Source organism: Siphateles boraxobius, unplaced genomic scaffold (assembly GCF_051911475.1).
Source record: "Siphateles boraxobius isolate OS27281-9 unplaced genomic scaffold, OSU_SipBor_1 1, whole genome shotgun sequence".
NCBI classification, from domain to species: Eukaryota; Metazoa; Chordata; class Actinopteri; order Cypriniformes; family Leuciscidae; genus Siphateles; species Siphateles boraxobius.
The window spans coordinates 8,782,112-8,901,599 of record NW_027508699.1 but is presented as its reverse complement, the minus strand read 5'-3'; the positions used below and the strand labels follow the sequence as shown (position 1 = coordinate 8,901,599).

Here is a 119,488-nt window from a genome sequence, read left to right as displayed (position 1 = left end):
TTAGTATTTTGTCTTTTAGCTGCTGTGAGAAAAAATCATCTGACACAATATGCCACCGATCAGGAGATAGAAGCAACTATTCAAAGATTGCTTCAGCTTGCTCCTGGGATGAGAGATGGAGCAAGGAGAGAGCGCTTGAGGAGAAAAGAGGGGCTGCAGAGCTGTATTTCACTTCCTGAGGAAGTTTTTTTCTTTTTTTGGCTTGTGCATTACTACAATAAGTAAGCTACTGTTTAAGACAGACCAGAACATTTTGAAATTAAATGCACTTTTTTGAGGTGGTAATAAGGTGTTACGCTTTGAATGTACTAAAAAAAATAGCCTTCACACAGTTACACAATTCTAGATGTAATTTTGTTTTTGATTTTTGTTTTAAGGCTTGTGCATTATTGTTAAATAAACTAATTTTGAGAATTGAATTTTCCTGTGACTTATTTGTTCACATGTTTTGGGTAAGATTAGGCTGAGTTATGCCTCAGTTTTGGGGTTTCTGGTTAAAGGGTGGTGTTGATATGGTTAACTTATGGCTGAGAATTGGTACCAATAATAAAACCTGTTTTGGCCCAATTCAGGGCCAGTTAAGGGTGATTAACTGGCTGAGATTCGGGCCGGTTATGGCTCATGTGTGACCCTTGTCTTTAATCCAGTTCTGGGTCACTTCAGAGCCGTCATTCTTTGCGGTACTTGGGCCAAGGGAAAAGTGATTGTGTGGCTCGGAACTGGACCAGAAAACATTTAATATGGGGTATAGCCTATAACGTGCTTTCACGCGTTTATCTTTTAACATTTTGGGAGGAGTAAAATGTACATATGTGGTTTCATCAAAGATGCATTTACACTTGTCCATTTTTGTTTGGAATGCGTCTCAGACATGTCTTCTGCTGAAGTGGTTCGAGCGATCGAATTTAAATCCGCCTCAAAAGCAAATAGATATCTGATCAGAGAAAACGCGTGATGTGACTCGTGTAAATAGGCCCATATTTTCTGTGATGCTCAATCGTCAATCACTATCCCATTGAAAGGAAGCAAAGCAAACAATTTACAACTTTATCCAGGCCTATTAAAGTGGTCTGGGACATACATTCCAGAGTCCTGGAGTTGTAAATGCATCTGGGTGTTGAAACCACATACCGGTATGTAAATTGTAATCCTCTTCTTTTGCGGTCTTTGATCTTGAAATTAGCTGATGATAAATAAATTGCAGTGCATATCTGCTGCTTTCGTTGACATGGATTTTAAATTTGCATATAGCGCGGGAATTGAAGATCGGATTTATATTCGTTTTGCGGAGACACATTTGTATGGCCAAGTGTAAATGGAACTGTTTGAACAAATCAGATAGATATCCGATTAGTAAAAACGAATGAAGTGAAAAAAACTAAGCTGGTGAAATTTTTAAATAACTTTAGACAAAATTAAATAAATAGATGAAAAAGGTCAGTTTACTCAAGAAAGACTGCAGCTTGAGTGGGAAACACAGGATTCTTTGTGGTCAGTTGATCTTTGGTGACCTTTGAGAACACAAACTTCCTGGATGCTTTCCATCTCCAACCACTGTCTGGATACTGTGGCAACCCAAATGAATGCAGCCATGTCTATACACTCATTTCTCAAAGGATTCAATAGACGATTCAGAAAAGAAAAGGGAGGTTTCCGGACAGATAAAGAAGCCTGAGGGATTATGTCAAAAGACAATTTGAAGATTACACCATCTCTCCTACAACCTGTTTATCATTACTTTCAAATCCCTGTTTTCTGTCATCCCTATGTGTGAATAGTCTTGAATGAATGCTCTAACAGTGTGCTTATTTACAAAGAAACATATGATACTTTTTCATCAAAAAAGTGCTGAGAGTGTTTCAAAATGTGGTGAAATCATATCATACATGATCACTATACCATCCTGAGTTGATTAGAAATTGCAAAAGTTATTGTAATACCAGGTGTTAGCTTAAACTACAGCTGGTCCAAAGAAAGAAACAAGAAAGTCGTATACACATAGGACGGCTTAAGGGTGAGTAAATTATGGGATCATTTTCATTTTTGGGTGAACTATCCCTTTAACTAAACCATATTAGTAAACTAAATTATATATGTATATATTTTGAACAAGTAAATCTGATTACCACAGTAATTTTTTTAAATATAATTTTTAGTGATGGGCAACGATTGATCGCGATTAATCACATCCAAAATAAAAGTTTGTGTTTACATATGTGTTACGCGCATGACGAAGTAGATCCAATGGAAGACTTTAATTCAAAAATATAGCTAGGAAACATCACCACGGATCAACTTAAAATGAAATATACCAGACAAGGAGCAGGGAGAAACAGAGCGCTTAAATACACCGAGAACAGATTAGGGAAACAAGACACAGCTGGGGCAAATTAATTCAATGACAGAAACCATAGTAACAAACAGGCTTGGGAGGAACTAATGAAGGAGGAGTGGCTAGAAACTGAACACAAAGAACATAGTGAAACACAGACCTGAATAAAACAGGAAAACAGATTCAAAAACAAACTGACAATGTGTGTGTGTGTGTGTGTGTGTGTGTGTGTGTGTGTGCTGTGTGTGTGTGTGTGCTGTGTATAATTATTTAGTATATATAAACACACACACATGAATGTATATATTTTTTTAAAAAGTATTATTTATAGCCATACAATATTTATATTTATATATAATTTAAATGATGTATAAAATAAATGTATATATATAGCTACTATATACATGCAAATATTTCGCAAATATAGCCTACATGTGTGTATTTATTTAGCCTATACAGAATAATTATACACAATAGGGTTCACACACATATATTATGTAAACACTACATTTTATTTTGGATGCGGAAGTAATTCTGTGCAGTAAGCTCAACAGCACACACACACACACACACACACACACACACACACACACACACACACACACACACACACACACAGGTAGGCTACAAAACAGGGGTGCGTTTCCCAAAGCCAACTATGGTCGCAAGTTCCGTCGTTACCAATAGAGTTCAATGGAAATTGCGATCATAATTGGCCAACGATGCTTTTGGGAAACGCACCCCAGATTGTGATGTGTTGCTAGCCGTGTTCATTTGTGACCTCCTGATTAATTAACAACGGGTTGAAGATTTTTTATTTGGAATATGAATGCTGATTCACAAACTCCCAGATCAATAACAAGTAGCCTACTCTAGCCTCTCTACCTGAAGCACACCTTCTGGACTGCACGGCACGCGCACGATCCTCCCCGCTGCTGACGTCACGAGCGCGGCTCTGTCCAGCAGCGCGCGACTCTATCACTGCCGAGGCTCGCGAGCGCGGAGGAGGAGCTGTCAAAGTTTACAGCCAAGTCGAGCGAGTTTTCTCAAGAAGAGGAGAAAGCAAGATCTCTGTACATTTAGAACCCCCTGAAAGAAGAGCTCTTCAAACTATGGAGTGAAGTCTGAGAGGTTTGAAACATAAGAAATGGCAGGACCAACTGAGCTCGGATTGATTTTTACCTTACTGCTCTCAGGGAGCTTCTGTGCGACGCCGGAAAAGAAAGGTAGGACACACTCGGTATTTATGAAATGGCTTATTGTGTAAGATTAAACTTTCATCGTGGAATGATCTCCGGTAGATCTCGCACATACCTTCGAGATGTGCGTGCGCTTAGAGGAACCTCAGTCAGTCAGCGTGGGAACAGTGGAAGTTTGTGCTGTCCCACAGAGAACTAGCCTACTTGGACTTTATTAGTCTTTTAAATTACGTTTTTATTGAACGTGACATTTACAGATAATAATACTTTTTTTTGGAGCAACCTGATGTTGAGTCTATAGTTCACACAGGGATCAGTAGCCTACTTGTGTTTTGAACCTTCAACTTTTGACTTACCAGCCCAAATTTTAAGGCTCTATAACCCACCCGATACTTTTAATAAGGTTGTGATTTCTTTGCAGTCATTAGTGAACTGGCGTGATTTATATTGCATAGTTGAGGCGAAGAGAAGAGGATATTGCCTTGAACTACTTCTTCACTATAGCCTAAAACAGCTTTAATAATAATCTAAAATGTGCTTCATGGGGCAAATTGACAGGTTTTATTAAAGTCAAAATATTACTTAACAAGTATGAAAAAACGTAACTCCATAAGGTGACGGTTATGACATAATGGTGACGCTTTACAATAACATTTCGTTTGTTAACATTTGTTAACAGTGACGTACTTCTACATCATTTATTAATATTAGTTGATGTTGATCTCAGCATTTACCACATTATTTATTTTCCATCTTTTAAGTTTCAATGTGATTTTTTTTTATTAAATTCAAAGTGGTTTAAAAACACCAATGAACAACAGCAGGTTATGAATTTTGAATCACTTTGATTTGAAATTTAGTTTTTAATTTTAGTGTGTTGATTTATATTTTATTTTATTGAATGCTTGTATTTGTTACCTGAATGATTTCTACCAGATCCAACCATGAAAATGACTTTTGTCAGTTTAACAAATTGTAGTGAGGTAAATTCAGTCATATTAAATATTATATTTGACTTCATATAACATGAAGCTTCATTAGGTTATCTAAAATGTGTGCCAATGTGCAGGTCCACCACATTGCCTTTGATATGAATCCAATTAACTAAAGCCATTTATTTAATCTGTGATGTTAGTTTTAGAGTTTGCCACATTTATTAGATTTGTTTAAAGTGTGTTTATGTCACTGCATATTATTTAGACGGCCTCAGGGTTGTCCTGTGTGTAAACACATGGCTCTGCCAATTCTGACAGATGGGACACACACAAATCACTTTATTACAGTCTGCTTCCTCATTAGGGCTCATTCAGGCTTACAGTCACGGTGCCAAGAGAGGAATCGCCTTCCTTTAATATAAGTTCTGTTTTGACAGTCATCAGTGACGTTACCTTTACATGCAGATTTTTGTTTGTTTGAATTGGGTGCCTTTTGCTTTCAACTACATTTGCAATTCATATGATGGGAGTATATTGAACAAGTGGGTTTACATGTTCACTCATTATCATTGTGAAATGCACTGATTGCCAGTTTTCCAGACCCCTAGTGGTTTAGAGGACGGGTATTATAGTGTCAGTGAGGACAGTCGTGACGTCCGATAATATCTTCGGGCTCCCTGTTGTGCCTCGCTCAAGGTCAGAGAAATGCTGCAGCTATCTGTTATATTTAAGACCGAAACAGCTGTTTAGTCTTCATAGACTATCCATCTGAATACCAGATAAAAATGAGTTTACTGGCCCAGATTCCAAGGTGCACCGTGTTGAGCTATATTTGAATTTTCAGTAAAATGTCCCACATTTGGTCATCAGTCCAATCACACGCAACAGACTTTCAAGTGTCTCTTTCATTTAGTTTGGCATTGACCTCTGCATACCGTCCAGCCTCATTGTGTCCTAGAACAATGTCTCTCAGGTGGTCACTTCAATCACCAATGCGGTAAGAGCCATTTGTGGGTACGGATGCTGGAATTTTAAAATAAAAGTAGCTTCAAAGCATACATCCCCAATAGTACAGACCAAACTCTTCATTTCTTCTGAAAAAGGGATGGGCTATAAAGCAAAGCTTGTCATATCAACGTGGATGAGCTCATAATCTTTAAACTCAAGTTTCTTATTGGACCCAATTTATTAAAAAATGAGAAGGTCCCTAATAACTTGCCTTCATTGTATGTTTAAATTAGTTTTGTCTACAGGCACTGAGATTTAATCTAGTCCATCTGAGAGAGTTGTTCTCACAGATCTTCTTCAGACACTTGTAACTCTCATTCGGGCGGCTCAGAGGTGACTCAGAGTTAAAGCATACAAATACGTGTGAGATGAGCTTTAGTTGTGTTTGCCGGGTCTGGGGCTATGACTGGTTTAGTAGTAAAGGTGTAGGAATGAGGCTTGTCTGCATGTTTATGTACTGTACATTATGCCTGGAAAAGTCAAAGTCTTATTATGCTTTTTAGAAGAATGCTGCTCTTCTCACGAAGCTAAGATGAAATCTCTTGTGAGGTCATCCTTCTCTATTTAACAGTCCAAAGGAACAAGTTACATTAGTATTTCACCCTCTTTTTTCACCATTTAGTTTCTTAAAGCATTTTTAATTCTGCAGAACTGCTGCAGAAAACCATATTCAACCTTATGTTGTTGGTTTTATTTCTTCTATGGAACGCCAATCAAGATATTGTGAAAAAAGTTTTTTTATTCCATACAGTGAAAGTCAATGGGGTCCAAAACAACATTGGACCCCAATGATTTTCATTGTTTGGACGAAAACAGTCTAAACATTCTTCAAAATTGCGTAGGAAAATCAAAAAATTGCCGGCAAAAAACCAGATCCAGATGGGTGTCTGAAGGTCTGGACGGCAAAAAAAAAAACTAAAACAAAAAAACCCATGAAAACAAATTTGAAGGTGGTTTGAAATGCGATTCCAATGTGATTTTTACTCTGGCTGATCAAATCGGATTTTAAATAGTTTTTGCATCACTCTTAACGTGACACACAGCAATAACGTCAAAACTGGTGAGGAAATGCCGCAAGATCATATACGGTATTCAAAAGGTATGTCCAAAGATTTTGGCCGTGACTACAGCAAGGAACATCACAGCATGTTATACCAGTCTTAGTCGTAGTTCTGCACTGCGACTCAACAGTATTAGAGGAGCGAGATGATGCATCATTATACAGTAGCTGAATTGAACTAATTCCATAATTGATGAACTTTGCAACACTGACAGTTATGGGGGCATATACATAAAGAGTGTCTTTGTGCCTCTTAACAGACACAAAATGCAATTAAAATATCTGTCCAACATGAACAGGGCCCTTACATGTGAACAAGATGCGTTTAGCAACTTAGCCATTGTTTAAATTCACCTAAATAGTGTTTTAGACGGCTAGCTGTAGTCTCGCTCTGAAGTCCCATGGGAACTCAATCAAGATCAATCAGCGATCAAGATTAACTTAAAAATTGCCCGGAGTTCTCCTTTAAGCAGAATAATGACACAATTGTCGTCCACTACTTTATAGCTGAAATTGAACAACTTTAACACAATTTTACTGTTTATTAATATGAAGCTGTGAAGCTTTGAAAATGTGAAAAAATATGAAGGTGCTTTAAATAAAGCGCTATATAAAAGTGACTTCATTTTCATTTCTTTTTCGTGTGAACTGTCCTTTTTTCAGTTCCTAGAATTTAAAAAGTCTGCAGGATATATGTTTTATACAATCACAAAAACATGTAATTTATCTTTTGATTAATCTTGGGAATGCTTGGACACCTTTAGGGTATCAGATTATATGTACTAGACGGTCTGACTGTGTGTCTTCGTCGAAGACTCTTCTTGTTGAGTCAGGCCTCATCTAATCATTTGCAACTTTCGTGTGTTTGTGAGCCAAAAGACAGATCTCCTAAATATTTCAAAACAGCTAAACAAAACAGTCCTCATGTGCTGTACCCTTCCAAATCCAGTCGCTGACATGTTGTGTAAGGCGTGCTTAGGAACTTTCCAGAGTGTCAGTGAATAAGATCATGATCTTCAAGAGTGTCCATTAAAGGGATAGTTCACTCAAATATGAAATGTCTATCATCATACACATCCTCATGCCATTCCAAACCTGTATGACTTTCTTTCTTTTGTAGAAGTCAACAGTAGGTCGTTCTTTCCATTCACTCATAATGAATGAGGAGTTTTCCGCATTCCTCATTTGAGTCCATATGACCCATGCGCTATATGCCAAGTCTTCTTAAGCAATTTGATTGTTTTGTAAGGAACAGACTAAAGTTTAAGTTGTTATTCACTAATAAACTTATCCTCCAACCACTGCAGTCAGATCATTGAGTTATATTTGAACTAAAAAATGGTGATACCTAATATTCGTGTTATGTAGATATGTCTTATTATCGTGTTTACAATATTTGCTCATCCATGTTATAACATCTGAAAATGCTTAAAAATCACCTTATTGTGAATGCATAAAACATACTAAAAGTTCACAAGATGATACTGAGAGAGCAGACATAATAAAGTTCTCACACTATTTGGTAACACTTTACAATAAGGTTTCATTAGTTAACTTTAGTGAACTACATTAGTTAACATGAACTAATAATAAACTTCACTACTACAGCATTTATTCATCTTTGTTAATGTTAATTTCAACATTTGCTAATACATTATTAAAATAAAAATGTGTCAACATTAGTTAATGCACTGTGAACTAACATGAACAAACAATGAACAGCTGTATTTGTATTAACTAACATTAACAAAGATTAACAAATACAATATCAATTGTATTGCTCATGGTTAGTTCATGTTAGTTTATACATTAACTAATGTTAACAAATGAAACCTTATTGTAAAGTTTTACCCATTATTCTTCTGCCACAATAATTTTAGCAAAATATCTCTTAGTATCACTCAGTGTTACGTCCATGGTTGCACTTAAAATCACTTGGTCTAAAACACAATTGTCATCATGTTTTGCCAGAAGGACAGAAATTGTGAGTAAATTTTCAGTCATCTTTGCAGGAATGCAATATGAAGACTTCACAAAGGAGCATTTCTCTTTAGCAACACTATGAAAGCATAGCCTTATAGCAGGCACTACAATGCCGGTATAACCAAATATCTGTGTACGATATGCGTCACATGACTAAACGTGTCATCGTTTTCAAATACAATCGTTTTTTAAATGTATTCAAGTGACAAAAACAATGTGGATGGAAGTTCAAAACGGAGAGATAAAGATGCGTTTTTAAACCAAATCGTATTAGTGTGGAGAAGGCCAAAATAAGCCTTTGGCGGGACAAAGGTTCATTTTGTTGGTTGCCAAAACATATCCAATGCAGGAAAAAAACCTGCATTGAAGGAAGTCTGTTTTGAATGACGAGGGAGAGTAAATTCTTTCTTTTTTTCATTTCATCAGTTCCTTTACATTTATCCAGGTTTATCTCTCCATTTGGGATTCCTCTTCATCTCAGGTCTTTAATTTACTGAAAATTCCGATTTTTCTCCTGGAACTGTTAATGATGAAGGTCAAACATGGATTTGTTTTGCGCTCTTTTGGGAGTTTTGCCTCAGTCCCAGGCATCAAACCATTCAGATTTCTCTGGAAAACACTCTGATATCCTTGCCAATGCTGAGACCTTATAAAATTTAACAAATAAAGACCATTTGCATAATTATAGACTCGCCTAACGTTCAAAACACAGATTGTACATCACTCCATGTTCCTTAGGTCTGCCAATTCAGCTTATTATGATAAATGGTCTTTTTGATTAGTCATGTAGCAGATAAATGCGCAATAATCAGATTGTCCTCTATTGTAGTCACATATCCTTCTTGAAAAGCCATCATTTTCAGTTCTTCCACTAATGGCTTTAGACCATCAATGTTCTCCATTGGGATTATGAATTGTTTAGCCAGTTATCTTGAGAAATACATCAACCCTATATTTTCCCCTAATTGTGAGATGAATTTGAGTTGTGATACTGCTCTTCTTTCCCATTATCCTCCTCCCCCGCCTCAGGACGTTCCAAGATGGAGGACCGTTAAACCGCCAGGCATCATTTCAACACGTTGTCATGGCATATACGAATAAATGGGAATAACATGTGCAGTTGGATTCTCTGGAACTTCTTGGTCCGTTAATTGACATGGGAACCGAGTTTGGCACTGGGTTGTTGGCGTTATGTGACTTTAACAGCTCTTTCTCTCTGACTCTGACTCTTAACAGCTTCTCAGATAATAAGAATTGTTGCAAATCAATGCTTTGAGCTTGCAGCCTTTCTGTAGTTCAACAGGTACAGCATTGTGTTCGCAACACCAAAGGTTGAGTTAACTGGAAGTTTTCTGCCACTTGCCTGAGTTTTGGCTAATTCAAAATGCGTTCCATATTTTTTGGAGAAAAGAACAACAGAAAAACGTTTAAACTTCAAAACTCCATTAAAACTTTTCATTTTACAATTATCATCATCATCATGAGCACTTAGCCAGATAGTCCTGTCTTACAACTTCAGACGGCTACACAACAGGACTTTTAAACACATAAGTAGCTAATGTGCTACTTTCCATGCAGCATAATTATTCATTTATTTCATCATTTACTCTCCAACATGCCATTCCAGACTTTATTTCTTCTGTGGAACACACAAAAAATATATATTTAAAAAAAAATCTCAGTTTTTTTTTTATTCAATGGAAGAACCTAGGGTCCTGGTACTTGTGTTGTAAAAATCTCAAAAATATGTCAGTTTAATGTTGTACATCATGTTGTCTTTATTTTTGGTTTTTTTTTTTTAAGATTCTGTTAATATACAAAATTTAAATAATTGTATGACTTTATTGCCCCCCCTCCCCCTTTTTGCAGAAGTACAAATGAGCTGCGTAACACAAGAATGAACCTCATTGGCTCTTGTGGAAGCTCAAACATGCTGCGTGACATGAGAATGAACCTTAATTGGTTCTTGTTAAACCACATATGAATGAAGCTTGAAACGGATTTGTAAAGATTGGATTTCATGCGATTTTTAACCGTTAGCACTATCTAAATCTGATTTATCAGATTCCATCCCAAGTGGAAGTTCTGCATCTTACAGATGCATCTACTTAATAAAAACAAAAGACTGGAAGGATGCTAATTTCTTTTATATCTTTTATAAAGTCAGTTATATCGGACCATATAATAGACTTGAGCAGTCTGAACATCTCAGTGCACTTGTTTTAAGCCTTTGAAATTGTTAATGAAATTAACTTCTGAAATTCTGAAATTAATTCTGGTGACAGAATTTTAATTTTTGGGTGAACTATTCCTTTAAGGTTTTTAATCACCAAAAAAACAGATTCCATGGGATAATTTTTGCTTGTTAAATGGTTATACGTCTCTACATAAATATAGTGTCAAATGGAAATTATTATTTTTTTCTCAGCGACAATCTGATTTCTTGATTCATTTGCAAGAGCTTTGCTTGCTGCCTACAAATGCTTATTTTTGCATATCCATTGACACAAGTCTCCACCTACTCACTCCACGTGCCTGACACCTTGACTTTTTGTCTCAATAATGTTTATTCTATTTCTATATTATTGTTTACACTATAGAGTGAGTTGCAATAAACATCACAATCTCTTCACCATGCTGATTTGCTGTCTCACTGTCCTCATCTGTCATCGAGCTCCCACACTGTTTGCACACGCTTTGCATGACCCAGTGATTGGTTTTGCAGACGGCCGGCTGTGATTTCTCTCAGCAAAACCTAATGCCCAGCATCAATTTCCTGTCTTTAATATCTGCATACTTCCTCCTCCACCTCTGCTAAGTTTTCATCGTCCATCCTGAACGCTCTTTCAAGAGTTACCAGAGCCCACTCATGGCTCCATATTGAGTTCCCGGGAGGGCGATTGTGAAAAACTGTCCGTTACTAAGGGGCCTCCAGTATGTGAAAGCTGGTTGTTTCTGGGTCTTGATGCCTCTCCCCGGTGATTGGCTTTTCCTAGAATCACATCTGCTGAAGCGGTTGGAGTTTCAAGAGCTGCGGAGAAAGTCAAACGAGTTTGTCGGGAAAAAAGCAGACCTCCTGCTTTGATAAACTGTTGAGCAGTTTCCGAAAACTGGTGAAGAAGTCAGTGCCTCATTTTGCTGGAGTGACTCTCTCTCTTTGGCAGAGAACAATGAGGGTTTTCTTCAAGCAGTTTTTGAATGTTTCTCCATACGACTGCTATAGAAGTGTCATGTTTTTGAGTTCCTTTGTCGTTCACAGTCGTGTGGCGGCTCTGACAGTTTGATTGTGCGCTGATTGCGATGACAGTGACTGAGCTTGAAATGGCCAGAATCTATTTAGAGATACACGCTGTGATTACCTGTGACAGTCTGTCTTTCTTTCTTTCTTTCTTTCTTTCTTTCTTTCTTTCTTTCTTTCTTTCTTTCTTTCTTTCTTTCTTTCTTATCGTCTCTGCATGTTATCAAGAATGCTAATTCTGTGACGTTTGCCGGCTCATGGGATGTCTATGTTTGGAAACTCATGAATGTCCCCCCGGAAATGGTGCATTGAACCTGCACGTCATGGAGTTTATAGTATTTCCATTATTGAGCGAGCCACTATGGTGGAAAGAGACCTTGGAATCTAGGCTGGAAAAAAAATAACCGTTCCTTGTCGTTCTTGACATCTCAGTAGGGTGTGGCTTCACATGAGAAGCTGCAGTTTCTGCAAATCCCACATGATTCCTCATCACATTTAATTTTCTAATAGCAAAGATCACTATGTAATTCCTTTTATTTCTTCCAAGGTAGGTAAAGAGAACAAAATCTAGGTTAAAACGAATTGCCAAGTTCTTCGAAATGTTATATAAATAGATTTTTTTGAAATTGAAAACCTTAAGTAGAATTTTTATTTCCTTATTTTGTTAAAATATTATTAATATTTTAAAAAAAGTGTTGCCAAATCCAAGTAGTCTCTTAAAATATCAGACAAGTTTACCTTTTTAGGATAGTCAAATGTCTTGTTTTTTTTTCATTCCTTGACAAAAAAATTATTTGCTTTGGAATAAATAAATCCTTATTTATATATATATATATACACACACACACACACACACACACACACACACACACACACACACACACACACACACACACACACACACACACACACACACACACACACACACACACACACACACACACACACACACACACACACATATATACTGTAGGGGTTTATTTATTCCAAAGCGATGATAAAAAAAAAATGTGTAAATGAATGAAAAAAAAAAACAAACAAGACATTTAACTATCCTCAAAAGGTAAACTTGTCTAATAGTTTAAGCGACAATTAGATTTGGCGACAATTTTTGAAATATTAATAATATTTTAACAAAATTAAGAAATAAAAATAATACTTGAGGTTTTCAATTTCAAAAACATCCTTTTAAAGAGTTTATTTATTTTAATTTTGTATATAAGGACATTTGTATTTATGCCCCCAAAATTATCAAAATGAAATATCGTCAAAATTGATATCAAATTAATCAAAATTAAAAATATGCTTATAATAGAAGAGGTGTATTCATGCCACTGCATTTTAAATGTATGTTTGAATAAAGTAATCAAGTTGGTCAAAATTCAAGCATCAGGAGATTGAATGCCAGTGTGACGCACCACACAGTCATCGGCGGTTATATTTCATTCACTATTGGAAATCACTGAGGTGTAATATTGGAGGGAACACATTGTACAGGATTTTGACAGAAGCAATAACACAGCAAACAGAGCCTGTACTGTGTAAAGCGTCAAACAGTTACTCAAATATTTGACTATTTGATCAAGCAGTGCCAGTTTTCCTATAGCAATATAACACTGCTTATGAACCCTTCGCATCTGATATCTAGTGACTCGTGTATGTGTATTAGACGGACAATCTGGGAGGATGTAGAATAGTTGTTGTTGTTGTTGTTGTTTTTTAGAATTATTCTTAGACGGTCAGGTGCTTGTTCTCAGACCCTTTGAATTGAAAAGTGCTGTTTCCATTTATTATTCCATGAGGTGTATATTTAGAAAACCTTAAAGGGGAAAAAAAAGAAAACGGTAAAGGAAAACATTGAGAAACAGGATGACAGTTTTAGGCCAGCAGCTCCTGACGCACATACGCTAAAATGCACACTAATGCAAGAACGCGCAGAAAAAAAGAAGAAGAAAAAAATGCTGTTTATTGAGCCTGTAACATATTCGTGGTTGACAGTGGCCCATTTTGAAGTCTGGAACAGTCTTTTATCCTAAAATATCAAGATTGTGTTTTTCAAAAAAGCCAATTGAATTCTCAGCATGTCAGCTGTACTGTGTGTATAATCAGTGAATTGCTGACTAAGATGTCAAGAAAGATGTTTTTGCTTTTTTTAAGCAAAGGCAACCATTTTGATTCACCTCTTCCCAAACCTGACCACATCTGACCGGCCTTTTTAAACCATAATTTATAACTTATGTTCATAAAACATTTCATTTGAGGCAGAGCTTGTAAGGAAATCTCCCTCAGCCAAAGTGAAACATTCAGCTCTCAATAACCTCCTGTGTCATCATGGATGATCACGTTTCAAAATAACACTTGATCCGAACAGGCCGCAGATGCCCTGGGATAGGTGATATAGCTATCGGTGACACTCCCTCTAGTCTACACACTTCTATTGTGAGAACACAGTATGGACATGGTGTGAAAATATAGTAGACGTGTACGAAGTGAATAGTAATGGATCTCTTTGTTTACATGGTTTGTTTAGTTTAGTGTATTGTTGCTCTCAGGTGAATAGCCACCGAGGCAGAATACAAACGCCTTCGGGACACAAAAACATTGCTTTATTTTATTTATTGGCATTTTGCCTTTATTATATAGGACAGTGGAAAACTGACAGCAAAGTGGAGGAAGAGAGAGGCAATGGGGTCAGGACATAACCCAGGCCAAAGTTGAACTCAGGCTCCAACTGCGATACAAACTGTGTTTGAGAGTTTAAGTCTATTTTTTTAGGTCTTTTAAGGTGTCTTTACAATTGCAGGTTGGGTTCGACTAAAACAAACTCAAACTGCTCTGTTAGTGCGGTTCATTTAAATAAGTGTGAACGCTGCCATCTGAACCCTAGTGCCACCAAACGAGTGGACCGGGACCGCTGAAAAGATGAGTCTCGGTCCGCTTCCAAACCAACTCTGGTGCGGTTCGATTGAAATATTAATGCAACACAGAACAGAGACATGCAAACTAACCATAAACAGGACACGATGTCACAATATGCGACCCTAAAAAGGACAGAATGGTCAAGAATACCTGGTCCTGACCAAAATAACCAAGAAAAACGAACAACAAGTGGGAACACACCCTTAAAGTACTTTTTTTCTTCTTTAAAATGATATATTTATGTTTTCATTGAAGTGTAGCCTAATATTTGGACTTTACTATATGTTTAGGGTTTGGTTTAGTGTTAAGCTACTTTGCAGAACGTTTTCAAATAAAGAGTTACCAAACATTTTAAGCTTTACTGATAACATTTGCAGATATTTTAATTACTATAGAAAATGATTTAGATTCACTTTGTAAAAACAAATTGCACTAATACTGGGAGTCACAATGTTAAAATTCCGTCAAAATTGGTCAAAATCATTTTCTGCGGTAATCGATAGCATTCCACGAATGTACTTGTATTTATAATGTTGACTTGTATGTAACATGGAAAATTCCTTTATAATCGATGAATTTCCAACTAACAATGGTAAAAATGTCTATGCTAATAAATAAATAGATGGATTTTGCATCCCAATCATAATTAAGTGTCATTTATCTTGGCAAACGTCAAGAATTAGACAATCTTCTTGAATCAAATGCATCCCATCTCAGTAAACTTGCTGAAATTGCACTTCAGTGATATGCATCTAGGATGCAGGCCCTGCTGGATGTGGTTTTCCCAGCCCTAGGCTCTCTGCCGCTGAGACTTGTGAGAACAGCTGATCTTTTTCCTCGCTTTCATTCTTTCCAACTCTCTTTTAATTCACCGAAGTATTCTACAGTTCAGTGCAACGGAACTAATTCATCACTGTGCAGCACATCCTCATGTTGACATATTCATATCTGTGATCGCTGTATTATTTACTCACTTTGCCGAAGGCATTTTTGGCTAAACCTCTTCAAATGTGCATTAGGGATATTAGATGCTCTGACAAAACTAACATGGAAACTTCCACAGGCATGTTTTCACATGAATGCTTTCGAAACTGGAGAAATTCAGGTATGATTGCAATAAAAACAAGTGTATGGCTCATTTAGAGTTTACTGGGATCTGTTGTCTTGCTTCATATCCATCCTGCTCTACTCTTTGACATTTTTGACTCATGTTATGATAGCCTGATGATTAGCCTTGGTTTCTGCAAACCGTATCTCTTGATTTCTTTTATATCACACGGACTAGTGTTTTTTAGTCAGACTGTGCTTGTTTGGTCTAGATGAGCGTTGTGGCAGTCCCAAAGCGAGACTGCATGTCTCGCCTGCAAGGTCTCGCAGCAAGTGTTGATTTGCAAAGTGTATCTAATCCCAGACGTCCCACTCTCCTTTAGATAATTCTTCGGTTAATTTGACCAGTATCCTCCAAACAGAACAGCAACTCTTCGTAATGAATGAGGCAATGCATGCCTCAGTGTTTGGGGAAACATTAGTGCCTGCAAATGTAATTTGTAATGGTCAAATTACATCTCATGTAATGGTAGAACGATTACATGAGATGAGATTCTTGTGAAGTACCACTTCAGGGCTGAAAAATTTGAAAGTCCTTTTAGTGGCAAAACAACACATTTCCTTAGTGTTAATTTCATTAATGAAAACTGTGACGAAAAATGTTCGTTGATTACCTTTTTTTTCCATGACTAAAACAAAACGATGAGACGACAACGACATCACTAGACTTAACTTTATCAACATGCAATATTGTTGCAGAAAAAAAGAAATGCTTTACCTCGCATTGGGGTTGCCATATATCAAGAGTTTAAATCCCCTAATCAAAGCCTTTCCTCTTAAAATGATATTTTTTTTCTGCCATGTGTTTATTGATGAACAAAATGTTAATTGCTGCAGTCAATATTATATATATTTTATCTAAATTAATTATTTTTTTAAAAATGGGTTTGAATGAATGATTCAATGACTCACCCATAAACACTTTATGGTTCAGCATGAACGATTCTCTTTAACAAATTATTCAATGACAAATACATTTTCTAACAGTCACTTGTCGCCACATACTGGTGTAAATGATCTACTCTACTTGCTGTCTAATCGCTGTCATTTACGAATAATATTGCATGGGTGTTTGAATCGAGATCGTGATTTTATTTAAATGTTTATTTGTACAGCTCTACTTCTCAGTGATAAACTGTAATAAATCCAAGCATAGATCTCGATCATATAGTTTGCGATTGTGATTGCGGAATAAATGCGCCTATGGAACCTCTTTTATATATTTTAATATTAATATTATTAGTTTGGAATTACTATTAGGAATTTGGAATGTTTTTAGCTTTGGAAATAAACTTTTGAGTTTTACCAGTTTTCATAATGTAGAAAATATGGTTGAGTTTTGTGCTTATAGGTAAAAGTGCAATAATTCTGATGAAACGTGAAAATAAATTAAGAAATTTGACAACAATCATGCTCAATAATCAAGATAACAAATTTTGAGCTAAATTAATCATTATGCTCAATGCATAAAATATGTTTTTTAATTTTATTTGCAATGACTAAAACTAGACTAACTTGACTAAAAAGAAAAAAAAGAAAGAAACCGGATAAGTTGAGTAAAGCTGATAATAACTAAAAAAGACATTTGACAGTACCAAGACAAACACAAAATGTACTAAATTAAATTAACACTAATACAAAGACTTGCCCTGTAAACTCAACACATAATTATGGTGTCTGAAAATTGAGAATATGAGATAAATAGAAAGTGACAGATAGTGGAAACAGAAAGAGAAACATTTGCTCTCACGACTGAGGCCAGAAACAAGTCTGAGTACATTGACGTTTCCATGGGGACATGTGCATGTAACACAAAAGATCCTTTATTCCATGATTTAGCATCGACTTTGAAACAGGATTTACAGCCATTGTTGGCAGGATAATGCTTTGTAGACACATGACTTTGCTTACAATATTACTCCCTTTTACAGTAAAGACTGCGGTAAAGGAAGATTATTATCCTATCTTACTAACCCCTTTGAAACCAAATAATCCACTAAATGAACAAACCTTAGAGTTAAGCAATAAGAGTCATGCTGAGAGTCAGAATAAGTCACCTAATGCCGTGTTGATGAGATCTCCTCCAGCAGGAAGTTGAATCATTCTGTGGATTTTCTGTCTTTTACAGAGGGAGATGATTATGATAGCAAAGCTCTAGTAATGAAAAGATTTGAGTTTATGCAATTCTTCATCATTAGTTGAATTAACTGAGATAATTTCATTTTACACTGGCAGTGTATTTTGATAACGGACACATCTGTGGTCATAAAATGATCTTCTTCCGATACTTTATTGTGATTTACTTGATATATTTGTATCACCCTGTTTCCCACGACAAAAACCCAATAGTATTTTTCCATTGGCTTCTAGATTGTTGCAGAAAATAAGCTCTGTGAATTTTTAATTGGCATAAGTAAAAAGCCAGACGTAGGCTATGAACCAACTACACACGATCGCTAAGCTTCCTACAACTCTTTCAGTCTTTATTTAATAAACAAACAAACATTTTCCCAGAAAATTTTGTGCAAGTTCTTTTGATGTGGGTGTTGTTGGCTGCTATTCCGTGGTATTTTATGATTTGGCTTTTGAAAAGTAAGGTGGCTCACAGTGAAGCAAAGACTTGCGTGTTCAGAATAATGCAGGTTAACTATTGAATAGTGGCAAGCTGCCAAGAAAAAGATCCGGTTCGCCTTTCAGAAGTAAAATGGGCCCCGTATTTTCAGTTATGTATGAAAGTCCAGGCCTCCTTGTGCATTTCCTTTCTGACAATAAACTAGCCTTTATAGTATTTAGATTAGAGGTGTGTTAGCCAAGCTAGACAAGACAGAACCTGTTAACAGACCTGACAAAGGGATATTAAGCCTTTTTCTTGACAGTTGACGTCCAAACTTAAGCAATAGTAACTGAAGTCAAATTTGTGAAATTTCACAGAAACAGAAAGAAAGAGGTATTTCTTTTGCTGAGAGTTGAGACGAGTGCATACGAACACTATATTGTACTGTATGTTGTATATTGTACAAAAACGTCAGGTGACATGCTGTTGGTGAGGAATTTTACTACATTTCCTCCTAAGTCATGTTTACTCTGTGAAAGAATGCAGGAAGCCCGTGAGCGGCAAATAAGAACAATATCACTCACATTGAATATCACTTTCAAACTGTCTTGCTGTCTGTTCCCTACATAGGCAGCTGCTTTCTAAGGGAGTATCTTAACTGAAATAGAGACCCGTAACTGGCTGATTTGGAGCCATCTTTAAAGGTACAAATGGCTTGATTGCAATCATTTTTATTGTTAGCATGTTGCTAAGCTAACAACGATATACCAAAGATTTTTTTTTTTTTGTCTACAAGGGTTTGATTTATTACTAAGTAATTGTAGTGTAACTGTAATTTAATTACTTTTCCCTGGAAAAAGTAAAGTGATGGATTACTCTTAATTTTTCTGTAATTTATTACAGTTACTTCTGATTTAATTGCATTATATACTGCGTAGACAATAGAACAATTCTAAATAAAACAATAGTGGATTGAACATCAACATTTAACGTCTACTGCATTTGTCATACTGCTTTCAAAAGAGATAGTTGCTGTCATTAAAACAGCTCAGAAGGATGTTTCATGCGTCAGAGCAAAGCAATTCATCTGTATCATTTCTAGTGATAGGTGTAGAGTCTCTTCGGGACACTGATAAAATCTCCCTAGAGATAAGCTTGGAATGGGTCCAAGCGCAGATTAACTCCCTGACTAGTCCAGGGACATTGTTTTATGTATTTCATTTCTCTCATCAGACTGATTCTGAAAAGGAATCCCTGCTTTTTTAATTTAAAGAACTTGTTTTGGTTTTACAACCATATTTATCCGTTGCCTAATCTAATCTAATCATATGCTCATAACTCTTCCGATTAGAGGATTCATAATGGTTAAAGGGTCAGGGGGTCATGAATGCGAGAGGCTGTTTTCGTTGTGGCTAGCCAAAGCTATGAGAGGAATTTGAGGCAGCCGATGAGCGTATTCCACAGTTTTCCACTCTTACAATGCCAGCCGAACACTGAGCTGCATTAGGATTTTAAAGCCAGTTTACCAAAATGCAGTCAGGACACCATAGTGATAATGCTTCTGTTTTGCATTTTTCTAATGGAATATTTGTTATTACCCATTGTTCTGTTCTATTCTATTCGGTTCCACTTTATTTCGATAGTCCACTTTAGACATTCTACTAACTATATGTAACTTTGCAACTACATGTCAACTAACTGTCATTAGAGTATTAGTAGACTATAATAGACTGTCAGTAGACTGTTAGGTTATGGTTAGGTGTTAAGGTTCGGGTTAGTGGAATAAGTTGACTCGTAGTTGCCAAGTTACCTATAGTCAGTAGAATATCTGTTTGAGAACCATCAAAATAAAGTGTTAGCCGATATTAAGCAGACAGTCTATTAATACTCTAATGACAGTTAATTGACATATAGCTACAAAGTTACTTATAGTTAGTAGAATGTCTAAAGTGGACTATCGAAATAAAGTATTCTATTCTATTCTATTCTATTCTATTCTATTCTATTCTATTCTATTCTATTCTATTCTATTCTATTATATTCTATTATTTTCACAAGCTCCATGAATCCAAAAATTTGTTATCCTGCATGGTTTGAGAATGATACATAAGCTCAATATCACAAATTTACATATTTATCTATAGTTCTGCATTTTAAATATTTTATCTTGATTTTTTTGTCATAACTTTTCTTGATTTAAAAATTTCAAAAAGTCTACAACTTCTACATTTTAAATCACCAGATGTTTTCTCAGACTTTTGGACACCACTGCATTGACCCATAATGTGCAATGAATATTTTTTAGTTGTTTATGAAATGTAGGCAAGGTTATAAGACCCTCGTGAACTTTCCCCTTTTCCCTTTAATTTTCTCCTACATTTTTTACACAAACTTCACAGTTACAACTTCCATAACAAGTCAAGTCAAGTCATCCTCATTTATATAGTTTTGATTCTATAGTTATGTGCGTTTGAATATATGTGCGCAGGTTTGTAATTCCTTACAAACCATGCCTAAACAAACTACTTGTCTTGTCTATAAATTTTTATGCAGAATTTTATTTTATTTTATCACTTTGGGTAGGTCAGGAACCGAAAAATTCCACAACGCTTTATCTGTAGAGTGGTATAGGGATCCTCCATAGGGAGAGGCTAGTTGGCACTTCAGCACTGCATTGTCATCAGGTCCAGGCGAAAGTCCTTCGTCAGATCTGGAAACGGCCTGGATCCAGCAGGCTGCGGGAAAACCTCGGGATAAACAAAGACACTAAAATTGGAGTAGATGCCATTCTTCTTATGATGTAACGAGTACATCAGGATTTAAGGGAAGTGTTCCCAGTTCCGGCTGACCTAATCTAAGCAGCCTAATATTGAATTATAGAAGTCTATAGAGTGTAATGTGTTTTTAGTCTAGCTTTGAACTGACAGACTGTGTCTGGTTCCCGGACAATGTTAGGAAGATTGTTCCAAAGTTTTGGTGCGAAATAGGAAAAGGATCTACCGCCAGCAGTCGATTTAAACATTCTAGGTATTATCAACTGGCCAGGACTTTGAGATCGCAATAGACGTGAAGGACTATAATGCGTTAAGAGCTCGCTCAAGTACTGGGGAGCTAAACCATTTAGTGCTTTGTAAGTAATCAGCAATATTTTAAAATGTATACGATGTTTAATAGGGAGCCAATGCAGTGTTGACAGAACCGAGCTAATATGGTCGTACTTCCTGGTTCTGGTAAGAACTCTAGCGGCTGCGTTTTGAACTAGCTGTAGTTTGTTTATTAAGCGTGCAGGGCAACCACCCAGTAGAGCATTACAATAATCTAGCCTTGATGTCATGAACGCATTAACTAGTTGTTCCGCATTTGTCAGTGAGAGCATATGACATAATTTAGATATATTTTTAAGATGGAAAAATGCGGTTTAACAGACACTAGACACGTGACTTTCAAATGAAAGATTGGTATCAATGAGTACACCCAGGTTCCTAACCGACGACAAAGACTTAACAGAGCAGCCATCAAGTGTTAGACGGTATGCTAGATTATTACGTGTGGAAGTTTTTTGTCCAATAATTAGAATCTCTGTTTTTTCAGAATTTAGTAGTAGGAAATTACTAGTCATCCAATTTTTGATATCAACTATGCATTCCGATAATTTTGTGAATTGGTGAGTTTCGTTAGGTTTGGAAGAAATATAGAGCTGAGTATCATCAGCATAACAGTGAAAGTTAATTCCATGTTTCCTAATGATATCTCCTAAAGGTAGCATGTACAGAGTGAACAGCAGCGGTCCTAGTACTGAGCCTTGTGGTACGCCATACTGAACTTGTGATCGATAAGACATCTCTTCATTTACTGCTACAAACTGATAGCGGTCAGATAAATATGGTTTAAACCATGCTAATGCAATTCCACTAATGCCAACATAGTTTTCTAGTCTATTTAAGAGAATGTTGTGGTCAATGGTGTCAAATGCAGCACTAAGATCAAGAAACACCAATAGAGAGATACAACCACGATCGGATGATAAGAGCAAATCATTTGTGACTCTAGAGAGAGCTGTCTCAGTGCTATGGTGCACTCTAAATCCTGACTGGAAATCCTCGCAGATACCATTTCTTTCAAGAAAGGAACACAGTTGTGAGGATACTGCCTTTTCTAGTATCTTTGACAGAAAAGGTAGATTTGAGATCGGCCTGTAATCGACTAATTCTGTAGGATCAAGTTGCGTTTTTTTAACAAGCGGTTTAATCATAGCCAGCTTAAAGGTTTTTGGTACTTATCCTAGAGACAAAGACGAATTAATGATGTTAAGAAGAGGATCTATGACTTCTGGAAGCATCTCTTTCAGTAGTTTAGTCGGTATAGGGTCTAACATACATGTTGTCGATTTAGATGAATTAAAGAGTTTGTAAAATTCTTCCTCTCCTATGGCAACAAATGAATCAAATTTTACTTCAGGGAGACTATAATGCACTCCCTGATGCGATGCTGTAGTAGACGGTTGCATAGTTATAATTTTGTCCCTAATATTATCAATCTTATAAGTGAAGAAGTTCATAAGGTCATTACTTCTTGGAAACTTCTGGACTTGAAGCTTTCTTTTTCGTTAGTGTAGCCACTTTTTCAAATAAATACCTTGGATTATGTTTATTTTCTTTTAATAAGGTTGTAAAATAAGCAGATCTAGCAGCTTTTAAAGCCTCTCTGTAAGCAATCGAGCTCTCCTTCCATGAAATCCGAAATACCTCTAGTTTTGTTTTCTTCCAGTTGCGCTCCATTTTTCTGGCTGCTCTCTTAAGGACCCGGGTGTGCTCGTTGTACCACGGCGTTGGACTATTTTCTTTAATCTTCTTTAAGCGCAACGGAGAAACTGTGTCTAAAGTGCTGGAAAGGAGAGAGTTAAAAGTTTCTGTTGCAATATCAAGTTCTTCTAAGCTATCTGGGATGCTGAGACGATGAAACTGATTAGGAAGATTATTGATAAAGCAATCTTTAGTGGCAGAAGTGATAGGTCTAACATACTTGTAACACGGAGTTGGCTTTGCAGCCTTGGCTAAATGTAATTTACATGAGACTAGATAATGATCTGAGATGTCGTCGCTGTGCTGCAGAATTTCAACAGCATCAACATTGATTCCATGTGATATTAGATCTAGAGTATGATTACGAAAATGAGTAGGTCCTGACACGTGTTGTCTATCTCCAATAGAGTTAAGAATGTCTTTAAATGCCAATCCCATTGCATCTTTTCCATTATCTACATGTATATTAAAATCACCAACAATTAGGACTTTATCTGCAGTCAATACTAATTCTGATAGAAAGTCAGCAAATTCTTTGATACAATCTTTATGGTGCCCTGGTGGCCTGTATACAGTTGCCAGCAGAATTCTCAAACTTGATTTATCGTTTACATTATATATTTTTACATTAAGCACTAACACTTCAAAAGAAGTATATTTAAAACTAGATTTTTTAGTGGTTTTGAAAATATTACTATAAATTACAGCAACACCTCCCCCTTTGTCTTTCAGGCGAGGTTCATGTTTATAACAGTAATCATGGGGGGTGGACTAAATGTAAGTACCAAAATGGACGAAAGTAATGTAATCCTCTGGTTTTAGCAAGGTTTCTGTCATAAACAGCACATCCAGGTTATAATCTGAAATCATATCATTAACTATGAGCGCTTTTGAAGTAAGGGATCGAATATTCAGCAACCCAAGCTTTATCGTTTGCTCATCTGTATTATATCTATTTTTTATTTGTTGAATATCAATTACATTTTTAACCTTAGATCGGTTTGGATGTTTTTTGGATTTCCAAATTCGGGGAACAGACACAGTCTCTATATGATGATATCTAGGTGAAAGAGGCTCTATGTGATGGGATTTATCTAACGTTGGTGACGCGAGTCCGCTAGCAGACGGTCGGTTTAGCCAGTTTGTCTGCTTCCTGACCTGAGCCCCAGATTGTCATGTTTTGTCTCTAAGACTATGAGCCAAATTACTAGAGAGAAGAGCAGCACCATCCCAGGAGGGATGAATACCATCTCTTTTCAACAGGTCAGGTTTGCCCCAAAAACTTTTCCAATTGTCTATGAATTCTATATTATTTTGCGGACACCACTTAGACAGCCAGCCATTGAGTGATGACAATCTGCTAACTATCTCATCACTCCTTCGAACAGGAAAGGGGCCAGAGCAAATTACAGTGCCTGACATCGTACTTGCGAGTTCAAACACCTCTTTAATATTGATTTTGGTGATCTCCGACTGGCGGAGTCGAACATCATTAGTGCCGACGTGAATAACAATCTTAGAGAATTTACGATTAGCATTAGCCAGCACTTTTAAATTTGCTTTGATGTCAGGCGCTCTGGCTCCCGGCAAACATGTGACTATGTTGACTGGTGTCGCTATTTTCACGTTCCGTATAATAGAATCGCCAATTACAAGGGCACAATCAACAGAATTCCCAGTGGGTGTTTCACTGAGTGGGGCAAATCGATTTGTTGTGGTAATCGGAACGGAAGAGTGGTTTTTTGATCCGCGACTTGAGCGATCCCTCACTGTCACCCATCTGCCTTGCTGCACAGGCAATAATTCAGCCGGAACCGAATCATGTAAAGAGTTCACTATGCTAGGCGCATCCAAAATAGTATCTAAAGCTCTAGCACACTTACTATCCTCAATTAAAGTTTGGATGCGTGTTTCTAATTCTGAAATCTTCTCCATCAGCCTGACTGTTTCCTTGCATTTATCACATATAAACCCTATATTGCCGACTGGAAAGGCTATGCTAAACATGTAACATGAAGTGCAGGTGACAATAACAGGACAAGACATTACTCACCGTGTTTGTTGACTGATTCTTACTCACCTGGGCTTTTTATGAACTCAGAGGCGCGGGCGCGCGAGAGAAAAATAAATAAATAACTGATCGCACGGGTGGCGCGTTAACAGGCTAGCGAGTTACTAGCGTGTTGTGCTAACAATTACGGAAGCTAGCGATGTCAGGTTAATCTGAGATGTTGTCTAAGCTGTATTTAGTAGTACAAACAACTAGAAATGGTAGTAAATGATGGTTCAAAACAGAAAGAAATACAAAGCTAATACAAGGCTTAGACGGAGCTTACAGCCTCGAAGCAAACAAAATACAATAGGCAGCTAGGCAGACAGGAGCAATCGATCAGGGTCAGGAACAGCAGGAACATAACAGATCCTTTGTTCAAAAAGAAAGGCTTGAATAATTTTCAAAGTGCAAATTAGGTTTACTCATCATTGCAATTTCTTGCCAGTGACACTTGCCAGTGTCCAACAGCTGAAAAATGCAAAGCATAAAACAAATGGTAATGTTCTTTGATCTAAAACCCGCAAGCTGCTATTTCACACCTGACTATTTGCTAACCTCAAGCACATCTGAAAACAAATCCTCCAGCCAAGTTACATGGTCCATGCTGGTGCAACATGCAGCATTCTTCCCAGGAAGTATCACCACATCTGCAGCCGGGCGAACATCTGTTCTGACTGATGCAATCCCGTTACGGCACGTGAGCATTCTTCGCGTATGCCGCTGAAAACCATCAATATAAATAAACAAGGAAAATTATTCAACTGATTTTTTAGTTGTGACCACAGACTTAGACATTCGCTTAGAGATTAATTATATGTATAGAAATAATAAAAACATTTTGTAACTAATAAAAAACAGTTAGTTTTCTCTTTCAAGTCTAAATTATATTTTGGAGACTTTTTAAAGTAACCAGAAGAGGAATGCTCTGGATTGAATGAAACATCTCTGGTATGCTACTGATTTCAGCATAAAATAAAGTGAACTCGTCCCTCAGTTTGCAAAAACAAACAAGAAATTCAATCCTTCAATTGCTCTAATCCTGTCAATAAAATAAAAAATAAAATAAAATAAATAAATAATTATATATATATATATATATATGAGAGAGAGAGAGAGAGAGAGAGAGAGAGGAGAGAGAGAGAGAGAGAGAGAGAGAGAGAGAGAGAGAGAGAGAGAGAGACTTAACCATTAATGACATGACCCTTATTTATTTATTTATTTATTATTATTATGTTTTTTACATCCTCTGTTATTGGTCAAATTCCATTTGTAGGGTCTCTAAATAATAGCACTTAACACTGGCATTGCACAACTTTGCATACAATGTTTAACAATTAAACCAAATTAAACCAAAAGTGAGATGTGCTACAAAAAGGTTTGACATATTTATTGCATTAAATATTTAAAATCAGCATTTTATTGTAGTTCTAGACTTGTGAGGCATTTACTAATCTCAGTTGCACAAAAACAGATTCAGTTTTCCTCAAAATGAATGAAAAGAATGAAATGCAAACACAGAATATTATGCAAACCTGCAATAATTAAATATGTTAAATTACACAAATATAGTTTATGTATTTAATCTCACTTTATTAACCATTGCCTTTGCTGCTGACTTTCGATGATTCAAATAATCCACATCAATAAGCATAAATCACTTTAAAACATCCTATTTGTGTTTTAAACCCCCCCAACCCGACCCCCCCCCCCCCCCCCCCATGAATTTTCATTTATTTCAATTTTTATTTCTTAGCAAATTTTATTTCTTCATTCATTTCACTTTTGTCCTCTACATTTGGTAAACATATACCTTTTTTGTTATTAAAAAACAAGCAAGCCCAGTTCAGGTGAGAAAAAGTAATGCAAAAGTATCATAATACATTACTTTCCATACAAAGTAACTCAATTAGTTTCTTTTTTAGTGAGTTACGCAATAATGTAATGCATTACTTTTAAAAATAACTTTCCCAACACTGATTGTTAAAAAAAACAAAACAAACAAAACTATACAAATCAGTTCTTATTGGTTATTGGACACTTAGTCATAAATATAATAAATACTGGTCAAATTTGTTCTAGTTTAAAAGCTTATAAGTGCATTAATAAATTGTATTATTATTTATAAATGTAATCTTCATTCTAAAGATGCTGAATATCTTGTATTGAACCGAGAATATTAATTTAACAAACTCACAAATTAATATATTTTAGTCATTCATCATCAGACATTGGTGCATGATCTTAGATTTGATCATATAGTGGAACATTCTTCAAACCACAAAGCTTTCGGCAATGTGACGCAGTCTCAGGCAGTCAGTATTGTCTGCATCTCCCAACACATCATCTCGTGTTTCATTGCACCAGTGGAAGTCCGGCCATTTCAAAGTAGAATTTATCCTGGAAAAAGTTTATTCCTAGCCAACTTCTATGCCCAGTTGAGTGATACAGCGCAGGCCGCTCGACCCTTTCGAGTTTAGAGTGAGGGGGTGGGCTTAAAACAACTGACTTGAGGATGTGATTGTACTTTTAAACAAATGTGCCATTGTTTTGAGAGCTCTGCCTTGGCCAGTGCCTTGTTTTCAATGGAAAAGATGACTGTTGTAAAGACATTGGTGAACTCCAGATGAGATTCAATACTGAAACAGCAATAAGTGAAATATATGGCATTTCAACTTTGAGTCTTACTCATTTCCACTGAATATTTCCTGAGATTAACTCTTGTCGATCACAGTTTTTGGCACATAATCTGCATTTTAAACATGACTCCTTAATGTGTCATCCAAACCCCTTTGGATTTCTGAGCAAAAAAACGGATTGGTCACAGTTCAGAGGCTTGCCAAAAATACACTAAGACCCTTTTTTGCTATTGTGAAACAGTGTGTACCTCGGGAATCTTTATGGTAAGCGAAAGTAGTCCATCTTCTTCGTCAGTCTCTTGAAGAGAGTCATTCTTAATCTGCATGAACAAAACCACGTGTGCCATAATGTGAAAGGCAGAATGCTACAATGAGTAAATGATGAGTAACGGTTGGGAGCAGCACACAGGAAGCTCATCCCTGTGCTCTCCAATGCACTCTCACTCTTTAAATCAGAGCTCCGTCCGCTCGGTCACTCACATACTCCTAATCAAAAACATCACATCTTGTTCTATATGCCTGAACATCTGTTATAATGAGACAAAAATCTAGGTTGTTAGGGCAGCGGAATAAACATATTTTTTGTCCTAACGATACATCTGTAGTTTGTGGTTAGCTGTCACCTCTCAGATTCATTGTGTGCTGCTCTGTAGTTTGTGGAAAAGGTTCAGGGCAACAGGGGATTCCCGAAATGCAGCTGCCTCTTTCCGGCTGGAATGATGTGTGAAATGTGTGGGTTATCCAGCAAATGGTGTAGTAGACTTTTTTATTGCAGAGTAGGGCTAGGGAAAAAGGGAAAGTGACCACAATTTTGCTCATGTTGCCCACTCGTTTTCTTTCAGCTCTCGTAACCTTCTTTCCTGTAAGGATAAAATGTATTGTAGTGTAAAAGGAATGTGTGTGTAAGTTGCTGAGGGCTTAGAGCTGATATAATAGCAGATAATAATAGCAGATTTTCCATCTATGTTGGAAGAGTCGGGAGTCTACCATATATTGATAGCGGCTCCCTGAACCCCTGCAAATTATATACAATATCCCGGAAATCGAGTTTAGGGCTGAAACGATTCCTTGAGTTACTCGAGTTACTCGATTACAAAAATTCCTCGAGGCAAAAACTCTGCCTCGAAGCCTCGTTAAATTCCTATGACGCGCACTATAGGCGCTGCGCAGGGATTTGATTGTTTCACACGGACCGTTTATTCACAGGGACCTGTTCAGGAAGCATATATTTTGAATTTAATTGGCGCGATGGCGGAGAATAAATATGTAAATAAACGGCAGAAATTGTCTAAAGTGTGGGATCATTACACACTTAATTCACTTAATACACTTAACTCGCTGAAACAAGGTAACGTAGTCTAAGCCTATTGATTTTCGCTGATTTTAATCCCATACTGTATTTGTAGCGATGTCGTGATGCGGTTTGACTAGATGCGGTTTGACTAGATATGATTTTTAGCTTTGATGACATTTTTAAGTAGTAAACGTAACTATCACGTTCAATTGCAAGAGTAGGCTTACTTATGTACCTTATGTAGCCCCGCCCCTTTTCAGCGCTGCGCTCGTTGTCTTTTGACTTCCGGTCTCTATTTTCACAGCGATCTTGCATAGGTATGAATGAACTGCTCGTAAAAAAATTCCCGGTCAACATTTGTTAAGACATCTGCTTTACAATGCTTATGATAAACATTACAATGCTCATGATAACTTTTAACTGTACAATAAGTAAATCCACTTCACCAGCTAATTACTCCTGGACAGCGATGCCATAGAAATATACAGAGCGACCGCAAAAACGGAAGTTCAAAGACAATATTCTAAAGATGACGGCGCCCACGTTTCTCTGGTGCATAAGGTCTATAGCCTAAAAAAGAACCCCTTCACACACACACACACAAACGCCAGTCAGACCAATTGCAGCAATGCATCACATATGCTAACTTTTATGTAGCCACGCAACAATAATTTCAGCATGCATATACTGTACACACCGGGACGTGATGGAGGAACAAATATTGTATTGCAGTCTTTGCGAGACCTTGTTTGTATTTCACGTCTGCCAAATACAGACAACAACAAAAAATTTAAGTCCCCAGCCTGTTGGTTTTTAATAAAAATTGGGAGTACTCATTTTTCAGTTAAAACGCACAGAATATAAAGTGCGTCAGCTTTTACTGCGTGTTCAACAAGTCACGTTACAGCTCTTCTTCAGCGGTAAACTACCAGAATACACAAATATGCTTAGATGCTTAGAGTGGTTATATTATAAAATCTTAAAGTAAAATTCACATATGAGATAGCTTTATAACTTGCATACTATATAACTTGCATATAGTATATAACTTATAACAGCGTTAACTGAAATAGACACAAGTTTAATATAACTACTCTGTTATAAAACACACACAAAAAAATATCCGATTACTCGATTAATCGATCGATTAAGTGCTAGATTAATCGATTACAAAAAGAATCGATAGCTGCAGCCCTAATCGAGTTTACACTTTTTTTTTATTATGACGTATTGTGATAAGTAATTTTTATGATTTTATTATTGTATTATGACCCGTTTTTGATTAGCCGATCACAAGTGGCCAGCCAAAACACATTACCATTAGACTATACCTCGTATTATCATTGACGATTAATGATTCAGATTTTGTTGAGACCCTCGCCTCTTTTCAACACTCTTCGACATCACTTTTACTTTTGCCGCATGAATACTACTGAATGAGCGAATCCATGTTACGCAGCTCACACACACACACACACACACACACACACACACACACACACACACACACACACACACACACACACACACACACACACACACACACACATATATAGTGGACCCATGTAGACCCTTATGACTTAGTGTTAAAGGTGCAGTAAGGGGATCGGACCGAACACCAAAACAAACTTGTAGCCAATCAGCAGTAAGGGGCGGAGACACTCATTAGGAGGGAGGTGCCTGTCAAGTCAAGTCATCCTCATTTATATAGCGCTTTTAACAATGTAGATTGTTTCAAAGCAGCTTTACAGAGATAAACATATAATTTAAGGTAACAGAGATTGGTTTGGTTTTATAGTGGTTCTTGAAAAATGTTTTTTCCAGCTAAAGTTAGTTTTGATTGATTCACTTCCGTCTAAATGATCATTTTTTATTAAATTAGGGGCCGCTAAGACGACACCGTTCTCTCTAAACAGACTTTAAACGTGAACCTGTGATAGACGCTGATGGCGTTCACATGCGCATTAAGAATTGATTCTATAGTTATGTGCGTTTGAATATATGTGCGCAGGTTTTTAATTCCTTACAAACCATGCCAAAACAAACTACTTGTCTTGTCTATAATTTTTGATGCAGAATTTTATTTTATCTTATCACTTTGGGTAGGTACGCGAACCGAAAAATTCCACAACGCTTTATCTGTAGAGTGGTATAGGGATCCTCCATAGGGAGAGGCTAGTTGGCACTTCAGCAAGTAGATGCCATTCTTCTTATGATGTAACGAGTACATCATTATTTAAGGGAAGTGTTCCCAGTTCCGGCTGACCTAATCTAAGCAGCCTAATATTGAATTATAGAAGTCTATAGAGTGTTATGTGTATGCTAGGTCAAAGAGATGTGTTTTTAGTCTAGCTTTGAACTGCCAGACTGTGTCTGCTTCCCGGACAATGTTAGGAATATTGTTCCTAAGTTTTGGTGCTAAATAGGAAAAGGATCTACCTCCAGCAGTCGATTTAGATATTCTAGGTATTATCAACTGGCCAGAACTTTGAGATCGCAATAGACGTGAAGGACTATAATGCGTTAAGAGCTCGCTCAAGTACTGGGGAGCTAAACCATTTAGTGCTTTGTAAGTAATCAGCAATATTTTAAAATTTATACGATGTTTAATAGGGAGCCAATGCAGTGTTGACAAAACCGGGCTAATATGGTTGTACTTCCTGGTTCTGGTAAGAACTCTAGTGGCTGCATTTTGAACTAGCTGTAGTTTGTTTATTAAGCGTGCAGGGCAACCACCCAGTAGAGCATTACAATAATCTAGCCTTGATGTCATGAACGCATGAACTAGTTGTTCCGCATTTGTCAATGAGAGCATATGACGTAATTTAGATATATTTTTAAGATGGAAAAATGCGGTTTAACAGACACTAGACACGTGACTTTCAAATGAAAGATTGGTATCAAAGAGCACACCCAGGTTCCTAACTGACGACGAAGACTTAACAGAGCAGCCATCAAGTGTTAGACGGTATTATGTCCATGTTTCCTAATGATATCTCCTAAAGGTAGCATGTACAGAGTGAACAGCAGCGGTCCTAGTACTGAGCCTTGTGGTACGCCATACTGAACTTGTGATCGATAAGACATCTCTTCATTTACTGCTACAAACTGATAGCGGTCAGATAAAAATGATTTAAACCATGCTAATGCAATTCCACTAATGCCAACATAGTTTTCTAGTCTATTTAAGAGAATGTTGTGGTCAATGGTGTCAAATGCAGCACTAAGATCAAGTAACACTAATAGAGAGATACAACCACGATCGGATGATAAGAGCAAATCATTTGTGACTCTAATGAGAGCTGTCTCAGTGCTATGGTGCGGTCTAAATCCTGACTGGAAATCCTCGCAGATACCATTTCTTTCAAGAAAGGAACACAGTTGTGAGGATACTGCCTTTTCTAGTATCTTCGACAAAAAAGGTATATTTGAGATCGGCCTGTAATTGACTAATTCTGTAGGATCAAGTTGCGTTTTTTTAACAAGCGGTTTAATCATAGCCAGCTTAAAGGTTTTTGGTACTTATCCTAGAGACAAAGACGAATTAATGATGTTAAGAAGTAGTTTAATAGTAGTTTAGTCGGTATAGGGTCTAACATACATGTTGTTGATTTAGATGAATTAACGAGTTTGCAAAATTCTTCCTCTCCTATGGCAACAAATGAATCAAATTTTTCCTCAGGGAGACTATAATGCACCCCCTGATGCGATGCTGTAGTAGACGGTTGCATAGTTATAATTTTGTCCCTAATATTATCAATCTTATAAGTGAAGAAGTTCTAGTCATTACTGCTGTGTTTCTTGGAAACTTCTGGACTTGAAGCTTTCTTTTTCGTTAGTGTAGCCACTTTTTCAAATAAATACCTTGGATTATGTTTATTTTCTTTTAATAGGGTTGAAAAATAAGCAGATCTAGCAGCTTTTAAAGCCTCTCTGTAAGCAATCGAGCTCTCCTTCCATGAAATCCGAAATACCTCTAGTTTTGTTTTCTTCCAGTTGCCCTCCATTTTTCTGGCTGCTCTCTTAAGGACCCGGGTGTGCTCGTTGTACCACGGCGTTGGACTATTTTCTTTAATCTTCTTTAAGCGCAATGGAGCAACTGTGTCTAAAGTGCTGGAAAGGAGAGAGTTAAAAGTTTCTGTTGCAATATCAAGTTCTTCTAAGCTATCTGGGATGCTGAGACGATGAAACTGATTAGGAAGATTATTGATAAAGCAATCTTTAGTGGCAGAAGTGATAGGTCTAACATACTTGTAACACGGAGTTGGCTTTGCAGCCTTGGCTAAATGTAATTTACATGAGACTAGATAATGATCTGAGATGTCATCGCTCTGCTGCAGAGCCTGTGTTGCATGGCGTGTTCATGAATTTGGGGGTGGAGCTATCAAGATAGGGGTGTGATCTTTTTTGGGTAGGGGCGTGTTTGCGTTTCTCAGAAATCTCTTACTGCAAATTTAAGGTCATTTGGACACAAAAATATTCTGCGCAACAATGTGAATGCAAATGTATATGCTTCTCCGCTCGATTTTACATATTGTTGCATTCGGAAAATGTTCAATATGTGTTGTTTTTTCAGTGTATCCGCAAGGGGTGCTGCAGCAAACAAACAAAAGTCTTCTTCTGTGGTCAGTTTTTTTTTTTTTTTTAGATTATTTACTGTAGAACCAGAGCAAATGTTTGATACGGTTGCTCTTTTTATAGCTTGCTACTGGGATTAAGCACATTTTGCTTAACCCTCTGAGGTCTGAGGTGTTTTCTGGGTCCTGGAGGTGTTCTGACATGCACTGACATTTGTGCTTATTTCTGTTACTTGTGACATTGTGACATTTTCATGGCTAAAGTCTTATTACATTGTATTCAGCACAAACTCTGCTACAGTAATATGTCAGCAGCATGTATGTAAAAGTTTGGAGTTTTAAGATAATAATGTGTATGCGTGGTTTGTGAAAAAACAAAAAACAAATGACACTGAAATAAGGACATAAAACCCATAGTGATTATTTCTTCACAAGACTTTTGAAAATTTTATCACGTAGCCAAGAATATTTGCTCCAAAACTATGTGAAAATCATCCTGCATACTCATTTAGATAAGACAATATATTGATTTAAAATTTGTACGACGTGTTTTGTGTGAGAAAGCTTTATGCGAGGAGGCGTGATCTCTCATTAATATGAATGCATTTTACACCTGAGAAAGACAAAGACCCTCCCCTAATGGCCCTATCAGGTGATATCAGGCCCGATCATAATGAGGAGCCTTGCACAAAGAATGAGGAGAAATTAAAAAAAGAATGGCTTTTAGATTGTCTGGATTTATTTACAACACAACATCATCCAAAGATACACAACAAAGGACAGAAAGCACATTAGTAAACACACTGATCTAAAGAAAAAGACTTAAACAGTCACACACCTTTGTGCCATTCCTGAAACATAGTAGCCTACATACCTGTCATGTCCAAGATGTTTGACTTTTCATTTTACCATGTTCATGTACAGAGACTCATGTGAATGTTGAAGTCTACAGGACTCATCTAGTGGCATCTGGTCCCTTTCTAAAAAATAAATAAATAAACACCTGTAAACATGTTGATATCAAGACAAACTATAGGGCTGCACGATTCTGGGAATACATTTTAGATTTTTCACACACACACACACACACACACACACACACACACACACACACACACACACACACACACACACACACACACACACACACACACACACACACATATACACCCACTGCCGTTCAAAACTTTGGGGTCGGTATGATTTTTAATGTTTTTAAAAGAAGTCACTTAAGCTCACAAAGGCTGTATTTATTTGATTAATAATACAAAACAAACCCAGTAATATTGTGAAATTATATTTCAATGTAAATCAGCTGTTTTCTATGTAAATATATAGTAAAGTGTAATTTATTCATGTGATCAAAGCTGAATTTTCAGCATCATTACTCCAGTCTTCAGTGTCACATAATCCTTCAGAAATCAGTATAATATAATGATTTGATGCTCCAGAAACATTTTTCATTATCATCAATGTTGAAAACCGTTATTTACATTTTTATTTCAGGATTCTTTGATGAATAGAAAGTTCAAAAGAACAGCATTTATCTGAAAAATAATCTTTTGTAACATTATACACTACCGTTCAAAACTTTGGGGTCAGTAAGAATTTTTATTTTATTTTTGTGGGGAAATAAATAAAATGGATCAATACTTTTATTCATCAAGGAGGAACTAAATTGATCAAAAGTGACAGTAAAGACATTTATAATGTTACAAAAGATTCTGTTTCAAATAAATGCTGTCGTTTTTAACTTTATGTTCATCAAAGAATTCAAAAAAAAAAGGTACACAACTGTTTTCAACATTGATAATAATCATAAATGTTTCTTGAGCATCACATCATCATAATATACTGACTGCAGGAATGATGCAGAAAATTCAGCTTTGATCACAGGAATAAATTACGCTTTTTACTATATATTTACATAGAAAACAGCTGTTTTACATTGAAATAATATTTCACAATATTACTGGGTTTGTTTAATACAGCCTTGGTGAGCATAAGTGACTTCTTTTAAAAACATTAAAAATCCTACCAACCAAACTTTTGAACGGCAGTGTATATATGTATATGTATTTTGTAAATATATATACGAACACCTAGTTTGTTGCGCCTTGTCTATAGGCATGTGTAGGGCTGAATAAAATAATAACAATAGCCTAGATAGCAGGCAGCCTATAAATCGTTAAAAATGATCACTTCAGTAACACTACACTAGACACACATTTATTGTTTATCATATGTTACTTCAAATATATCTATTCGTTATGAAATGAGATGAGTTTGGCGTGAAGCCTAATGTGTGGTGTGTTTTGGTTTTCAAACACACAGCGTGACTCAGACCCAAACTCAGCGCGTGCAGCGATCGAGCCGCTCCAAACTATGAAACATTATTGTTATATTATACATCTACATTTGAGCAGATATCCACAAACACAGTATTCAACAGTAAACACAGGTCTAAACATTAAAATATTCACCATATTAGAATAAATACTCATACTAACATACTTGTATCTCATTTCATAACATTTCAGGCTGGCACCAGTTAAGTAGCTACAATGTAAAGTTTATGCAACAATAAAACACTTACTAATACGTCTCTTACCTTAGAAATTGTTCTCATAATCAAAACGTCTTCTTCTGAGGTAAAACCAAGGTAAATCCACAGCACAAACAGTCTTCCAAACTGATGAAAAGTAGAGAAATACTGGAGTCGCTGATTCTTTGTTTCGAGCTGATGAGGGTGTTAACAGCTCTGCGTTCCTTCACGTGGATCATTTGAATGAGAACAGCTCGCGCCCGTGGGGGTGTGGTCAAATTAAAGTTAATGAGCTCGGGCTGGAGAAACTGTACATGTCGTTGCTTTCATACGGATTTCTTAAACCGAGAATATTTGTTTTTGATATGATTTACTTAATTTAAAAAAGGAGACTTCAAGCTTTGTAAAGACATTACTTTCATGTGTGGGTGGCAAGTATTGGCTGAGTTACAGATAATGTTCTGTCGCGTTTCAGAATGAACTTCACATTGAGAGAGAAGACAGAACATGCATCATGTTTTTTTTCTTTATTTTAAGAAAAACACAACTTTTTGTTTTTATTATTAGTGTACACAAAAAAGAAGACATTTAACAGTTTTTAATGATGTATAACACTTGCCTGTGTAACAAAAATCAACGGAGTTATTTGAGTTTCTTTTGCAATGATAAGAAAAAAAGCGCGCGATAGCCGACCCCAGGGGGTTAATGGCACAGACAATTGAAGGTCCAATAATGCCACATTAACTTAAGAACTCAACAGGACTGTTCTCTTTTCTTTTCACTTGCACAGAGTGTGTTTCTGGTGCAGAGTTGGAATAATAAGTAAACTTGTAAGCTTAAGGTTTAGCGCATTCATTAGCCAGCATTGACTCACACTCAAGAAATAAGGACAAAAGCTTGCCAGGGATTTTGATTCCTAAAACAGTTTTCTTTACTTACATGACATGACACATTTTCTGGAAGTTCACTTTTAAGTTTGCAAAACCCTACTGACCTCATTGGCTCGCTGGTTGCTGTATTAAAATATAATGTCCTTCTCAACTTTGCCTAATCATCTGATGTTCTAGGTTTATGACAGACTTGATGGGATAATTACGGCCCTGCGAACACTAATGGTGGGTTTTATACACCATTTGGAATGAACTGGCTGGATTTGGGATGGAACATTGTTTTTAACTCATATCCAGCCATATGTAAAACCTCTTTTGTAGCTGTGTATATATAATATTGTAAGTCAGTCAGGGATCTTAGCTTGATGCTGATGAGAACAGTGCATCTTTGTTACTATAAAAACACAGATGCAGTGTTTATTTCTTGAGAAGAAAGAGACATAAATCAATTCTGTGGACAGAAAGAAGACAACCATTGCAATGAATCAGCTCTTGGCTCCCTCTGGTTCTTCCAAAATGATGAATAAGGCCCACGACTGTGTAGCCTAAGCACCAGTGATCCCATTAGCTACTCAATGGGTAATGGATCTGAGTATCATGAATGGGCACGTTTTGTTCACACGGTCAACATAAGATGAATGTTCACAAGTTTTGTAGCTTTCCAATAGATTCATTTGCGTCATTCTGACAAATTTGTGCCATTTAGGTTCCTAATAGCTACAAGTTATAATGTTCTACTGATTAAGCCCAAAAGCCACTAAGTTCGTAATGACCTATAGTTATATATAGACCTATATGATTATAGTTGCATGAAATCCTACAGACGTGATCTCACCGCAACTTGATCACAAGTCCACAAGGAAAATGTGAAATGCTAGTGGGCTAATGTTTTGCTAATGTTACAACTAGGTGCTTAAAAGTCCCTTTCTTCAGCATTCCAGCCCTGGGCCTCAGGATAAACAATTTGCAAAATGTAACTGGAGATGTACACCGAGTTGTTAGGGAGCGCTTTCCAAGAGAGATAAACATTTGCCTCAGTTTAGGTCCTTATTTGTCTCTCTCAGGAGTTTTCATAGAAAAAAAGTGTGATGCTTTGCGGGATGAATGACCTTAAATTGATTATCCATACAGTTCTAAAAAAAAAAACTTTAAAAAAAACAATATCTAAGAACACAGTGTCCATCAGATTAAATTTGTATCTCCTGTGTAGATGTAAAAGAGTGGGCAAAATGTTATTTTCCAATGGAGACATTTTGCTAAAATGTTTTTGTTTGAACTCACCATTATGGTGATGAGTCTAACCCTCTATGAACTAGTCTATTTTTTATGTCAAATAATGATCTTGCAATTGACCATGCTTGAGTCACAAACAGACTTTAACATTCAGCATGCCAAACACAACAATGGTAGCTATACTAAATCAAGAGTAAGTCAAGAGTAAATCTAAAGTAAATTATCAAGTACTCTCTACAGTTCTTTTTTAGTTACTAGAACTCTCGTGTAAGTAACTACGCATTTGTCAGTACAAAAAAACTATTCCTATTTCACTTAGTTTTTTTAACACGATCGGTTTGCATGCTTTTTTTAAGTAAGTCTAACTAGATTTTACAGTGTAGCATTGTTACGTTTGTTACTGCCAACACTGAAGCCTACGTACTCGTGTGCAACAGAGGAGGAAGCTTTACAGCAAGTGAAATTATATCAACACAGTATCACTTTCTGGTAGTAAAGCCAATAATGCATTTAAAGTACACTCTGTGAAATAAAATACATGGCTCTTCTGTGGGTGTTTTGCGTTTGGCTCGGTTCAAACACGCGTCTTTCTTCCCAGTTCTATCAATTCCGCCCTTTCCATCCCTATTTCTTGCTCCCTCAACCCTCCCAGAGGCCACTATAGCATCTGGGTTTGGAGTAATGCAATCACAGACCCCATATAAGGAACTTCCTGAAATGTCAGAAGGTCCATTTTTTTGGTTTCTCTGCTTTATTGCCATCCACTTTTTTAAACGCTAGTGGTGTTGGTTTTTTGAGTGTGTGAGTGTCTCTGTTTGTTCCATCTTTTTCCTGTGTGTTCTTCAAGTCCCTGATCTGGAACACCCCCACATCTCCACAGTTTTGAGTCTATATCCCACTCATTGGATCCACTCCCAGATGGAATCCAGAATTTATCTTCAAAGACACAGAATACATTATTGTCATCTACACCCTGAGAATCTTTCATTGTGTTTTGATGCTATCTTTATTTACATTGCGCCATATGTAGTGGAACACACCCCCTCTCCTCAGCCTCAAACAATTCTGTCCTAGCAGGAGAGGGAAGTGTGGGCTTAATGCACAGGAAGACCTGGGGAAACGCTTTATCTTCCTCATTAAAACTGGAAGTGGTCCTGAGAGGTTTAAACTGCTCTTGAAACCTAAAGCCTTGAGCTCTAGATCCAAGAAGGATGATTCAGAGACTTCAAAATTACTTTACAAAAACATCTGCCTTTATTCTTGCAAGAAAAAAATTACGCATATGTTCATTTTTGTGCAATCCATCTTCCAGACGGACAAATGAAACTTTCAACCAAAAGTGGGGATAAACTTGGGGTCACATGTAATGGGGAAATTGAATTAAATTGGGGAAATAAATTAATGTTATCTTAATGTTATTTTATGCAGGGAGTTCCTAATTTAACCTGTTCATTTGGTGTAATTGTTTATTTTAAAAAAAATACAATAAAATATATTTAAAAAATGAATACATTTTATTATAAAACAATTATCATATTATTTTTTGTTTTCTCACCTTTGTGTGATTTAATTGTAATTAGTTTTATTAATAAATTGGTATATCATGTAAATTAATAATAAAAAAAACTACTTATACCGACTGTATGCATGTTCAGTTGAATGCCACACTAAAAAAGGCCAGTGTGTTCTCTGAATAAAAGACACGGTTTTAATTTAATGTTACAGGTGCCTCCAAAGAATAAATAATGACTTATATAATTACATTAGAAATCATCTAGCATTGCTGTTTCCTCATAACAGTGGATTTATTTTCATGTAACTCAATTACATGACTTGAACAGCCAATGCCATTCCAGGTAATGACACTGTATTAATGGAAAATGATCTGTTCCATTTAGTCTATTTTATGTTGTCTTAGAAATGATTTTAATTCAAATTATTATTGTCTGTCTATTTTGTCTTAAAGATGCATTCAGTAGTTTGGTGCAAATTTAAAGCCACCATAAAGTCACAATTGACAATTCTTGTTTTTTTATGGAATATTGCAGTATTGATTATAAATTATTTATGCATACACGTAAAAAAAAAAGAAGAATGATAAGAAAATCATGTTCTCTCGTAATCTTGAATCAAAATAACTTCCCCTCCCTCTTGCAGCTCATCTCTTCTCTTCTTTGATGATGTTTACTGGCATGAGGGCGGGGCAACCTGTCACTCACATAAGATCGACCAATAGCAAACCAGAACTGTCCAATCAATTTCACAAGGACAAAATCAAGTCCCGCCCTAAATGTTTTCTTGTTCAAGAAGCCGTTTTACTCAGATATAACTCGCAACAGGAATGAAAAGACTATTGCAGCTTTTATTTCATGCCACCTAGTTCCGGTGAGATTCTGAAGTGTACATCTGATTGACACTTTACTATTCTAGGTCACTATTAGTAAGTCACATGACAGCAACAACATGGCGGATATAAAGTAGTACGTTCAAATTTTATTCATACTAACCATATGTAGTATCTTTGCGATTTTTCTATGTTTTTAATCAGCCGTTGAGTAAGGGAGATAGAATCTCAGATGACAGATGCCATTTATAAGCTGGAATTGTGTCATACTAACCACCCAAATATTTCCACAAGCCTTTTCTGAAGAATTTTGTAGCAACATGCTAAAGAAACAAAACACGCTCACACCCTCTTCAAGAAAGATTATTTATATTGTGTGAGCAGACAGTAAATTACATTTTCTTCTGTATATTTCAACAAATTTTACATGACTAAGGTTCTACTTAGTATTTACCCTGTAGTGTGGATGCATGGGAACACTTAACACACATTATGAAGGACGTCCAGCACACCTACAGCCAGGGGCAAAAAGTAACACTCAAACAGTTACGTCATATGCAGAGAGGAACAGTATACCTACTCAAGTTGAGCCAGCCTGGGTAAAGCCTCGCCTTATTATGGCACTGGGCCAGAAGGATTGCGAGAAGGAAGTGAGCTAACTCAATCTTTAACAATGAAACAAGTGACGTTACCTTGGTCATAATTTCTTCATCACATGATACAGTATCATCTATGTTAATGGAAAAACATCCTACTGTCTCATAGAGTTGTATGCAACATCCAGTGAAACCAGTCAAAGTCATCTGCTCTAGAAGGCCTTCATTCTGCCTGGGACTGACGCAGGAAATGAGTAACTCCATATCGGCCATCCTAGATAACGCTGTTAAAGACACTGTTTATGAATTTATCTTGTGTAGGCGATGGGTTGATGGCTTTACTCTGCGCTATGAAACGCACTGTTTATAGTATAGCAGAGCACAGGGAACCTGTTGTCTCACCCTCAGTTTTTCCTACTGAGCTGTTTCTTATTACAGAACCCTCTTCTGTTCTTCAGAACTACTTGCCTTTCGCACTTTTGTAACATTATAAAAGTCTTTACTGTCAGCATCCTTGCTGTCTGTATTAATGAATTAATGCCTGCAAAATCTTGATCAGAGCATTCCTATAAATAATGTTACATGATAAAAAGAAGGCCTCAACCCGGTGATCGGTGATACTGCTTCTTGTGATCGGTATCAGCCGATACTGCTTTCTATGAACAGTATCAGCCGATACTGCCTTCTATGAACGTTATCAGCTGATACTGCTTTCTATGCACTTTATCAGCCGATACTGCTTCCTATGAACGGTATACTGCCTTCTATGAATGGTATCATCCGATACTGCTTTCTATGAACGGTATCAGCCGATACTGCTTCCTGTGATTGGTATCAGCCGATAATGCTTCCTGTGATTGGTATCAGCCGATAATGCTTCCTGTGATTGGTATCAGCCGATACTGCTTTCTATGAATGGTATCAGCCGATACTGCTTCCTGTGATTGGTATCAGCCGATACTGCTTTCTATGAACTTTATCAGCCGATACTGCTTCCTATGAACTGTATCAGCAGATACTGCCTTCTATGAATGGTATCAGCCGATACTGCTCTCCATGAACGGTATCAGCCGATACTGCTTTCTATGAACGGTATCAGCCGATACTGCTTCCTGTGATTGGTATCAGCCGATTCTGCTTTCTATGAACGGTATCAGCCGATACTGCTTTCTATGAACGTTATCAGCCGATACTGCTTCCTGTGATTGGTATCAGCCGATTCTGCTTTCTATGAACGGTATCAGTCGATACTGCTTCCTGGGATTGGTATCAGCCGATTCTGCTTTCTATGAACGGTATCAGCCGATACTGCTTCCTGTGATTGGTATCAGCCGATACTGCTTCCTGTGATTGGTATCAGCCGATACTGCTTCCTGTGATTGGTATCAGCCGATACTGCTTTCTATGAACGGTATCAGCCGATACTGCTTTCTATGAACGGTATCAGCCGATACTGCTTCCTGTGATTGGCCCCAAAAATCCTCTTTGGATCACCCTTAGACATTTTTTTTGTCCGTACCATGAAAGTCAAAGGGTTCCAATGTTGTTTTGGAACCCACTTACTTTCATTGTACTGTATGGTCAAACATTCTTTTAAAAAACATTTCTTCAAAATGTCTGTGTTCTGCAGAAGAAAGAATGAAATGAGGTTGAGTAAATTACAACAGAATTTTTGTGCTTGGGTGAACTTTCACTTTAAATCCTTTTTAAGGAAGACGACATTTGAGACTTCTGTCTTTCAGTTGTTTACAAGATTTAGCTTTTCCTTCAAGAACAGACACGTTAAAGAATGCGACCCAACAACCCAACAATAGCGAGTATCCTCCTTGATAAATCTCCCCAGATGTCAACACCTCATCTCACGGTACAATAGTAGTTTTGCTAAGAAGACTCGGAGGAGGGGTTTCTGTAAATGTGTTGTGCAGTTCATCCATTCAGTGTTTATAGAGAGAGGCTTTTTGTACTTGTTTGACTATAAAGCTCCATTCTTCAGCTCCTGGTGTGGCTGGCTCCTATAAACTGTCTCAACATATGTTTATCTTGAAAGTGGAGTCAAGCTTATCCTAAAACTAGAAACAACTTTGACCTGAGACTAGTTGAGTTGTTTGGCCTCTGTTATCTAAGCCAATTAAAGAACTGAATTGCCACCCACACAACAACTCTTTCTGCTCTTTCCACTGACATTGCACCATGCCTAACAAGTGCAGTGGTTTTCAATTGGTTTTGGTTCAGGACCCAGAGTTGACCTTGAACATCATGTGGTGACCCAGCACAGCACCAAAAGGTCTTTAAAATCCACATTGAAGGTATTAAAATCACCATGGATTTCACATAATAATGTGAATAATAATGTTTTTATCACATTTTGAATCACAAATTTAATTCGTTTTTTTTCTTCTCTTCAAATCATGAAGCCATGCTCTAAGCTGCATTTTTTCACCTTTTGTTCACAGTTTTTAAGATATTTTAGAAAAAAATTCTGCAAAATGTCTTTAGCTTCACCAAATAACAGATGAGTTTGCAACAGTTGACAGGCCCCATAGTATTTTATGGAAGTCAATGGGTTACAGTAACTGTCTTGTTACCGACATTCTTCAAAATATCTTCTTTTGTGTTCAGCAGAAGAAAGAAATGCATGCTTGATGGTGAGTATTACAAAATTTTCATTTTTAAACCGAAAAATTCATTTTAATTTTACTTAAAAAGGAAATATAAATTCTTAGTCATTTACTCACCCAAATATATTTTCTTTTATTTCCCAAATGACGACAGAATTTTTTTTTGGTGAACTAGTCTCGCAACCCACTTGAACGCCCCCGCCACAACAGTTGAATACCAATGCAATTTAGTATTGTATAGTGATAGAAATATTGAGGTTAAGTAATCAAAGATTTAAGGAGGAGGAAGAGAAAGGACTGTAGAAGAACAGACCATAAGTCACGAACACATTATTGTTGATTCATTGTTTTGTAGGCTATTTGTATTGAGGTTACTTTTTTCTGTTATATTTGTCTTATCTAACGTTTTGAATGCTAATTTCTTTCAAATGAGTGGGAATTCCCATCACCCTTTCCAGCTAATCAAGTGATGTCTTAGGAAGTCACTTTTGACTGGATCTGTCTTCTGTTGCACAATAACTTAATTATTACTTACGCAGTAATGCAATTATTCACAATTTTACAGTCTGATGCATCTATTAGTGGAAACTGCCAATATGTTGGTCTCATTGGGGATATCTTGTGGTGCAAAATAGAGGTTGTTGACACTCATTTTGTCATTAATCATTAACGCCTCAGTTTTATCTGTTTTGATTGCTGCCTTTTTCAGAATCAGAGCTCATAATGATGTCTCTGCAGCAATATAGACCAGAATGATTCAATGTAGTAGTCATTTTTTCCCAGATGAGTGTGTAAGAAAGAGTAAGTTCTCGTAGCATTCATATGAGCTCTCTCTTTGCCACAAGCACTATTCATCTTGGCCCACCGCAGAGTTTTTCCTTTGCCGCTCAGAGCACTTAAAACGAACACCCACCTTGACTGAATTCTGATTGGTTCATTAGCTGCAAAAGACACCTACATACCTCAGATTGGCTCTGGCTCTAGCATTCGCAGTTGATTTATTAAAATCATTTTAGTCTTTTATTTGTATTTAATAAAGATTTGGGAAATGGCTTGGCTAGAGCCTAGACCTGAAACCTGTGGTTTGACCTGCAAATTGCAGTCTACAGACACACTCCATCTAATTTGTGTAATTGGGACAAATTTGCATTGCAAAATGGGCTAAAATTCCACAAATGTGAAATAAACAAGAAGGCTCATGACTGTAATTGTTGTTGAAGGACTGTGTATAAAGCTTTTTGTGCTCATAAGACTCATAAGTATTTGATCATAAATACAGGAAAAACAGTAATATTGTGAAATATTTTTATAAATAAAGTAACTGTTTTTGACAGTTTCATGTTTTTAAATATATATATATATATATATATATATATATATATATATATATATATATATATTTAAAAACATGACACTGTCAAAAACAGTTACTATATACAGGATATATATATATATATAGATGTATATAGATATATATACAGGTCCTTCTAAAAAAATTAGCATATTGTGATAAAGTTCATTATTTTCCATAATGTAATGATAAAAATTAAACTTTCATATATTTTACATTCATTGCACACCAACTGAAATATTTCAGGTCTTTTATTGTTTTAATACTGATGATTTTGGCATACAGCTCATGAAAACCCAAAATTCCCATCTCAAAAAATTACGTTCACGTCCCCTGTGTGTGTCTCCGTGACAGGCTTCTCATGAGACTCCTCTGCTTCAAAACGGTCATAGTTAATGATATGCTAAAGCTCGCCCTGTACGTTGACGTGATTGGTTACAAGGTTTATTGTGACATAAGAAACCCTTTAGATTTCAGACCTCGTTTTTGAGACTGTCTTTGGTTCACTGCAGTTTTAAGGAGAAAATACTCTGTAATGGTGTTGACTTATGAATTTGTACATGATTTGTCTTAAAACATATTAAAAATGCCACATTATATTATAAACAACATTAAAAACTTTAATATATTTGAGGAAACTGTGATAGATTTTTTTTAAGAATTCTTTAATGAATAACAGCATTTATTTTTAAATAGAAATATTTTGTAACAGTCTAATAAAAGTCACTTTTTATCAATTTAATGCATCTTTGCTGAGTAAAATTATCAATTTATATTAAATAATCTTACTGACCCCATGTCTTAATGTATTATTGAATGAAAAAAAAAGATTCCAATGTGTTTGAAAGTATTTTCAAAAATATTTTGGTTGGGAGGTTTAATTGATAAACAAATTGCAAAAAGAAACCAAAAACATTTTTGCTTCTATTGGAATTTGAGTTTTATTATGCTTTTTTTATTTTTTTTATGAAGGCCTCAGTGGATTTAATTGTTCTTTCTTTGTTTCTGTGTGTTTAAGTGTGTCAGGGAGCGAACAACAAACTGACCCTCCTGGGAGCAGTCGATGACCATTATCAGATCCTGGTAAAAATGTACAGCAACTGCACCGTGGTTCTGGAAAACCTGGAAATCACATATATGACAGAAAAACATGACTTGTCTTTTCTCAGGGTATGATATATATCTGTTTACAAACACTACGTTCAGTGCTATTTTACTGTTACCTACTGTTTGGTTATTCTAAGTCATCTATACACCGATGTTTTATTATATTTTGTATTTCATGACAGATACCTTAACTATATTTAAATTATGCAGTATAACAACTCTTTATATAGCCTAGTTTTAGTGATGTATGTTAGTGAGTTTTATGTTTAATGTTTCTGAATTTTAGAGCATCCAAGAAGTTGGTGGTTATGTTCTTATTGGGATCAACTCGGCTCCTACTATTCCCCTTGAGAATCTACGCATCATTCGTGGCCACTCCCTTTATGCAGACAAATTTGCCTTGGCAGTCCTCCTAAACTCCAACAACAGCATCGGACAAGGCGTGAATCATTTAGCACTGACTAGCTTAACTGGTATGTGGTTATAAAAGTGTTCCTCTTCAGACGCCACGTCGGGGACCAATGAATAGGAATCTCGCTAGAGAGGCCAATGTACTTCGAGTGTAACTAAAACGACCCAATGCATATGGCTATAAATGTATGGCTATAAATGCGATAATAGCATCAGCTGCGCTGCATTGCGGCACCCTCATATAATGAGCAGCAGGTGCATCGCATCTTCAGCTTTTCGCTTCGGAGTCGAGCAGTTTGTTTGTTCTGTCTCTAATCTGCAAGCAGTGCTATCTAAAAGAGCCAGTTTTCAAGGAAGACGCTTTCTCATTGGTGTTGGTGTGATGGTACTATACAGCGTTGATTGAGTCCTCTCGCCTGTGTCTATGTGCTAGGGCTTGCATAGACTAGTCGAGTAGTCAAGAGATTGACTACTTCAACCACTAGTCGGGGCTGTTGGAAACAATCGACTACTTAAGCGCCCATTAACCATAAATGAATTAAAAATGGCGAACGTCACCAACAGACACCAGACATCAGATGTGTGGAAGTATTTCATAAAGGATGAAAAAAAATAGTAATTTGCCAACTCTGTAAGATATTGCGCCTAAAAATGCTCTCCTTCTTTCCACAAGTGCGTCTGTCGTTGCTATGCAACCATGAACTGCGCTCTCTCCATGATGACGAGGAAGAATCAGCAATGGATTAATGATTTCTAGCCCTTGCATTAGCTTTACTACTAGATATATTTATGGAGATGATAAATAACAACCCGCAGTGAACAGCTATGATTAGCTGTTCGGCCGATCTTTTGATGTTGTTACGGAAATGCGTGCTTATCGGTTGGTATTTGTATCATGACCTGCAGTGCGCTTGCGGCATTCTGAAAAGTTGAGATGTTTTCATCTCACCACGGCATAGGCACGCCTGAAAAAATGAGGGTGCCGCACCACATGCTTGTTGCGACCGCGTCGCTTCCATTATGATCGAGCTTGCCGCACGCCCACATTTGAAATAACAAACTTGAGAGCGCAAAAGAAGCGATATGTAAACTGCCCCTGGAGACCGTGAAGATCAGCGAGAGCTTTCGCCGGGCAAAACCCGGACGGGTCTCTCGCTCCTCAGCGTGTCGTGTGCCGTCGAGCTGCTGGGTTGCAGCACAGGTTGTCACGGCAACCCAGCACTTCCTCTGCACTCTGGGTGCGTGGTCTTCTTGTCTATTCTCCATTGTAACACCCTCCCTGGTGGCCACCAGGAGAGGTCTACTTCAATAGAATAGCTTGGTTGATCTGAGAGCTGAGGGTTTCTTCTTCGGGGAACCAACCCCTAGGGCCCCTAGCGCATCACAAGCTGTGCAGCTTCTGTATGGGATTGCTGGTCCTTCAAAAAAACAAAGAATACAGGGGAACCTAGCGTTTCATTCAGGGCTCCAGCTGAGGGTAGATGACGATTGCTGCGTCGGAAAGAGGGGCTGTTTCGCTCTGAAAATGAGGATGATGCTGAGTACCCACTGTAATAGTGTGTGTGCTTATGCTGAATCAGATTCAGAGCTGACAGTCCTGCTTTCCGGGGTCTTTCTTGGATGTGCATTGAAAACTTAGCAGTATGCGAGGCCAATGCACTCTTATTGTACAAGGGTAGTTCTGAGCTGGGGGTGATCAAGTCACAGCGCAGGCCCTCGGTCAGACTATGTCCACCTTGGGGGTCCAGAAGCACCCCTGGCTGTCCTTGCAGAGGTGCGAGAGGTCATCAAAGTACGCTTTCTTGATGCTCCCATCTCACAAGGTTGCCTTTTGGCGACACTGTTGAGGACTGGCCCAGCAGTTCTCCGCAGTCAGCAGCAGACTGAAGTGCTAACCCCGACGTACCGAGTGCCTCGTCTGCCTCAGTCTACTCGTCGCCAAGGGTGTCATCCCCTGCAAAGATAAATAAAACGACCTACTCTACTGTGTCCGCCGCAGAAGGATGACCCTCGGTCGGTGAAACAATCACCCCTGAGACGGGTGACCCGGAGATGGATGGAGCTGCTCTCCCCCGGTGGAGGGCCGGGCAGTGAATCTTTTGAGTCAAAATTCTGTTCCGTCTCTGGAGTCACAGTGGTACCTAAATTCTCCAAAAAAAAATAGCTGTTCCTCTTTCTCTGGGTCTGAAGAGAGCCCAGAGAGCAGTCGGAGGAGAGAAACCTCACCACTCTCATCCGCCTCTTCTTTTCGCCCCCGGGTGCTGCAGCGCGCAGTCTAAGAACACAACAAAGCTTTCTCCTGCACTGTGGAACCAGGTAAGTGTTGCACAGCACACTCAGACTCCGCTACGAGCCACCTCCCAGAGAGAGCCATCCGAGCCACATCCTTGTGTTTCACCTCGCTGCCCCACTGCAGGTATGCCACATCCCTGTTTCACCTCGCTGCCCCACTGCGGGTACGTATTTTGAGTTCTGTACGTGGACAGAACTCAAAATCTCAGGACCTCAGACCAGCTTTTTGTCTATTATGGAGGCCAGCAGAAGGGACAGGCTGTCTCCAAGCAGAGGATGGCCCACTGGATAGTGGATGCCGTTGCCTTTGCTTACCAAGCACAAGGCGTACCCAAACCGCTCAGGTTGCATGCTCACTCCACGAGAGACGTTGCATCCTCCTGGGCTCTGGCACGTGGCACCTCGCTTACAGATATCTGTAGAGCTGCGGGCTTGGCAACACCTAACACATTCGCTAGATATTTTAGCCTCCGCGTAGAGCCGATCTCCTCCCGTGTCCTCACCCTAAACGGGTAGAAGCACTGAGAGGCCCAGCTCTGTCAGCTTGCTGCGCCCTACCGTGCGCTCCTTATTGCTCCAGAGCGAAAAACCCATTGAGTCCTCCAACACCCTCGGCCCGGACGTGGTGGAGCATCCGGTGCCAGGCCTTTATCCGTTGAATCCTTGAGAACCGGTTCTAGGCTGGGTTCCATATGTGTGACCCTGCGGGGATCCCATATGTGTATTCTTCCACGGTTGCTCCTAAACGGAAGCCTGTGTCTTTCCCTTGGGTTAAGCCACCCAGTATTTCATATGCAGTACAACCTTCAGGTTAGTCCATATGTATATCTCCACATAACTCCTTTCAGGAAGAATGTGGGTTCCGCAGCATTCTCCTTTCTAACAGAAAGGGCATGCTTTTCCCAATGTTATCCAAAAATCTCACTGTATGGGTTATCATGGAACAACAGTGACAGATATACTCTGTGTAAGACCTCTCCTATCGTCCTTCCAGGCAAGAAGAGACAAGAGGCTTGCACAGGGCAATGTATGGGGTCAGCAGTTGTTGCCCTTTGTTAGGGATTCCTATTCGTCGGACCCCGACGTGGTGTCGAGAGAGCGACTGATAGGGAACCTCTCGGTTACACCCCACTGCGCCCCACTGGGGCAGCCAGGTCACCGGCTCGGCTCCTCAACCTCTGCTCATTATATGTGCGAGCCACAATGCTGTGCAGCTGATGCAATAATTATCACATGTCAATGTGCATTGGCTCGTTTTATTTACACTCAAAGTATATTGGTCTCTCCAGCAAGATTCCTTTTCGTCGGTCCCCGACGTGGCGTCTCCGGTCCCTTCTTTAGGGAATGAGGGTTACCATATGTAACCGAGACGCTGTTTGTCCTAATTGTTTTTTCTTCCAAATGAGAATAACACATGCTTCTAAATAGGCCTTTGACTCCGAACTTCGTTATTCGAATAGAATTCGAATATTTAAAAAAATAATGATATTCGAACGAATACTAGGCAGCCTTTAATATTCGAACCTGTTATAGGCATTATTTTGTGTAAATCTGTTTGCTTGTAAACGTTGTTTTCAATTCAGATTCCGAGGCTTTTTCACGCCTGGTTAAGTTGTGAATCACAAGCTCATTAGCAAGGCAATTATTGGTCATCTGTGCTCCTGTGTTAGTGTCCTGGTTAGCGCAGCGCATATTTTGTATATCAAAACAATGGCCGCGCCAACGCCTACAACAACAACTCCTGACGAGGAGTTCAAAATCTACACTCCTGACAATTTGAAAAGCAACGTGTGGTGCTACTTACATTTTTACCAGGTATTCGTTCACTGTTAACATCCTTATGTGAACGGTAACTTAAGCCCCGGCTTCTTTAATCATTTTGACATCGATGAGCTAACGTTAGAACGCTGAACTTTTAGTCATCATGAAGACAAACAGAGCGGTGCATAATGGAGTGCATCAGAGCAGCATCAAGAATATAAAATGCATTGCTGAGAATCTCTTATTTGCATCTTAAGTTTATTACCAATAATTATGACAGGTTTGCGAAAAGTGTAGAACTCTGTGATGGTGAGCACAGGACAGGAACTCATTTAAACGCATCTGATTGGCCGATGCGTTCAACAGACATGTCTGTGATTGGCTACAATGCTCAACGCTGCAAAAGCACTTCGCAAGTACCTTTAATGCAGAGGTAAAAATATAAATAAAACTGTAATAACCTTTGCACTTTTCATGATTAGGTAAGTTAATCGCGGCAGCTGTAATCTTATTCACATTTGTTTTTCTGATTAATTGTTTTGCTCTATGAGAAAGACAAGGTAGCAAAATATTTGCGGCTTTACTTAAAACATTCGGGGCTTAAGCCCCCTTAGCCCTAGCGCCGCGGCATTTAATGGTCAAAATATTAATAATTAATATGAATATTAATATTAATCAACAAACAAACTTCGAATATGATTTTTGGGCAAAAGTCAAAGGCCTACTTCTAACTGACCCGTATGTCTTTCACACATTTGTTTTGTAGAGGGAATAACATTCATTAATCTCCATGCCTAGTGCTGAAAGCTATATTTGGAAATCAATAATAGACCTAAATTTCAACTGTCACTCTTTGTGAAGTTTGTCAATGTTACAGTACATTAATGCATTGTTCAAACACTGTCATTTTCCCTCCTAGAAATACTGAAGGGTGGAGTAAAATTTGGCAAGAACAGTCATTTATGTAATGTGGAGACCATCCAGTGGACTGATATTCTGAACATGAAGAGCCATCCTGAAATTATAGAGCCAGAACCAAACTTGTCAACATACTGTAGGTCCCTCAAGATTAATTTTTAAAAATACATATACACAAATATTAAATGGTACTTTTTTATTTTGCACGTTGATTAAGAATGTTCTACTCTACCTCCCGCAGGTAAGAAGTGTGACTCAAGCTGTCACAATGGTTCCTGTTGGGGCCCTGGTCCTCAAAACTGCCAAACAAGTAAGTGGTCCTAAACTACTCGAGTGACTGAATCTGAATGTTTTTCCTACTTTCAGAATTTTTAGTAAATCAGTGAAAACATACTAATGTGGCGAGAAGGATGAGGCTGAGGGCCGTGAGAGAGTGGCACGAGGCCGGTGGCGTGATTACTGATGAGCTCCACATCCACGACGCACCGGTCTCGTATCTCTCACGGAGGAGCGGAAACATAAAAGGAGGAGCGACGACAGTGGAGATCGAGAGAGGCCAGGCCCAGACAGCCCAGTCTGTTGTGATTGGTCTACTCTGTTCACATTGGTCAGATGGCCTAGTCCGTTGTGATTGGTCTGCTCTGCTTTCATTGGTCAGACGGCCCAGTCTGTTGTGATTGGTCACCGCTTACAGCTCATGTCAAAAACAAAACGGCCATTATCATATCTGAATTTCAGCTCCGAAGGCTTCTTAAGCGTTGATAAACAGTCATATGAACAAGAACAATGGAATCCGTTTTTCTGGATCGTCCTTTTTTGCAGGATTTGCTTTTGCAGTGCAGAAAGCAGAAAACTGTGCTATTAAAATTTTTGCAGACCTTTTATTGTTGTCACCCTGGGTTATTGCAAGGAACACATACGATTAGAACTGATTAGAACAGGGAAATACTTTAATGATAAATCCACAAACATGTAGCTTCAACATTTATGTCATTGAGAATGGACAAGTAACTGAAAAATAAAACAGTAGTAAAAACCCTTATCTTAAACCTGGATTATCTTGTTTCATGCTGTACTGGTTAGTAATGCACAATACCACTGCAAAATACAGTGAATTGACAGTTTTTGGATTTCTGTAAGGATTTCTGCTTTTTGAGTAGTATTTTTAAATGCTCCTCTTTAGTTAATTTAGTTGATCCTTGACTGATATTTCACGACTGCCGAAGAACACTTCTTGACCCCCGGAGGACTGTTTTGAAAACTCTTCAGACGAATATTGAATTGTTGTTGCTGTGCTCAGCTGTAGCGAACACTGATAGGTATGTTAGCATCTCTGAAGGTTCTTCCCTCTCTGAATCTAGAGACTAAGGTGATCTGTGCGGAGCAGTGCTCGGGCAGGTGTAAGGGACTCAAACCTATTGACTGCTGCAATGAACATTGTGCTGCTGGCTGTACTGGACCCAGACCAACCGACTGCCTGGTGAGAAACACACGTGTGCAGATGTGTTAGATTAATTTCCCACCCATTCATTGTTTGCTCATTTATCATTTAGTACATACCGTATGCTATATTTAGCGTAAATTTAGTTAGTGAATTAGGTGTAGACATAATGTTTAGATAATTATGGACTGAACTTGTGTGAATAATGATAGCAGCATGACTCAATATTTGAGAAATTCACAGCAGCTTGAATGTTAATAAAAACTAAAATAACATTTTATTTGAATATATATTAGAATGGGATCAAAGCTGAATTTTCAGCATCATTACTCCAGTCTTCAGTGTTACATGATCCTTTAGAAATCATTCTAATATGCTGTTTTGCTGCTCATCAATGTTGAAAACAATTGTGCTGCTTTATATTTTTGTAGAAACCACTTTGATGAATAGAAATTTTAAAGGAACAGCATTTTTTTTAAATAGATATCTTTGGTACAGTCCTGTTTCGCATGTACATACTATGTACTTATTATAGCAATTACTATAACTGGGTTATAAATAGGTACTAACCCTGAACCTACTCCTAAACCTAACCTTAACCCACGTAGTTATCTTATACTTACCAGTACTTTCTTGAGCAATTACACTGCAAGTACACTAATAGTACATGTACTGTAAAATAAAGTGTAACCAAATATTTTGTAGCATTATAAATCTTGTAACTGTCAATTTTGATAAATTTATAACCTCTGCAGTAAATGTAACCTCAAGGGCAATGAAGATGATTTCGGACTAGTGCGCTCATGGGAAACGCTGTTTGTGTTCTGCAGGCCTGTAAGGACTTCCAGGATGAAGGGACATGTAAGGACGCCTGTCCACGGCTCATGCTCTACGACCCCAACACCCACCAGCTCGCTCCCAACCCCGACGGGAAGTACAGCTTTGGGGCAACGTGTATCAAGATATGCCCACGTAAGGCCAGGCTGAAGGTCGAATGAGACACGAATCTTCACTCTGTTTGTTTGTTTTTTTACACTTGAACACACGACCAGATTCTAATTAATTCTTTCATGCGAAATCAAAGCTGTTAGGTCTTGAATTCTTTCATTCTGGAGATTAATGTTTTAGGTGTTCAGGGTTAAAATTTAAACAACACAATCCAGGTAAAGAGAATCACTCTGGTATGGATCGTGAGCCTGCAACTCAAACTCTGGTTTCTGAATAACATCTCAGAAAGCAGGATAACCATGACAGAATGATTTGACGCGTTAGGACTGTGTTGCTGGTTGGTTGTGGTTAATGACTCCGGAGTGACTGATGGTTTGATGTTTTTCTCAGATAACTATGTCGTGACAGACCATGGGGCATGTGTGAGAACATGCAGCCCTGGCACCTATGAGGTGGATGAGGGTGGAGTTCGGAAATGTAAGAAGTGTGATGGCCTGTGTCCAAAAGGTACAGTTAAGACTGCTGGTCAGGTTTTTTTTTTATGAGGAAAGATTGTTTTTCTGTTTGTTTTCTCTATTTTTTTTCTAATTTGACAAACACGTTAGTCTTGTTTTAGTTGCATTTACAACTGTATTCTAATATCATTTAAAAGATATAATTAAAACTATGTAGAAGGCATAAAACGACAATCCATTGCATTGTAGTGTCTGTTAGTGATCTTTCCTTCCATAGTATTGCACGTCAACTATTGTAACTAAGCTTTTCCAACAATACAGTCAACATATAGCCATGATATGTTGTATTTAAAAAACAAAACAAAAAAAACACGCACACGTGTGTGTGTATACACTATCGTTCAAAGTCTCTTATGCTTAGCAAGGCTGCATTTATTTAATCAAAAATATTATTACAAGGTGAAACGTATTTAAATCGTAAATCATTGATTCCTATGATGTCAAAGCTGGATTTCTTCAGTGTCACATGATGTCGCACTCATGTATAAATATAAATAAATTTTGAAATAATATAAATGTCTATTTTAATCAATTTAATATGGCCTTGTTAAATAAAAGTTTATTTAATTAGTTTTGTAAAGACATTCATACATACAGTAAGCATAATTGAAGTCCTTCAGAAAGATAATTCAAAGCATAAATTCAGTCAAGTTTTTACTTGTAGCATAAGTACTAAATTTATTTTTGCCTTCATGGCTAGTTCTTCACATATGAAAGGAGTTGCAATTAATTTTTAATGTGTGTGCTAACAATCCCTTAGTTTGCAATGGACTTGGAATGGGACCTTTGACCAATGTCCTGTCAATCAATGCCAGCAACATCGACTCCTTTGAGAACTGCACAAAAATCAGCGGAGATGTTGCAATCCTCACCACAACACTAAATGGGTGAGAATTACATTTTACATTCTCTGATAACAAAGAATGGACTGCACAATGCTGAGTGCCATTGTATGTTGCTTAAAGACATCCTTCAAATAGTTTTGGTTACACTTTATGTCGATAGTCCACTGTAGACATTCCACTAACTATTAGTAACTTTGCAACTACATGTCAACTAAATCTCATTAGAGTATTTGACTGTTAGTTTGGGGATTGAGCTAGTAGAATAAGTTGACATGTTGTTGCAAAGTTATTTATAGTCAGTAGAATATCTGTAAGGCAGCATCAAAATAAAGTGTCAGCAGATATTAAGCAGACAGTCTACTAATACTAACTAAATACTAATACTCTAATGACAGGTATTTGACAGGTAGTTGCAAAGTTAATTATAGCTAGAGTTGGGTATCGTTTGAATATTAGCGATTCTGATTCTGGTTACTGATTCCGATTCTTATTGATTCTCATTTCGATTAAAATTTCAAAATTATTCAGTCAAGATCAGTTATTGATTTTCTTTTTCTTTTGTACTTTGATTAACATTAATGGCACAGACAGCAGCAGGAATATTAGGCTGCTGTCATTTTAAGAGCTGCACGAATCCATTATGCTGATATTATACAATATTCTGATAGTATACAATATACAAATGAACTTTTTATGTTCACAAAAGACCAAACCGACGAAGATATTTTAACAAAATTTTGTGTGTATTTTTCTATTCAAGCGAAAGATGGGAAATAGAAATCAATTCAGTATTCGCGACTGTATGAGGCAGGTGCCTCTGACCATTGAATGGTTTGAAATCGCATAAAATTTGCACACAGAAATCGATAAGCAGAATCGAAATGCGTGTCTTATTGAATCCTCGGTTTTTGGAAACTTGGTATCGGTTCTCGATACCCAACCCTACTTATAGTCAGTAAATTGTCTGTTGAGGACCATCCGACAGTCTACTAATATTCTAATGAGAGTTAGTTAACATGTAGTTGCAAAGTTTTATTTTGTAGAATGTCTAGAGTGGAAATCGAAATAATGTTTCCATATTTTTTGGCCATTTGCTTAGCATTTGGATTGTGTGATTGAGGCAAATTTTCCACAAACTCTTTGATATCAATCTGCTTATGGTGACGTTAGGATTTGACAATCATTTTGTTTTTGTTTACCAGAAAGAAAGTAATTTTAGGATTTTTATTTTTATTGCAGTGACCCGCATACTAAAACTCCAGGACTGGACCCAGTCAAGCTCAACGTGTTCAGAACTGTAAAAGAAATCACTGGTGAGAATGCAGTGGTTTAATATTGGACATTTATGATGGTTAAAATGGTGTATAATGTACCTTTAGTGTTTATAAACTTCCTCTTCACCCAACTCAAAGGCTACCTACTGATTCAGCAGTGGCCGGAAAACATGTTATCCCTCAGTGCCTTTGAAAACCTTGAGGTCATCCGTGGACGGACAAAAACGCAGTAAGTCAATAAAAAAATACTGTGGTCTCAAAAGAGGCTTTCGCAGTACATGTACTTTTTTTTTTCTTGTTTTTATAAATAGATATAGAATAGAAGATAAAGTGATAGTATTAATGACTCGAGTGTTGCCGAAAAAAGATGCATCTTCAGCTGTTTCTAGAAAATGGCCACGGACTCAGAAGCTCGAGTTGAATTAGGCAGATCATTCCACCAGCAGGGAACAGACCAGGTAAAGGTCCGAGAAAGAGATTTGTGCCTCCTTGAGATGGCACCACGAGGGAGCAGAGCCAGTGGTTCTGGTAGGCGAAGATCAGTGACTTGAACTTGATGCGAGCGGGAACAGGCAACCAGTGCAATTTTTTAGTGTTGTGTTGGCCAGGACCACAAGCAGTTCTGTCTTAGCAAGGTTTAGTTGAAGGTTGTGGTCCTTCATTCAGCCAGAAATGTCTGTCGGACAGGCCGAGATGCGAGCAGCAACCGTTGGATCATCAGGCTGGAATGAGAGGTAGAGTTGATATCATCAGCATAGCAATGATAGGAAAAGCCATGTTTCTGAATCACAGATCCTTGTGATGTCATGTAGATGGAGAAGAGAAGTGGTCCAAGCATTGAGCCCTGAGGCACCTCAGTAGCTAGATGTTGGGTCTTAGACACCTCACCCCTCCACGACAGCCTAAAGGACCTACCTGAGAGGTAAGACTTGAACCATTGGAGTGCGGTTCCCGAGATGCCCTTCATCTTTAGGATTGAGAGGAGGATCAGGTTGTTAACTGTGTCAAAGGCAGCAGACAGATCCAGCAAGATGAGAACTGAAGATTTGAACATTGAGGATTGAGAACTCTTGCCAGTCTCAGAACTTCAATTACCGAGAACAGGGCAGTGTCAGTTAAGTGTCCGCTTTTGAAACCAGACTGGTTGTTGTCCAGGAGGTTGTTCTGTGTAAGAAAGGAAGAGATCTGCTAGTTCCTATAGTGCCGAGTTTGACCCACTAGTAGGTGCTAAATTATTTCCCCCGAAAGGCGTTCCTAGAACTAAAATCGTTCCCAGTTCCTGCGGTACAAGCACGCCAAAAAGCAGTTACTTCCGCCATTAGTTCTAGGAACTATGAAAAGGTTCCTCCGGTGCGAAAGCCGAAAGCTTAAATATGTTGGCAATCTCAGATCATTTTGACGGATTATGACAAATTACAAATTAGCAAGCTGCTCCTAAATTAATCACTTTTTTGAGTCTGTTTTGCATATACAGAACCTCCATCTTTCTCTCCTGCTCCCACAGAGGTACATTCAGCTTGGCTGTCACCCAAACTAAAATCACACATATCGGCCTGCGGTCTCTCAGGGAGATCAGTGATGGTGACGTGATTATCTCTACAAATGCGAATCTCTGCTACACCAGCCCTGACCAGTGGACACGACTCTTCAAATCTAAAGACCAGACTGCCAAAATGATAGCAAATGCTGATGGTGACATCTGCGGTAAATGAATTATCACAATAACACCTGTCAAAGAATTTCAGTTTAGTTCAACCCAAAAAATGACAATTCTTTTGAAAGTTTACTCCCCCTTGTGTCACTCCAAGCCTGCACTGTATGTGTGCTGTCTTTAAAAATTCACTTTTTGTGCTTCACTGATAAAGAATCTTCACAAACTCCTTATCCAAATGCTGTTCATATTGTCAAGTTCAAAAAAGCCCACAAAACATAAAAGCAGTCCAGTCGACTTCTGCACTTTATTCCAAGTCTTCCGTTGTGAACAACAAGTGCACTTAATTGTATTGATCATACAGAATTAACAAAAATGTGCTTAACATCAAATAATTTATTATGCTCTTGATTAATATTGCCATGAATTTCAGAGGCATTCACATTATGAAATAAATGCTTTTCTCCAAAACACGCTGGCCATAATTATTGGCTCTCTGTTATTAAATACCTTTTGCAACCTGCTTTTGCCAAGATAACAGCTCTGAGTTTTCTTCTATAATGCCTGATGAGTTTGGAGAACAACACCGTTCTAACAGAAAACCCTTAACGCGCTCTGGCCCGCTCATCTGCACAATAACAGTGCCTGGCGGCTCGAGAATGCAAACCCGAAATGGGTTACAAAGTACAAGCCCTGAAAAAAAAAAAAAATCTCTGGTCAAGTTTTAAAAACGCAAACCTTTGAAAGCGCTGATGACAAGCACATGTGTATTACGCGTTCAGTCTATAGTTATGCTCGTTTGAATATATATTTGCACAGGCGTGTAGTCTTTTATTTACAACTTGAGCTCAACAAATACTTGTCTGGCCTTACAAATTTTATGAAAAAACACACTGTATAAATTAAAAAGTTCTTGCAAATAATACAATAGTAATTAAATAAAAGGTCACTTAATTGAGTACAATTTCATTACTGGTTCTTAACACACTTAAGTACAATTTTAAAAAGTTCACTTTGCAATAATGTCAAATTAAGGTACATTTTATATCTTATTTGAATATGTGTGTTACAGCGAATCAGAGCAGAACATGTGATGAGATGTGCACGACTGATGGCTGCTGGGGTCCTGGTCCCACTATGTGCTTCGTCTGTAAGCATTACAGCCGTAGAAAACACTGTGTGGCTTCCTGTAACCTACTGTCTGGGTGAGTGAGACTATTATGCCTTTTCAGTTGATCCATGTTCAAACTCGAAATAACAAGTGACCAAATCTCTTAAAGTTCCCCTGTAGTCAATATTTAATCCCTTAAAACTGATTTTTTATCACCAAAATTACATATTTAAACGCTCGTTCCTGTTTTTTTAATTCATGGCTTAAATGGCTTGAATGTAACTCCCTTGCCTCATTTAGTATATGTGGTTCTATGAATATGCAAATTAGCCCCGCCTGCACTCACTCACAGCAGCTCAGAGATCCACTCGTTGACGATCACACGTTGATCTGATTGGTTACTAGGAAGTTTTTACTGCAGTTTTAAGGAGAAAACACTCAGCCATGGTGTTGACTTGTGTATTTGTACATGGTTTGTCTTAAAACATTAAAAACCCCACATAGTCATATAAACAACATCGAAAACTTGATTTTCACCACAGGGGGACGTTAATGCAAACACCTAAAAAAAATTATCTCATCATCTGACATTCCAGATGCGTATTACTTTCCTTCTTCTGCAGAACACAAAGAAAGATTTTAAGAGAAATATTTCCACTTTGTCCATACAATGCAAGTGAATAGTGACCGAAAATTTGAAGGTCCAAAAATAACATTAAGGCAGCATAAAAGCATTATAATTTGTGTGGACGGACAGAGAATATAATAATCTCCATTAAATTATCAACTCAAATCAGGATTGATGGATGGATGGATGCCATAAAATTATCAACTCAAATCAGGATGGATGGATGGATTGTGGCCAGCTTTCTTTTTTTTTTGGTCTATTATTGAGAGGATATTGTATTTATTGAGACGAATGTAGAAATAGGACAGGAAATGTAGGGAGAGTAAGAGGGGGAATATCTGAAAAACTATTTAGTGTATTTGAACTTTTGGTGTTAAGTGTTTATTTGGTTATTTCAATGATTATTTAAACTGAACTCATTTTTGTCCATATAGTGAGCCTCGTGAATATGAGGTCAACAAAACGTGTGTGGATTGTGACCCTGAATGTCGGCTCATGAATGAAACTCTGACATGCACCGGCCCTGTAAGTATCAAACCAAACCTACACAGAGGCGGACAGAGTACACAGCTTCATTACTTGAGTAAAAGTACAGATACCCCTTGCAAAATTTTACTGAAGTACAAGTAAAAGTACTACAGTCAGATGTCTACTTAAGTAAAAGTACTGAAGTACTTGTTTTTAAAATTACTTGAGTATCAAGAGTACATTTTCTAAATATTGCATTACTACTGCCACACGTCAGGATTTTAAGCCCCCTGTCCGGCGCAGCCTCAAGCCGGACTCTTGTTTGTCCTCGTTTTTGGAGTTGCGCTGAATTGTTTAAAAAAATTAACCTATAAAAATCCTGCATAATTGATAGCGGCTCCCTGATGCTAGTAAATTAGTTCAAATCTCCTGTAATCTAGAGCCGCGCATGCGAGACAGAACATAGCCTACTGTATGTGCTCCAAACCGTGTAGCGCGCACGGCAGAGAGGGAGAGAGCGAGAGACCTTGCGTGCCCTAGCCGTGAAATGACTTCTTGCAGGTTGGGATGTCTGTGTCCTCCTTTTTGGTGTTATGGAAATGGCCACCCTAACCACAGTGCTTACATTTATGTACAGAAACGTCCTACATGGAGTTATGAAAAATGTGAATGTTAATACCTTGGAGAATGTAAAAGGAATTGAAAGTAAAATCAAGTCATTTTCATCTTTTTACCAGGTTGCTTTATTTAAGATTTAAGAAAATTTCAGAAAATTCAGAAAATTGAAATAGTCTGGCGAGGTGGGGCCACGGGTTGGCACATTCCCAGGATGGACCTGCTGCGTCTTCATCCATTGATTCGTCCATGGTTTTGTCTCTTATCTAAATCTGACCATGGAGTTGACTTTGGCGGAAAGCTGAAGATGATTGCTGATAGGCTATCCCAATCAGTGGTGCCTGCACAATCCAATCACGTTTGAGAGGGAACAACAAATCGAGGGTTTCCGAGAATTTTTTTTTTTTTTAGAAGTAGTAACGGGTACTCATGGTTATGGATAGAAATGTAGTGGAGTAAAGAGTACAATATTTGCCTCTCAAAAGTACTTGAGTAAAGTCACGAGTACTCCCCAAAAATGATAATCGAGTAAAGTACAGATCCCTCAAAATTGTACTTAAGTACTGTACTCAAGTAAATGTACTCCGTTACTGTCCGGCTCTGAACCTACAGCACCGCATGTTCTGCTAGATGCGAGCAAACAGTGTTTATTCTTATATTTGTAATAGCTGATGGCAGCACACCAGTCTCTCAAACCAATGTTTTCTGTCCCAGTAGTGTGTCCTGGAGACACATCATTAAATTCACATCACTAGAAGACTGTGGAAAAGTTGCTTGTTTCCATCTAATTTCCAACTTTTGTCCAGGGACCCGACAAATGTACATTCTGTGCTAACTTCAAAGATGGGCCGCACTGTGTCCCACACTGCCCGCAAGGCGTACCTGGAGAGAAAGACATACTCATTTGGAAATATGCTGACGAGAAGCGCGTGTGCCAGTCCTGTCATGAGAACTGCACCCAGGGGTGAGAGAGGCTTCATTTACGATGCTTTCATTTGAATGTAATGACATGATCATTTGTGTAATTCAACCAGGTTCATTAGGGACTGCAGCATGTACTAGTTGTGATTTGTTGGATTTTTTGTTTTGCATTGCAGATGTACTGGGCCTGGTCTGAAAGACTGCAAAGATTTCAAAAGGTGAGATGTAAAACCATCCTATAATGCTTTTTGATTGTTGGGATATTCCAAAAATGTTCATGAATACAACAGCGTTCATCCTGTAACACATTATTTCGATGGTCCACTTTAGACATTCTACTAACTATAAGTAACTTTGCAACTAAATGTCAACTAACTAAAGGCTGGCCCCAGTGTTGGGCAGTAACGCGTCACTAGTAACGCATTACTGTAACGCAGTTACTTTTGACAGTAACTCATAATGTAACGCATTACTTTTTAAATAAATTAACTCCGTTACCGTTACCATATGGTGCGTTGTCCGTTACTTTTTTTAATTAATTAATTTTGGCGGAAGTGTAGCCTACAGCCTAACCTGTTCGCAGCAGAGACGCATTGTAGGATTGGTGATAGGGTTGCTTGCAACCCGTCCCTTAAAATACGGAATTGTCCCGTATTTACAAGTAAAATGATGCGTCCCGTATCAAATCAATAAGGGAAGCGATTTGTCCCGTATTTTACATAAGGCCCACACATAGCCTAGTTGGATAAAAACATAAGGATTTACTATACTAATAGCAAATAGCCTATAAAGAAATCAATTTCACAATAATGTTACATTATGATTAGAATAAAATGAATTTTGTCCATTTTCTAAGCTTAGAAAATGCACATTTTTACGGGCTGAATTTTATAGGCCTAAAATATTGTTTAGTAATTCTGTGAATTACACTGCGCAAACCAAAGTAATACTACCCACCGGATGAAGAAGGGTTGGCTCTCAGTCTCCACAGAACAAAATATTTATTTTATTTTATTTTATTTTATTTTATTTTATTTTATTTTTAGTGTTCGCATTTATGAGGAAGAAACAATGTTACGGACGTGACAGTTTTCCGTACGTGAGCATTCTGAAAGCGGCACTAAAATATGCTTTAAAACTTTCACAGAGACATCAAACAGAAAGCACAAAACCTTTCTTTAAAGTGAATTTCGTTTTGTATTAATTGTATCTTAATTTTAATCAATGTTTCATCAACCAATTACCTGGATTTATTTAATAAATAAGAAGTAAATATAGCAGTCGATAGATAATCACGAAACGGAGGCGCCAGTGCGTGAACTGGAGCTCGTCTCATAAATGAACCGAAACTCGCCGTATAAGGTAACCTACTTGCCTCACAGACATGTCTACTTTTAAACAGAACAATTCAAAACGAAAGAAAACAGACTACAGACTGCTCTCTGCTTATTTAATCCGTATGAAATTTGCATTTCTCTCTGCCGCGTCTACTGCGAAGATCGCGAGTCAGCATAGCGAGTCACCTCAGAAATCCTTGTGATGTATTCAGTTTGTGCTGGTCTGACTTAAATAAAATAGTGTTTAAAAATTACTTTAGTTTTGTGTTTGTGTAGACCTTAATGCATAAAAGAACATTAATGGGAACATTAAAGAATGTTTTTTTTTTAAAGTAACTAAAAAGTTACTTTTAACAGTAATGCATTACTTTTTGGTGTAAGTAATCAACAAAGTAATTGAGTTACTTTTTGAATGAAGTAACTAGTTACTATATCTTAGTACAACACTGGCTGGCCCACACTAAAAGATTTTTAAAATCTGACCAGATTTTCAAAATGTGAGAGACAATAAAAAATTCATAGATTTAACAGCGTTGTTCCTGTAGGACCCTATCATACACCCGTCGCAATGCAGTGCCAGGCGTGACTCAAGTGTTTTTGGCTAGTTTCAGCCCGACGCAGTTTTCATTTTCACGTCTTGCGACATGTTGTTTAAATAGCAAATACATTTGCGCCCATCTGTGCACCCATGGGCGTGCTGGTCTTAAAACGAGGTGTGTTCAGGCAGATTGTTGGTGCGTTGCTATTTTGAGGCAACTGAAATAGACTGAATATTTTTTTGTTATTTAAAGAGTGCGTAAGTAATGTGCGCCTATAGGTGGGTGCACAATGCACGTACACTTAGTCCCGTAGATGGTCTGCTCCTTAACCTTGCGCACGAGCTGATCCGCTTCCTCTTTGGAGAATTCCGTCATGTAAATAGCGAATCCGCTAAATAGCGCCAACTGGCTTTTAAAGGGAATGGGAGATGAGACTCTGATTGGTTTATTGCACGTTACGCCCAAAAATACACCTATTACTCCTTAAGAGAATAGGGACAGCCCTTTTAGACCATGCGCCGTGTCGTTAAACAAGCAAAAGTGTATTCGGACAAAACCTAAGTGCGCTTTCGCCCTGCGCTTTAGACCATGCGCTTAGATCATTAAGCTCAATCCTTCCTGTACTACAGCAGAGAAACACGGAAACGCATAGACCTGGCATGAATATAACATCTTCTTAGAGTTTCTCTCCTGACATGTATGAATAAAGATTTTTCTTGGCAAGATAACTGGTGTCCGGTCCCGTGAATCAAATAATAACGGGGAAAAGGCTTAATTCCAAGTCTACAGGCGTTAACATGGACTTTAAATGTTACAGCGCGAGCTGGAGGTGAGCTCGCTTTCTGATTGGGTATCGTTTCGTTTCACGTGACAATCTACAGAGTGCGTGCGCGTTTGTTCTGATCGTTAATGTTCAACACTTTGGATATTTACGATTTGAGATTGGTGTAGCTCCGGCATTCTTCCTAGCAGATTCAGTCACCCTTAACACATCTCACACCACAGGAAAATCTGAGAAGATAATCTGTAGAACCGTCAAGATCATCGGGACTTTACCCAGGATTGTCGGAAAGGGAGAATTGGGCCCAAAATCACTCCAAATATCTTGCTCTGTGTAGCCAGCTTTAGTTGACATGTATAGTTGCAAAGTTACTTAACGTTTGTAGAGTAGACTGCTTAATATCTGCCCCAACAGATATTTTACTTGCTATAAGTATCTTTCCAACTACTTGTCAACTAACTCTCATTAATTTGCAACTATGTCAACTACCATTTCAACTACCGGTTAATAAAGCATTAGTAATATCTGCTAACACTTTATTTTAATAGTCCACTTTAGACATTCTACTGACTATACGTAACTTTGCAACTACATGTCAACTTATTCTACTAACCTGAAACCTAAAACCCATCCTTAACCTAACAATGTACTAACAGTCTATTACAGTCTACTAATACTCTAATGAGAGTTAGTTGACTTGTAGCTGCAAAGTTACTAATAGTCTGTAGAATGTCTTGAGTGCACCATCAAAATAGTTTCTGTTGAAAAATAATGAGGCTGTGAATTAGAACATATTTTTTAAAAAATAATATCGAAAAAGGGTATTCTGCGTTAATTACGTTAAAAATGTTTAACGTGTTAAACTGAAAACAAATTTTAGGTCTAAATTATCAATCATTATTTCAAATAAAAACTGTTTTAACCCTTCACATCTAAATGAATTAATTTACTCTTAAAATAGACATATATGTTTTAATATCTAACATAAAGTAAATCATTTTTATCCAATGACAATTTATTTTAATTTTAAACTCAAAACTGTTCTAATGGAATAAATCTCACAAATGCTGATGTTCTAAAGAAAGTTCATCATTAATAAGAGCACAACCACTCAATAAATCTGTTAAGATTCAGTATCTTTGGTCAAGAGAGAAACTATAGATGAGGGGACGATCTTCATCTACATGCAAAAGGTTTGTTTCTCAATAATGTTCCTTTGGTCTGTAGTTCGGGTTTGCCCATGATTGCTGCCGGTGTGGTTGGAGGTCTGCTGGCGTTTGTAATCCTGGCTTTAGGAGTGGCTGTTCTTTTCCGCAGACGCCACATCAGAAGGAAGAGAACACTGAGACGACTCTTGCAAGAAAGAGAGGTCAGACCACAAGACAACCAGGATATTAATATTCTGAATATCTACTGTTAAACATCCAAACACTCACAGAAAGAAGAGAGTTGGCAGAGTTTGATGTCTGTGGGAAAGAGCTGAATGATTTATAGCTTCAGAATAGAGTCAGATATAGTAACTTCAGACAAGCTGAAAGAATGTGAGATCAATGCAATGAAGCCGGTTTGCAGCTGTAATGTCAACAGTCTAGTACGAAAGCTGAGGGAAATCAGTCATCGAGTCAATAGTGTTCATGCATATAGGCAGATCTGTGTCATCCCGTTCTCGTTGGAGGACAGGATGTGTGTTTGAGTGTTGAGGGGAGGTTTCCTGACTCTGTTTGTCTCTACAGCTAGTGGAGCCTTTGACCCCCAGCGGCGAAGCCCCCAACCAGGCCTTGCTGCGAATCCTCAAAGAGACGGAGTTCAAGAAGATCAAAGTGCTTGGGTCCGGAGCTTTCGGCACTGTGTATAAGGTGATTGACCTTTCTTTAGAGTTGCATGTGTGTATGTAAATACTTTTTTTGTGTTTCCTCTTCTGATGCCTTCTCAATTTTCTGTACAAAATAAGCGCAATAAACCTTTTTTGGAGTAGCGCCTTATTTAATTTTTGACAGGAATGAAAACAAAGCTGTGAGTGATAGAAGTACACTGCGTTCAATGTATAGCACTGTCGTTTAACAACATGATAAAACGTCTTTTGAAAAAACGTGAAAGTTGTGAGTTGTTAATCTAGGACTTTAATACAGTGCTTTACATTGTAAAGACTCTAAAGCCCCTTTCACACAGAGATTCCGGAAAATACACGGATACAGTGACCTGGGATTTGACACAGGTTCGTTTGACTTTGGTTCATTCACACTGCCTGTGATTTTCCGGAATCAGAGAGTGCGTTCCCACACAACCCGTAAAGACACGTGACATCGATGTGACATGTAATGTCTCAGCAGCGTCTATAGTTTGCTTATGAGCTGCGATTTCTCTCTCTCTCTCTATCGAGAAACCACGCTTGTGCATTTTTTTCTCTGATTCGATCATAAACTAGCGAATTACATGGGGGGGGATTATCCCGCCTCTTTGTCCATTTACGTATATCCGGGAGTGTTGCTTGTTCCGCCTTCTCGATGACATCACGCTTGTTGTTAGAGATTGTGACGTGTAGTCTGACTTTCTTGTCCACGACAACAATTGAGGAGTGAAAAATCGCATAACCTGACACAGTGACTATCGTAGAAGACAAAAATATTATGTAATCTGAAACCGGCATAAGGTCTATTGTTGATTTGTAGACATTAACATTATAACTTTATCTCAGGATGATTTCAGCTTTGAAAACTCGGTTACAAAACACTGAGTGTTACTCATGAAATATTAAGACAAATATGCATTGCTGCAGGGTTTGTGGGTCCCAGAGGGAGAGAGTGTGAAGATCCCCGTTGCCATTAAGGTCTTACGAGAAGCCACGTCTCCCAAAGCAAACAAGGAGATTTTGGACGTGAGTATTAGAGTGTGAATTAAGGTGTTTATGTCATGTCTGTTTTTTTCACTGTGACTCATTTTTTTATCGTCAGTTTACTGCTGTCAATACTGCATGCATAGATAATTAAAGCCAAAAATCTTAATGTCAGCATGAAACAGAAGTTGCGATAGTCTTTTCTTTCCTATCCAAGTAAAACGGCTTCTCGAATAAGAAAACATTTAGGGCTGGACTTGATTTTGTCCATTGGGAATTGATTGGATGGTCGTGGTTTGCTATTGGTCAATCTCATGTGATTGACAGGTTGCCCCGCCCTCATGCCAGTAAACATGTCATCAGAGAAGAGAAGAGATGAGCTGCAAGAGTGCGGGGAAGTTATTTTGATTAAAGATTACGAGAGAACATGAATAAAAAAAAATAATGATGTGCACACCCTAGTAAAAAAAAACTTTACCAAAATGTATTTAATTAAAGTATACTACAAAACCATTAAAATATTTACTGACTTTTACACTTGAAACTTACTGAAATAAATAGTATAATTAAACTTTATTTGGACTACTTCTTTATTGCACAATGCACATCTCTTAATATTAAGCCTAACATGTGTTTAATATCACTATTAGTAAGGTATTATGATCTCTGTATAATATTAGTGTTTAAATACAAGATGTTTAAAGTGTACCTAAAGTATACTTGCCATAGTTCCAGTTTAGCACAATCAAATATATTTAAGTATGTCTTTACTTGGACATCAGCACTATTTTCGGTTAACTAAAGTACATAAAGTCTGTTAAATTGGAAAAACTAATTTTGTACCTAAAGTATACTAGTTTAGTATACTAAAAGCACAATTGCAGGGTATTTATATTAAGTACATAAATATGTAAATGTATTTGTAGTATACTTGGCATAAAATAAATGTATTTCAAATAAATTTTGGTATATTTGTTTTTCACTAGGGCAGATAAATAATGTAATACTGCAATATTTCATTAAAATCAATTGTTCGTTTTGATTTTTATGGTGACTTTAAGGCTGGCTGAAATTGTGCAACAAATGAAAAAGTTGATTGTTTGATTTAGTTTTCAGAAACAAATCTGTCACTGTCACACTGACCCAACAAAACAAAACATCTGCAGGAATTTGTTGTTTGTGAACTAGTGAACAGCTTAAAGGGGATAGTTCACTAGAAATGTTATTCTGCCACTTTAAATGTCAAAGTATTAGATCAAATACTAATTAATAACCAAATGTTTTTTTAATAACACTTTTCATGAAAGAAAAAACACATTTCAGAAAAGTTGTTTGTTAAATAAAACAATATAAATATGTACTACAGTATACTGATAATGTTCAAATTGAAAATTAGAATGATTTTGAATCACTTTGTGATTGTCAAATGTTACGGTCTATCCCTGCAATGAACTGACTTCATGCAAAAATGTTTGCAAATGTTTTATTGTACATTGCTGTATGTGCTAATTACTCAAGCCTGCTTTAGCTAGTGAATGAAAACATTCTGTACATTTTTTTTAACAACATTTGAAAGTTGGCTATGCATTTCACTAAAATCAAACCCTTTTCTTTACACCCTCTGCTTATAATGTGATATATTCATGCATCTGCACTGTGTCTGTGTGATCCAGTTACCCAGTTAATTATCTCAGTAAACACAGACAGTGAAATCTGTTTTGTCATCCTAGTTAAGATAATGATTGTGCAGAAAAGGCCTTAGTCTCCAGTGACAAGCGCAGCTGAAAGCTATATAACATAACCTTGAGGGTTGTGTGGAGTTGATACAGAACAGAAAACTTCAGCCAGGAGGAGTGTAGCGATGGAGGAATTCCTGCTTTTTGCATGCACACAAACTCAGAAAGAGTCTTGTTTTTCTGTTGCGAACAGAAAGAATGTAATTTCCTCCAGTATTCTCTTTGGTTTGTGAGGATGTGGCTGAACAGGCCACTTCTCAAGGTCACTTTAAAGATAACTCATCTATGGAAACACACAGTATAACCTTTTGAACCTCTGCAGAAACCGAATCCTAACAGATCTGCAGTAGTTTTAATGTTAGAAATAAAAAATAAAAAAAATTGAAATTGATATCAGTCACTCTCTCATTATTTAAAAGGAAAAGTTTGTTTGTTATTGGCAGCTTTAAACCACCTAGGAAAAGCCCTGTGTATTGCCCAGGTTTTGGTTTGTTATGTTCCTAGGTTTTTATTTTCCTGAAGCATTTTTCTTCTGAACTTCAGGCCTCGGTTCCTGCAAATATTTCCGAATGCGCTCAAGGCACCTCATTTGTTAGTTCTACGGCTTTAGGGAGTGTAAACAGCCGCAGTATTTGTCAGTGTTGCTGTATACCATACACAGTGTGTTGCATGGGTTCTGACCTCATTTGTTTGCATCTATAGGAGGCCTATGTGATGGCCAGCGTCGAGCATCCTCACGTGTGTCGTCTGCTCGGCATCTGCCTGACCTCCACCATACAACTGATCACCCAGTTGATGCCCTACGGCTGTTTGCTGGACTACGTCAGGGAAAACAAGGACAACATCGGCTCACAAGACCTGCTCAACTGGTGTGTGCAGATTGCTAAGGTGAATGGATTGCATCTTTCATTGTTTTTTGAATCACTTCCTTTGTGATAAGCAGTGAGTCATTTCATTTGATGATGAACAGATGATTTCATTGTGGTCAGTACAATTAACTATAAAAAATAATTATTTAAATGTATTATTATTTTAATTGTAATTTTTTATTTAATATTTAAGATGAAAGTATTAGCCTAATTACAACTATTTGCAATTCATTTGATTTGTGATTAATTATTAAGTGATGGGACACCCTAGTTTAATTATTAACATGTCCCAGTCATGTTCCACCAATCTTAATTTCCTGTCATTCCACAACTGTCATATATAATAAAAAACAAATGGGAGGGGAAAAAATGTGATTTGTTTAATATGCCGTGTTTAAAGCGAAACTAGAAGGTATAAGGAGATATTTTTAGATCTGGAATAAATTGATATGCCTATGCAGGCTTCTCTCTGGTGATATATGAAACCAAGAAGGTAATACCACTCACAGATCTGTACCACTCGAAAATATTCAAAATTTGAAGTCATGTCTCTTTTCTGAAGTGCAAGTCAGTTACTGTGAGGATTTTTTAAGCAGACGGGACTTTTTTGGTCCTCGCTGCTGAGGGAACAACATTTCTTTTATGAGAGAAACTTTGATCAGAATATGACTAGAAAATGTAGTGATACGTATGATATATTTGTTCAAGCTTTTCACAGAATGTTCAATCATCATGTTTTCGTCTTCTTGAATCCTGACTTTCTTTTTGTTTGAATATCATCAACTTTCACAGTCATTCTTTCCATACCAGTTGTTTCCTATTATTCCCTAATGATCTATACAGCATTTCCCCCTTATCTGTGCACTTTTTTCTATCTGTGTCTCTCATCCATGTATGCTGACGTAGTTCTGTTTCCGTAGGTGGCTCGTAAACTCTCTTTACACTTAGTCTTTTTATGATCGCATTACTATTCAATCAGTAAAACGTTATTAAGTGTAAATACTCCTCTATCATTACATTTTCAGAAGCTTTTCTGATGATTTAGACATGAAGCCCATATTTATGAGGTTCGATTTTTGCCAAAAATAAGTTGACTTTGGGCTTTGTACTACGCATCTGTCCTTGTCTACAGTTATTGCCTTCTTGTTCAGATAAATTATGTTGATGTATATACAGGGTCTGAAATTAACTTTTTGGCTCACCTGCCACGGGGACTGTTAGATGAAAAAATCCACCAGCCAGGCATATTTTTTACCGGCCAAAATAATAAACAGCCTTTTTGTATCACATTATACATTCATTTCAGTACATTTAATTGAGATAAGGTATTATGTTGAATGAATAAGAGTACATAGAAGTCAAAACAGAGCACCAAATAGTAAGACATGGAAGACGTGAGCATGGAACTAGTGCTCATAACAGTGCATTTGAAGGTTTTGTAAAACTATCAGATACTTTACCGAAAGTAAAAACATTTTCCAATTAATACTAACAGTTAAACGGTTTAAAAGTAAAAAAAAAAAAAAAAAAAAAAAAGAGCATCCCTGTAGTAATGTTAAGATATTTAATGACTCAGGGAAGGAAGAGGACAGGGTCGGCTTGCGGAGACTGCGGGTGTTTATTGGAAATAAAGAAACAAAACAAACAAAACAACTTCACGCGCACATCTTTTAACTTTTAAGTCCACTAGTGTCAGCAATTATCCAATACGTTCCTCGCGCTCTCTGGCTTCTCTCGTCTCAGGTTTCCCACACTCTTTCCGCTATCATGCTGCGCGTTGCACCCACAGTTCTCCGCTGGTCTCTCTCCCTTTGTCTTCTTTCCACATGGCTTTTATTCTCTCTCCAGGCCAATCACTGAAACAAGACACAGGTGTTCGTCATTTGCACTTGACCCACTTACGCCACACCTGTCTCCCAATCTCAGACCCCGCTAGGCCACGCCCCCCTTGCTACAATCCCTAAGAGCCATCATGCCAGACATTTTATAACATTACAAAATGCAATTGTAATAAACATTATTACATTACTATTTTGGTATGAACATTCACCCGCCAGTGTGGCGGATAGCCTTTTGAGATTTACTTACCAAACGGAAAATCTACCCGCATTTGGCGTTTGGCGGGTGTTAATTTCGGACACTGTGTATATATTTATATTGTCTTTCTGTCGTCCTTACTGTATTCTAGTTCTGTCGTCTTTTGTTCTCATATGAAAAGAACAGTGAAAGACCACATGTGTCTCTGAAAAGACTGTATTTTGATGGCATATTACCTCAGTATAATGAGGATAACATATTAATGAAATTGTTTTGTTTCAACAAAGAATTTTCATTCCAGCTTGAATGAGTACATCATTATATTAACTCAAGTCGACTAAAATCTTTTGCATCTCTCTCTCTGGCTTTATTAGGGAATGAATTACCTGGAAGAGCGCCATCTTGTGCACAGAGACTTGGCTGCTCGTAATGTGCTAGTGAAAACCCCTCAACATGTGAAGATCACCGATTTTGGCCTGGCCAAGCTGTTAAACGCAGACGAGAAGGAGTATCACGCAGATGGCGGAAAGGTCTATTATTTCTCTTTTGTTAGAAAGTGGATGTTGATGACAGATTTTTAGCAGTTTTTGATTTTACTAGATGAATAACTGTTCTTAAACTGTCCTAAGAACTAATGAAGTGATGAATGTGGCCTTTTTAGCAGTGTCGGGGGTAACGCATTATAAGTAATGCGAGTTACGTAATCAGATTACTTGAAAGGGATAGTTCACCCAAAAATGACATTTCTGTTAGTATTTACTCACCCTCATGTTGTTCCAACCCCGTAAGACTTTCGTTCACCTTCGGAACACAAATGAAGATATTTTTGATTAAATCTGAGAGCTGGATCACTCCTCCATAGGCTTCTAAAGGGTTTGACACTTGTTCCCCGAAAAGTTATTAAAGACATCGTTAAAATAGTCCAAGTGACTACAGTGGTTCAATATTAAGTTTATCAAACGACGAGAATACTTTTTGTGAAAAAAAAAAAAAAGAAAAACCAATTTTATTTCAACTATTCACTTCCTTCTCTGTGGGCCTCGAGTCAGTTCACTGGTGTAATAGCGTAAGCTTCTGTTGTTGTACGTCACACGCATCACACACATGACCAGCGTCGGCCAATAGTTAGCCTACGTGTGACGTAGCTCTACGCAATCACACTAAGTTAACTGACTAGAGGCCCACAGAGAAGGAAATGAATAGTTGAAATAAAGTCGTTATTTATGTTTGTTTTTGCGCACAAAAAGTATTCTCGTCGCTTGATAAACTTAATATTGAGCCACTGTAGTCACTTGGACTATTTTAACGATGTCTTTAATAACTTTTCGGGGCCGGCAAGTTTCAATCCCTGAAGAAGCCTATGGACTAGTATGGAGGAGTGATCCAGCTCTCAGATTTCATCAAAAATATCTTAATTCGTGTTCCGAAGATCAACGAAGGTCTTACGGGGTTGACCTTCGATGATCCAATTCAACCGTACTAATTAGCACAAATGACTTTAGATGTTTGCTGTATCCCAATTTGCATACTATCTGTCCTAAATAGTGTTCAAAATGAGAAATGTTTTGTCCCAAATCATAGTATTTTTTTATTCCAAAGATACCCGGATGGATGGTCTACTTTTTTTGCTTAGAATTTGAAGTGCAGATACGTGCAAACACTGAGGATTCGATTAGAACTACAAACACAAATAAAATGTGTTAAAAAACTACAAACATGGCAGATGTTTGAGTCTTATGGTTAAGTACAGAGTCAAGTCAAGTCACCTTCATTTATATAGCACTTTAAACAATACAGATTGTTTCAAAGCAGCTTTACAGTGATAATAGGAAATTAATGGAACAGAGATTGTATTGGCTTTACAGCAGCTCTAGAATAAAGTCATTAACAGTAATTTTGATTGATTAATTTCCGTTGTAAAAATCATTAGTTAATAACTTAGGGGCCGCTTACACAACACTGTTTTAATTGAAAACAGAAAACATTTAATGCGTAGGCTTTAGGTAAAGGTTTAGATAAAGAGCTTTGAGTGATTATTAATCAGTTTCTAACCTGACGAAAATATAACTAAAATTGATCCACATTATATTTCATCTGCAACAGCATTGTGAACTTTTGTAATGAAACGTTTGGTCATTAACTTTTAAATGCATCATTATGCAAATTGCAAACAAAAGATATACGACTGGCAGATCAACATGCTACTACATTTTTCTCCGAAACGGTAGGAAATTAAATGAAATTGAATGTTGAGGATTTCTACTGTGAAAAGATGATTGACAGGGCAGTTTAAACAGTGACAGGATGCATAAATAAGCGACAGAGCTGTCCGTTAAAGACGCAATTATGATTTCATGAATTATGAAGTAGTAGGCCCATGTCCCAAAGCCTGCCTACTGTTCTGCTACACACTCAAAAGTATGTACTTTTTCCTCACAAAAACAGTACATATTTTGATGGCATAGTATACTGTAAGTAAACAAATTGGGATGCAGCAGCAATTGTTTTTAATTTTTGCCATCCAGAACTGTACAGGCGTGAATTTGCATTTCCTTCAACCTGAGGCTTATTCATTTATCTTTTGGTGTGAAAGGGCCAAAACATTTGACAAAAAAATATAATTTAAATAAAAAAAATAAATAAAAAAAACAAGCAAGCCCAGCAAGATGAGAAAAGGTAACACAAAAATAATGTTATGATTTACCTTCCATGTAAAGTAACTAAGAAACACAATTGGTTACTTTTTAGGGAGTAACTCACTGTTGCAATGCATTACTTTTCATAGTAACTTTCCTCAACACTGCTTATTAGTGTCCTGACTATACAAGAATAATATTATAGCAATCAGAAGTTCATCTTTAGAATGCGTCAAATGTGTTCACTTCCCATTTTTGGCATTTAAGATAGAGATTTTATGTTGCCTTGTCAATCTTTATCCTTCAACAGGTGCCCATAAAATGGATGGCGCTCGAATCCATCCTCCACAGGACATACACCCACCAGAGTGACGTCTGGAGTTATGGTTAGTGACAGTTCACAAATGTCAGAAGTAAACGGTATTGCTTATTTCAGAAATTAAACTTTTAAAGTCAGTTTTCGAGTGAAAACGAAAATTCAGCAAGAAAAAAAATGTATGGCAGGATTTCTCCATAGGGAATTGCTTGGATCTGGAAAAGTTTTCTTTGGAAAAACATGCCCCAGTGAACATGACCAAGAGTGTAGAAAATGAATTGTGTTGTCAATGTTAAATTTATAAGATCTCTTTCAAAGCTGAGGATTTCTCAGTATTAAATGAAATTGGCTGTTTTTCAATGAATGATACGCTCCTCTAGGTGTGACAGTCTGGGAGCTGATGACATTTGGAACAAAGCCATACGATGGTATTCCTGCTAGTGAAATCGCCGAAGTTCTCGAGAAAGGAGAACGACTTCCTCAGCCTCCTATCTGCACCATTGATGTGTACATGATAATGGTCAAATGTAAGTTTGATTCATTGCTGTATTAAGTGAAGTGATGGACAAGTTCTGAAACTTAAAGTCTTTGTAATCATCGCCTTTATCCTTATGTTTTCATATTAAGGTTGGATGATCGATTCGGAGAGCAGACCTCGCTTCAGGGAGCTCATCGCTGAGTTCACTAAAATGGCACGTGACCCGTCACGCTATCTGGTCATTCAGGTGAGAGAAGCACGACTGTGATTTTTGAAGGCTCACTGGAGCATTGCTCACGTCTCCTCACTGTCACTGTTTTCCTGTTTTCCAGGGTGATGATCGGATACATTTACCCAGTCCTTCCGACTCCAAGTTCTACCGCAGTCTGATGATCGGAGAGCTAGATGAAGCCGTGGATGCCGACGAGTATTTAGTGCCCAATCAGGGCTTCTTCAGCAGCCCCAGCACGTCCCGCACGCAGCTGCTGCACTCTCTGGTAATACACACACAAACTCACTTTACTGCTGCCACTGGCTGCATATACAGCGCATGAAACGCCGTACTAACATCTCCGGGGGGTCATTTTAAACACCAACTCATTTATAATATGCAGGTTCGATCTTATTATAAAAACAAACACCATAAAACAGATCAAACAAAGATTTTTTCCTCAATTAAAAAGAACTACTTAAACATTGTTTCAAATATATATATATATATATATATATATATATATATATTATTTATTTTTTTATTCTATTCAACAGTAAAAATGCATCATGCGTCCACAACAAAAAAAGATAGGTAACATATATATATATATATATATATATATATATATATATATATACGGGTATATTTTTATTTATACAATATAAAAATCATTATGTCTATGGAAAGCCCCCATAAAACATAAAAACACAATGTGTGTGTTTGTGTGTGTGTGTGTGTGTGTGTGTGTGTGTGTGTGTGTGTGTGTGTGTGTGTGTGTGTGTGTGTGTGTGTGTGTGTGTGTGTGTGTGTGTGTGTGTGTGTGTGTGTGTGTGTGTGTGTGTGTGTGTGTGTGTGTGAAATCCAAAGTTAGAAATTTAGTTCATTTAGGCATCACAACTTCATAAAATACAGTTTGAAAATTACATTTTACATTTTTACATAACATTTTACATTTAAGAGCATGCGCAATTAAATATCCAACACTGGCCAATATTACACTATTATACAATATTTTATTTTGTTATTAAATTACTAGTATTATATTATTTATATTATTTGTAATATATTTATATTATATTATAATGTTATAATATTGGATTAGGATATAATGAAGAAAAAAGTCTCTAATATCTGTCCATAACCAGTATGTTGTGCATACCTAATTTTATTAGGTGCTAATAGAGTTAAAATGATGACCCTATAAGTAAGATTAAACCATCAAAATATGTTATATTTTATTAATGATGCCGGAAGAACAAAACACTAAGGTTGGTTAAGGCATTTATCTGGCAAAATTATTTGGCAAAAAAAATGCAAAATACAGCTACATGTTTTATTTTAATGTGCAAACAAAAAAGCTCACAGGAAAAACCATACATAGACCACAGCGTAATCAGTTATTAATATTTAGTTGGTTCTTTCACTTTTTTCTTTTTTTTTTGTATGCGTTGTATGACAGCCTGGCCGTAAATGATGTCTGCGTTTGGACTGTTTCATTGCGTTATCACAAATAAAACAATTGACTCAACTATTGATTGCACAACTAGGCCGGCTGAACGCTCCCTGCGGTACCAGTATCACATCTGATAACAGTGTTGTGTTCTTTCACTCAAAAGGACAGAAAAGTTCACGCTGCAGAGGCGTATGTATCTGGCCTGATTTTGGTCGTCTTCACCCACTTCCCGTTCCTCTGTCCTTCTGCCTCTTCTCTCTCCCCCTCGCTTCCTGCTGATTAATGACCGTTCGTCAGCAAGAGGACTCGCCAGGCCTCAGCGTTCAGAGCGTTTCCTGGCCGCGCGCCTACACCTCTAAGTGTGTGCAAAGCTCCTTCAGCCTTTCAAGTCTGATTGCTTTCGCGGGCAACACTTGTTACAATTTTTTTTGGCAGAACGAAGGCCTTGAGCTCAGACTTACATAACGCAGGCATTGAGGCATAGCCTTTTAAGGCTGTAGTTTCCTGGCAGATGGTAGCTTATTTAGCTTATGTTTCTTTTCGACGTTCCTTGTGTTTTATTAACGTGTTTTGCAAAAGAAAACCTGCGACATGCTTGCGTGAACTGGTGACTGGGTTTCGTTATGGAGCCTTATTAAGGCTGGCTTCTGTTCTCCTCGTAACATGAACAGGCCTGGTTTGTTCACGGTGATGGGGGGTGAATACAAAGATTGATGCAGTCCTCAGTCATTATCTTTACATGTCAGTTGAATGGGTTAGCCATTGTACAACAATTGAAAAGAAATAATAAAAAAGTAAAAAAAGAAAATAATTTTTTCACATGTTAGTACCACATCCCTATTACAGTGGTTTTGTGGTACTATTTTTTGAAAGAACAAAAGTTCACATAAATGTTTCATTGTCCCTCCCACATTCAAATTGTTCAGTAAAATAAATGTAAGTGCCCCTATTATGCTATTTTAAAGGCTTCTTGTTTTGTTTTGGAGGTCTTGTACTATAGTTTTACTTGCATCCAAGGACAAAACGCATTTTTTCGTAATATACAATGCAGCATCACCTCTTTTCTCACAGTGTCTGAACTGTTCTATAAAGGATTCAGTGTCTCTAAACTCTGCTCTGATTGGTCAGATGTCGCAGTCTGTTGTGATTGGTCTACTCTGCTCTGATTGGTCAGATGACCCATTCAAATGAATGAGGCCCAATAACTTTGCACTTTGATCTTTGTAATCCTTTTTACATTCACAATCAGCTCTATTACACACCGCATGAAAGGTAATACCTGAAAAAGCATAATAGGGGCACTTTCAAACATAATGTAAAATGTAAAGTATGATGAGTTTGTATATCTATATGCATGTTATTATAGGTTAAGTTTGTAATGTTGCTACACTCAGAATTGCATTGTTAGAATTGCCAGTACAATTCAATCAGGCTTCCAATACTCATTTTCACTTTTTATTAAAAAACCTTGCAAAGACAGTTGGTTTGATAAAACTATTTGGTTTGTTACAAATATATACTTGCTTTTTAGGGGTTGATACTAAATACATGACTGCTTTTATTTTGTTTCAGAGTCTCAACAGCAGTTTTGGGAACTGTCACAAAAACGGGGTAAGTTACTCATGTCAGACATCAAGACACTGTATCGTATTGCTAGCTTGTGAATTGCACCATCAAAAGAAAAATATAAGATTTTAAGATTGCAGTAGCAGTTCACAGTGATTATAACATGTGCATTTCAATTTTAATTTTAATAAACCGTCCTGTTAACTATGGAAACTTTTGCCCATCTGGACTTTTGGAACATATATTTCAACCAAAGAATGTATCATTTGGAATGTCCTGGAAATTAGATTGGTTTAGAAATGATGCCAACACTGAGGGTAGTAATTTGTGCCAAAATGTCTATTAAATATATTTTTTTTAAATATATTTTTTTAAATTATCATAGTTTTAAAACTTGGTGTGTTTATGATTTATTTTCATATTTGGGATTGAAAAACAATGGCATTTTTAATAAAAATCAACCCATGGAACATAAAAGTTTGCAAGAAACACCTGCAATATAAAAATGAAATGCTGGACAAAAGGTCCACTTATTACGCAACTGTCCCCAGCTGTGCTTTTGCAGTCTTCTATAAGCAGTCACCTATTGTTAAGTACAGGAAATGAAACCGGTTTAACCATAGTGGCACTAATACACGTTTACTTTCTCTCAGAATCATTTGCCGGCAAGGGAGAACAGCATGGTTCTGCGTTACATCCCAGACCCGACAGAACAGTTCCACGAGGGAGACTTCCAGCCCGCTCCAGGTTGGAATGGTCTGTTTTTTTTTAAATGAAATGCTGAATGAGGACCAAAAAGATATAAAAAAAAGACTTTTTTAAGTTTATGGTGAAATGAGCACCTCTGTTGGTCAGTCTTGGTCTTACATTCTTGTGGTATACTCTGATTTTGTACTCTTAAAGGAACAGTTCACACAAAAATGAAAATTCTATAATTTATTCACCCTCATGTAGTTCTAAGGCTGTATGCTTTTCTTTTTCTTTTTTTTTTTTCAATGGAGCACAAAAGGATATATTTTGAAGAATATTCACACTGATTTTTTTCTATAGAATGACATTCACATAGTAGGTCACACTACTTGTGGGCTGTATTCCAAGTCTGTGCTTTAGAAACAGCCTGAAATTTAAGTCTCTTTTCAATAAAATGACCTCCAGTATAGCTTTCAAATCTCAGCGCATTCAAAGTTTTACATAGTAAACAGTTACGTAGCAAACATTTTTCAAAATATCTCCTTTTTTTCATGGAAGAAAGGAAGTCATACAGGTTTATATGGAGCTTCTACAGTGACATGGTGATGGAAAATTTTTAGATGGGATTTTAATGTCTTTGCATCCGCTAGGAAACTTTGCATTTGTTCCTAAAAGTTTTGCATTCCCCCGAGAAACTCCGCATTCATTCGTAAAAGTTTTATGCTTGCCCAAGAAACTTTGTGTTCATTTGCAAATGTTTTGCGTTCCCCCGAGAAAATTTGACTTGGATTCTCAAATGTTTTGCGTCCCCCCCGAGAAAATTTGACTTAGATTCTCAAATTTTTTGCGTTCCCCCGAGAAACGTTGCCTTAAATTCTCAAAAGTTTTGCGTTCCCCGAGAAACTTTGAGTTAAATTCTCAAATGTTTTGCGTTCCCCCGAGAAACTTTGCCTTAAATTCTCAAAAGTTTTGCGTTCCCCGAGAAAATTTGAGTTAAATTCTCAAATGTTTTGCGTTCCCCCGAGAAACTTTGCCTTAAATTCTCAAAAGTTTTGCGTTCCCCCGAGAAACTTTGCATTTATTAACAAAACTTGCGTAAACATTTTGCAAGAGAAAATGCAAAAACCTAGGAAAACGATATTTCCTCCCATCTCATTTCTTTCAAATCACCATGTCCCTAAAGGGGCTCCATAGGTTTGGAACATCATGGGGGCAAGCATTGCTTTAATAGATGCTAATACCCTTAAGGTATGTTTGTATTTAGATGCACATTTACATCTTAATGAACTGCTAATTAAAACAATTGACAGAATAAAATGTTTATTTAACCCATGTTGTCCTCTTTCCCAGAATATATAAACCAGAATGACTCACTGATGTCCAACATGAACAACCCAATTTACAAACACCCAGGACCCCCCCGCACGCTTCCGCACTCTTCATCAGCGCTGGACGAAACTGAGGAAGAGTACCTCAACTGCTTTAAAATCCCTCCTGCCGCCCCACCTGAGTATCTGAACACGTCCCACACGCAGCTCCTCTCAAGCAAGCCCTTCTTCAGCATGCGGGGCTTCAACCCCCAGAGCAGCATAAACAACCCAGACTACCAGCACGACTTCTGCCCGCTGGAGCTCAAAACACACACCAACGGCCACTTGCCGGCTGCGGAAAACGCAGAATACATGGGGCTGGAAGTGCACTAGCTCTTCTGGAGAAGAGCAACTGTTAAAACGAGCCACTTTTCAGTAGGTAAAAGATGGAAGGACATCTATTTATAGTGGATACACAGGCAAACATATCGCTGAGTCAAGGACAGAACAATATGACCTTTCAAATATGCTTGTTTGGTTCTGAGCTGGACTTGATCGACTGTGGCTCTCTCCAAATCTCACAAGAGACTATGAACGACAACAGGACATGAATCTGTGGATGCCGGTAGAAACATGCCGGTGTGCTGAAATGGCATATCACGGAACAAGCTTGTCGACACACACGCTAAAACTGCTTTGAAGTAATCTGGTTCCAGTCTAGTCGATAATGTTTTTAATGAGCAAACAAATTACTGGGCTCAAAAGTGTCTGTAATCATGAAACTTGGCAGTGGCCCCAGAAAGTGTTTGGACACTTAAGTCACAATTACAAATGTCTGGATTTCATTGCGTTATAGATAGAAAATACCAAATTCAAGCAAACAAAAACTGAACGTGAACTAAGTTTGGCCACCAGAAAGTATCCAATACTTTTACTTACTTTTGCCAATCCAAAAAATGGCAATACTTTAACATACACACACTATTTGTTCAAAGGTTTGGGGTCAGTAAGATTTTTTTATTAAACAAATACCTTTTTCTATTCAGCATTAAATGGATAAGAATCTTACATTGTTACTAAACATTTGTTTCAGATAAATGCTGTTCTTTTGAACTTTCTATTCATCAGAAACCTGAAAAGAATGGAGAATATATATATATATATATATATATATATATATATATATATATATAGCCGCACAACTGTTTTTAACATTGATAATAATAAGAAATGTAATGTTTCTTGTGCAGCAAATCAGCACATTAGAATGATTTCTGAAGGATCATGTGACACTGAAGACAAATGCTGCAAATTCAGCTTTTATCACATGAATAAACTAGTCTTAAATATATACATATAGAAAACAGTACATTTTAAATTGTAATACTATTTCACAATATTGATGTTTTTACTGTATTTTGATCAAATAAATGCAGACTTCTTTTAAAAACGTTTAAAAAATTGTACCAGCCCCAAACCTACTCCTTTATAGTAAAAAAAACAACATAATAAACCCAATTGAAATGTGTATTTGATATATATTTATTTAAAAGTCCCTTGTTTTGATATTATGCTGTATAGGCTAATGCATCAATGTTTTTAACAGTGACTCAAGTGTGCGGATACTTTCTGTTGGACACTGTATGTAAGCTGAACTCAGAGGTTGTTTAATGCCTCTCTGCTGTGAAGGAAAGTCAACATAGAGTTAAATTCAAGATTTAACTGTGATGTTTTGCTGGAAATGTTGGCTGTGTTGACAGGGTTATGACGACGATCTGTGTGTGGATAGAATCAGCCTTGTCCCAAGGCCAACATATGACTGGTACATGTACAGAACTGTAATATAAGGCTGACATTTGCATTATTGTATCTAATAGAGCATTTTATCCATTGTCATACAAAAACACTCATATGGGGTCACTCATATATTCCATTTCTGTTGGTTCGTCCATGTGTTTTCACCCTCGCTTGACTTCAGTAATGTTAACTAATTGAATCGCATATCTCACATATCATGATCTTTATGATGTTGCACAAATCAACGAAATGTGGTTGGATATCTTAAAGTCACTGTCCTTTTAGCTTGGATCTTTCTTTTGAAAACATTCGCATTCGCTCTCAAAATATGGTTTTGTTATATAATAAGTAAATTCAATAAAGACTTCATTTTATAATAGGTGATCTGTCCATGTTAAATGCTTGTGATGCAATCAGGTGTGTTTTACTTGCCATCTAATCAGGGCTAATTCAATCAGAGCTGTTTTAATCTTTAATTCTAGTCATTTATAAGGTAATGCTTGAACTAAACAGAGACAGTATTTACAGCACATCACCTGCTTTTATGATCACAAATGTGTGAACAAGTTAAATGGTTTAGTTCACCAAAAATTGAAAATGCTGTCATCATTTACTCACCTTCAAGTTGTTCCAAACATGTATGAATTTTTTCTTCTGCTGAACACAAAAGAAGATATTTTGAAGAATGTCAGTAACCAAACAGTTGACGGTATCCATTGATTTCCATAGTATGGGGGGCGCTAAGTAAGTAGGCTAAGTAAGGCCCATCAACTGTTCAAAATATATTATTTTGTGTTCAGCAGAAAAAAAGAAATACATACAGGTTTGGAGCACAATGACAGAATTTTCATTTTAGGGTGAAGTGTCCCTTTAAGAGAACGAGTTGAAAGAAGCAATTTCATCATACTTCCTTTGACTGGCATTGTGAAAAAGAGAAAGAAATAAGTAAAAAGTAAAAGTAACCTCAGACAGCAAAGCACAATTTATTATGATACATAAAAGAACAAGAAAAATTAATGTAAAGTCAGCTAGCAATTTACTTCAGTTATTAAATTTAAATTTTAAGGGTGGATACACTCTACTTCGATTTGTCGCCGGCTCATGAATATTAATGTGGTCAAGCTCACGCGTTCAGTCGTAGCCACGCCTTTTAGCCAATCAACTTGACGAGCATTACGTAACTAATGAATATTCATGAGCCTCGTCGTCGTCACAACATGAACACGCCCAGCCTTTGTGCTGTGTTACACACTCTCGGCCGGCAGGGGGCAGCAACGCTAAACCCCGCGCGCGCGCACACAAAGGTGTTTGATAACAGGAAGGAAATAAGAAAGCTTGGGTTTCAGCCCAACAGAGTCACTCTAGAGAAGAGCTCTGGAGTCAGAGGAGCAATGGCTCTGCAGGGGGAAAAACAGATTTTCTGTCTTTTATGGGCCATCATTTTATTATCGCAGTGGGTAAGTGTGACGACGCGCTGTTTGTGTGTTATTGTGGCTGTAACTTGTGTACGTATGTGTAGCCTAGCACAAACTTCAAATAGCCAGACACTTTCTAAGAGTTGGCAGATCACGTCTGGTCAAATCCCAGACAGAAATTATGTGTATTCTTTAAGTCAAAAGCCCCGGTTTTACTAGTAGGAAATGTTTTTTTTGTTTGTTTTTTTGTCGTTGGAAGAACGAAACGGGCTCTTTTCATCTAACTTAACTTAGTTAAACTCCAATCGAAGATTATGGATAGAGGAAATATGATTTGTCTACATCATAAGAATCATCTGTCAGTCCTTTCAGATTTAACACAAGAGCACATGATGATCTAACCTGCAAGATCAGCGTTTAGTTGACTAGAAATGCAGTAATGGTGTTTTTAAAGGAAGGGAAGAGAGCTGTTAAGCTGATTGATGAGTCAAATGCGCATTTGCGTTACGACACACTGGATGATAATGGATGTGTCCCAAAACCTAGTGAGCCACCTGTGTAGGAAGCATTGTTTTGGCCTTCTGATTTACTATATATCCTGTGTGAGACACGAAAATGCTGTCTAGGTGGGTAGCTCACTAGGTTTTGAGATACAACCACTCTTTCACGTCGACTAGAAATAGGCGCAGAAAGGGGATTACCTGTTTAAGTCCCAAGTTCAGGTGCTCTTGCTTTCATTTAGCTTTTCCTTCTGAAAAACATGGTCGTTTTTATTTTGAGCTCCCAGGTTATTTTTGCTGTGATAAAACGACTGTCTGGTTCAAAGGTCGCATTATCTATCATGTGCAGACAGTGTTTGTTTGGCACAATTCGTGTTTCACACCAAATCTGAAAAATTTAAATCAACTTTCAAGACGTTTTTTTCTTATATCGGATCTTTTGACTCGTGCTAGTGACAGTGAGTCAGAATATAATTTCTCCCTTAGTAACCGTGAGACAAACATCACGAGTGTTTGGTAACCAAGTGATCGTAGTTGAGCTCATTTGTTTGGCTTTGTCCTATTTCCTAATTCTAATTTTAGGAACACTGCATATCAAGGTATTGACTCTGAGTATTGATTTTATTTCATTTTTTTTTACTAAACTGATCATATTCATGTAGAATACACAAACCTCATATTAGTGTAATTGTCTAGATTGGCAATATGTTCAATCTGCCCTGTATTAAACCATATTGCTATTGTTAATAATAACAACAACTCATTAATCTATCAATATGCCACACTTCTAAAGTTCAATTAATTTCAGTAATTTTCATGATTTATCGTCATACCTTTTTCTGTTGATTAAACTACCGTAATCTTTCTTTGTATGAACTCAAATTTTTTAGTTTAAAAGAATGCAACTTTAAGGCAACCAGGTTAAGGCTACTTGCATTTTTGTGTTAAACCAACAAATCATTTTTACAGTGTCTTTTTAGAATGTCTTTACATGACTGCAGGTTAATCTAATCCTACATCATCCACGATAGTCCGTTTCAAATTAAAATGACATTTTCAAATGAGAATAATAATTTTCTTAAGTATGTCTTCATGTGTGTGAACTGAAGCGCTCTGTTTTCGTTAACAAAGTTTACACCTGTAACAAGAAAACACCTGTAGTGTGATGAGGGATGAACGCAGCGAAAACCTTTTACAGTGAATGAGAAACCGTTGTGCATTTCTCTCGCGTCACATTATGTCAAAGAACTGCACCGATCTCATGATAAATAAATGCACGCACATTATCTTCTGCTTCTGATGCTGCTGCGGCGGATTGAACAACACGCGGAAAAACACTGACGAAAAGAGTTTTCATATGAGTTTTAATGGGGACTGAGGCGATCATGAATTCGTGTACAGATTACGCAGCTAATCACACATTTTTTGGGGGGCTAGGTGAAAATTTAGGGGCTGAAGCCCCCCCTTAAAAGTGTCCTTGTTTCTTTCTGTCTAAATATCCAATAATAACATCTACTTTCTAGTTGTTTCTCAGTTTGTAAAGCTTTAAGGCCTACAGTTTGTGTAACTTCTTCATTCTGACACTTTCACTTATCTAAAAATACCCTTGTTCTGTCAAAATAACACTGAAAGACCTGCGCTAAAATAAGAAAAACCTCCACTCAAACCTTGGACAGAAACACATGTTTACTGTACACAACACTGAGAAGTCAAAGCAATTCAAGTTAGGCCATCAAGGAATCATTTTGTATTAATCTGTGCAACGTGTACTAAAATTGTCTTACAAAATGTCAAATGCAATAATGTCATATTTATGATCTAGTTTGAATTAATGAAAGATTGGATAGTACAGCATGTTTTCAAATTGATTTTCAGCTCATATTTTCAGTGTTGTAGTCGAGACCAGCTTACTCGAGTCTGAGTCCATGACAAGTATTGTCTTGGCATCCCCCTTGTTGGGGAAAAAAAAAAAATAGCATAACGCATGTCTTAAATGTGGCCATTTCTAAAAATCCTAAACGTTTTTTAAAAATTATTTAAAAGAATTCTACTATTTGTGGATGGAATTGATATTTGTTATCATATTTTTAATCAATTTCAGCCTCATTAAAAGTAAAAATAATGATTTCAGACTGAGCACTTCAAATTTTGCCCAACATTTTTCAAAATGGCTAATTATCATGTGACTAATCAGCCTGAGATAGATTGGTCCATTACCACTTGTTAGACCAGTAAGGTTTAATTTATGCGCTCTTCTAAATTAAGTTTATTAGTGACCTGGAGGTATTAGGATTTGTGAACAATAGAATACTTGGTCTTGTCTGTCGTTGTGGCTGTTATGACACTTTTTTTTTATCTTAGTCGTATGACTAAAAAGTACAGCAAGGGAAGATTCAGTTCAGTCTGTTATGTTGCATAAACTTAGCCTATGTTAAGCCTGTGTCTTAAGAACTAGGCCTAGTTCAAACATCTAACAGTTAGACAAGAGGTGATCAGTCTTAGAACGAATATGAAACTGGCTTTAAATAGTTTGGACCAGTTTTGAAGGAAGAACAAACACACAGATGACTAGATTAGGTTTTTTGGGAGATCTTTGTTTTGTAGGGGATTTCACGTGTGCATTATCTGAATTTCTTAGGCCCAGCCTACTCATAGTTTCATGTCAATAAGTGAGTCATAAGGTTATCCTTGTATCGTCCAGCATAACAGACCAAACGAAGAAAAATAAACGACTCGTATGGGATAGTCCAACCCTCAGTCACATGCACAGTCACGCTCTTTTGTTTCCAGATTCAGGCTCAGCACAACAAAAGCTTGACAGTTCCTCAGTCTAAATGCCGACCCTTGACCTTTGTAACACTTTGTACCATTTTCCACAAAATTAAATGTTGTTGTTCTTAAAATCAGTCAGTCATAGTACAGTAGCCTATGTCAGTTCTGACTGGGTGGAGACGCACGCGATTCTACTGAATTCTAGTCACATGACTGCAAAACTGAGGAAATAGCTGAGGAGGAATGCACACACCCCCTCTGGTTTCAGTGAGACTCATTCACGATGAGTGACGTGATTAGTCTTGGAGGGTTTGAGGGATTTTTTTATTTTTGCACCAAAAAAGTGAAATATCTTGAATGTAACCCCACAAATAAAACTGAAAAGGGGAAGAAACCTCATTTTGAGGAACATTTAATTTTAAACATCAGTGGTTCTGTATCATGCCTAACAGATGCTCAGAGCAGATGATGATCTGAAAGATTAATAAATACTGTGTGTTTATAAATTATTTCTAAACTATTGTTCCCAATGTTTCCTCACGTGTGTCCGCCCAGGTGCATGGCCAGCACTGTATCTGGTATGGTGAATGTGGAAACTCCACTTTAATCAAGGAGAAGAAGTTAAACTGCAATTACACAGGTCCTCCTAAACCTTTACCTGATGAAGGACAGGAACTGCTACAGGTAAGAGAACCTTCACCCATACAACCGTTAGTCTGCTCTCCATGATGCTTCGTTGTGTTTAGAAGGAAGGACAAATCTGTCATTTACTCACCCTGATTAGAAACATGCTAGCAACATGCTAAAACATGTTAGCAGTGTGTTAAAATATGTTAGCAGCTTGATAAAACATCCTAGAAATGTTTTAGAAACATGTTAGCATCGCGTTAAAACATGCTAGCAACATTTTATTGACTTCTCTGAGTAAAACCTACAAACTTCAAGCTTTTCAAAGTTATTTCAAACTTTCAAAAAGTAACATCAAGGTTTGTCATCAAATTTGACTCTAACATTCGCTTCATGTCAAACATTCTTGGTTCTTGGACGCACAGTTAATGACATGGACAAGGTGAACAGTCACTTATCTTATTTCTGTGGAGACCGGAAGAAGAATGTATATAAAAAACACCTCTGTCTGACTTCATCATAAATACTTGGTTATATACAAGTTGAACCAAAAGAGATGCATTTTTAACTAAATATTTTCACAGCATTAAAGAAAAACGTGTGAGCCTATTTAATTGTTTACATGTACTTTTTTTTTTTTTTGCTGGTATTCTCATTCACGTCATGCATCAGGAGTTTTTAACTTTTGCTTTGCTTTGTTTGTTTTGCTTTTGTTTTGCATTGCTTTTGTTTTAGTAGACAAATTTCATTATTTGTGTTTACATGTTGTTTTTTTACTGTTAAAGATCTTATAAAAAAAGTATTTATTTATGTTTTAGAAAAGTTTATTAGGTAAAAAAAAGGGGTATTTAGGGTATTTTAAGCATAAAGTAAGTTTAGTTTACAGTCCTACATTTGTTTGAATTAATCTATTTATTTATTTCAGGAGCTCTGTCCTGGGCTGGTCTATGGGGACAACAAGGTTTGCTGTGACACCCAACAGCTCACGACTCTGAAGAGCAATATCCAGATCCCCCTTCAGTACCTGTCCAGGTATGGCTGAAACACCTCTTTGAAGGTGCATATATATGGGATCAATTTCCTGCCAAATGTATTGCGGCCACGGATCAAATATAATAAGCGTGAATCAAAAAATAACAAGCATGGAAAAAAACTTTAAACATTAAAAAATATTTTTTACTTAACTTAAACTTGTGTTCATGCTTTCTTTAAAATTGTTTTCATTGGTTTTATTACTCTGTACTTTGCGCTCTCTTTCATTTTCTGCTCATAATTTATTTTTTTGTACGCTTGTGCTGTTTTTCTCTTCGCTCTTCTTTCCATGTTCTGCGCTTGCTCTTCCAAATGTTGCAGTTCGAGTTTCATGTAAGTTAGGGCGGGCTTAAGCGTCAGCATGGGTCCACAAGTTCTAGATTGACAGCTCCATCTCTAGCCAATCAATCGAAGAGGGTTGTTGACGTCACTCCAATGCGACTCGCGCTACTGATGCTCTCTCGTAGCTACAGGTGAAGATAACCATCAGCTCAGCTGGCAAAAATCCTAATCCTATCCTCCTCCAATCCTAATCAAACACACCGAAACCAGCTGATCATCATCTTTAGGATTATTAATACTGCTAGGTTTTTATCGGAGTTGAGCTAAACTCTGCAGGACAGCGGCACTCCAGAAACGACGTTACCTATCCCTGATCTTTTCAATTATTTTCATGTTGCTGTATTAAAAATTTAAGCTATATTTAAAACATTAATCCTAAAGTAATATGCAATTATGTAGCTATGTAAATGAACACAATAACTATAATAAATCACTGCATATCAAATCCACCTGGTTTCTGTAATCTCCTCTGTACACTATCATTTTCATGAATCTTTTGTCAAATGGTATATCTAGTCTAGAATTAATTTACCAGGCTATATGATCGCTTAACAACAACAATTAAGAAAATATTTGAGGATGGCGTATTTAACTGTAACGGATCACCAGGTAGGCTGTGCGTTTTTTTTTCCTTTTACAAAGGCTACATGTTTATTTTACATTTTAGTTGTTGTTGTTCTTTGTTTTACATACTCTGAACTGTACCACAAATGCCTTTGTATTTGTCTTGTACTTTTTGCACTGTATGCCTTGTCTGTAATGATCTATATATACATATATATGGTAGGCTTTGTGTAGCGTTGAAAGGCCAAAGTCCTAAATTCTTCAGATGGGTAAAATGGCCGTTTTTAACTTAATTTATGCAAAGAAATGTAGTTTTTCAAGACTGCATTATGCTTTAGAGCTGCCTTAGCATATTAACATCAAGAGCCAAGTATTGTTTAACACCAATTACCAGTGTGCGCATTAAAATGTAGGCTACCTCAAAAAAGAGGAATTTAATTATTTGTATGTCCAGAGTTCAGATAGCTTTACTGCTTAAAAGTCCTTGTAAAGTTTAAAATAAACTTGTCTTCCCCTGTACGAGTGAGCATCAGTAACGCGAGTCGCATTGGAGTGACGTCAACTCCCCTCTTCGATTGATTGGCTAGAGATGGAGCTGTCAATCTAGAACTTGTGGACCAATGGTGACGCTTAAGCCCGTCCTAATTTACATGAAACTCAAACTGCAACATTTGGAAGAGCAAGCACAGAACATGGAAAGAAGAGCGTAGAGAAAAACAGCACAAGCGTACAATGTTTTTTTTTATTATGAGCAGAAAATGAAAGCGAGCGCAAAGTACAGAGTAATAAAACCAAGGAAAACATAATTTGAAAGAAAGCATGAAAATGAATTTGAGATTTTGTGAAAAATATTTTTTATGTGTTTAAAGTTTTTATTCATGCTTGTTGTTTTTTGATTCACGCTTATTATATTTTGATCCGTGGCCGCAATACATTTGGCGGGAATTTGATCCCATACCTATACAGTAGGCAGTTTTATGAATCGGAATAAGAACACTGACCCATTATTGATTCACAAGCAGGTTATTGATTGACCCAAGTCACATTTTCAGTTGAAACCAAACATGTACTTGCTTGACAGAGTTTACATTGGGAGAGTTGCCTAGTTTATGGCAGTAATATAATATGCACTTCATAACAGCTTTAACTTGTGCCTGTTTTTGTGTGCCAGGTGTCCAGCATGTTTCTTCAACTTCATGACCCTGTTCTGCGAGCTCACCTGCAGTCCCAGACAAAGCCAGTTCGTCAATGCCACACAGTTCTCTGCAGACCCGGAGCACAACAAAACCAATGTGCTTGAGGTGTCCTATTACATCAGCCAGACCTTCGCCAATGGTGAGGAACAGCGACTGGAGGAGAAGATCCCAGATTTACTGATGCATAACATCAGAACGTGACTTACTTCAGTAAAGCCCTTGATTCAGAAATGGTCAACAATCCTGATCAATCTCTGGCAATGGGTCCTAAACTGCTTTTAAAACACACATTAGAAAACCATCTTAGTTGTTTTCCATTCTTTGAACTTTTAAAGCATGTCTTATTGTTTTAAGTTTACTAAGTATTTCTTGGTGTTAAAGTTGTACAATATATTTGGTTATTAATAATATGAATTCATTTTGGACATTTTTTTATTATTAGTGGTAGTATTTCAATAATACTTATTGTGGAAAAGATTTGCATTATTTAATAAAATTAGTAGTATTATTTACATACTACTAATAATAATAATAATGATAATCTTATCTTTATAATCTTAAGTATTTTTGATGTTATTAATATAAACAGATCATTATTCATTATTATTATAAATAAATATAATAATTGTGGAAACAATTTGTATTTATGTATCAATACAATTGGTATTATATTTATTATTATTATTTGTAGTAGTAATAGTATTCAATAATAATACTTACTGTGGAAATAATTGTGTATAAAATTATCATTAGTAGTAGTATTTACATACTACTACTACTATTAATAATAATAATTTATAATTATGTGTTAATAGTAATGATGTCAAATTCTTATTCATGGTTAATATTATTCATGGTTACTTTATAATTAGTATTGTTCCATACTACTGATACTACTGCTAATAATAAGAATATATACTATTTATTATAATATTAATTTAATACAATATTAACAAAAATAATAATTCCAAAATTCTTAATTGTGTATAAGATTTCTTCTTATTCTTATATAATAAATAGGCATCCAGAATAAATAGGCATACATGTATGCGTGATGTTCTGATCTGTCCAGTATTTGTTAAATATCAGATCATATCAGGACTTTTTTTCAGTTAATTTACATTTCAAAGCATTCTGTTGTCCCTTTGGATGGCTATTTCTGCTCGCTGGCCTGACCTGGAGCAAGTCAAAACGCCAACGCTCTGACTCTCATAAAACATGCTCTTCAAATCAGGCAAAAATGCAGAACTCTGCTTTATTTGCACTCTGCATCACTCAATACTCTGTTCTGGGACTCCGTGAACGCTAGTGAAGTGATACAAATGTCCCAGTACTGTTATATTAAATTACTCGGCCAATCAAATTAGATTACTGAAACTAGCTCTTGTATAAAATCTTGTAGGTTACCAATATGATAGTCATTTATTTTCCGTCTCTCTACAGCCATGTATAACGCCTGCAGTGACGTCCAGGCTCCCTCCACCAACGTCAAAGCCCTCAGTCTGCTGTGCGGGCGAGACGCCAGCGAGTGCACTCCCAAAAACTGGATCCAATACATGTTCGACACCAACAATGGCCAAGTCCCCTTTGCTATTGACCCGGTTTTCTCAGGTACACACACAAGCCCTTTCAGAATCACAAGATTTCCTACTGAGTTTGAACTCCTAAAACCTTTTTATAAGCTCCAGCATTGTTACTTGAAGTAATCCACTCATTTTATTGCTTTCAAAATCATATATTGTTACTCCAAATCTGTTTTGCATCCATGAAGCTTATATACTCGAGATTGATTTTGGACGGTGTTGAAAATGGTTGGTGTCCCCAGATGTACCCGTCATGAGCATGACTCCCATGAGCAACAGGACGTTTAACTGTACGCAGTCTCTGGATGACGGCTCAGGGCCCTGTTCCTGTCAGGACTGCAGTAAAGCATGTGGTCCCGCGCCCGTGCCGCCTCCGGTCCTTCCTCCCTGGACCATCCTCGGCCTGGACGCCATGATCCTCATCATGTGGTGCTCTTATATAGCCTTCCTCTTCATCTTCTTTGGAGTCGTGCTGGGAGCGTGGTGTTACAGGCAAGGCATCTGACATTGCAGAAGGGTTTATTTGCATGGTAAAACACAAAACAACACACCCAGTGATTGGTGCTTTATGCAGTTGAGTTTTGGTTAAAACAAAGTCCAATGCTGACGAAAGAGAAACCAGTGAGTAAAAAGTCACAACATATCACAGTTTTGTATGCTGCAAACTGAACATTAAAAAATCATATAATCATGACCCTGACATATCAATATGATATGGTGTTGCCAGGTCTCAGCTGATTCCCATTCCTAGTAATTATTAATCATTAACAGTGGCAGAGGTAACTCATAAGTAACGCGAGTTAAATAATCGGATTACTTTTTCAAGTAACTAGTAAAGTAATGCATTTCTGAGTTACTTATTCATTTAACTTTTGGTGTGAAATGACCTGAATATTTGCCAAAACAGTTATTATTATTAAAAAACAAGCAAGCCCACATCCAGTTGAGAAAAGGTAACTGGAAAGTCAAGTGAAGTCACCTTTATTTATATAGTGCTTTTTACAATACAGATTGTTTCAAAGCAGCTTTTCAGTGATAACCGTAAAATGATGCAACAAAGTTTGTTTCCAGAAGAAAATGGCATCATAGTCCAGCTTAAGTTCAGTCATGGTTCATTTGTGTTGTAAAAAAAAAGTTATTAATTTAGTTCATATGTATAATATATATATATATATATATATATATATATATATAGCCGCTCTAGAGAAAAGCATCAAAGTAATGAAACGCATGACTTTCCATAAAAAAGTAACTGGACACCCATCGTCCAGGTTTGTTTGTTTGTTTTGTTGTATGTATTTGTTTGTTTATTGGTTTACTAATACATTTTTTGGTTTATTTTGTATTTATTTTTTTATCTAATTACAGACGGAGGATGGTCACATCTGAATATGGCCCTATTCTTGACAGCAACCAGCCGTACTCTGTGAACTCTGATGGCACGGATTTTCTAGGTATGTAAATTATCATTAAAATAAATTATTTAAATAATTATAAAGTATTTTATTTATTCTCTAAACTTTATAATTAAAGTCAACTTGACAACTGCCCCACCATGGCGTTACGCCAAAACACTTATTTATTTTTTTGTATGTGAATGCTGTTTTGCGTGAATACTACGACACTGGTGAGGCAAAAAGCTTCGTTTACAAAATAAATAATAGGTTAGCAACTAAGTAAATAATAGGTTAGCAACTAAATGTTGCATCGCAACCATGGAAACATTTGGATTCGTGTCGAATGAGAAAGGTACATGAGTTCCATGTACATGAGTACATGGAATTTGGAATTGCATAACTCCTGACTGAAACTTGAGTCTTATATCTTTTTAATGATGTATTAGTTTGTCAAGGTAATAACATTACATCTAATAGTAACTTTGACCTGTTTAAACAAAGAACGATTCAGTGTGTCGGCACTGGTGAAGCTTAACGGGTTAAAGGGTTTTTTGTAAACAATTTTTTAGGTAAACATTTTTTTTTACCTTTTGTAATACCTTTGAAAAATAAATAATGCCTTAAATAAAACAATGTTCAATAAATAGACAATGTTAAAAATATTATATTCAAATCGCCAGTAGGTGGTGGTAACTCATTGTCTTTATGTGCGAGTCATTCAATGAATCTCACGATTCGTTCAAAGCCACAGATTTCGTTGCAAAATAGAGAAATAAGCCTGACTATACTGTTTTAAATGTAGTAAATCACTTAATGTTACCCTTTTGTTTTGTTTTTTTAACTGTTGCATAAAATCAATGTCACTTTTGAAATCGTGTGAATATTCGGGAAACATTGCATCAACATTAAAAACACTGCTGGATATCAGCCTGCATTTTGTTTGCACAAACAGCGCAAGCGGCTCGTGACAGAACACAGACCGACTGAATGACACTTCAATTTAATTTGAAAATCTCAAATGAAGATCGCTGAACTCCAGCTTGTCGAGTAACCCCAGAGTGCAGTCTGGACGATCACACCCGATTTTATTGGTTTATAATACAGCAATCTTATTGGCATAGACGCTTGAGGCATGAGCATGCGCATTCCTTTATATACAAGTCTATGATACGAGTTTATGAATGGTCTACTACGCTGTTTGGCTGTAATCAGAGCCGTTAAATCTGATTTAAGTGATAACCATGGCGATTTCAGTAACAATCAATTGGATAATGTTTTGATGAACTTACGAATCAAGTTACGCTAGATGATGTGAATTGAGCGCTATATGAATACATTTTGACAGTAACTTCGTTTCAAAGCAGCTTTACAAAAAGTCATATTATAAGTTTTAATATTGAGCAGTTTATGGCTTGGTGATATCACAAAATATGTTGCTGATAGATGATAGCTACACTGTTTGAGATTTAGCCTAGCTATACCATATTAATTTACCCTGCAGATAAGTGCCACTTTTGGTGGGCAATGAGCATGACTGCATGAAATTACTGGCATATCAAAGGAGAGATAATTTCTATATAGGCTGATTTGGACAATATTTTTCTGCATGTCATGCAGGGCTCTGTAATTTTACATCATTCGTTTATGCTTCTTCGTTTTTCCATTAGGATCAAACACGAAAATAAACCAAACTCGGGATTTTACACAAATTATGATAATTCCCTGTATTTCAGTAAAACATCGGATAAATCCGAAAGTGTGTTTTATTTTATTTTAAAACAAAACCACGGTGACAAATAAGACAACAATAATACAAGCCCTGGCCATTGGGTTTTGTGCGTACAATGGGAATAAAGTCCGTGCAGCGCAGCAATGTAAAATATATATATGTATATATAATTCCATATATATATATGTATATATAATTTTTTTTTTTTTACTAAAACTATTATTTTTTATGTGCTCAAGACCGGTATTTAAGCAATATGCCTAGTACATGTTCATATCTCTTCTCTGCTGGGTATTTTATATTTTATTATATTATAATTGCACAGATTTAAAGCAGTGTTGTTTTTATACAGCTGGCCTATATGTGTGTGTTAATATTTGAAACCATTTTTATCCCGTAGCCTACATACGATGATTAATACATGAAACATTTTATTTGCACTTTGTAACATAATGCAAGCATTGGACAACAAATCTTGTTAAAAAAATGAAAACAAAAAACGGTCGTGCTTTAGAATTTAAATCAGCTGCTTGCATTCTTTGAGTGAATTATCATAATTTGCATAAAATCCAGAGTTTGTGTTGATCCACCGATCCTGAGAGAAATATGAAGAAGCCAAGTGAATGACGCGCTAATGTAAAACATCTCCCTGAAGTACAGGTGCCGTCACCAAGCGTTCGTTTTTTTTAAACAATAACTTCATCTATTCTGTGTCTTGCGTATTATAAAGTATTAGCCAATCGATATTAGCAAAAATTACCATGGTAAACCGATAATAAGTATCGGTTAATAATGAAGTTAGCATTTAATATTTCTTTAATACAGCCAAATCATTCACAAAATCGTACATAAAAGAATGCGCATGCTCAGACCTGAATCGTCTACACCAATAAGATTGCGGTATTATAAACCAATTAGATTGGGTGTGGCCTAAAAGTGTCGCCCCGCCCCATCGTCCACTCTGCACTCTGGGGTACTACAGCTTGTCTGTGTTTTCAGATCGTCTAGTTCTGTAACTCACTTGCCTAGTAAGTTAACCATAGTAACGGTGCGCACGCTTTCTGCTATGACGTGGAGTGCGAGGTGCACTCAACGTTGCATGAATTTTTAATTAGCCTGCTTTAGTAACAGTTAATTTTGTTATGGTATGAACTTAATCCTAGTAAAGGCAAAAAATATGTAATACCTTTAACGAAATCCAAGACTTTGTATACCAAATTCAAGGCTTTTAAGGCCCTAATTTGAGATTATTTTTCAATGCTTTTAAGATCCCGTGGGTACCCTGGTTAATGTGTCTTGTCCCCTCACAATGACAGTAAACTAAATTATTAGGCTACATTACATGAGTTACGTCAAATAGTGGTCTATTTTCAGTTCAAAATGGCGAAAATAGACAAAAGTTTATTAGTTTGCCTGATTGTTTTTGTGATTCGTTTAACATTTATGACCTAAAAAAACTGTCAAATAGGAAATGTTTAGTTTAGCAACTTACATCTTATCTCGCACTTGACCGACCGTAAACTGAAGCGCGTCGAGTCGCAGATGAACACACACACACACACACACACACTGTCGTCTGTTTGTTCTGAAGTGCTCGGCGCCGCTTCGGAAGAACGCGCTGATAACAAGACTGAAGCGAACGCGAAGGCTTATCACATATTTAAAGATTGAAAGGGAGAAAACAGGACAGAGTAACACGGCGGATATCGCTCATATAAACTTTTTTTATATGACAACGTAGTCAAGGCGGCAGGCGCGTGTTGCCTAGGCGGCCGCCTTAGTTTCAGAGTGCTGCGGGAAACCCTGCTATGATTGCAATTGAATTTTGTGTGTACTAGTGGAGCAGAAATTCATACTACACCTTTAACATCCAGCAAAATGATCAGTTCTCCACAAAATGGCACGTTTCCTCCAGTCCTCACTGAATGTGCTCCTTATTTCTTAGGTGAAGCTACTTGCTGCGAGACGTTGGGCGAGCGTTTCGAGAACATGCTGCGTGTCCTCTTCAGCAGCTGGGGCTCACTGTGTGTTCGACAGCCCTTAACTGTGATCCTGGCCAGCGTGGTGCTGGTGTCCATCTGCTCAGCGGGACTGTCCTACATGCGCATCACCACCAACCCGGTGGAGCTCTGGTCGTCTCCCAGCAGCAGGGCCAGGCAGGAGAAGGACTATTTCGACAAGCACTTTGGACCATTTTTCCGCACTGAGCAGCTCATCATCACCACCTCATGGGATACGCCGGGCTCCTTTACACCCTCCTTTGGACCAGACATCTACTTCTCTCCCATTCTGAACATATCACTCCTCCATCAGGCAAGTCAACAAGTTGTACTGTGTAATAGCTGCATGGTTAATCGTGAAAAGATTGCTATCTCGATTCAAACACTCACGCCATCTTATTCCTCAATAACGATTCGTCAACTGTGTCTATTAAACCTTTGAGTACGATCACAGCGAACATTGAGATTTGCGTCGACAACTGCTCTCTCTGGCTCAGCCGCAGTGCAATGTATAGGTATGTAACGGCTTCACAGAAATCATACAGTATCATCTGTCTTACAGTAGTTTAAATTATCACAGAAGTACTGGGGGGAAAATGTATAGTTCAGATATAAATACTGTCTACGAAAGCGATCAAAATAGAGAAAATCATCTTTTGAAAGTACAGGGTACCCGCGGGTCTTAAAAGCATTGAAAAAGTCTTAAATTTGATCATCTCAAATTAAGGCCTTAAAAGCCTTGGGTTTGGTATACAAAGTCTTGGATTTCGTTACAAAGGTCTTAAATATTATTTTGCCTTTCCTAGGATTAAGTTCATACCGTAGCAAAATTAACTGTTACTAATGTAGGCTAATTCAAAATGCATGCAGCGTTGAGTGCACCTCGCGCTCCACTTCTTGCCTTACGTTCACACCGCCGCCAACTTGAGCGGCAAAGAAGCTCTGGACGCCCTTGCCAAGGACGCTTGTCAAAAAGTACGGGGAAGCTTGTTGACGCTTTGGTCGCTCTGACGTAGCAGGGAGAAGAGAAGTGTCACAACATGAAATGTCACATGAGCTTGGTGTTTTTGCATTCCACTTCACTGCTTTTCTATTTAACTATGTAAACACGCGCTAGACTGTGTGCTCGAGCTTTGTGTCTTTTGCCGCGTCTCGCGCGTGTCACAGCGTTTTAAAAAACGCGTCATTCAAGTTAAAATAAGTTCAACTTTAAGAAACAAAAATGTAAACTATCCCAGCTATTTTATCCCATGCCTCGTTCTTTTGTAACTGGTCCCTATAAGCAAACAACGTCATATCATAAATGATAGGAAACCCAGCAACGGCGATTATTAGCTTCTCCTCCATTTTATCTGAACTAATGTTTTGGTAGGAACGAAAGTTTACATCGTGTGTTTCTCCGGAATCAGACAGCACGGAGGACTTCTATATTTCGATTGGTTGCTGGCTTTTGCCGCTGCTTGCCGCTGAACCGCGTCATAGCTCATTACCATACAGTTGAGCTACTTTCAACTTTCTGATTGACGCTCAAGACGCTCAAAACGCCCAAAACGCGACGCCGATGGATTTGACGCTCCTTGCAGCTGAGAGAAGCCAGCTTCCATTGAAAATGAATGACTTCCGGCCGCTTTGGAAGCTCAAGTCGGCGGCGGTATGAACGTACAATTAGCAGAAACGCGATAGCGTGCGCACTTGTTACTATGGTTACTAGGCAAGTGAGGTACAGAACAAGATAGTAACCTAGCCTAGTTTGTCGTCTGAAATGGGAAAGTGTCGGTTTAATCCACTGTGGCCACAAATGACATAATTCAATCATTTAAACCCCAAATCAGAGGTTTTCTGTTAAAAGAACATATTTTCTACCCGGTCTTTTCAATAGGATCTGGCAAACATGCGCGCGCGCTCTCTACACTGCTGAAGAAGCGCTGATGATCTGAAAACTGGAGTTCAGCGATCTTCGTTTGAGATTTTCTACTTGAATTGAAGTGTCATTCAGTCGGTCTGTGTTCTGTCACGAGCCGCTTGCGCTGTTTGTGCGACTAAATTTGCTATCAAAATGCAGGCTGATATCCAGCAGTGTTTTTAATATTGATCATATTATACGAGCAAGAATGCAATGTTTCCCGAATATCCACACGATTTTAAATGTGACATTGATTTTATTCAACAGTTAAACAAAACAAAAAAAGGTAACATTAAGTGATGTACTGGATTTAAAACAGCATTGTCAGGCTTTTTGCTCTATTTTGCAACGAAATATGTGACTTTGAACGAATCGTGAGATTCAATGAATCAATGACTCAAAGACTCATTCATAAAGATAGCGAGTTACCGCCACCTACTGGCGATTTTAATGTTTTTTAACATTGCATATTTAATGAACATTGCTTTGTTTAAAGCATTATTTCTTTTTTTAAAGGTAAACAATGACATGGAAAATTTGATTTGAGGGGGCAAATATTGTCACTTAATGGAAAAGGTGTGACTGCAGTCTAAGTGGAAGAGAGGGGTTCAGGGGTACGGCACTCAAAAAAATGGGAAAACCACGGAACTTAGGAAAAGGGATACATATGTAGAACTGCACAAGGGCTAAAGAGTGCAATGTCAATCTTTTCTCATAAGCTTAATTGAATTGGCCTAGAGAGAATAGTTATGGCATTTTCTGTCTAAAGACTACATATAAAATAACTACCAAAAGTAAAGTAACTGTCAACTAAAACTATAAATAACAGAATGACTCAAATGTGATTAAGACCAATAAGCCTTTTCATCTGAAGATGAAGTCTAAGACTAAATCAAAAATGGCTGCCAAAATTAACACTGGCCTACACACACACACACACACACACACACACACACACAAGTGCGCTACAACGCTGTTGTGTATGTATTAAATATGACTGATAATTTAAGTAAAATGTTTTATTGAATTCAAGTAGCCTACTTGTACATAATTAATTTCCCCTCATACTTCTGTCGGAATGGGTACAAAGTTGCCATTGAATTTAACTTGAAATGGTATTAAAAAGGTCTTAAAAAGCCTTGAATTTAAGTTGGAGGATCCTGGGGTAACTTGACTCTTCAAATAAAGATTTGATCAAATACATTGTTGCACCAGTAGGTGGAGACAAGCGACTGTTAAAAATGTATTTGTCATTGAATTGTTCATTCAAGAGATTCTTTAAAAAAATGCTGATTCATCCAGTAATGAAACAATTGAAAACTTTGAGTGAGTCATTGAATAGTTCAATCAAACAGATATTTTTTTATAATAAATACTTGTAAATTATTTCAATATTTTTAAATGGATTGCAGCAATTAATATTTTGTCAGAACCTCTACTAAATGGCTTATTTTGTTTAGTTGTCTTTTCAGAACTGTGATCTCAATTTTAAACAAAGATTTGTGATTTCTCAATTTACCCAGAATCGTGCGTCTCTAGTGTGTAAGGTATAACATACAGATGATGGTGAATTTTAGGAAAAATTATAAACATCTGACCAATCAAGTATAACTTGAAAGCCACTTGATTTGATATTAAAATCTATTTTAGGAGCCTGTCTCAGTGAAATTAAAGTGTTTTTAAGTGTGGCTGAGGCCTAAGTGTCCAAATGCTTTTAAAAACAGTAGGTTTTACTGGCTTTTTTTTTTTTTAGAATTAGAAATTTGAGCGAGTGCATTGGAGATTTGATGTTTCGTTGATATTTTTAGTATTTTCGCTCTACCATACTCAACAGTTTTTTCTTTGTTCTCTCCTGTTTAGGTGTTGGATCTCCAGACAGAAATAACAAATCTAAAAGCTGAATATAAAGGAGAGACAGTGACTTTTCAAGACATCTGTGTTTCTCCATTGGCTCCTTACAATGACAACTGTACCATCCTGAGTGTGTTAAACTACTACCAGAACAGCCATGAAGTCCTGGATCATGTGTTGGCTGACCTCCCGTTCATGATCTACTTTGACTACCACACTCATTTTCTGTATTGTGTCAGGTGAGCTTTTCTGGGTTGTTGTTGTTGTTGTTTTGATTGATGGAGCGCTCCAGTGATAATGTATTTTTGTAGGTCAACTCTGAATATCATCACCCTGTTTCCCTCGACCAAAACAATAAGGCTTTTGGATTATTGACGAAAATATGCTCTGCGACCAACAAAGGTTTATGGTCCCTACGATCACGCAACTTCAACGTCGCCATCATTAAGCGTCAAACAACTCTTTCAGTCCTTAACATTTTCCCTGAAAGTTTGAGTTGGAATAGTGTGGATTTTAAACACAATGAGGCAGTGAAAACCAGAAGTGTTATAATGCTAACTTGTTTCTGGGATTTGGCCTACGAAATTACACCATCCCTGCAGCACTCTATTATGATTTATAATGCATTCGTTTCCATAAAACTTTGAACATTTAAAACTGAATAAACTCCCAATACACTAAAATCGTCAGAGCAAGAAAAAAGAGTTTTACTCCGTATGTCTTATCTTTTGCTTTTGGTCCTAGTTCTCCCACAGCCCTAGATGACACGGGCCACTTTCATGACCCCTGCATGGGTACATATGGAGGCCCAGTTTTCCCCTGGCTTGTTCTTGGTGGATATGAGGGTGAGTTGGACAGGACTGAACATAAAGACAAAATAACAGACACATAGGCTACAGGTAGAACTCAAACAATTAGAATATTGTGCAAAAGTTATAATTTTTATGATTATGGCGTAGTTTATGAAAATCTCAGACAATTAGAATATTACATTAAAACATTACAATTTTTTTTAAAATTGATTTCAAGAAGTGTCTGCTGCTCATCAAGGATGCATTTATTTGATCGAAAGACTGTGAAATAGTCAAATTAAGAACTACAGTATTATTCTAGTTTGAAATAACTTTTCTATATGAATATATTTTAAAATGTAAATTATTCCTGTGGTCAAAGCTGAATTTTCAGCATCATTACTCCAGTCTTCAGTGTCACATGATCCTTCAGAAAATATTCTTATTTGCTGATGTGATGCTCAAGTAACATTTCTTATTGTTTTTATTATTCATATTGAAATCGGTTTTCTTTACTGTCACTTTTAATCAATTCAAGTTTGTCAATTGTACAGGACATACAGAGGATTGAAATTCCGTTTCCCTCAGACCCATGGTGTAAAAAAACCCCAACATAACAAAAACAAGTATTAAAAATGCGATGAGAATGAAAATGAGGCACATGAGAATTTAAATAGGTTTACATTAAAGCAAGCATGTAGCCTTCAAATATTGTTACATTAAGGAAGAATTGCATTAAAAAGATCAAATAAAAAGTTAGTAATGAAATGACTTTGCAGGTCTATTGCAAATACTCTTTAAGACATAACGCACAGATCTATTTTGACATACCAGATTTTTTTGTGTCCCATCCCTTGCTGTGGTTATCACTATATTAAACATTGCAATTTCAGATTCAGTCCCGCGTTTTAATGCGGTTGTCACTATCGAAACTTTGCAGTGTGTTGCAGCAGAGTGACGCAACGACACCTGCATCTATTGTATGTGCATCTACAGTTTATAATGTTTTTTTCTGTTTTGTCTTTTTCATAGACCATGCCTATAGCAATGCCACAGCTCTAGTGATCACCTTTCCTGTCAACAACTACCTGAATGACACTGAAAAATTAGGCAAAGCTTTGGCGTGGGAGAAAGTGTAAGTGTGTTAACTTAGTAAATCTTATGGATTAATAGGTGATTTATGGATAAATAAAACCATTATCTGATCAAGAATGACAACTACTGATTACAAAAGATATAACGAGCATTTAGGAGTAACTTTATTCGTACCTCCACAGGTTTATCGACTTTATGAAAAATTATTACAACCCCAACCTGACCATCTCGTTCAGCTCGGAGCGCAGCATCGAGGATGAGATCGACCGCGAGAGCAACAGTGATGTCACCACCATCGTGATCAGCTACGTCATCATGTTTGTCTACATCTCGCTGGCTCTGGGACACATTAATAGCAGCCAGACCCTGCTGGTAAGACCCTCAAAAGCGTGTGGCTTTTAGTCTAAAGGCCCCGATATACTCAACTTTTTTTCTGTTCTTTGAGGTTAAAAGAATTTGAAATAACTTTGCAGAGATAAACTGTTAGCGAACATCCCAACACCTCCCACACTGCCAATAACAGCGTTTAGATTAATCTAGAAATAAGTGCTGCACGCTTTTCCCCTCAATAACAACATAAACGCACAATGACATTGGTGAAAAAAAACAATCTGATCATAGTGGCGTGGATATGTTTGCACCAGCTCTGCAATTCAGCTCTTCAGTCAGGTCACATTATTTTGATTTATATAGCACTTTGCACAACAGACTTCTGCTTGAACGTGCACAGCTTTACAGGATTAAACTTGGAAAACTGTCAGGTGTCGTTTTCAATTAGAATTACAGCTTCAATTTCTCCGATAGAGCAGCTCTCCAGTTATTCATGTTTAGCAGGAAGTTCACAATGGCAAGCTGTTTCGAACTGCCTAAAATTCTAAATAAACTTTTTTTTAAGTGATCTCACGCCAGTTTGTTCTTTTCTTGAAGTATATCAGGACTTTTTATTTCTTCATACAATTGAATACACCACAAAACTTCAACTTTTTAATCTCCAGACAGTGACACTTTAATATAAATATTTTAATAAATTCCCTTTAGCTAATACTTTGCCGCATAGCACATAGTCAGGTTTTTCTTATTACACTTCAGAATTCTGTTCACTTCGGAATAAAAATTTCCTGATAATTTACTCATCCCCATGTCATCCAAGATGTTCATGTCTGTCTTTCTTCAGTCGAAAAGAAATGTAAGGTTTTTGAGGAAAACATTCCAGGATTTTTCAATGTGAAGCTGCAGTTTCAGTGCTCTACACGATTCCAGCTGTGGAACAAGGGTCTCATCAAGTGAAACGATCTGTCATTTTCTAAAATAAAATAAAAATACCTATTCTTTTTAACCACAAATGCTCTTCTTGCCCGTCCACGACTTCATGCATTACGTAATCACGTTGGAAAGGTCAGACGGTGACCTGATGTAGGTGGAAGATGTAGAGTAGTAGGGCGAAAAACTTCATCTCATTTTCTCCTCCAACTTCAAAATCGTCCGACATCTTTGTTTTTGCTTTTAATTTTTTGTGAAGGACGTTTCACTTAGTGCTTACAAAGCGAACGTGCAAAGACTAAGTCGGTACTTCAGCCTACGCCATGCGTGACCTTTCAACTTTATTACATAATGTGGCGCATCACAGCTAGTGCAAGATGAGCATTTGTTGTTAAAAGTATACATGTAAAAAAGAAATTAGAAAATGACCAATCGTTTGGCTAGATAAGACCCTTATTCCTCGGCTGAGATCATGTTGAGCCCTTTAAAGCTGCACTAAAACTGCTATTTGGACTTTTAACCTGTTGTCTCCCATTGAAGTCAACTATACGGAGAAAAATCCTGGAATGTTTTCCTCAAAAACCTATATTTCTTTTCCACTGAAGAACGAAAGACATTCATATATTGGATGATGTGGGGGTGAGTAAATCATTAGGAAATTTTAATTCTGAAGTGAACTAATCCTTTAATCCCAGGTTATCGTTGTTCTTAACTTTGCTTTTAACTCTGGGTAGAGATACATTTCACACTTTGTAATTTTTGGAGTGGGGTTAGCACAGCTTTTTACCTGGGGTTTTATAAACCGGTCAAGTGATCCATTCAATGACACTGACACCACAAAATAAGAATATTAACCCAAGGTTTAGGAATGTACAGTGTGAAGCTTCAGTTTATAAATACGCAGGATTAACTGTTAACCCTGGGCTAATTATGAGCAATTCAAAGCATGAAGCAATTTTACCCCTGGTTTAAAATGACCCGCGGTTAACCATTTCAATTTTGAAAACGCTTATTGAAGATCTATATTTTCTGCCATGCATTTGTTTTTCTTTTCTTTGGCTGTTCTTTCGCTCATGTGAGTGCTGTCATTAGGCAGACCTTGCATGTTCTCATCATTTTATTTGAAATACTGCATTTTTATGTGTGCTACAGGTGGACTCCAAGATCTCTCTGGGTATCGCTGGTATCCTGATCGTGTTGAGTTCAGTGGCGTGTTCTCTAGGAATCTTCAGCTACATCGGCATCCCCCTCACGCTCATCGTCATCGAGGTCATTCCCTTCCTCGTGCTGGCCGTGGGTGTGGACAACATCTTCATCATTGTGCAAACCTACCAGGTGCGTGCTGATGTCTTTACACGACATCTAAATGTCCTGAGAGCAGATGTTAGCTCGAACGTGACGCATTCTGAGAAGTGCTGTGGTCTTTTTGTTGATGTCAGTTGACTGATTGCACTAAAATAACTTGGGCGAGCATTTTTAGTTCCTAATAAGTTTGGTTCCACTTCATCGTGCGTAGGGTTGCTGATGGTTGAGATTGTTTGCCTTCATAATAGATTTGTGTTTTCTTCAGAGAGATGAGCGAATGCCGGAGGAAGAGCTTCATCAGCAGATCGGCCGTATCCTCGGAGATGTGGCTCCCAGCATGTTCCTCTCTTCGTTCTCTGAGACGGTTGCTTTCTTTTTAGGTATGTTGAACTTAGACCTGTAATTAACTCCTTTATTACTTACAAATGATTGTTTGATCAGTTGATTCTCATTTCCGTTTCCAGATGCTTCATAGTTTCTGTGTTTACATGTGCACAGGTGCGCTGTCCACCATGCCTGCGGTGAGGACGTTCTCTCTGTTCGCTGGTCTGGCAGTCTTCATTGACTTCCTCCTGCAGATCAGCTGCTTTGTGTCTCTGCTGGGACTGGACATCCAGAGACAAGAGGTGAGAGGTCAAAGGTCACTCCAGATTTAGCTGTGGAGAATAGAGGATTAATCTGGAAAATGTTTGGCTGAACTATTCCTTTATTTACTTACCCCAAGGCCATCCAAGATGTATATGACTTTCTTTCCTCAGGGGAAAAGAAATATTGTCAGTCCAAAATCCATATTTAGGCAGCTTCAAAGAGCTCCACACGACCCCAGCTGATGAATAAACGGGATAAAAAATCAGGGAAAAAAACAACATTTTAACTACAAATGCTCAACTTGGTCCAGTTCTACGACGTGCGTTCACAATACGGTTGACTTCACGACCTCTCACGTGACGTTTGGAATGTCACACGTGACATAGGGGGCAAGAACCGCCCCATTGTTTAGAAGAGGAGCTCATATCCCGGATACAAACATATCATGAAGTACAATATCATACAATAACAATGAAGATCACTATCATGAAGTACAATATCATACAATAACAATGAAGATCACTATAAAGATAACTATATTAGCGTCCACATCGATCTGTTTATTCTACTTGCGCGTTGCAGTTTTGTCATCTGCCTCTTTAAATGCTCGAGCTCCTAAAGCAGGATAGATTCTGATTGGCTGTCAATGTTGTTGTTTTTTAAATCTTTGTTTCGTTTCAATTATTGTTTCTCTGGTCTGTTATAGTTGTGGTGAGAGAGAGAGAGATTTCTAGAACTATATCTTTATCGATATAATTATCCTTGGTGACTAGAAACATAATGTTTAAATAATGAAGTGGATTTGAAAATAAAATGCTTATGCACAGCAAGTTTGTTGAGTAACAAACTTTTTTTGGAAGTAGCATGATTAGCTTTTTTTTATTTTATATCACTATTTTTAAACGGCATTTTTTTGTATCGATATGCGAGTTTGAATGGTCTGATAATAATTTGAGATGCTTTAAGATATTCGGCTTATGTTTTTGTTTTCCCCCCAGGCAAATCGGACAGATATATTGTGCTGTGTAAAGTTGTCTGATGGACAGCAAGCAAAATCAGAAGGTTCTCTGTTCCGTTTCTTTAAGAAGATATACGCTCCTTTCATCTTAAAGGATTGGGTGCGCCCCCTGGTGGTAGGTGTAAAGCAACTATATAATATTCTTATATAATATAATGTATTATCATACTTTTGGTTCAAGGTATACATTTTATCTGTATGCGTTTTATAAGAATGGAACCCATGACATTGGTCTACCAGTTTAGCTAAACATAGCAATGTTGTACAAAGAGTTCATCCTCCACTTTTTTTTTTTTTCTTTTGATTCTCATCTACAGGTTGCTGTGTTTGTGGGAATGCTGTCATTTAGTGTAGCCGTTGTTAATAAAGTGGAGATTGGACTTGAGCAGACGTTGTCCATGCCTGATGTACGTATATATATATACACCATTCTTCACATTGTTTACAGACCTTTAGCACACATTTGCATTCTGAAAAGCTGAAAGGTGTCATTGTGAACCTAAATGGTCCCGGTCTCCCTATCGCAGGACTCCTATATGCTGGATTACTTTAGGAATCTGAGTGAGTACCTGCACACTGGGCCGCCCGTTTACTTTGTGGTAGAGGACGGACATGACTACAAAACATCGGAGGGCCAGAACGCCGTGTGTGGCGGAGTCGGCTGCAACAGCGACTCTCTAGTCCAGCAAATTTATGCCGCTTCTCTCTTGGATAACTAGTGAGTGACACTTTGACTCCTTTTCAGAGAGGAAAAAGTTTCAATACACTAGTGTTGTTTTAGTATCATTTTATTCATATTTGGAATCGGTTTTTCTATTTCAAGCTGAAATTAAAGTTTTACTCCTTTTTTTATTTCTTTATATATTTCAGTTAACATTTATTTTATTTCAAGTAACAAAATAGTTTTTGTGATTCAGTTAACTATAATAACCCTACAATGAATAAATGTTTTGCTTTATTTTAGTCCTTTTAAGTGTAGAAAATTCCCAGAAAGTTGCAGAACTTACTAACTGCTTTCAGTTTATGATTAACCTCTGTCAGATCAATATAGTAATATCTTGTGTTGCAATTTCAGTACTAAGATCAGCAACGTCCCATCGTCCTGGCTGGATGACTACTTTGACTGGGTGAAGCCGCAGTCGTCCTGCTGCAGATATTATAACGCAACAGGAGCTTTCTGCAATGCTTCAGGTAAACCATTATCCAGCGAATCAACAGAGCCCTGACCTCCACTGTTTCAGAGGACCTTTATGCATTTGACATCAGTTCCCACTGTACAGATCACACTGTTCTTGGGTCTTTGAACTCACTCTTTGCAAATAGATTTCGATGGGAATTGTTTGTCATGATGTATGTTAACAATTAAAGCATTAAGGGTTAACAATTAATTTAACCCATCACAATCAAAGCATTTTTAGTATCAATTGTTTTTATTTATTTTTTATGGATAATTCACTCCTAAAAAAGGAGAATTCTGTCATTCAGGGTGTGTTCACACTTGTAGTTCAGTTCTCTTGGTTCTTTTGGTCTGGATCAAAAAAAGATGTTGCGTTTAGTCCTGGTTCGTTTAGCATTCACACTGTCATTTTCAACTCCGAAGCTAAAGATACAAAACCAAAAAATGCCTTTGATGTATATTTTGCGATGGAACATATCAAACATCTAAAACAATGCTGTGCCCGGGTCTTACTCATTCGTTGTATGTGCGTATGATGGTATTTTGATCAGCTGAGTACTCGTGAAGAGCTTGTAAAAAGTGTAAAAGTGTCAAAACTGCAGCAGGAATCCCTCCGTCACACACACTGACACACGAAGATCTGGTTCTGGTTCTGATGCCTGTATTGAACTGTAAAGGGCAACGTCGCATCCATTATGAGAAAAAAAACAAGTTTGCTTGAGCATTCTGTCCTCTTTAGGGTCACATGTTGACATCACGTCCTATTTTGGTTTGTTTACATGTATGTGGTCCGTGTTAATTTAGGCTACATACAGAATTTTTATTTTAGCTCTTTCACTGTATCTTGATCATGATGTCTTTGTTTTTTTCCATCAGTGGTGGATAAGAGCTGCGTTCACTGCAGACCTATGACCTCTAGTGGGAAACAGAGACCTAATGGTACCGAATTCATGCACTTCCTCCCCATGTTTCTCTCGGACAACCCAAATATCAATTGTGGTAAAGGGTAAGTTTACACGTTTCTATTGATCAGATTTGCAATCCAGTACATGTCCACCATATGTTTAGTGACCATCTGATATATATTGTACACACAAATTGTACGTTTTTTCTGAAATCGCAAGCTGGTTGTATGCGATTTTCAGGGTGACTCCTTCACGACAAATTGTGAATGTTAAAACGTTGTAATTTATCTTTTCTTTCCTGCGCAGCGGTCATGCTGCGTACAGCACTGCTGTGGATCTGAAAGAGAACGACACTGACATAGGCGCCACATACTTCATGAGCTATCACACCATCTTAAAAACATCAGCTGACTACATCGACGCCATGAAGATGGTGCGAGAGCTTACAGACAACATCACGCAGGCCATCGCACCGCATGACAAGAGTTACCGTGTCTTCCCTTACAGGTAAACGCACCTGAACATTAGATGATGTCTTGCTCTGTCATTTAAGTTTACCCAGGATGCATTGCATTTGTGCTGGTGTGTCACCAGGCTAAACTATCCTTACTGTTGAGCCCTTCAGACAAACTTGAAAAGAGATCTGTGCTAGTCTGAAATAAGGATCCATACACTTTAACTATCAAAACAAATGCTTTAAAAGAGCAGCAGATTCAGTCACATGGAACGTTCAGGAAATCAATATCATCCTTAGTGACCTACTTCCATAAAGTGTGGTGAAAATGTTCAAATGTATCATACCCCTGTTTACATTCAGAGAGTTTTAGGTTTTTGTCCTCATGAGGGTCAGTTATGTAGGGCTGCCCTCTTTTAGGCCTCACCATTGTTGTTATGTAATAATACTAGGATTGTCAGTTGTCTATCACATTTGGAGCCAGATTTACTAACAGCTTGTGCCTCTATTGATGTTAAACTACTGTCAGGTTATTTATGAATATGTATTTATAGGAGTTTCCCTTTCAGATGCTAAATTTATGGGAGGAGAGTATTTAAAGTCCCCCTGTGGATAAAATCAAATTTTTAATGTTGTTTATAAGTTTATGTGGTGTTTTAAATGTGCTTTAAAGGGACTGTGTAGTTTATGTATTATCTAAAATCAATATTTTTATTCATAAATATGTCCTCAATGGTGTACAAATACCTCTGCCAATTATCTGACTTCTCCTCGTAAACGAAGAATTTATTATCTTTATATACATGTGACGGGTAGGTCCACGGAGGCTTTCATGTCGTTCCGCCATCTTGAAAAACTATAATAGCCGAGAGGGTCAAAAAGTACTGGGCCAAGCGTTTTCATAACGCGTTTTCGTTCAGCGCCAGCGTCATGTGACTGAAAGCAGCAGAAACGGAGGAGCAGAGCAGTGAGAGACACTTGTCACGGCCCCGGCAAGTTTAAAAGGCTGCATTGCACTGTTATTATTCATACTGTAATATTCGTTTGTTCGTTGTGTCAAGATTTGTGCAGTTTGTTTGAAATAACAAACCTGTTCACCCGAAGGAACACTCGACACAGTGCTATTAGAAGACATCCTGTCATAGCTTTTTGGTACATAACAGCTACCGTAGATGCAACACGCATTTGCAAAAGCGAGGCGCTGGAGAGCACTATTCGTTTGAACGCAAAATACAATTTCACCTCTAGATAGGAGAAATTCCTACACAATGTCCCTTTAAGACAAACCATGTGCAGATTTCACAAATTCATAAGGCAACACCATTGCTGAGTATTTTCTCCTTAACTGCAGCGAACAAAAGACTCAAATACACCGTTTTAAATCTCTAGTGTTTCTGACGTCACAAACTTCCAATCAGGGTTGTGAATTAGAGGATGACACGGGAGTGGATTTTCATTCCTGTCCCGTCCCACTCCCGTAGAAAGAAATCTTGTCCCGTCCCACTTCCAGACCAAAGTTTAAAAAATAATCCCATCCCATCCCGCTCCTGTTTAAACTGACTCCCGCTCCTGTACCGCTCCCATATATTTTTTTCTTCAATTAGTGTTTAGTTAATACATAAAATTTATACATCTGCTCTCCATCCTGTTTTAGACCAGCTGCTGAGCCCCTGTTTCTAGATTTTCTCCATAAAATGGAAGACAGCTAATAAAAGAAAAACAGTACATAGTTCACACCATGTCTACAATAATTTAATAAACCCAAACAGCACATAAAGCTGCATTTTACTCATTTCTTGTTGAGTAAACAATTCAATTCAATACCTTTGTGCCCCCAGTGGGGCAATTAGTTTCACAGCATAGGAGCACACAAACTTACAGACACAGATACACATAATATGATAAAATAACATTTACATTTATAGTTTACATTTATAGCTCTTGCATAATGAGTTCCATTACTTCTGACTTTGCGCTGTAAATCATTTTTTGCCACATCGACTTCTCCGCGGCTGTTAGCTCCCTCCATCACTGCTCTTTGAATTCCGGCGGTCAGCCGTGACAAAAAGCACTGATGGCTGTAAGATTTACTTTTATCTTTTTTTGTCGTCTTTGCTATTGGTTGATTCCCGCTCCCGTCTACTCCCGTTAACCATTTATCCTGTACCGTCCAAATCCCGTGATTAATAGCAAAGATCACTCCCATCCTGCAGGAACCCCACGGGAATCCCGTGACCCGTGGGATTCCCGAAAAAATGTCAGCCTCTAGTGTGAATCCGACAGTTCATCATGATATCGATTCTCTCAGCCAGCGATACGATATTTGCCGACACCTCAAACAATTCTGCGCTTCAATTACGATTCAATTCGATTCAGGGCTATATCAATTGATTTATCGATAATTATGTGCCAAGTTTACGCAACCAATTACATTTTTTTATTAACTCACAAATGCAACCAAAATATATAACGAATTAAACTTTTTGAAAATTGAACACCCTCTCCCAGTTTACAACAGAAGAGATCATTTGCAAAAACGGATAACTCCGTTCTTGTTCATTTTCATAAAAATGAAAATGAACAATATATATATATATATATATATATATATATATATATTTTTTTTTTTTTTTCAAGTAATATCAATCAAACTGTAGCTGGGTTATTTTGATTAAATAATAACTAAAAAAAATGCAGGTAAGTTTTAAAACTAAAGTTCATTGAAGTTCATTGTATTTTTTTGTCTTAAACCAGATGCTAATTTACTCTGCTCTTAGTAGATTGTGTTGGCCATTATGGAAATGATCCCATGAGCGCTTTTTGGGATTGCGCTCTCAGGGCCAGATTTACTAAACAGGGCAAATTAGCATAAGTGATTAACTCGATCATCATGACCCCTGCCTCATTTGTATATTCCTTTTTTCCCCCCCATGGACAGTATATTCTACGTCTTCTATGAACAGTACCTCACTATCGTCCACGACACTGCCTTTAACCTTGGTGTGTCACTGTTGGCCATCTTTGTGGTGTCTACGGTGCTCTTGGGCTTCGAGCTGTGGTCGGCAGTGCTGATGTCCTTCACCATTGCCATGATCCTGGTCAACATGTTCGGAGTCATGTGGCTGTGGAGCATCAGCCTCAACGCCGTCTCATTGGTCAACCTTGTCATGGTGAGTAAACAAAGGAAGAGCGTTTTGTGGGATTGCTAATACACGTCTGTTGAAGTTTTGTGACTGGAACCCACTATGATGTACAATATTTGGTAACACTTTATTTTACAGTGTCCTTGTTACATATGTTACATGTACATATGTTACATGTACCCTAGTAATAACAGTAAATTATGCATAATTACATGCAACTAACCCTCAACCTAATCCTAACCCTATAGTAAGTACATGTTGTTAGTTAATATTACTCGTAGTTACAATGTAAATTACACATTTAAGTACTGACACCTTAAAATAAAGTGTACCCAATATATATTTGAAGCACTTTATTTGGAATGCTCGTTTTGATTTTCAACAAATACCATCCAAACTCTGCACACGTAATTACTTATGGAGAAATGTCTGGGCTATTGTTGTTTTTTGCAGTGTTGTGGCATATCCGTGGAGTTCTGCAGTCATATAGTGAGGGCTTTCTCTGTCAGTACGAGGAGCTCGAGGGTGGAGCGGGCGGAGGAGGCGCTGGCACACATGGGCAGCTCTGTGAGTCATGTGTCCTACTGCTACACAAACATACATCGACCACATAATGAGTGCAGTGAAGCACCTTCTAACATACTGATCTGGATCCGCAGGTGTTTAGTGGCATCACCCTCACTAAATTTGGTGGGATCCTGATTCTCGCCCTGTCCAAGTCCCAGATCTTCCAGATTTTCTACTTCCGCATGTATCTTGCAATAGTCCTGCTTGGAGCCGCTCACGGCCTCATCTTCCTGCCGGTGTTGCTCAGTTATGCAGGTAAATTACAACGTTTTAACATTCACAATTTGTCGTGAAGTAAGACAACATTGTTCACCCAATGTTGAAACTAACAGAAACTCAGACAACCTATCAAAATAAAAGTTCGGTTTAACTTGAAGAAATTGTGACTATTAATATTGTTACTATTGTACAGAGGAATGTACTTCTACAAGTAGTAGTAATAATAAAATCATTAAAACTTTAAGAAGTTTTACACAACTTCCATGTTTTAATTGTAACAGTAATCCTCTGTGCAGCACTTTTTGTTTTTTGTTAAATCAAATGAAAATGTACAATCCCTTTTATCTTTTGGCAATTTGATTAGTCTTTTAAAATGTAATGTTTTATGCCTTGATTTGATTACCACCGTTTTTGAGAATACATTGGTATTAAATCATAAATGCAGAACAATTAAAACTATTTAATTGCTGAAATAAAACATTTCTTAGTGCTTTATTGTTAAAAGTGTTAGTTTGATGAATTCAGTTGATTGTATACATGCTTTTTAAGTATTAAATATTAAAGTGCGTGCGTACAAAAATGTTATTTAACAACTAAACTATATATGGAGAAAAATGAAAAAGAAAAATAGCAGAATCCAGAACAAATAAAATGTTACATTTTATTTCAATAAAATAAATAATAAATAAAACATTTAATATGGCCCTTCATTTCTGAAGCCTTCTGAAGCAAATGATAAGCTTTGTGTGAATAAAGGGATCAACATGATAAATGTATTTTTGACGAGAGAAGTTCTAAAAAGGTTCTTTCTTTTCACAGGCCCGTCTGTAAATAAAGCTAAAGCAATGGCTGCTCGAAACAGGGTTGCGGGTACAGAGAGAGAGCGACTCATCTCCTAACGGCTCCGGGACGCTGAATGACGGCTTTACATTTCCATGTTACACGCATAGCAACACACTTCGGCAGACTGCACTCACGACACTCCTCTGGGTGTACAGAAGCTCTCCGTTTCAACATCCACCAAATAAACCTAAACTCTGAAGGACAGACTTAAGACACTTTCAGTATTGAAATGATACAGTAAGGAGAGTCGGTATGTGGAAGAGACACCAGTCATTTCCTTAAATGTGTGTAAACATCCCAAACAAGCTGTAACCACATGTAACGCTGCAGTCATTGTGGTAAACCAACCAAGACCACAAAGGAGAGACTAAAGTAACAAGAGGGCAACTTTTTTGTTTGTTTGTATAAATATGTATAACTAATCAATTTTTTATTTATTTGTGTGAATTCCTTTTCAGTTTTTGTTAGTCTATTTCATTTACTTACTGTCAAATTCACAAATAATGAAAGAACCGTCGACAATGAGCCACGATGGACAATCTCTTGATGTATTGTGATGCTATGACAAGAACATGTTACACAAGCGGCTAGCAGTTCTCTGCTAGCGCTACCAGAACTGTGTGGTTTTCAGGTAGTAAAACAACTTTAGTCTTAGCTAATTAACTAAGTTGGGTTGCAGTGGTACATAATAGACATTACTTGTTTTTTTTAAATGTTTACTTACAAAGTTCTGCATTGTTAGCATTGACATGCTAAGAAAGGGAGTGCTAGCATTAATGTAGTGACTTGAGCCACTAGGCTAAACTGGAGTTCATTTAACCAAAGCACAAGTGTACACTTTGGCATCGCAGTTTGGTTTAAACTTGCGTTCCTCAGGATTTGCCTGCTTAATTCAGTTACTAACACGATGTAGCTTCAAAAAAGCTGCTAAACCGGTTTGGTACCTCATAGATGTGTTTGGGGGAACACTATTGAATCAAAGTATGTCTGAGGCACAAATGTGTTGGCGTACTAATAAATGGTTATTTTTTTATGAAGATAAGTTGGGATTGATGTGGACTGTGGGTATAATGTGATGTTCCAAGAAACATTTCCACTGGCAGGAGTTGACAGCATTTATGAAAACTTATCTATAGTTTTTAAAAAAGAGAAAAAAAGATTGATTGTGTGCTTCATGAATGTAACAGTCTAAAGGTTGTGCTTTATGGGGAACAGTCCTTGATTTGAAGAATTTTTGAAATAAAGTATATAATAATTTGTAATAATGGAGATTGTTTAATTTGTTTGCGCTTGTCCACCCTTGTGAAAAAGTATGCTTTTGCATACTTTTTAAAAGAAATGCTTATGAAAATTACACAAATTAATACTTTTTTCATTTAATTGTAAATAGCGCAGTTTAAATTTATATTAAATTAAATGCCAATAAAGTCACCATGAAATAAAAACTGGCTTTTTTACAGAAAGATGCAGTTTAGTTTTAAAGGATTTATTAGTGCTTTTTTTTTTTTTTTTTTACATGTGTACTCATAATCTTTAATCAAAAACATTAACCTCCCCCTCCAAATGAGTCTCATCATGACGTGTGTGTTGGAGATCTGCCTAGTTTAGTTAGCAACGGTTAACTAAACTAGACATTCTTCCTATGAGAATAGTTTTATTCTCATATTTTTATATTTTTATTTTTTATTCTTATAATTTGTAGTATTATGTTTCATGTTGTATTTGTATATGTCCACTGGAAGCCTCAGTACCAAAACAAATTCCTTGTGTGTGCAAGCACACTTGGCAATAAAGCTCTTTCTGATTCTGATTCAGTCCCGTATGGCAAGCCATTTTAACATTTAACAGCTAGACTGGATATGTGTTGCAGATATCTGTAATCCAGTTTTGCCTAGTCAAAAAGAACATTTCAGATATCCGCAACTACATTCTTCATATCCATAATTGTCATTTTAGATATCCACAAAGACATTCTTCCTAGGACAAATGATGTCACTTTTGGCATTTATTTGTATGGGGTTTATCATTACAGATATTTACAATTCATTTGCAGATATCCACTATGTGAATTACGGATATCTGCGACTGATATCTGTAATTCCAGTTTGAGATATCTACAATTTGATTCTGACGAGTCATAACTCCAGTTCAAGATATCTTAAATTCACCACAATTCAAGATAACATGTTCCTTTTCGGATATCTTAAATTAAGTTTTGACTAGGCGAAATGATGTTGTAGATATCTGTAACAGGAATTATTACTAGTCAAAATGGCATTGTGTGGCAATGGAGTGAGGGATAGTCATAATTTAATTGTAGAAATCTATTATCAATTTAATATATCTTGAAATAAATTTTAATTAGAGATATAGATATCTGTAACTTTCATTCTGCCTAGTCAAAATGTAATTACAGATATCTTGAATTAGAGTTTTGACTAGGTGAAATGACGTTGCCGATATCTGTATGCAAATTAGGCCCGCATCACACTTTAGGCAGGAGCAGAGTGTGTTGTTGTTCAAATCACATAGCACCTGTTAACTGTTAACTTGTAATTAGCACTGATTAGCACCATGTGGGAGCGGACAGAGGGCGAAGGAGTTTTTAATCATCTTTTTAATGCTGTTAGCTACTGTTTCAACCTAAAATCAATACCTACAGGCTATCATGGCTTTTTACTGTGGAAAAACGAAAAAACTAATCTGAACTAAGAACTTTCTTTTCTCATCTAAGGAAGTTAATGTTATTGCACTTCCATGGCAAGAATAGCATGCATGTAAACATCTTTATTAAAGTGAATTAGTGTGAATCTCTCTCACGCATAAATCTTACATCAACAATAACCTACGGTAATTTTAAGAATGATCATAAACAAATGCATGACAAACATTGCATGTTGCCAATATTTTTGAGAGACCCCAGGCTAATGCTAATGAATACAATTTGTGTCATGCTAAAAATATGGAAACATTTTCTGGTGTTTTTTATTTTTTATTACAGCCAACGACATGACTGCTGCTTTCTTCTTCCATTCATCGAAACAAGGAAATTAACCCACTTCATTTTTGTGTATGGCGGGGAGGGGAAATTACGTATTTATGGATATCTAAAATAGAGCGACGTCATGCACAATAACTTGCAATATTTATAATGACATTTGAGATATATTTAACTTTCATTCTGCTTAGTCAAAATTGAATTGCAGATATCTCTATCTGCCGTTTCGACTAGTCACAATTACGTTACAGATATCTTGAATGACAATTCCACCTATCCAAAATGTAATTACGACTAGTCAGAAAGACGTTGTTGATATCTAGGCTACAATGTTAATTCCGGATAGTCGAACTTAGCTTTTAAATGTTAAAAGGGCTTGCCATAATAGTCTCGCCCTAGGCTACATTTTTTTCCTCTCGTATATGTGTCACAGAGTGGTAGCCTACAGGTATGATGTCACTTTGTAGGCAAACCGGCAGTTCACATCATGCTGGTTCACTCGAGAAAATCCCAATAGGATCTTTCCAGATTATCGCAAAAAAACAAGCTCTGTGATAAACAAAGGTTTATGATTACACGTTGTAGGCTATTGTAAACAGCGCTATATAAATAAAGGTCACTTGACTTGACTTGACATTAAGTCCGTCTATATATTTTTCACAGATGAACATAACTTTTATGAATTTTGAAGCATAATACAGTCACCATAAGTAAAAAGCTAATGCACCGAAGACAATCACAACCTCCATTTCATGCTGACTTTATGTGCTGACATAGGCTACTGACAAGCATTCCTACTTTGTTTAAATACTTTACAAGATTCAATAGAAAATACAATAAAGGCTACTTTTAAAATATTTTAATTGTAATATCAAAAAACACTAGAGGTAAAATAATCAAGTAGACTACTTTTACTTTACATGTGCTTTAGTAGCCTGTTACATCAAAACACTTCTTTAAAACATGCCAAAACAATTATTTGAAATTCTGTGATAAGTCATATTTTGCAGCCTACTCTGATTAAGCACACTTAAATGCCCTTTTATTTTAAAGAGCCGTTAATAAGTAGGCATAGCCTATGAAATTTTACTTTTAAAATGTCATGTTCATGAAAGTGCATACAATTAAGCGCACTTTTTCACAAGAGCCTATTCAATAAGAAATCTTGCTCTTCTGTGATTTTTAAGGAATAAAAAATAGGTTTCTGTGAGAAAATAGATGCAATAGAACACCATACATTTGTGCACTTATGTTGAATATATTTCTTTCAGGTGTCAATTTAATTGGCAGGGGCGATTCTGGCGCGTTTACTGCAGTATAGCTGCTCGATCGCTGACTAACAATAGAAGACATTTGCCAAACTTTGTTTCCTACACTAAATTGCAGGTAAATATCCATCTCATTCAGCGCAATTTTTGTCTTCTTTAAATATCCCGTTGCTA

General features: G+C 37.2%; 2 protein-coding genes across 3 annotated transcripts; both read left to right on the top strand.

Moving 5' to 3' along the window:
- The first annotated feature begins 3,291 nt into the window (after positions 1 to 3,291).
- egfra (epidermal growth factor receptor a (erythroblastic leukemia viral (v-erb-b) oncogene homolog, avian)) lies at positions 3,292 to 83,149 on the top strand. Of its 2 annotated transcripts, none has more exons than XM_077194751.1 (28): positions 3,292 to 3,558; positions 46,293 to 46,444; positions 46,668 to 46,854; positions 51,765 to 51,899; positions 52,005 to 52,073; positions 53,125 to 53,243; positions 54,035 to 54,176; positions 54,543 to 54,659; positions 55,428 to 55,554; positions 56,752 to 56,825; positions 56,925 to 57,015; positions 58,291 to 58,490; positions 59,510 to 59,642; positions 60,611 to 60,701; positions 62,066 to 62,223; positions 62,357 to 62,398; positions 66,065 to 66,206; positions 66,571 to 66,693; positions 67,614 to 67,712; positions 70,109 to 70,294; positions 72,687 to 72,842; positions 75,259 to 75,334; positions 75,645 to 75,791; positions 75,892 to 75,989; positions 76,075 to 76,239; positions 78,982 to 79,020; positions 79,629 to 79,722; positions 81,016 to 83,149. In XM_077194751.1, the coding sequence occupies exons 1-28, from the start codon at positions 3,480 to 3,482 to the stop codon at positions 81,366 to 81,368; spliced, it is 3,594 nt and encodes a 1,197-aa protein (XP_077050866.1). In that variant the 5' UTR covers positions 3,292 to 3,479; the 3' UTR covers positions 81,369 to 83,149. The 2 variants fall into 2 exon arrangements, with proteins under 2 accessions (XP_077050866.1, XP_077050817.1); XM_077194702.1 differs by having other exon boundaries at positions 3,313 to 3,558; positions 79,629 to 79,731; positions 81,016 to 81,510.
- An 838-nt stretch (positions 83,150 to 83,987) lies between these two features.
- On the top strand, positions 83,988 to 116,310 carry npc1 (Niemann-Pick disease, type C1). Its single transcript, XM_077194578.1, has 25 exons — positions 83,988 to 84,229; positions 88,015 to 88,143; positions 89,012 to 89,118; positions 91,196 to 91,359; positions 92,664 to 92,831; positions 93,046 to 93,295; positions 94,172 to 94,257; positions 97,875 to 98,242; positions 101,693 to 101,922; positions 102,428 to 102,528; positions 103,507 to 103,609; positions 103,752 to 103,941; positions 105,982 to 106,164; positions 106,400 to 106,514; positions 106,633 to 106,760; positions 107,721 to 107,855; positions 108,058 to 108,147; positions 108,268 to 108,458; positions 108,816 to 108,931; positions 109,794 to 109,923; positions 110,129 to 110,329; positions 113,215 to 113,446; positions 113,873 to 113,986; positions 114,079 to 114,241; positions 115,025 to 116,310. The coding sequence occupies exons 1-25, from the start codon at positions 83,990 to 83,992 to the stop codon at positions 115,102 to 115,104; spliced, it is 4,014 nt and encodes a 1,337-aa protein (XP_077050693.1). The 5' UTR covers positions 83,988 to 83,989; the 3' UTR covers positions 115,105 to 116,310.
- Positions 116,311 to 119,488: the final 3,178 nt, after the last annotated feature.

Excerpts from the sequence above, each read along its gene's own strand:
- egfra (XM_077194702.1), top strand. The coding sequence starts at position 3,480 with ATGGCAGGACCAACTGAGCTCGGATTGATTTTTACCTTACTGCTCTCA. Across the intron at positions 54,177-54,542 it reads GTGTATCAAGATATGCCCAC|ATAACTATGTCGTGACAGAC; the intron begins GTAAGGCCAGGC and ends TGTTTTTCTCAG. Across the intron at positions 72,843-75,258 it reads ATCACGCAGATGGCGGAAAG|GTGCCCATAAAATGGATGGC; the intron begins GTCTATTATTTC and ends ATCCTTCAACAG.
- npc1 (XM_077194578.1), top strand. The coding sequence starts at position 83,990 with ATGAACACGCCCAGCCTTTGTGCTGTGTTACACACTCTCGGCCGGCAG. Across the intron at positions 94,258-97,874 it reads TGATGGCACGGATTTTCTAG|GTGAAGCTACTTGCTGCGAG; the intron begins GTATGTAAATTA and ends CTTATTTCTTAG. Across the intron at positions 103,942-105,981 it reads ATAGCAGCCAGACCCTGCTG|GTGGACTCCAAGATCTCTCT; the intron begins GTAAGACCCTCA and ends TGTGTGCTACAG.